This window comes from Pistacia vera, unplaced genomic scaffold (assembly GCF_008641045.1).
Source record: "Pistacia vera cultivar Batoury unplaced genomic scaffold, PisVer_v2 Contig282, whole genome shotgun sequence".
Classification (NCBI taxonomy): Eukaryota; Viridiplantae; Streptophyta; class Magnoliopsida; order Sapindales; family Anacardiaceae; genus Pistacia; species Pistacia vera.
In genome coordinates this window covers 28,785-171,535 of record NW_022196093.1, presented here as the reverse complement: position 1 = coordinate 171,535, position 142,751 = coordinate 28,785, and the positions used below count along the sequence as shown (strand labels likewise).

General features: G+C 34.2%; 14 protein-coding genes, 1 long non-coding RNA gene and 1 pseudogene across 39 annotated transcripts; 5 read left to right on the top strand and 11 right to left on the bottom strand.

The window, feature by feature from the left end:
• Positions 1-22,342: 22,342 nt before the first annotated feature.
• Positions 22,343-24,703, top strand: LOC116134100 (patatin-like protein 1). The gene is made up of 6 exons (XM_031419770.1): positions 22,343-22,535; positions 22,655-22,836; positions 23,272-23,464; positions 23,562-23,723; positions 23,830-24,132; positions 24,277-24,703. Exons 1-6 carry the CDS (start codon positions 22,419-22,421, stop codon positions 24,499-24,501), a joined length of 1,182 nt encoding a protein of 393 aa, XP_031275630.1. The 5' UTR covers positions 22,343-22,418; the 3' UTR covers positions 24,502-24,703.
• Positions 24,704-27,132: 2,429 nt separating this feature from the next.
• Positions 27,133-29,316, top strand: LOC116134071 (patatin-like protein 2). The gene is made up of 6 exons (XM_031419714.1): positions 27,133-27,320; positions 27,444-27,625; positions 27,998-28,190; positions 28,274-28,435; positions 28,524-28,826; positions 28,949-29,316. Exons 1-6 carry the CDS (start codon positions 27,207-27,209, stop codon positions 29,168-29,170), a joined length of 1,176 nt encoding a protein of 391 aa, XP_031275574.1. The 5' UTR covers positions 27,133-27,206; the 3' UTR covers positions 29,171-29,316.
• Positions 29,317-31,877: 2,561 nt separating this feature from the next.
• Positions 31,878-39,875, bottom strand: LOC116134072 (peptidyl-prolyl cis-trans isomerase CYP40-like). Of its 22 annotated transcripts, none has more exons than XM_031419723.1 (12): positions 39,477-39,845; positions 38,127-38,367; positions 34,811-35,070; positions 34,498-34,585; positions 34,324-34,376; positions 33,916-34,020; positions 33,097-33,172; positions 32,784-32,821; positions 32,632-32,695; positions 32,456-32,544; positions 32,168-32,266; positions 31,884-32,077 (listed from the first exon to the last, which is right to left on the bottom strand). In XM_031419723.1, the coding sequence occupies exons 1-9, from the start codon at positions 39,645-39,647 to the stop codon at positions 32,642-32,644; spliced, it is 1,086 nt and encodes a 361-aa protein (XP_031275583.1). In that variant the 5' UTR covers positions 39,648-39,845; the 3' UTR covers positions 31,884-32,077; positions 32,168-32,266; positions 32,456-32,544; positions 32,632-32,641. The 22 variants fall into 22 exon arrangements, with proteins under 22 accessions (XP_031275595.1, XP_031275596.1, XP_031275592.1 ...); XM_031419725.1 differs by having other exon boundaries at positions 32,456-32,524; XM_031419721.1 differs by having other exon boundaries at positions 32,456-32,524; positions 32,620-32,695; positions 39,477-39,844.
• A 1,730-nt stretch (positions 39,876-41,605) lies between these two features.
• On the bottom strand, positions 41,606-43,364 carry LOC116134091 (peroxidase 10-like). The gene is made up of 4 exons (XM_031419760.1): positions 43,114-43,364; positions 42,611-42,802; positions 42,353-42,515; positions 41,606-42,238 (listed from the first exon to the last, which is right to left on the bottom strand). The coding sequence occupies exons 1-4, from the start codon at positions 43,327-43,329 to the stop codon at positions 41,829-41,831; spliced, it is 981 nt and encodes a 326-aa protein (XP_031275620.1). The 5' UTR covers positions 43,330-43,364; the 3' UTR covers positions 41,606-41,828.
• Positions 43,365-47,602: 4,238 nt separating this feature from the next.
• LOC116134064 lies at positions 47,603-48,617 on the bottom strand (annotated as a pseudogene).
• A 4,619-nt stretch (positions 48,618-53,236) lies between these two features.
• LOC116134095 (peroxidase 10-like) lies at positions 53,237-54,923 on the bottom strand. Its single transcript, XM_031419764.1, has 4 exons — positions 54,690-54,923; positions 54,186-54,377; positions 53,928-54,090; positions 53,237-53,809 (listed from the first exon to the last, which is right to left on the bottom strand). The coding sequence occupies exons 1-4, from the start codon at positions 54,903-54,905 to the stop codon at positions 53,400-53,402; spliced, it is 981 nt and encodes a 326-aa protein (XP_031275624.1). The 5' UTR covers positions 54,906-54,923; the 3' UTR covers positions 53,237-53,399.
• A 4,379-nt stretch (positions 54,924-59,302) lies between these two features.
• LOC116134094 (mitogen-activated protein kinase kinase kinase 5) lies at positions 59,303-64,522 on the bottom strand. The gene is made up of 11 exons (XM_031419763.1): positions 63,711-64,522; positions 62,766-63,368; positions 62,595-62,682; positions 62,268-62,330; positions 62,017-62,180; positions 61,740-61,815; positions 61,028-61,087; positions 60,828-60,953; positions 60,083-60,292; positions 59,900-59,997; positions 59,303-59,791 (listed from the first exon to the last, which is right to left on the bottom strand). Exons 1-11 carry the CDS (start codon positions 64,301-64,303, stop codon positions 59,725-59,727), a joined length of 2,148 nt encoding a protein of 715 aa, XP_031275623.1. The 5' UTR covers positions 64,304-64,522; the 3' UTR covers positions 59,303-59,724.
• A 1,918-nt stretch (positions 64,523-66,440) lies between these two features.
• On the bottom strand, positions 66,441-69,262 carry LOC116134086 (50S ribosomal protein L25). The gene is made up of 3 exons (XM_031419754.1): positions 68,826-69,262; positions 68,615-68,744; positions 66,441-66,963 (listed from the first exon to the last, which is right to left on the bottom strand). Exons 1-3 carry the CDS (start codon positions 69,192-69,194, stop codon positions 66,737-66,739), a joined length of 726 nt encoding a protein of 241 aa, XP_031275614.1. The 5' UTR covers positions 69,195-69,262; the 3' UTR covers positions 66,441-66,736.
• A 4,866-nt stretch (positions 69,263-74,128) lies between these two features.
• Positions 74,129-77,555, top strand: LOC116134093 (LOB domain-containing protein 36). 3 transcript variants are annotated; one of them, XR_004128642.1, is made up of 4 exons: positions 74,129-74,266; positions 74,361-74,423; positions 75,042-76,030; positions 77,363-77,555. XR_004128642.1 is itself a non-coding variant. In XM_031419762.1 (3 exons), the coding sequence occupies exon 3, from the start codon at positions 75,059-75,061 to the stop codon at positions 75,977-75,979; it is 921 nt and encodes a 306-aa protein (XP_031275622.1). In that variant the 5' UTR covers positions 74,129-74,266; positions 74,361-74,423; positions 75,042-75,058; the 3' UTR covers positions 75,980-76,160. The 3 variants fall into 3 exon arrangements, 1 of the variants encoding a protein (XP_031275622.1); XM_031419762.1 differs by lacking the exon at positions 77,363-77,555 and having other exon boundaries at positions 75,042-76,160; XR_004128643.1 differs by lacking the exons at positions 74,129-74,266; positions 74,361-74,423 and adding an exon at positions 74,613-74,682.
• A 12,018-nt stretch (positions 77,556-89,573) lies between these two features.
• Positions 89,574-90,540, bottom strand: LOC116134067. Its single transcript, XR_004128641.1, has 3 exons — positions 90,503-90,540; positions 90,105-90,181; positions 89,574-90,010 (listed from the first exon to the last, which is right to left on the bottom strand). It is a non-coding gene; the product is annotated as an uncharacterized LOC116134067 (long non-coding RNA).
• Positions 90,541-95,718: 5,178 nt separating this feature from the next.
• Positions 95,719-102,633, bottom strand: LOC116134085 (upstream activation factor subunit spp27-like). Of its 2 annotated transcripts, none has more exons than XM_031419753.1 (6): positions 102,151-102,633; positions 98,466-98,580; positions 98,181-98,355; positions 97,694-97,750; positions 97,201-97,376; positions 95,719-96,022 (listed from the first exon to the last, which is right to left on the bottom strand). In XM_031419753.1, the coding sequence occupies exons 1-6, from the start codon at positions 102,483-102,485 to the stop codon at positions 95,903-95,905; spliced, it is 978 nt and encodes a 325-aa protein (XP_031275613.1). In that variant the 5' UTR covers positions 102,486-102,633; the 3' UTR covers positions 95,719-95,902. The 2 variants fall into 2 exon arrangements, with proteins under 2 accessions (XP_031275613.1, XP_031275612.1); XM_031419752.1 differs by lacking the exon at positions 102,151-102,633 and adding an exon at positions 100,428-100,762.
• Positions 102,634-110,280: 7,647 nt separating this feature from the next.
• LOC116134081 (serine/threonine-protein kinase SAPK10) lies at positions 110,281-115,996 on the top strand. The gene is given in 12 exon segments (XM_031419748.1): positions 110,281-110,463; positions 111,389-111,466; positions 111,563-111,578; positions 111,581-111,629; positions 111,631-111,661; positions 111,745-111,798; positions 111,941-112,007; positions 112,010-112,029; positions 112,360-112,452; positions 114,751-114,855; positions 114,956-115,054; positions 115,325-115,996. Coding segments are annotated over 12 exon segments (1,077 nt in total). The 5' UTR covers positions 110,281-110,286; the 3' UTR covers positions 115,613-115,996.
• A 2,291-nt stretch (positions 115,997-118,287) lies between these two features.
• On the bottom strand, positions 118,288-122,277 carry LOC116134080 (probable disease resistance protein At5g66900). The gene is made up of 5 exons (XM_031419747.1): positions 121,470-122,277; positions 120,627-121,021; positions 120,036-120,382; positions 119,541-119,737; positions 118,288-119,459 (listed from the first exon to the last, which is right to left on the bottom strand). Exons 1-5 carry the CDS (start codon positions 122,113-122,115, stop codon positions 118,633-118,635), a joined length of 2,412 nt encoding a protein of 803 aa, XP_031275607.1. The 5' UTR covers positions 122,116-122,277; the 3' UTR covers positions 118,288-118,632.
• A 3,356-nt stretch (positions 122,278-125,633) lies between these two features.
• On the bottom strand, positions 125,634-129,262 carry LOC116134054 (probable disease resistance protein At5g66890). The gene is made up of 6 exons (XM_031419701.1): positions 128,868-129,262; positions 128,488-128,824; positions 127,797-128,200; positions 127,196-127,548; positions 126,698-126,906; positions 125,634-126,598 (listed from the first exon to the last, which is right to left on the bottom strand). Exons 1-6 carry the CDS (start codon positions 129,123-129,125, stop codon positions 125,769-125,771), a joined length of 2,391 nt encoding a protein of 796 aa, XP_031275561.1. The 5' UTR covers positions 129,126-129,262; the 3' UTR covers positions 125,634-125,768.
• Positions 129,263-132,221: 2,959 nt separating this feature from the next.
• Positions 132,222-134,837, top strand: LOC116134092 (pentatricopeptide repeat-containing protein At4g37170-like). The gene has a single exon (XM_031419761.1). It carries the CDS (start codon positions 132,294-132,296, stop codon positions 134,373-134,375), a length of 2,082 nt encoding a protein of 693 aa, XP_031275621.1. The 5' UTR covers positions 132,222-132,293; the 3' UTR covers positions 134,376-134,837.
• Positions 134,838-137,152: 2,315 nt separating this feature from the next.
• Positions 137,153-141,030, bottom strand: LOC116134069 (probable disease resistance protein At5g66900). Its single transcript, XM_031419712.1, has 5 exons — positions 140,209-141,030; positions 139,497-139,891; positions 138,906-139,252; positions 138,410-138,606; positions 137,153-138,329 (listed from the first exon to the last, which is right to left on the bottom strand). The coding sequence occupies exons 1-5, from the start codon at positions 140,852-140,854 to the stop codon at positions 137,503-137,505; spliced, it is 2,412 nt and encodes an 803-aa protein (XP_031275572.1). The 5' UTR covers positions 140,855-141,030; the 3' UTR covers positions 137,153-137,502.
• Between the last annotated feature and the right edge of the window lie 1,721 nt (positions 141,031-142,751).

Below are 142,751 nucleotides of genomic sequence, written 5' to 3'. Positions count from 1 at the left end.
CAATGTTAATCGGACATCTGGCCTTTATTCCATGCCAATTTATGAATCTTTGACCTGTAAACAACAACAACAACAAAAACATAAATAAATAAAAAATCATTGATTAATAAAAGGAAAATAATACAGTTACCGAAGAATGCACATCGAATTCATGCACTGAATGACGTGGCACTATCCTAACCGTTGATTAATTATAAATTTCTTTTTTAAGAAAACAAGATGACATCACGTCATTTGATGCATGAATTCGGTGCGCATTCTTCAGTAACTGTAGCATTGCTTTTAATAAAGTCATGAAGAACAAACTTATTATTGACACAAACTAATATGACCTATAAACAATTAACAAAAGACCAGACGTATTGTTGACACCAACTAACATATTGTGATAATACACAACTGAACATACACCCCTTTTATAACCCCTTATTTAGACATTTGGAATGCCAACACAATTAAATACAAATTGATTACGAAGAAATGTTTGCAATGTCAATACAATGCGCCTATGTAATCCAATCTTTATGTCTATTTATTTAGACTTTGGAATACCAATGTAGCAATTAATATTGTCTACATCATCACTAATAAAATTCAATCACATGACAATCACAAATCCAAGGTGCCCTTATGGTTAGACCTTTAGAATGTCAATGCAATGCACCTATATAATTAGTATTATTATTAATTATTAATACAACAATGCAATGCACCTATGTAATCCAATCTTTATGTCTATTTATTTAGACTTTCGAATACCAATGCAGCAATTAATATTGTTTACATCATCACCAATAAAATTCAACCACATGACAATTACAAATATAAGGTGTCATTATGGTTAGACCTTTATAATGTCAATGCAATGTACCTATATAATTAGAATTGTTCCCTTTTTTTTTAATTAATTAATAATTATAGATGAAGTAATAAATACCAATCCAATGTGTCAAGATAGAGCAATTTGATTGGCCTGTCAATCCAATGTATCAAAATAGAACAATTCTAGAGCTTCCAAAATGTGCCACATGGCGAACAATCCGCATGGGTATTCATGGCGAACAACCAGCATGGGTATTGATGAATCTTAGAGCTAAGAATATCTGATTAAACCACATATCCAACGTGGCAAGAGAGAGCAATTCTAGAGCTCTAAAATAAAACAATTTTAGAGCTAAAAAAAAAAAAAAAATTGTCCTACATGTCACTCAAATAGGTATGCTTTTACCTTTGGATTTGGAATACCAATTTAGCAATTAATATCTCTCCACAACATCACCAATAAAATTCAACCACATAGCAACAACAAATCCTATGTGTCAAAATAGAACAATTCTATGAGTTCCAAAATGTGCCACATGGGGAACAGCCTACGTGGGTGTATATATATATATATATATATATTGTTAGGCCAAAAATCGTCTTGAGCCTAACGAGGCCTAATAACAAAATAAACATGTCACAGTCCAAGGTCTCAGCCTAATCCCGATTGAGCTTACACTTAAAATCACCTTGTGAACTACCCACTCTATGAGTTGGGCTATCCTATAAGTTAAGCTAAATTGGGTTTCAACCCATTAGCCAGCAACAGTCCATAAATATGAAATCAGAATCCCATTCTATTTCCTCTTCTACTAAGATTCCAAATCTTACTCAAACTATTAAACTTAATCTGATAAAGTCAATAAATCATTTTTCTTTCCTGATAGGGACTATCTCCCAAAATAGGACTTAGTGTCCTACTAGGATTCCAACCCCTTGGGTTCACTATAAAAACAGAGGTCTACCTTCTCATTAGGAGAGGAATCTCCCATAGTCAATCTACACTACTCAAAACTATCTATTTGCTCCTAAAGTTCTTGCTCCCAAGAACCCGACGCCTCTGCCGTAGTCCTAGCCTCTGACAAGACTCCTGGTAATCATTCTTCTCCTTAATTCTTATTAAATCATCTATTTCAGCCTTACTGACTTGAGAGTTGGAGTGCCACCGGCAAACACCACCTCGGTGTTTTTCGTAAGCTTCACGCTTGTCTTTTTATGTGTGTAGGCCTAGTGGATTGTCAGTGGCCTCAACCTCACGGGATCAGACCCTATTTTTATGAAGGTAGATTTTTTGCATCTACAATTTGGTGCCCACCATGAGGACCTGACAATCATCCGGCTAGCAACGACCTACTCTTCATAGACAATCAAATCATGACTAAAAACACTGAAGCCCCTTCAGCATGTCCCTACAGCCCCAATCAACTCTGCTCTCGCAATCACAATTGACGTCACCTCTGTGGTTCTAGTCGACTCCGCTTTCTTAGCTCCTCACTTGCACTTTCGTTTGGCCTTGAAACTTCCTTTTTAGGATTCATTACGTAGGCAGGAGCATATTCATACTAAGAGACCTGACAACTTGGATCAATTCAAGAACAAATGCCCAACTTACCATTCAATACTCTTTGTTCTGCTCGATCGTCCTGACCGAATAAAGGCACCAAGTAGAGCCACTTCGCACATGTCCTTATTTTCTACTTTGCCTGGACCCTTTCACCGAGCCAAATCAAGCCCACATGGAGGAGGCTGCCAAAATGAATTACAGTGTACTAAGTGCTTTACAGGAGAATGAAAAAAGACCGAAAGGGGAAATGTCTTGCAATTTCATTCTTATCTTGGCAAGTGTTTCTGCTTTCTACACTTTGCCTGACTATTCCTTTACAAGGTTGACGTCAATATCATGGGACATCCACCATTCAGCACTGATTTGACACATTCGACACCTCCTCGTCCGAAGCCGACTCGGCCTTGCACTACTTGGTTAGCATGTTGGGCTACTTTGAATCCTTGAAGACCTCACATACTCCCTCTCAGGTACCAGCAAGTACTAGCCTCTTCATAGTCATTCTCGTTCTCCAGTGCCACATGATCCGACTTAGCTCAAGCTATACTTAAAGCACCTACAAGACTTTGTTCGGCTCGACAAGTTCCTAAAAAGTTATTAAGAACTAAGGCTATTCCCACCACTCTATCCTGCCGAAGTTTAGCAACAATACAAAAACACAACTTGGCTCTCTCAGAGTTAACAGTTATTTAGCTCTGCAGAGTGGGCACATTCCAACCAGCTTTTTTAGGGGAACACTCGGCTTTGTTCCTCACACCACAAACCACTACCCAAATCCCAAAAGCATGAGACCTTTTTTTTTTTCCTTTCAAAGTAAACTGAAAACCACTCAAACAATGCTTAAATCCCCTCTCAAACGAAAAGATCTAGAATGGACAGAACTATGAACATCTTGAACGGCCAAGAAATCCCATTAAAATGCAAAGCACACAACGGAAGACACCCACAAAACCAAAAAGCACATTATACCCCTCAAAGTCTAGCCGAGGAACCTTTTGGTATTTTCCAAATCCAACAAAAAGGGATTTACCTTGAAACCTGGTGGATTAAAACAACGGGGAACACGCTTTGAAGGAAAGAAATGAATCTTGGAGGAAGAAGCCTCTCTCTCGTTTTTAACTTTGAAATGAAAGTGGAAAAAAAGAAGCAAACTTTGAAGAGGAGAGAGTTACCAAAAGTCACTACCCCATTAGAAGAATGAAGACAAGTGTCACCCATGCTACCATCTTTGGAAGTCAAACCTTCACACTATCTACCCAAGTCAAATAAGAGTTTCGAATATCTCCAATAGCAATCACTTTATTCAGCCCGTCCTTGTTACCCCCACACGTCGTGGGAGCATCCTCAATTTCAGTATCCAAAATCTCCACATCTTCACTCACATAGCACAACTCAGTGATTTTTCTCAAACTGTAAATGAATCAAAAAATTTCACTCGACACTCGCTAAAAAGCCACAGTCCTAATCCAAGAAACCACACATTGATTTGCTAGGAATCTTATTCTGTACGACTCGGAGGACTCTTTCCAAAGGCTTTCAACTCACTCCACTCGGTCGTATACTCCTAAGAAAAACCACCAACTCTCAGAACCAACGAAAGGAAAGCAAAAAACCATTGGGCTTAACCTTCAGTGTCGAGTTGATCCTGGCAAAACACTTATCAATTACTACACTCAGTCTCCTACTTTGAGTCAAGCTTGGAGCAAGACACTAACTCCCAAAGTTTTCCTCTACCGCAAAGATTTTCGCTAATTCCCTCTCCGCATAAACTTATCCTTCATTTGGCCTTGCAAGACCACGTGAGGCATCACTTCTCCACTCAACTCAGTCAACCTTACCGAGTCAAGCAACGCAAAACCAGCCTTCTAGAAATGCCAACAATTATCTTGCTTATTAACTCAAGCTTACGGTCTCCTATTAGCTCGACTTCCTCAAGAATTTCACTTACAACTTTGTATGGAGGCATCGCGCGTTATAAAAGATACTTGGTGGCTCACCGATGGGAAAGGGTCGTTGTTTGAGCCAAACTGTGCTATTGGCTATGCCTTGTTGGATCCAACATGGGCTACTGAAAACAATACGTCAACAACCATTGGTAACATAGCTGCATTGCTACATGGTTTCTTTATTAATCTCCCGCAACAATGGCTGAAAGGGACGTATGCCATCATTAAACACCTCCTGCCTTGACCCTCTCTTTCCCTCTTTCAAACTTTTGACTCTTTCTCTCTCTAACGTTCAATGAGAAAGTAACAAAAAGATGAAAAGAGCACACGTAACAAACTGCCATTCGCAGCAACAACGACAGTAGGAAAACTTATAGCTTGAACAGTCACAATCTTCTTAGTAACCAGGTATGCAATCATCATTTGATGTGCAATTTTCTTTGACCCAATCAGCCTCTCTTTAGTCTGCAGCAGAACCATCAGTCATTTATTCAACAATCCGACACAACCCATGACTCAACCACACCCACAATCAGTTTGTAAGCCGAAACAATAGCAAAAACAACATATATTAATCCCCTCCGATCAAATTCGAATATGCTGCCTCCACCAGTTGGAGTCTTTCAAACTCACGAAGGCCTTCCTAAACATGTTTGTGACTTTTGCATTGGCATGGGAATATATGCTCCAACCAGCTTCACTTAGATAATAAGGGTTAGCAACACCATCAGAAACCCTACTCGATAGTAATAACTAAGTGAGAATATTTACTGGTACAATGCCAGCACTTAAAGAGGAAAAGATGTCTCATTTCAACTCAACATGTTAGGCGCCACTGCATGACAATCGGCTTGTTGCTTAAAACATACGCGCTATACATGTCTCTTCTCCTGGTAAGATTATTCTTCTCTTGGTCTTGCATCACTTCTCCATACGGCTTGTTACTTGATATGTGCATGACATTTTGCATTTGAGTTTTATCTTTCATTTGGTCTTGCACATGCACGCCATTACTTCTCTTATTCAATTTATTATGGATAACTGCATACCATGCAAAATACCATATGAAGTTGTTTCAAGTCGTCTACTATGTTCACCTTCAATTGATATACATCAACTCTAACGTAAGGCCCGAATTACATCGACAATCGGGCACACCGACAAGGCCTCGGTTCTCGGTATCTACAAATTTTTTCAATTACAATTGATTTACATCGACTCGGACACGAGACCGAAATTACATCAACAGTCGGTCACACCAATAGGGCCTCGGTACTCAGTATCTATAATTTTTTTCAACTACAATTGGTTTACATCGACTCGGCCACAAGGCCCAATGCATTGATTTTCAACTACAAGTTGGTCACGCCGATTCGACCACAAGCTCCACTTGGCATACACCATCTAATCATCAACATGAGCTGAGCCAAGTGGGAGGTACATATTACCATCTTTAAGTGATTCGGTAGAGGGCTATGAGTCACACATTCTTACACCTATGGAAGGAACAACATACTCTCCAGGATACTCAACCTCCCCCACTCAAGTGGGTCGAGCGAACATCCATATTTCTCCCAACTCAGGTTGGTCGAGCAAATATCTCCCAACTCAAGTTGGTAGACATTTATCTCCCAACCCAGGTTGGTCGAGCAAACCTCTCCCAACTTAGGTTGGTCAAGCATTCACTTCCCAACTCAGGTTGGTCAAACAAATATCTCCTAACTCAAGTTGGTCGAGCAAACTTCTCCTAACTCAGGTTGGTCGAGCATTCACCTCCCAACTCAGGTTGGTCAAGTGAACTTTCTCCAAACAACGGTCTATCCGACCTAATGAGTTACTAGCATTTATTTGCTCAGTCCATACTCATTCGATTAAATCTACTCTCTAAGCTAAATACCCTTTAACTTAGATAGTGAGGACCTAACTGTTAGGGTCAAAAATCGTCTTGAGCTTGATGAGACCCAATAACAAAATAAACATGTCACAGCCCAAGGCCTCAACCCAATCCCGATTGAGCCTACGCTTAAAATCACCTTGTAAACTACCCACTCTATAAGTTGGGCTATCCTATAAATTAAGCTAAAGTAGGTTTCAGTCCATTAGCCTGAAATAGTCCATAAATAGGAAATCAGAATCCCATTCTATTTCCTCTTCTACTAAGATTCCAAATCTTACTTAAACTATTAAACTTAATCTGATAAAGTCAAGAAATCATTTTTCTTTCCTAATAGGGATTATCTCCCAAAATAGGACTTAATGTCCTATTATGATTCCAACCCCTTGGGTTCACTATAAAAACAGAGGTATGCCCTCTCATTAGGAGAGGAATCTCTTATAGTCAATCTACACTATTCAAAACCATCTATTTGTTTCTAAAGTTCTTGCTCCCAAGAACATGACGCCTTCGCCATAGTTCTAGCCTCTGACAAGACTCCTGGTAATCCTTCTTCTCCTTAATTCTTATTAAATCATCTCTTTCAGCGTTGCTGACTTGAGTGTCAGAGTGCCTACGGCAAACACCAACTCAGTGTTTTCCGTAAGCTTCATGCTTGTTTTTTCATGTGTGCAGGCCTAGTGGATTGTCAGTGACCTCAACCTCACGGGATTAAGCACTATATATATATATATATATATGGGTTGGGGCTAGCTACGTGGGCCGCTAATGGTTGAACTTTTTCTAAGTATTCCCCACTAAATATCTAAATAACCCCTTATAATTATTGGATTGTAAATTTTTTTTTTTAAATCTATATTTATATTCCAATATTCGTCATTTTGCTTTTGTTTTGGTTAGTTATACATTAGAAATATTGCATTTTTCAAATCTCTTTCACTTGCCTATTATATCTTTCTAATTATATAAATTAATGTTTTTAATTGTGATTTTTTAAATTTAATAAACATATTTAGATAAGGATGACAAAGTTATTGAGAATAAACACAAATTTTTTGATATGTTTGTTGAAAAGGATAAAGAAATGGAGAGCTGGCTGACAAGATTAGTTAAGGAGTATCTAACATGGTCTCTCAAGTTTGAGTTCTTAAGACTGCAAATAGGGGTGGCCACTGAAACTCTTATTCGGTTGGTAGTTTTAGGATCCTTGAGAATTAGTTGAGGTGTGCACAAGCTAGTCCGGACACCTCCGATCATCAGAAAAAAAAAATTTGTTTTAAAGGAAGAAATAGATTGTTTTATTGATTTATTTAGAAAGAAAACTATACATTACAATATGACTTTAATATTAAAAAATATAGGTACGGTGAAATAAAGGATGTGTACCAAATAATTTGGAAGGAGTAATGCTACCTTTATATCACCTTTTACACCATCTTTTTACTTCATGACATGTCATCCTACATGGCATATGCCACCTTTGCTGCCACATCATCAGGATGCCACGTCATTTCCCTCCAATTTTTTTTTTATTTTTTAAATTCTGCAAAAAACCCAAAATTTCAAATGTTAATTTCCCTAAATCAATTTCAAATCTACCAAAACAAAGAAAGCTTAAAAATTTCTCCCAAAAAATCCTCTCAAATTTTGAAAACCCAAGCAGCTCAATCTCTAATCACTACCCATTCCCACAGCATCCAGTGGCCATCCGAAACCAGTTTGGGGTGTTGGTTGTGTGGTTGTTGCTTGGGGTGTGGATTTTGTGGCTGCTGCTTGAATTGGGGTGTGGGTTGTGTGGTTGTTGTCGTTGATCCCATGGAGTATGTGGGTTGTTTTATTTTAATCCTTCCCTCATTTCTGGACCTAATATGGGGTACTTTGCTTGAATCATTTTTCGGTTAAATATATATATACTTTTGGAATCAGATGATTGTGTAGTATTTGCAACATTCATGTAAGGGGAAAGATATATTATATCGTCCAATATGATATATTTTCTTGCACAAATTTATCGTAGTACGTTAGAAAGATGCAACTGAAGTTTTTACTTATTTTGATTTAGAGTTCTGTTGTCAGTCGTGATGAAGTTGCTTGTTTGACAATTTAGGAAGCTTTGGTTTGTGAATTGGGAATTTGTTGCAATCATGTTTATAGATTCTAGCATTAGTTTTAGTACTTGACTTGAGACCTTGCTTTTTTTTTCTTTTTTCACTCTTTGGCTGGTTTGGTGCTATGTCTTTAGGTTTGGGACCTTGCCTTCTTGTTGATTGGTTTACTGGGGTGAGGCGTTTTTATCTGCTAGTTCCCGTGATGGTGATTGTTTTGTGTTATGTGAAGGTGTAAAGGCTTTAAAGAGTAGTATAGGCACCCTTGATTGCTTCCTTTTTTGGACTAGGGTTTGATTTCTCTTGTAAAGGATTTGTATATCCTTGCTTTTTTGTGCTTCTTCTTTTGATAGAGTTCCATTTTTTTTGTAAATGGGTTCCTCCGCTTAAGGGTTTCTCCTGTTTTGATGTAAATTCATTATTCTTTATAAAAATTACCAATTACACACCATCCCCATCCTCCCCCCCCCCCCCCCCCCCCCCCCCAACCCCCCCAACAAAAAAAAGTTTCATGGGTTATTTTGTCTTCATAGATTTTGGAAAGGGAAAAAAAATTGATATCTTACCCTTATTAAATGTGAAATTTTGCTATAGTCTTCCATAATGATTTTTTGTTTGTGACAAATAAATGTGAGGATTTGTGGGGTTGCAAATATGATGAATTCTTGTTTGTGATGAATAAATGTGAACATTTGTGGGGTTGGCACCTAGTGTACTTCAAGTCATGGTCTATTGTCATTCTTTTTAATGAAATATTTTTTGTATGTGTAGACTTGTTAAATAAGCAAGCCCCCACAACCAATCCTAGTTGTTTTACACATGGAAGAGTGCAACCAGAAAAAAGTAGATAACTATTCCCCAAAATTCAATGTGGCTGAGGTATTCTTGTAATTGTTATCTACTTGTTTTAAGCATTAATATGATCTTAATTTCTTTAATGGTATTAGCTGCACCTATTTTTTTTTTTTTGGGAATGTTATATACTAATTCTTTGCTATTATAATTTGTGTAATATAGGGTAATGATGCACAACAAATAGGAGATAGAAGTACTACAAAAGATGAAGGCAAACCTAATCCTAGAATGTTTTTTGAATCATTTGATAAGTTTTTCCAATACTACTGGAGCTATGAAAATAAAATGGGGTTTGAAGTTACAATAAGATCTTCAAGGAAAGGAGATGATGGGGAATTGATTTATGTGAACATTGCCTGCTGTTGTGGTGGAAAGCAGGATAGTAACTCCAAAAATATCTTTAAATTGCATCCATTGACAAAAAGTGGTTGTAAGGCTTGCAGTGTTACCTCTCAACGTTCAGATGGTAAATTGAAAATAGTGTCAATCATCTATGAGCATAACCATGAACTCATAAGTCTTAGAAAATCAAGATTTTTCAAGAGCAATAGATTTATACGAGCGCATGTGAAAATGAAGCTTGAAGTGAATGATAGAGCGAGGATTAGATCAAGTAGGAATTTCAACTCGGTAGTTGAAGCTAGGGGTGTTGAGAATTTGAGTTTTTTACAAAAGGATTGTAGAAACTACATTAAAAAATTTAGAAGGATCTGACTTGGAGATGGTGATGCTTCTGCGTTACATAAATATTTTCTAAAAATGCAAAAAGATAATCTCAATTTCTTTTACATTATGGATTTAGATGAAGATGGTCGATTGTAAAATGTTTTATAGGTGGATGCAAGAAGTATGACCACATTTAGGGAATTTGGCGACGTTGTGACATTCGACATAACATATTTGACCAACAAATATGATGTCATTTGCTGCGTTTGTCAGTGTTAACTATCACGGCCAATCCACATTATTAGGTTGTGGTTTAATCTCCCATAAGGACACAAAAACTTTTGTTTAGCCTTTTGAATCGTGGCTTGCATGTATGGAGAATTCTGCTCCTAATGTAATAATCACAGATCAGGATAGGGCTATGCAAAATATAGTTGAGATTGTGTTTTTTGATACAAGACATAGATGGAGTTTGTGGCATATTATGAAGAAGTTGCCAGAAAAGTTAAGAAGTTACAGGGAATATCAACATATAAAATTTACTTTGCAAAATGTCGTGTATGATTCGTTGACATGTGAGGAGTTTGAAGAATGGTGGAATTGGTTCACTGAAAAATACAACCTACACAGCAATGACTGGTTATTTGGTTTGTATAATGAAAGATATCGTTAGGTGGCGGCATTTGTGAAAGATACTTTTGGCTGGGAATGTCTACCACGAAATGTAGTGAAAGTATGCATGCCTTTTTCGATGGATACGTAAATTCGAAAATGACATTAAAACAATTTGTGGAGTAATATGAGAATGCATTGCGTGATAAAGTTGAAAAAGAAAATGAGGCTGATTTCAAATCAATCAAATCATGGATCCCTTGTATAAGCATTTATCTTATGGAGAAACAATTTCAAGGCACATACGCTACTGCTAAATTCAAAGAGTTTCAAAAAGAGCTTGCAGGTAAGCTCCACTATGAGATATATTCTTTGAAGGATATGAAGTCCAAAATTGAATATGTTGTGAAGGAAGATGTAATGGTTGGAGAGATGTATTGTCGGGCTTCGTTTGTGGTTTGTTCTGAGAAACATTGTTTTGAGGTTCGTTGCAATTGTCGATTGTTTGAGTTTAGAGGGATTTTGTGTCGACATGTAATTGCAGTGTTGATACATAAGAAAATTTCTCTTATCCCAAAACAATACATTTTAAGGAGTTGGAGGAAAAAAGTATTCAGATGCCACACGAAAGTTAGGGTAAGTTATAATAGTTGGAGCACTAGTGTTGAAGGTGAACGATTTGACTAATTGTCTAATTCATTTAGTGAGCAGGCAGACTTGGCATCAACTAGTGTTGATGATTGTAAAGTGGTGATGCAAATAATTAGTGAAATGAAGAAGAAATTATTGTTGAATGACAATGTTTGGGGGATTGATAGAAGTGTTTACATTTCATTTAAAAGCAAAATGAACTCCGATAGTGTTGATTGCACTTTTGTAGAGGTTAGCAATAAAATCATGACTCCACGGACTGTTCATTCTAAAGGTCGACCTCCATTCAAAAGAAAGCAATCGAAGGTAAAGCAAATTGTTCGGAAAGGGAAGAAATTGCTTAACCAAGCGAGTGTAACTTCTGCATCATTAATGTCTACAACTCTTTTACTAAATGTTATGAAGATGTTAAATTTATATTTAATTGTAGGGTGGGAGTTCACAAGAATTAAAAAAAAAATCAAATGAGGCTGATGTAAATGATATTAATGTCCACAATCGTGGTGCAAGAGTCCATGTTTTAAGTCAGGTAAAAATCCTTTATTTTATACAGTGTTTTTGTTGTAACTAGAACCTTGATTTACGGTAAAAAAATAATGTTGTTTTGTTTCCACTGGCCAGGGTAATAATGAAATCTCAATAAGTTTGAGGCCATCACTTGGAGATGCATAGTAGCCGATCATTAATAACAATGTGGAAAAATGCTTGCAAGCAATCACAATTTTTGACTTATATAGGGGAACAATATATTATAGGGGTAGAAAAATCCATTTTTTTTTTTTTTTATGGCTAATTCATGTGTAATTTGTGCAGACTGTTTTTTTGCTTTGTCGCAAGGTTGCTTGTTTTAGGCCTCTGCAAGACCAGCTCGCTGGTATATAGGATTGTTAATCCTTGTCTTTTTGCTACCCGAGGAGTGTGTTTGGGAAGGGTCTTAGGGGTTAGTATGGTTGGTGAGCTCGTTGGGGCTTGGGGTGTGTGTAACATGGGAGGTGTTCTGTTGTCCTTGGCCATTTGTTGGTGGCTTTTCTGGTTGTTGGTTTGGTTGTTTGGGTTGTGGCTACTTGGGGCTCAACACTTCGGGTGGTTCTATGGTTTTTTTGTGAGGTGGTGTTTCTTTTTGGCTGTGGATGGTTTGCTGGTCTTGGGTTTGGTTGTGCGGATATGGTGTTGTCTAGGTTGTTGTTGTTGGTTTGCTATGGTGTTGGGGAGAGGGTTGGCTATGGGTGCTCGATTTTTTCTAGGTGGTGTCTTTGCCATCAGGGCTGCTACCTGTTTTGGTCCTTTTCTGGATTGCTGGTCTAGTGGTTGGGGTAGGTGGTGTTTTGAGTTGTGGGTGATTGGGCCTAGGCTCTTGGGTTTTGTTATGGTGTACAAGGTGTTAATCTTGACCCTTTTGTTGGTTTGGTGTAGCTTTTGTTTTTAGGAGTTTTTTTTTTTTTTTTTGTCTTTTTTTTGTTCTTGCTGCTCTTCTTTTGGTTGTGGAGAGCTGCTGTTTTGCCAAACCTGGCTGATTTTTGTGGTGTTCATGGGGTGTGGTGGGGGTGTATAGGGTGTAAATCCTGGCTTCTTTGGGTTTGTTTTTGTTTTGGCATCGTCCCTATTTTGTTTAGGGTCATGTTGGTCTGGGTTCATCCCGCTTTGATGTACAAAGTTGGTTTCCTGTTGTTACTTAAGTTTGTTGTTGCTGCTAGTGTTTCGTTGTTGCTCATGGGGTGCTTTTGCTATTGTGGTTGGGGCTAGTGCTATTGGGGCTACTACTGCTGGGGCCTTTTGTTGCTGTTGGTGTTCCTTTTGCTACTGTTGGTATGGCTGTTTAAAAAAATGCTGAAACCGAACCAAAAAACCAGTTCAATTTTAGTTAAAAAAAATATAAAAACCAAATTTTCGGTTTAGTTACCGGTTTAAGGTTATTTTATAATCGGTTAACCGAAACCGGTTATTTTATAATCGGTTAACCGAAACCGGTTATTTTATAATCGGTTAACCGAAACTGGTTTTTTGAACCGGCTTTCAATTAAAATTTTAAAAAGTAAAACCTAAATGCCCAAATCTTCACTTCACTCTTCTTCATCTTCGGTACGCCGCACACATTTCTCTTTTCTCACTTCCCCTTTCACTTTCTCCTCTCATTTCATTGTCAGTCTTTAGCTTCTCCACCTTCCGTCACTCTCATTTCTCTTTTCTCCTCTCATTTCTCTTTGGTGTGTGCAGATTTTTGTCCTCTCATTCTCTTTTCTCTACAGATTTTTGTCCTCTTCTCTTATTTCTTTTTTCTCTTCTAATTCTTTTGAGTTCTTATAACTATTTTTGTGCAGATTTTTCTAATTTTTTTCATTCTATTGTCAATTTGGGAAATTTGCTTAACCTTGTGTGAAGTTTTATTTTTTCATGTTTAAGGCTTCGGATCAGGTAATAAAAAATTAAATATCATCTTTGGTTCTTTTGTTGATGAATGTTTGTATGTTTATCTGACAAATTATTGTGATGACGATAATACCTGATATTTTGAATTTGATATCTTCTTTTTATACTTCACTTTTATATTGTTTACTTCTAATTCTATTTCTATATACTAGTTGAGACTACCCTGGGAAACTTGAAGAAACCTGATACTTGATTTTTCTTTTGTGTTTATTTTTTTAGTAGTGCCATTTTACTAGACCTGCTGCAAGAAAATTGATTGTTGCTTTTGATATTGTTGTCGTCTTATTTTCTCCTTTTGTTTCTTTTACATAAAATAAGGAATTGGTTTTGCGAAAACCGGTTAACCGAAAAAACGGTTAACTTCGTTTCATATCATAGATTTCTCTAAACCGAAAAACCAGTTCAGTTAAAAAAAAAAAGGGTTTCCGGGCTGGTTAATTGGTTTTGAACACCCCTAGCTACTGGGGTTTTTTTTTTGTTGTTGTTGGGGCCTTTTTTTGCTATGGGTTGTTGTTGCTGGGGCTTTTGTTGTTGCTCATGGGTTGTTTGCTGTTGCTGCTGGGGTTGTTGTTTTTGGGAGAGTTTGGCTATTCACGAGGCACTGCCAATGTGCGACCAACCACCAATCCCTTGCTTCCCACGACACTACTAGGCACACCACACGTGGCCACAATTTCGCTAGCCACCAGGCCACCCGAGGCCAAGGTGCGGCCAACCACCAATCCTTTGTCTTCCTCTTCCTAACATTTTAGTTTTTTCTTCTGTTTTCTTTTTTTCTTACTCTCAATGAAAAATACATTATAAAACATTAATTTAAACCCTTCAATCTCCAAATTCACCGAATCCAATCTCTTAAGAAAAATTAATAATAAACTGAAGAAATAAAAAAATTGAAGCTTCATAGTGGTGGCCAACCACCAGGTCTGGGTCGTGGTGGCCAAACATCAGATCTGGGTAGTGGTGGAAGATTCAGCCACTACCCAAGTGCAATTGGAGGAAGATGGAGAAAGAGAATGAGAAATAAGGAGGAGATGGAGAAGAAAGGGAGAAGACAGGAGGAAAAGGAGAGAGAAAAAAAAAGATAAAAAAGGAAAAGGAGAAGAGAAGGAGAGAGGAAGAATATGAAGGATGAGAAAGAACAACAGAGGGTTAGTGTTTGAATAATAGAAAGAGAATTGAGGATTTTTTATTTAATAGAATCAATCTTTTTTCGTAAAATATTATAATTAATATAACTGATTAATTAAACATTTAATAAAAATGCTGATGTGGAAAGTGACAGGTAACGTGACTTGTTATATGAGTTATCACGTCATTTTGTAAAACTAATATTTCTCATACAAAAAATGCACAAATAGCATGTACTAATAGACACTCGAAGTCTGTAGACACTGCCAAAGGCAGAGAACAATTGCAGCAACTTCAAAAACCTCACATACGCACAAGCTACACGAACTAGAACATCTCTTGGAAAGAACAAACAAAAACTTCAAAAACTACTGCATCTTCGACCAAGCTAAATCACTCTCTCGACAACAACACAATTGCAGCATAATCCTACAAAATAATGCATTACCAGCCACATAATCCTGTAACCAACAACCAAAAGCTACACAAAGTGTGGAAAACTCCTGAAGACGTCAGCAAACACACATACTGAACAACCTATGCAAACTGCAGCAACCTTCTAGAAATTGCACACACTACAGACAGCATAAAACTGCCACAACACCTCTAACAAACCTACACAAACTACCCGGAATGCAGCAATCTCCCAGAACCTGCAAAAATTGCAAAAATGCAGATTCTGCAGCAGCAACACAACAAGTTTGCCAACAAACAAAATCTGCAATCTCCAATTTAACTAAACTCACAGTTAAAAAGCACGAAAAAGAAACAAGAAAATCATTCATTATAGTCAAATAAAACAAGTCTATTTTAAATAAACACAGTTAATTTCCAATTCATTTCAATCAATATCATTGCACATTACTACAAATAAAATCAAATCAAAGAAGAATCGTTTTGAATAGAGCAAAAAAAATAAGGTGGAAGACAAAACAACTTGGTAATTATAGCAATTCTGTAGCCTTTGAGCCCTCAAAAGACAAGCAAATAATTCCGTTAACAGGGCACGACTTCCTACCTAAAATAGTTACCAAAATTGTTTATGTTTGAATCTTTTATTATTGACCTACGAAGACACATCAAGCTGGTGCACCAGAAGTTGAAAACAGAACAAAAAAGGCAAATATTTGGCACAAAATTCATCCTCCCAAAGTTCAGCTTTATTGAAACTAAAATACCAACATACAAGAACCAAACCAATTGAACAGAATCAAACGTAACTAAGAACAAGACCCAGATTCTATCTAGGATTTATAAAACATTCTAAAGCTCTCCTACAATCCTGTTAAATATTAAGGACCACAAAAATTCAGAAACAAGGAAAAAAAATTCTAGGGTTAATTACATACAACACCAACCACAAGTGTTAAACCAACAATACCAAATTCATAAATGCTTCCTCAACGGAAGAGCTAACGGCCTTGAAATAGGCAGCTTCTAGAATCCAAATTAACAAGCAAATAACAAGCATCATTAATTAGAACAACAATGTGAATCATCCAAATAAACACGCATTGCTTCGATGAATCAATTCATATAAAAAATAGATAAAAAACTAAAACGAAATTGGGGGACATTGGCGAGGTGTGGTAGCATCTGGCAAGGCATGGAAATGATGGTTTGAGGCATGTAATGAAATTGAAATGAGATCGATTGACAAATTGTTGAAATTGTTGAGAATTTGATTTTTAGATGAGCAGTAAAAATTGAATGGAAATTGGGGAAATTGGCACGTTTGGGAATGACGATAGTAGGTGGTAGTCGTGGGAGACGATAGCCGACGTAGGTGTTGGTAGACGATGATCGGCGGCGGTGGAGGTGTTAGAGGTGGGTCGACTGTGAGAGAGATTTTTCAAATGTAGGGGAAGGGTTCTCAGTTTTTGAAATTGGGAAAATTGGCGCATTTGGGAATGACGATAGAAGGTGGCGGTTGTGGGAGACGATAGCCAGCGAAAGTGGTGGTAGACGACGATCGACAGCGTTGGAGGTGGGTCGAAAGTGGGAGAGATTTTTCAATTTTAGGGTAAGGGTTTGGGATGGTAGAGGTGGCCACTCAATGTAGAAAGCAAAAGAGGATCAGTTTGGGATGGCCATTGGACGACGTGCGAGGGGGTTTGCTCAAAGATTGACATGGTCGGATTTTCAAATTTGAGAGGATTATTTGTTGCATTTTTTGGGGGGTTTTTTTTGGTGAGGTTTCAGATTGATTTATGGTAAAAACTCATTCAGATTGAAAATTTGGATGAATTTTTTTTGGAATGGGAAATGAGGTGGCATCACACTGATGTGGTACTGCCACATCATCTATTACAACATGATGTAAAAGGATGGTGTAAAGCCGTAAAGGTAACATTACTCGTGTAAAAAATTCCTCTTCAAATTTGGTGCTTGTCCAAGCCTTTCCTTTCTTTATCGGGCCTCAACTTCGACAGTTACGACCCTTCTGTCTGTTAGGTTGACCCATTGTTATTGACTTTTCAACCCAAAGATGAAAGAACTAAAAGGCCGAACGACTTACGCATACCCAAGGTTTTCTGAAACGATAAGTTGGTACCCAAAAAGTTTTAAAATGACAAATAGGTACCTTTCGTCATGTTCTGTTAGTGATTTTCGTTTGATAATAGTGAAAGACTAAAACGCCCTTGAAAGTTTAATATTTTAATTTTTTATAAATTTAAAAATTTCTAAAAAAACCCTTAGGTTTGCTAATTTGACTAAATACCCCAATATATAAAAATTTTATAAAATAACAAAAACAGCCCCGCCACCCACAGTGCCAGATTCCGGCCACCACAGCCAGAATCTGGCCGAAAAATTGTGTTACGACACAGACACATCGGATTTGGTCGTAACGCGTAGATCTGGCATTTTCCGGCAAGATCCGTGGCTGATCTGGCCGAAAAATTGTGTTACGACATAGACCCTTCGGATCTGTGTCGTAACACGTCGATCTGGCAGTCGAGGCCGGAAAAGGCCAGATCAATGCGTTACGACACAGATCCGACGGGTCTGTGTTGTAACACAATTTTCCGGCCAGATTCCGGAGGTGGTGGCCAGAATATGGCACTGCGGGTGGCGTGGCTGTTTGTGTTATTTTATAAAATTTTTATATATTGGCGTATTTAGTCAAATTAGCAAACCTAGGGGTTTTTTAGAAATTTTTAAATTTATAAAAACCTAAAATATTAAACTTTCAAGGGTATTTTAGTCTTTTCACTATTATCAAACGAAAATCACTAACAGAACATGACGGAAGGTACCTATTTGTAGTTTCAAAACCTTTTGGATACCAACTTGTCGTTTCGGTAAACCTTGGGTATGTGTAAGTCGTTCTCCCGAACTAAAAAGAAATTGTAATCTTCTATTGTCAACATAAAGTTTTGGTAGTAAGGTGTGTAACCAGCTTCTACACATTTGATGTAATATCCAAAACCCCATCTATTTTCAATCAAATCTCAATCCTAACGTCTTAACTATTGCATATCATTCGCCAAAGTATCATCTAGTTGTAGTAATGGTCTACTTTGGGTTGACAAGAGCAATAATGATTTCCCGATTTACTTGCAAACATCCGGATTGGACAATTTCACAAGCTTGCACAAGAAGACCCTAAAAAATTGGGATGGCTGCTGCTGCCATGCAACTTGCAAGTTCATGTCTTATTGTTGATAGGTTTTAACGACTTACGTTGACTTATGATCTCAAATCTTTATGATAGAAAAAGACGATTACATTTGAAATAGAATAAAGGTTTATAATTTATCCTCTTTAAATATGATTTTTGTTTTGTAATATTTAGCAATTTCGTAAAAAATAAAATTATAATTAGAAAACAAAATTGATGAGCTGTGCCTATTAAGATTAGCATCAATCTTATTTGTATTACCAACCACGTTTTAATTAAGAATTAAAAAATTGTTTTTGAAGAAAAATTATACAATATAAGATATAATACCTTTTCCTACCAAAGTACAATTTGGACCCTTCTTTATAATATTAAATTTCTCATATACTCGCCCCAATATGAGATGGTAGGTAGCTTGTTTGGATTGACGATGACCATAAGTCACAAAATAAGTACAAGAGAAAAACCATGCAAGAGAGGAATGCTGTTTTAGTAACTCTAAAGACAGCTGTTTTAGTAACTCTAAAGACAAACTTTTGGTAGGTGTGTTATCGATTTCACATAAACCAAACCTCTATGATGTGATTTCAACAAAAAGACGTGTTTATCCCTTAGATTTTGACTAAAACGGAACAAATGAAGTGAGACATTGACTTCACCATTTTACTAATAACTAAATGAGAATTTTATGATACATACATTATGTTGACGGTTGATCACCTACCTGAAGAAATTTATGTCACTTACCCATCTGTGGCTAATCCAGATGGCTAGAGCGAATTAAAGATAATGTGGATAAACGTACGGTCTTAGATTCGATTCTTTATTTGATCATCCACGATTTAAGTGGGGGTCGTAGTAGTAGATTGTTGTGCTAGTCTCCCTAAAAGATTAGTTAAAATACGTGTAAATTGGCTGAAAACTTTGGTATCAAAAAAAAAAATAATAATAAAAAAATAAATAAAAAATTTCAATCCTACACATTTGATGTAATATCCAAAACCCCATCTATTTTCAGTCAAATCTCAATCCTAACGTCTTAAATATTGCATATCATTCGCCAAAGAATCATCTAGTTGTAGTAATGGTGTATTTTGGGTTGGCAAGAGCAATAATGGTTTCCCGATTTTACTTGCAAACATCCAGATTGGACAATTTCACAAGCTTGCACAACAAGACCCCGAAAAATTGGGGTGGCTGCTGCGGCCTTGCAACTTGCAAGTTCATGTCTTATTGTTGATAGGTTTTAAGGAGTTAAGTTGACTGATGATCTCAAATCTTTATGATAGAAAAAGACGGTTACATACTCACATTTGAAATAGAATAAAGGTTTATGATTTATCCTCTTTAAATATGATTTTTGTTTTGTACTATTTAGCAGTTTCGTAAAAAATAAAATTATAATTAGGAAACAAAATTGATGAGCTGTGCCTATTAAGATTAGCATCAATCTTATTTGTATTACCAACCACGTTTTAATTAAGAATTAAAAAAATGTTTTTGAGGAAAAATAATATATAAGATATAAAATATTTTTTCCTACCAAAATACAATTTGGACCCTTCTTTATAATATTAAACATCTCATATACTCGCCCTAATATGAGATGGTAGGTAGCTTGTCCGGATTGAAGACGACCATAAGTCACAAAATATGAACAAGAGAAAAACCATGTAAGAGAGGAACTGAAAACATAGAATGTTGTTAAAGTAATCTAAAGACAAACTTTTGGTAAGTGTGTAATTGATTTCACATTAAAGAAATGTTAGATCCACAACTTAATCTCACAATTATCTCTCACAACCTTCGACGTAACAGCTCGTAAAATATAATTAGTGCTTACAATGTATGATTACTGGATAAAGACAATAAACAATGAACATCAACACAGATAAAGTTCATATAGTCAAGAGTGTTAAGATGTCTTCCTGAAGTTAAATTTAGAATCTGCGTTATTTGAGCAACAATTAATGGGATGACGAATATAGCTATAATCCTTGCAGAATAGAAATTCCAAATTGATATCAATATTAACACCAGTTTCTGCAATTAACAGAAACTTTAGGAATAGAAAACCATCAATGGAATATATTGAAAGATTTCCACACTGATGTAAAACAAAGCAGGAAGCATGGTTAAGAATAAGTTCCCAACAAACACTGAAACTAGTCCAAACTAAACACAATGAAAATCCCCTCAACTTCTTCAACCCAACTCTCTGAAGTTGTGTAAAGCCATAGTCACTGTAATGCTTCCTGTGTCTATAGCATCTCTCTCCTTCATTAGGATTAGATTAAGTTTCTCATTTAATATCCAATTTCAAATTCATGATAACTCCTCTCTTTGTGTTAAAACTAGATGAAACTTCTTATATATTAGATACAATTTCAAATTCTATTTTTCCAGGTGTGTATCCATCACTCACTGCCCAAGTCCTCATAAGTTCTTATCTTGAATTAAGGTTTCCAGACTTAAATCAATTTAAAAGATCAATATAATGTGAACCCTCTTTAGGAGATGAATAAGCCATACCCATTAGACTGTGAAATGAAAAATTGACCATCTGGATTGAAGTTGATTATAGTCGGCTGTATAAATTTTGGTAGATGTGTTACCAATTTGTTATTCTTTTAACATAAGTTAATTAATATCTAATTTATATCTCACTTTGTTGTACGGGAAATCCAAAGAACTTGTTTTCAATGGGGGGTTGGGCAATTATTCTAGAAAAAGATTCATCATTTATAATTCTCATTTAATAAGAGAAACAGTGGAGTGGACGTACACCTTAAAAATTGTCTTTTGTGATTACTAATTTTTGCTCTTTAATTATTCAATTACTGTTTTTCGTTAAATCACGCACACATTGATTTTGATTCCACCAAGATCAATGGAATAATTCAAATTGATGTATTTTTGCATTAACACTCTTAAACGTGGACTAATATAAAACAAATAATATCACCGTCCATGAATTGCATCTTGAGTAGATAATTTTAATTAATAATCATTATTATATATAAACAGAAAGTTGATGGTAAGTGGTGCGCTACATGATATGAAGGAATCCATGGTGACTTCGAAAATTTAAACAATTTGTGCCATAGAGTTTTATATGTTTAATTAATTTGCAAAAACTAATGTTGTCCTATCGGCAGCTTTGTTAATAAACGACTTGGAATTCTGTTCCTTAAAAATGGGATCGAGACAGCCTGTACCTTTATTACGACAAAACCTAACTATTGCCACGATCAGATCATCAATATCCTTCCAGTTGATCCATAAACTAATTCTAATTTGCACATGATAAAATGAGTTCCTATAGTACTGGGACTCTTGATTTGATGACTAAGGTGAAGCTTAAGTCCAAAACACACAGAGCATATGCTTTACAGCAAATTAATTTACTAACTAATAGCATCCAATATCAGTAGTAGGAATACGGTAGCCAGCAGGATCCATATCATATGATTTTGGAAGGATATCATATAACTCTACAATTATATTTATTTGTTCCATGCTGTACTTTGATTCTCTCTTTGAGCACCGACGACGCTAACAAATTTATCTCTATTTACCAAATAAAACCTTTCTAGTACTAGTATGTGGATTTATTGAAGTTTTCTTTTTCTTCCTTCTCTTTAGTTTAACCTATTTATCGTAGAAAAGGTAAAATAAGCTTGTATTGATTGTTCTCTAAACTCACCTGCATGACAATGGCATTGGTATATATCAAGAGATTGAAGGTGCCATTGAGGAGAGAAAAAGCACATATATGAGACATTGAAACTGGCGATAAATGTTCAAGAGTTTCAACGCCTTTAACAAGTAAGAATACAAAATTTTAATTTTAATTTTACCTAATAAAAGAATCTTTGACCAATTCATTAAAGGCGTGCTTAACTACAGTTTACAGGTAGGTTAAAAAACTTAAATAACAAATGCATGGTTTCTCTTGGTCCCCATTGGGGAACTTCTGATTAGTCTTTCGTTATAAATACTCATTAAGTTCATTCGCTTTTGCATACTTCAGGCAATCAAGCAAAGCACAAATTAGCTGTCAGAACTAATAGTAATATTATTACACCGGAAAGTTCAACGTCAAGAAGCACTTGGAATCAAAATGGCTACCAGTTTTGCCAAAGTAAAGAAAATAACTACTGTGTTAAGCATTGATGGAGGTGGCATCAGAGGCCTTATTCCTGGCACTATTTTAGCCTTTCTCGAATCCAAGCTTCAGGTACCTCACTAACACAACACACCATACATAGCCTTTTCTCCTCCTGTCGTTGTCATCTTTCTTATTGGTGTGTAGTTATGTAAATTTCTTCTGTTATATATGAATCTATGCTTTGGCAGGAATTGGATGGACCAAATGCAAGAATTGCAGATTATTTTGATATAATTGCAGGAACAAGCACGGGCGGATTGATAACCACCATGCTTACAACTCCTAACAAGGAGGGGAGACCTGCCTTTGCTGCTAATGAATTAAACAACTTCTATCTTGAGCACTCTCCTAAGATTTTCCCTCAATCTAGGTAATTTGACATCCAAATTAATACTCATCTTAAAGGCTTTTCTTGCATTTTCCCTCAAAATATATTACTAAGTAATAATGGGAGGGCCCGATCTTGCACTGCCACTGCATGGGGATGGGGGGCCAATGGCCCTTCCATCGCGCCCTCACGAACTTTTTGAGAAAACAAAACAATTACTATATGTATTAAAGGAATAAAAAATTAAAGTAACCATAAAGTAAAACTCTTATTCAAAGGTTTAATGTGTCGTGCCCTTTCATTATTTGTTCGACTTTAATTTTTTTAAGGTCCATTGGATTCTAAGATATTATGTTTAGAATGATTTAACCATTTCTTACCCAAGATACAAAAACCATATATATATATGGTTTTTTATCATGACGAAATACGAAAGGAAGGGTTACCTGATGAAAGCTTATTTTTCCGTGGAATCAGTAGCTGGAATTTGTTGAATCCGATTACAAGCTTTGTGGGTGAGATGACGGGACCCAAGTATAATGGGAAATACCTCCGGAAAATTATAAACCAACTTCTAGGAGACATTACTCTCAAAGAGACCCTAACAAATGTGGTTGTACCTGCTTTCGACATCAAGCTACTTCAGCCTGTTATCTTTTCAACCAACGATGTATGATACTATAAAGCTGTCCACAAATTTTCTACTTTATCTAATTATACCAAATCCAGTAATTAACTTTTGATTTTCCAATTCATTATATGTATAGGCAAAAGAAGATGTTTTGAAGAATGCTCGGCTGGCTGACATATGCATCGGCACCTCTGCAGCTCCCACCTTTCTCCCAGCACACTACTTCGAGATTAAGGATGCCACTCAAGGAACCCGCACTTTTGATCTTATTGATGGTGGAGTTGCTGCAAATAATCCTGTAAGTAGCTTAACTGGTGAACTTCTAGTTTAATTAGCAAATTATATATAATCCTAAGCGGATGTGGCGTAACTAACAAAATGAAAAATTTAATCTGAATCTGTAGACAATGTTAGCTATGGGCCACATTTCAAAGGAGATCTTCAACGACAATTCCCAGTTCACTGACATAAATCCAATGGACTGCTCACAGCTGCTAGTGCTATCACTGGGCACTGGTGAAGCCAAGAAAGAGCCAAAGTATAGTGCAGCCAAAGCCTCCAAATGGGGTTTACTTAGTTGGGTTTATGACAATGGAAGAACACCAATGCTCGACATTTTTACCGATGCAAGCTCTGATATAGTTGATATTCATGTGTCCACAATCTTCCAATCGTCTGGAGCCAAGAGCAACTACCTCCGAATTCAGGTACTAAGATCACGCATATAAAGTCACAGTTTCTACTTGTTCATCATGATTCATGACCACGTGACTACTGTATTTGCTGAATGTTATAATAACATCCTCCGTGTTTAACATTAATTTTCTTGCGTTGTTTTCACACTTGCATAGGTTGACACGTTAACTGGTGATACTTCATCTGTTGATATTTCGACTAAAGATAACATGAATAAGCTTATTGAGATTGGAACGAATTTGTTAAAGGACCAAGTGTCAAGAGTGAACCTGGATACTGGCAGGTTTGAGAAAATTGAAGGAGAGGGCAACAATGAAGAAGCTCTTGCAGAATTTGCCAAACTACTCTCAGAAGAAAAACTGAGGCGCCAAGTCAACTGAAACTCCCTTGATTTTGGGACATGAGAAGTTCAATTTAGTAATGCATGTTTGTCGTAGAAAATAATTATTGTATGAAGTTATGAACTGTTTGCATTAATGTTGTAACTGGGTCACCTTGTAGTTCAGTTATCTACTTGTCTGTAAGGAAAATGGGAAAAATCCAATTGGAATGAAACTGTGTTTAAACTGGGGAGTCATAAAAACACAAGCACATAAACATTAATACAGTATGTTAAGCTATTTAATCTCTTCACATCTTTTAAACTTAAAATACTAACTTCAATGGATCACCTCAATCGACTTAAATGTTGATTCTGCGTGCTGAAGTTTAACTGAGACTGAACTCTCTGAAGGCCAGTGTGGACCTAGTTTAGTTGGCCGTTGACGGGTGGAGGTTGGACCGCAAGATGCGTGGTGCTAAGCTCCAGCACCGCAGCTTGCTTGATATCCGTGCATCCATTACAATTTCAGAAAGGTCAATTACAAGAAACGCCTGAAGTTATCTCAAAGCAAATTAACCCCCATTTATTTCACCTTTTTTTTTAAACACCGGGTAGTTTAAGAAATGCGACTTCACATCTTCACTCTTGTGTATTTGACATTTTTTGTGGTGAGCAGTCTCTGGTTACGGAAATACGATCCTAACTCTTATTTTTTAGTGAATTTTTACATTTTTCTGTTTAAGTTTGAAGGAAATGTCTCTTTTACTATGCACCCAAATTTAATCAAGCTAACATTTAAAATTTATCAATAATATTGAAAGATTAATATATTTTTTAGAGGTTAATTGATGAATTGTTGATTAATTTGAAGGTTGAAATGATGATATTTCTGAAACCAGAGGGTGTTTACACAAAAGAAAGTAAAAGTTGTATTTTCGAAACCAAAAGATACTCATTATAGAAAAGGTCAAACACCTAAGGAGTAGAATAGTATTTTCAGAAATAGTGGGTGCTCATTTTTAAAAGGCCAAAGCATGGGGTTTTATTATTTAAAAAAAAAACCCTAGGGTTTACCTATATTATGTACAATAAAACCCTACAAAAAGGATAGTTTATATTATTCATTTTTATAATTTCTAAAACTATAGCGGGATTTTGAATATTCATTGTTAATCATAAGTAATTCTAACATTATATCTGATATTAATTGGAGCATGAGTAAACATTGGGGATGGGTTACACTACCTGCGATTTTTCTAACAATATTTCCAAAGCTTTAACATCAAGCAATAATCATCACCCACGTGTCTTTTCAGGCTGACTTAAAAAATTCCGACAGAGTAATATATAGTTTTCTGGACACAGTTTTGGTTGGTGGAGTAACTGATGTTTTCTAAGTATTCGAATCATCAGTTTCGATAAATTAGGCTCAACTAAATAAAAGGGACAATATTTTACAATAATTTTCCAATTAAGATCATATTAGAAGTCATCCAGAAGATGAATAAGCCATGTTTGTCACGCATAAAAGGTCGACATTTTAAATTAACTAACTAAATAAAGTGATCATCTAGTTAAGGTCGTAATATACATGTGAAAGATATCAATCATTTAAAACCACGCCAAAGACTTGGAAGAACTGAAATGAGGAAAATGACAATTTACATTAATTTATATCAATCATGTGATAGAAACATCATTATAAAACGATTTCAAAATTTAAGATGGTCGGCAAGATGCTTTCGGATTTAAAAACACCTTCCCCGTCTAGAAAAACCAACACCTCAGTTTTCCTTTCCATTAAAAAACTTAAAATTAATCTTAAGTAAATAAAAATATGGTTTCGTGTGTCACGTGCAAATGCGCACGGAAATTGTGTGCAGTAATAAAAGTAAAATAAGTATTAAAGGGATTATGTCTTTTTTTTTAATCATCAGACCAAGTTAATTTATACGTACCTCAATTAATTCTTTAGAATCCTAAAACTATTAGTCGGATAAGAGTTTCAGTGGTTATCCTTATTAGTAATCGATGAAAGACTTGAACTCATAATCTCTTGAGTAATAAACCTAATAATCTCTATCGAATAAAGGGACTATGTTACATTTCTATGTAACGAGTTTATTTTCTTTTTATTCTTTAAAAAAAAAAAAAATCCCCTAAAATTAAAGAGTTGTACTAAATCGATATCTAATCTAAGTATGACCATTTATAGAAAATATCTTTTTAATTTTCATTTTCATTTTTAATAATAAATCTATGGTATAATATATAAATTCTTGAATTAAATATGCACACCAACAAATCACAAAAAGTGTAATTAAATCCTGACAAAGTAATAGCATCAAACCTGTCCTCTAATTGATCATGATGATGTATAACTGAAGGTGCATGTTGATGTTGTATAAAACTAATGATAAATCCTTAAAATTTAAGTTTCAAATGATGTTTAACAAAATAAAATTATATAATTTTTATTTTCTTTTACTGAAACTTTGACCAGTTCAATAAAAGTGTGCTTAAAGTTCAAAGAGAGACTCAGAGTTTCAAACTACTACTTTTATATTTATTAATATCACGTGTATCATGCATGCTCTATCTTTTCTCCCTTACTTTTTTCTTTCTCATTAGTTCAAGTGTCTGTACTCTGTTATAAATACTCATTAACTTTACCCTCTTTGAAGTGCCTCATAGAGTCGTATTCACTTCTACTAAAATTGCTAGTTTAGAAAGTTGATTTTCAAGCAACTCTTTTGAATCAAAATGGCTACTAGCACTGGTAATGGGAAGAAAATAACAGTGTTGAGCATCGATGGAGGTGGCGTTAGAGGTCTTATTCCTAGCACTATTTTAGCCTTTCTCGAATCCAAGCTTCAGGTACCTCACCACATGCTCTACCCATAGCTTATTCTCCTCCTATCATTGTCATTTTAATTTTTCAATAGCTTATAATTTATTCATCATGGTCTCTCTGTCTGGTGTATATCTGCCTTTTGCCAGGAATTGGATGGACCAAATGCAAGACTAGCAGATTATTTCGATATAGTCGCCGGAACAAGCACAGGTGGGCTGATAACCACCATGCTTACAGCTCCTAACAACGACGGCAGACCTCTTTATGCTGCTAAGGATATAAATAACTTCTACCTTGAGCACTGTCCTAAGATTTTCCCTCAATCTAGGTAAATTAAATATGTAATATGTGATTGAGAATTTAAGTAATTAGTATTGCTGAAGTTTCTTTCCCTTTGTTCAGTAAATTCTATTATAAATTAAATACGTCAATTCGAAAAAGAAAATAAAACAACACAATAAGAAATTAAGAATAACTGAACAACGTACTTTTTATTCATGAAGGTAAATTTTGTTGGCTAAACATTTTGAAGGGCCTTCTTGACTTTTCCTTTCAAATATATTAATAATATGTATTGTTTTACGTAAGTTCAAACAATAGAATATACAATGCAAGTTTTCTTTCCCCGTTCTTTGTGACAAGCAAATTGAAGGGGTTTACTCTGATGAATGGATTTTTAATTTGATATTTGTGAAATCAGTCGCTGGGATTTCTTAAATTCAATTGCAAGCTCAGTGGTAACGATGGTCGGACCAAAGTATGATGGGAAGTATCTCCACTCACTTACGAACCAGCTGCTAGGAGACACAACTGTGAAACAAACCCTAGCTAAAGTGGTTATACCAGCTTTCGACATCAAGCTACTTCAGCCTGTTATCTTCTCAACCAACGAGGTTTGATACTAAAAAGCTGCAGTAGTTAATTTACTAAGATGAGAAATTCATATTAGCCAGTGATATTTGAAAATTATGTTTAGGCAAAAGAAAATGCTTTGAAGAATGCACGGTTGGCTGATATATGCATCAGTACCGCTGCAGCTCCCACATACTTCCCAGCACACTACTTTGAGATTAAGGATGAGACTCAAGAAACCCGCACTTTTGATCTGGTTGATGGAGGAGTTGCTGCAAATAATCCTGTAAGCAGCATTAGCTAAGTATATAATATATCATACATTGATCATGTTGCATTACTGAAAAAATGACCTTCTGAATCTAAATTTGTAGGCACTGATGGCTATAAGTCACATTTCAAAGGAGATCTTTAAAAACAAGTCAGAATTCACTGGCATAAATCCAACTGACAGCACACAAATGCTAGTGCTATCACTAGGCACTGGTGCGGCCAAGAAAGAGCAAAAATACAATGCAGCCATGGCCTCCAAATGGGGCTTGCTCAATTGGGTCTATGACATTGGCAGAACACCATTGCTTGATATTTTTGGTGATGCAAGCTCTGATATGGTTGATTTTCATGTGTCAACACTTTTTCAGTCTTCTGGTTCTCACAACAACTACCTTCGAATTCAGGTAGAAAGATCACATATTCTCATTGCTTCTATTTGCTCATCATGACCACACTACCGTGTTTGCTCTTTTATTATAAGGTCCATAGTTAAACATTTTCTGGTGGTGGTTTCACACTTGCACAGGTTGACACGTTAACTGGTGATGCTTCATCCGTTGATATTTCGACTAAGGAGAACATGGAAAAGCTTATAGAGATTGGAAATAGTTTGTTAAAGGAGCAAGTGTCAAGAGTAAACTTGGAGACTGGCAGGTTTGAGAAAATTGAGGGAGAGGGTACCAATGAAGAAGCTCTTGAAAAATTTGCCAAACTACTCTCAGAACAACGTAAGCTCAGGCTCCAATAAGTCCATTGAAGCTCCCGTTTGAGGCATGAAATGTTCAGCCTAATAACGTGTGTTTGTATTAGAAAATAAAAAACAGTTGTAGCATCAGCTAGTTGTCCTTAATTCAGTTAAAAGAATAATCCAGTTTGATTGGAACTTCTTTTTCAGTTAAGATCCATCTGAACATTACTAGATATATGCATCCATTGTCATATTTCTGATATACAGAATTATATGTCTAATTTCTTAACATTCCGAAAATTGAAGCTAACACCGTGTGATCAATGAAAAGGATGGGAGGCCATGCCGATGTGGCTATTCCAAAAAGAGTACTATACTGAATATCAATATTGATGAAGGTAAATATGAGATGCATCGTAATATCTTTGTTTTAATTGGCACATGAAATGGAAGAACCGGAAAATATATATGGAGGATTAGATTGTGAAGTATAATGAATAGATGAGATCAAAGTTCAACAAATTTATTTAAGATATATTACAGCTAAGGGGATTAAAAATTTTCAGAAACAAGAGGGGTCAAAGAAAAAAAAAACTAACTATGAAATTGTAACTTCGAAGAATTTTCCATACATAAAATTGCAAACGTTTTGTAAAACTTGGGCTAACCATGGGCCATGGCCACCCAGCCCTAAGGGACGGTCAGCCCCTGCAAACTATTCGAATTTACAGACAATTGCTGATAATACAGAGAACGGGTTCTCGTCATCCAGAATCCTTAACAGCATTCTAATACAATGAGACGTTGAAAACCTTGTTTGGTAAATAGATTTAAAGCTACTTGTATTATGATTGGGGCAGTTTAGTTTCTACTTGATGGATGGCTTTAGGAATCACCATTGTTTTAAAAGAATGGTATGAGAGCATGAGCATTCTTTATGGGTATCATGGCTATTTCCAAAGAGTATAAATTGTATTAATATAACACATGGAGCCAAACTGAAAAGTTCACGTATAAAAAAAGGGTGTATAAATTATATTTTTATGGGTTTCCAATAGCTGAATCGTATATAGAATTCTAGGAGGATAATGTTACATTTATCTTTTTCATTCGAAAAGACAGATTCATGGGTTTGTGATAGTCTGATTACAAGAATATAGAAAACGTAAGTCTTTCCAAGTGCTTGTTATTTGTAGTATTTCAAGTGTCTTAATTAATTGTCATCCTCGAAGGGTTTGGACCACTCATTAAAGGCATCTTATAACATATTTGTTTGTATGGTTTGGAATATTTGAGGTTCAACTCTTCTTAGTTTCAATCTAATCAAATATAATTACACAAATTTAAAAGGTATAAATGTCTTGGGAGATTACAATGGTTGTTTGTTTTAATCCCAAATAATTTAAAAGTAGATTTAGCATATCCTATGGAACTTGGTTCAATGGGTAGCTGAAGCCGATATGATGGGATTTCAATTATGAGTGATAAAATATGAGAGAACAGGTTAAGATGTTTTCCCAGAGAGCATCTTGTCCTGCCGTACAACTGTGAAGAAAAACCAAGAGACATAAGCCGGTGATAGCAAAGCCTACTTTGGAATATGGGTTGGTTTGTTCATAAAATTATAGATGCACTACGCCACCTGTTATTTATTTTAAACTAACAATTATTTGGAATAACCAAACAGACAAACCATGAACCACACACAAACATTCATAAAAACTCAAAAGCAGTAATGGGAATACATGACTGAAACCAGAGATTACTCTGAAATTATTGGAGATGGAATCAGCTGATGAAGATAACAAAGATAGCTACTTGGTCAGGAAAGCAAGGGAATCAAAAGAACATGATGTCATAACACTGGAGGCCAAGATAGAAGAATTAGTGAAGATGAAGGAAGAACTCAAGAGAGCCAAGGACAGTGCAACACAGTCGTGGTTAGACTCCAGGCCTCTCATTGATGAACTTGAAAGACTCAAATCAGGCCTTGCAACTGCTAAAAACCGTTATTCGTTATCTAATACTGTGGTCTCGGAGCTTCAATCAGAACTTGAGACTAGTGTCAAGTCCATAAGAGCCAAAAAGGAGGAAGAACTCAATGCTACAAGGATGATCAACGAACTAAGTCAGACTTTAGATGAAACAAGGGAAGAGCTGGAAACTCTGAAGCTGGCTGCAGATGAAGAACTGAGAGCAAGATCAAAACTTAAACAAGTCTCTAGGCTAAGGAGGCAGACGCTTCGAACATCCCAACTAACACTTCGTGCTGCACGGATAGAATCCGAGGCTTTCAGGGCATCCGCTGCTGAAGCACTTCGCTACATCAAAATTTCAGAGATTGATGGTACCACTGTCCACCTGACTCATGAAGAATATCATGCCCTCACAAGAAAAGCTAAAGAAGAAACATCACTTGCTGATTGGCGGATTTCTGTGTCCATAGAGCAAAAGCATGCAGCTGAAGTAAGCCGAAACTTTGCTTTGTCAAGATTAAAAGAATCTTACTCTGTAAACAGATCCAAGAGAAGAAGAATGGAGGGAAAGCAATTTGAAGAAGGAAGTAGAGGAAGAGAGGCAGAGGAACAAGATTTAAACATCAAGGTGGAAGCCCAAGAGAACAGGGGATTTGCTATCCCCAAAGCTCGAGCCAGACTAATTGCTGAATCTAGTAGGAGAAACCCACAACCGATGAGAAGAGCAAAAAGCAACATCAATAAAAAGCTAATAAAGAAGAGGAAAACATCAATCTTTCATCAGATAAAAAGCTTTCTTGTACGAAGCATAGCAAGACTATTTGGATGATTTCAGATTAGTTTATAAAGTCCCAATATAGTTTCAACCTACAATAAGGTGCCACTTTCTTGACTTGACAAAAATGAGAGAATCTAGGAAAAAATTCAGTTGAAGCTTCCTTTTGATTCGTTCGACCAAGATATTGCCAGAATTTTCTGCCCTCCAACAAACCTGAACAAAAAGAAAATTTTCATCTTAAGATAAGCAAACTATAATCCAAGATTTCGGCTTTCATTAGATCATTTTAACCATAAAACTCACAGATGATCAAATCACTTTTTTCTTTTTCCTTCTTCTCTTAACCTATCTAAACCCCGTCACCCCAAATCTTCTCGAAACCCTAGTGAGTGAGCCCAAGACCTATATAATTAACCACAAGAGACCTTATTAGCTAAACTAATTAATACTTGTAGCACTAATCAAGCAACTATTACTTCCAAAAGAAGAAAAAAAAAATTAACACACTGAGACCTTTTTATCAAATAATTATGTCAATAAATTCATCAAGGAACTGATGCCATAATGAAAAATCAGAGACAAAAGCAGTACCTGATGCAAAAGCCAACCAAAGTCCATAAGCAAAAACTTGGTATTGGATGACTGAGACCTAAGATGTGCCTAGAAACAAAAAATTGACCCTTCCAAACAAAAGTCAGCCTGCATTTCAGAACATGAATTATAACTTATCACAAAGCACATAAAAAGGTGGTTACCATACCACACACCAGCTGAAACCTATTGAAACATTCTTGCATACGCCTTTTTCTCTTGATCGTGTCTTTCGGCAATCTGTAATTATTTCCACATTAAACAAATTTCAGGCTCTGAAGCACCATTACTTGGCCTACTAGAATTAGAACATGTGTAAATGACTAACCTTCTTTTTTGCAGCAGCCAGCTCTCTTTTTATTCCTCCTGAAAGACAAAAAACAGGGTTTAAAGTCCAGATATGATCATTTCCAGGAAAAATTCCATGTGTTGCTCACTAAACTGAATTCCAGTATTCAACTTTCTCACAGACCATAATTCCTGAAGTACACATTTTTTATCATTTTGATGACATAATTATAAGAGTAGCAACCTCACTTCTTAAAGCTTATGATTGAACTACACGTCAAAATCAAAGTCAATTACATTAAGCAAAACTTAAAAGAAAATGAAAAACCATATAAAAAGAAATTGCCACTGACCATCATTTGGCTCCAACACCATTGCCTTCTTGAAGCTTTCAACAGCAGCATCTATGTCATTAAGTGCCATATGTGCCTGAGGTCAGTACAACTAATTAAATATGTAAGAAAGTACTTCACAAAAAACATGCTTTACAAAAGTTAATCAGCCTGTATGTAGCTAGAAAAGAACAACAACAAGAACACACGCACACACAAAAAAAAAAAAGAGTCATGCCTTTTGCAGTCACTTTTTCACTAACGAGAAAGAGGATAACAAGTATACAAGCAATAAATAACACGTGGCAAACTGAATCCATCAACCATTTACCTAAATTTACAACATCGTGTTTTTTTCTCTAACGATCCAGAAAAATGAAGATAAAGAATGATTGGTAGCATTATAATTGAAGGTCAATTCAGATGAATACCCAATCAGTATTTCTTTTAATCTGGATCGTTATTGGTGATACAAACAACAGATAAGAATTGAAAAATCATTACCATAGGTTGAATCATGTTCAGAGTAAAGAAATGGGCAGCAATGAGAGCCATAATTAAAAATATGCCCCCAACCAACCAATACAGTCACATTACCATAGGTTGAGTGTCAAAGTTACACACAAATATCTTTCAGCAACTGAATCTACTGAATTAACGGTTGGGCTCCCGACTAAAATCATGGCATTTTTTATAAAGTAACATATCTCCAAGGTTACACTTCTGCATTATACACTATTCTGAAAGACTATATATATTTCCTTTACAGTACACAAATTAATCTACAAGCTCTTAAATTATGATTTTCACCACTAAGTTCTCCCATTTTGACATACTGACCTGGCCTTGACGAAAAAAAGCTTTCACATTATCATCCACATCACGTGTAGCATAATCTGTATCCAACAATGCTCCTCTCAAATCACCCATCTTCAATTTGCATGCCTTCAATAGTGGGGAAAAAGGAAGCAAACATGGAAAATTTCAGTCACATCAATAATGAGAAAAGGACATTAGGAATTGAAGATATCACGGAGAAATGAATGAAAATAAAGAAACAATGGAACTAGATTAAATGAAGTAGAGAAATTAAAGGAGCAATTATAAGGCTAATATCTTTTTTTACTAAATGACAATGCAAACATACAACTCAAGGAAATCAAATCCCTACGAAACTTGAAAATAATCAATGCCTGGATCTTTTTAAATTATGCCTGTAGAACAGTTAAAAAGTGAAAGAAATCTTACAGCACTATTTGTAAAAACGTGGGACTTCATCATCCTCAAAGATGAGCTTTTCTCTGTACGATCACAAATATAAAATCATCATAGGAACAAAAGCCAGCAGAATAATACACTACTAGAGCTAGCTACCAATAAGATCATAAGTCAAAAGCATCAAGTAAAGAACTGATCATTCACCTTCATCCATGCCTTCCTTCTCGTAGCAAACATCCAAGTAGCGCAAAGCCTTTCGGTACTTTCTAAGAGCCATTTTATAGTCTTTCTTCTGTATATAGAAATCAGTTTGGCAACATCCAGTGAATAGCAGAAAATTAATCATTAAAGCAAAAGGAAATTAAAGGATCAAATTGGTGATGAAACTGTAAATGTATGCCATAATGGCATTAATATCAAAGATGTATAATACAGTTTTTCCTTTATTCAACTAAGGGAGGGGATAGGGCTCAAGGCTGGTAATTTTATACTACTGACAAACTAAATCATCAGTTACCTTGAATTGCTCATTTCCAAAAGATTTAATAGAGTCAACAGCTTGCATCCACCAAGAAATTTCTTCTGGTTTTGTATCAAGGTCAGTTGGCCAATCAGGATAAATATCACCATCTTTAAAGAAGTTAGAAGTTCCATCATCTGCCCCCTCGGGAATTTCTCCACAATCCATAATTATTACATCCCGAGTGGGATAGTCACCATCCTGAGTATCAACATGCTCCATAGCACGAACCACACTCATTCCTTTAATTACCTTACCAAATATCACATGCTTCCCATCTAGATGGGAGCTTTCGCTTTCTGCCCTCCAACAAACCTGAACAAAAAGAAAATTTTCATCTTAAGATAAGCAAACTATAATCCAAGATTTCGGCTTTCATTAGATCATTTTAACCATAAAACTCACAGATGATCAAATCACTTTTTTCTTTTTCCTTCTTCTCTTAACCTATCTAAACCCCGTCACCCCAAATCTTCTCGAAACCCTAGTGAGTGAGCCCAAGACCTATATAATTAAACCACAAGAGACCTTATTAGCTAAACTAATTAATACTTGCAGCACTAATCAAGCAACTATTACTTCCAAAAGAAGAAAAAAAAAAAAAAATTAACACACTGAGACCTTTTTATCAAATCATTATGTCAATAAATTCATCAAGGAACTGATGCCATAATGAAAAATCAGAGACAGAAGCAGTACCTGATGCAAAAGCCAACCAAAGTCCATAAGCAAAAACTTGGTATTGGATGACTGAGACCTAAGATGTGCCTAGAAACAAAAAATTGACCCTTCCAAACAAAAGTCAGCCTGCATTTCAGAACATGAATTATAACTTATCACAAAGCACATAAAAAGGTGGTTACCATACCACACACCAGCTGAAACCTATTGAAACATTCTTGCATACGCCTTTTTCTCTTGATCGTGTCTTTCGGCAATCTGTAATTATTTCCACATTAAACAAATTTCAGGCTCTGAAGCACCATTACTTGGCCTACTAGAATTAGAACATGTGTAAATGACTAACCTTCTTTTTTGCAGCAGCCAGCTCTCTTTTTATTCCTCCTGAAAGACAAAAAACAGGGTTTAAAGTCCAGATATGATCATTTCCAGGAAAAATTCCATGTGTTGCTCACTAAACTGAATTCCAGTATTCAACTTTCTCACAGACCATAATTCCTGAAGTACACATTTTTTATCATTTTGATGACATAATTATAAGAGTAGCAACCTCACTTCTTAAAGCTTATGATTGAACTACACGTCAAAATCAAAGTCAATTACATTAAGCAAAACTTAAAAGAAAATGAAAAACCATATAAAAAGAAATTGCCACTGACCATCATTTGGCTCCAACACCATTGCCTTCTTGAAGCTTTCAACAGCAGCATCTATGTCATTAAGTGCCATATGTGCCTGAGGTCAGTACAACTAATTAAATATGTAAGAAAGTACTTCACAAAAAACATGCTTTACAAAAGTTAATCAGCCTGTATGTAGCTAGAAAAGAACAACAACAAGAACACACGCACACACAAAAAAAAAAAAGAGTCATGCCTTTTGCAGTCACTTTTTCACTAACGAGAAAGAGGATAACAAGTATACAAGCAATAAATAACACGTGGCAAACTGAATCCATCAACCATTTACCTAAATTTACAACATCGTGTTTTTTTCTCTAACGATCCAGAAAAATGAAGATAAAGAATGATTGGTAGCATTATAATTGAAGGTCAATTCAGACGAATACCCAATCAGTATTTCTTTTAATCTGGATCGTTATTGGTGATACAAACAACAGATAAGAATTGAAAAATCATTACCATAGGTTGAATCATGTTCAGAGTAAACAAACGGGCAGCAATGAGAGCCATAATTAAAAATATGCCCCAACCAACCAATACAGTCACATTACCATAGGTTGAGTGTCAAAGTTACACACAAATATCTTTCAGCAACTGAATCTACTGAAGTAACGGTTGGGCTCCCGACCAAAATCTTGGCATTTTTTATAAAGTAACATATCTCCAAGGTTACACTTCTGCATTATACACTATTCTGAAAGACTATATATATTTCCTTTACAGTACACAAATTAATCTACAAGCTCTTAAATTATGATTTTCACCACTAAGTTCTCCCATTTTGACATACTGACCTGGCCTTGACGAAAAAAAGCTTTCACATTATCATCTACATCACGTGTAGCATAATCTGTATCCAACAATGCTCCTCTCAAATCACCCATCTTCAATTTGCATGCCTTCAATAGTGGGGAACAAGGAAGCAAACATGGAAAATTTCAATCACATCAATAATGAGAAAAGGACATTAGGAATTGAAGATATCACAGAGAAATGAATGAAAATAAAGAAACAATGGAACTAGATTAAATGAAGTAGAGAAATTAAAGGAGCAATTATAAGGCTAATATCTTTTTTTACTAAATGACAATGCAAACATACAACTCAAGGAAATCAAATCCCTACGAAACTTGAAAATAATCAATGCCTGGATCTTTTTAAATTATGCCTGTAGAACAGTTAAAAAGTGAGAGAAATCTTACAGCACTATTTGTAAAAACTTGGGACTTCATCATCCTCAAAGATGAGCTTTTCTCTGTACGATCACAAATATAAAATCATCATAGGAACAAAAGCCAGCAGAATAATACACTACTAGAGCTAGCTACCAATAAGATCATAAGTCAAAAGCATCAAGTACAGAACTGATCATTCACCTTCATCCATGCCTTCCTTCTCGTAGCAAACATCCAAGTAGCGCAAAGCCTTTCGGTACTTTCTAAGAGCCATTTTATAGTCTTTCTTCTGTATATAGAAATCAGTTTGGCAACATCCAGTGAATAGCAGAAAATTAATCATTAAAGCAAAAGGAAATTAAAGGATCAAATTGGTGATGAAACTGTAAATGTATGCCATAATGGCATTAATATCAAAGATGTATAATACAGTTTTTCCTTTATTCAACTAAGGGAGGGGATAGGGCTCAAGGCTGGTAATTTTATACTACTGACAAACTAAATCATCAGTTACCTTGAATTGCTCATTTCCAAAAGATTTAATAGAGTCAACAGCTTGCATCCACCAAGAAATTTCTTCTGGTTTTGTATCAAGGTCAGTTGGCCAATCAGGATAAATATCACCATCTTTAAAGAAGTTAGAAGTTCCATCATCTGCCCCCTCGGGAATTTCTCCACAATCCATAATTATTACATCCCGAGTGGGATAGTCACCATCCTGAGTATCAACATGCTCCATAGCACGAACCACACTCATTCCTTTAATTACCTTACCAAATATCACATGCTTCCCATCTAGATGGGGAGTTCGATTGGTGGTTATAAAGAACTGAGATCCATTGGTATCAGGGCCTTTGTTAGCCATAGATAAGATTCCCTTTCTTTCATGTTTAAACTCAAAGTTTTCATCTTCGAATTTCAAGCCATAAATGGATTCTCCTCCAGTTCCATTCCCAGCAGATATATCACCACCTTGTATCATGAATCCTCTGATAATGCGATGAAAACGGACACCCTGAATTTAAAAAAAAAAAAAAAGATCTAGCATCAACAAAAGGTTTAGTAAAGGTACAAGACAGCATCCAAGTGAACTAGAGCTTGAACAAGTAATATAGTCAAGCACCTTTGTACTAGGCTTAAAAACAGGTGATTGATATCTTAAGAGTTGTCACTACATACTGAATATCTCAAAGTCCTAGATCTCACTGTACCAATGTTATGTTAACAAACCTCAGCAATGCCAAGCTTTAGCACAAATTTACAGGGGCTATCCGTTTGCAGCGCATTTTATCAAATCCTTTAAAACACCAGTATATTATGTCTTTATATAAGAATCCCCAAGACGTTAATTGGCAACAGGGATTCTTTACAACATGTGTTTGTACAGTGATGAAAAAAGTGTGCAATGGAATTCCCTACCACACGGAGAATACTATCAATTTTCAACTTAAAAGTATCAAAATGGCCATAAGCTAAACCCAGAAAAAAGAAATGGCTAGGTATAGTACTCGAAGAGAGAGAGGATAGAAAAAGTCAATTGCTCATTTAGTAACAAGAGCCCTTTTCTCACCATTCACATCAGGAAACAGTCTATCTATCAAAAGGACCACAAAAGAATCATTTCCATTGTACATCCTTAAATCACAACTGTCTTAAGATTTTTTGGAAACAAGAAAAAAATTCAGAACTTAAATCTGCATTGTCCCAAATATCCCATCCTTTTGACATTGGAGGTTAAAAGACTAACCTGAAATGCATTTGCCCATGTTAATAAAAAACAGAAAATCTTGATACACGCCTTTCTAGAATATCATACTCATCGCATACACAGGCAAAACTTATAACATCTTTCAAAAAGAAAAGAAAAGAAAAGAAAAGAAAAGAAAGCCAGTGATAAAACCAATCATCCAAACAAAAGTTAAACATAATTACTCACAAAAAAAAAAAAAGAAAGGCCAGCAACTTTCTCCCAACGCAAAAACAACCTATTTGAACACTCATCAAGCCCCACAAACAAAATATATAATATTCCCATATGGAGAAAAAAATAATTAAAGAACTATGACGATAATACAAAAATAGTCATAAAAATAAAATATATTTCAGAGAGAAAGAAGAGAAAACCTTGTAATGAAGGAGTGCACTAGTGTGAGGACCAATGCCTTTCTCACCAGTACACAAAGCCCTGAAATTCTCAGCCGTTTTGGGGACAACATCCTTGTAAAGCTCCACCACTATCCTCCCTTCTACTTCTCCTCCTATGCTTATGTCCAAGTAGCACCTTGTGTTCACCATCTCTGATCTCTCTCTCACACAACAAAAACCCCAATCCTGCTTCTTAGTTTGAACTCGCTTCCCTGCTACTTACTATATCTGTTTCTAGATTTGGTGTTTTGTCTCGGCCCCTACTATTCCTGCCTCTGTAATGTAGGTTCACAATTTCAGTTATGACAGTCTTGTAGGCTTTTCAAGAGAGATGATTCTGTGCTGCTAAGGTGTAGTTTTTCTGGTTAATGAAACACGACATCGTGGTTTTTAGGGCCAATGGGAAGCATGTGTTGCCAAGTGGCAACTTCTTATTTTACTGTCAATCTGGAACAGGCCGTACGGGATCATATATATATATATATATATATATACACACATATACTTTGTACTGTATCTCTGCTTACCTGCTGCGCCTTTTCATTTTTGAGATTTGGTTTTGTCAAAACATATCTATCGACAATTCTTATGATTATTGAAGAAAAAATGTTAAGCGGTTGACAGGCGAAAATGGAGGTTTAAAAATTGGAGCTAGAAATGTAGTGGGTGTTAGATGAACTTTTTCAGGTCGTGAACTTGTGATTTTATTGTAGCTGGCCATAAAAGATGTCTTGTCACTTCAATGATTTTTGGCTATTTGCTACACCTTTTCTGCTCAATTATTTTATTTTAAATTAAAAAAAAAAAAAAACCAATACCTCCACTTGCTTGTGCTTGCACTTGCTGCTTCTCCATCCTGTGCCACTATGCAAACGATGTGATACATTTTGTCATACACCATTTCTATTTACTATCTTATCCATCCAAATTACTAATATTTTGGTGGAAAGAAAATTATAAGAATTTTAGATCGTATTATTCAAAAGTATTGAGTTTGTTCTATTTGTATTAACCACTGATAAATTATAAGATTTTTAGACATATTAAAGGTTTTGAGTTTGATTTATTTGAGTTGTTAATAGAGGTGATCATTTAAGAGATTTACTCGACTGTCAATTTTAAAACTCTAAAAGATTAGTTGAGGTACACACAAACGGATCCGAACATCCCATCACCCAAAAAAAAAAAAATTATCATCAATTATCCAATTATCCACCATTCTATCTTTATTTCTTTAGAGTTAATTACATAGACATTCTATGAGGTTTCAATCTTCTACAGGTGAATAAAAAAAATATTATGTTAGAGCATCTTCAATAGTTTTCTTTATTTTAAAGAGCATATTTTACATAAATAAAAAACATCTTTATTAATTTATAAATATAAAAAATAAAATTTGTATTCAAATCTAATGGACTCTTTAAATATGATTTAATAAATATGAGAGAAACTTAATATGAGAGAAAATTAATAATAAAATACATAGAAATTTATAATTTATTAAATAAAATTGGGATATAGAATAAAATTTGATTATCTGGATATAGAGAATCAAACTCACTTTTTAATTTATATTTAAAGAATAAACAGTCTATTAGACTCTTATTTTTATAATCAAATATAAAGATTCATTTGGAGAACCTGAAGGATAAATATCTCAGTTCCTCAATTCTGTTAGGTCTTGTTAGGGTTAATTTTTTGCAACCCCCTCTAAGATAAGATAACTGCCAATTACCCTTTATAATTAACCACTTACATCATTTGTACAAAAGTTAATTGAAGGAAGGGTAAAATAGACCTTTTATGTTAAAATACTAAATCATATATTAAATATTTCGAAATTATAAAAAAAAAAATTATTTAGAAAAAGTTTCGTATCATAAGTATGACGTTGCAGGGTTTTAGAAATGTGTTGTAGTCAAATTTTAAGGAAAAACCCGTAAAAATGGTTCCATTGACTTTATCAATCATATTTGACATTCATCCAATGCAAAATATAAAGTTTGAGTTAACGCCATAAAAGTCCATCTTCAATCATACGTATCTTTGACTCAAACTAGTTTAATTAATTAATTAATTCGAACCAAGTGTGTAGATCATAATGAATATTGAAGTTCAACAGGCTGGCCGCAATATAATTTGCAGGCTAATTAATTATATATTGTAGACATTTTTACACATTCAAGTCATAGTAGGATTAAACCTTGGAATTAACACAAAGTAGTCAAAGCAGTAGCTTCATGTTGCTTCCAGTTGTAGCTAACTGGTTACATACAAACATGAATTTCAACTTAATATATAAGGATATTTATTCTGCAAACTCTCCTCTTTCTAGTTCACCACCCTGCAATTCTTCCTTATCTCTCCATTTTGGCCAGTTAGTACACCTATGCTGGCCATCTGCCTCATTGATGCTGCAAAATCTCTGGAGAATAAATAAGGGTATTTGCTGTAGTTTTGAACCATTGAAGAAGTTCTATTGTCGGTCATAAGATCTTGATCTGACTGGAGTAATCCAGATTTGTTCACTAGGTTTCTGTAGTAGCTGTTGTCGAACCTGGTGGTTGTAGCAGCATCCAAAGCAACCAGTTGAGTATCGGAATTATTTTGGTTTGGACACACGCTTTGCAAACTTTGTCTAAATGCTACATCAAGTGCTGGATCAGGATTACCGTTGCCATCAAAGTTGAATAACCTTTGCTTGAATGTGAAGCATTGAGCAAATCCAATAGTGTGCGCACCTGTTATAATTTAAAAGCAAGTTGATTGATTTGATCGAGCACATCAAACATAATTTTTCGTACATGGAAGTTCACACCAAGGCGTTCATGTCTATTAGTTAAGAGGAGGCAAACCTGAGAGCACAACCGTATCCCTCAAATCAAGTCCCTTTGCAGAAAATTTTCTAATGATGTTGTCTAAAGGTTCAAAAGGTGAGGGCAATTCATTAGCTTCAGTCTCATTTGCTGTTAGGCCATCTCGCCGACCTAAGGGCAGAGCCCAATAGGGGCCTCCAACCTGAGAAAAAATACGAGAAAAAAGGCAAAATATTAGTACCTAGAATACGATAAAAAGTTAAAAACATCTCATGATTATTGGGAGGGGTTTCTTACTACATAAACAGCTTCTCTTGCTGCAAGAGTTAATATATCAGTACATGAAACAGTGGCTGGACAAGATTTCTCCACATTAGCCTTAATAGCATCGATGACCTCGTAACCTCTAGCTGAATTTCGATTAGGCACTGCATTTTTCTCCCCCTTAGTTGAGCTTGTATCATCCAGTAATATAGATCCATCACATCCCTGCATTTCAAAAAATGAAAAAAATGCTATCTGCAGTAAGCTTCAGCAGATACTAAACTGTTACATTCAAAATACTTGCTAAGGTAGAAATATCAACATTTTTTTTTTTTTGTAAGATGCAATGAGTATCATTGGGGTTAGAAGTTGAGTGAACTCTCATACCCTAAAGTTTCATAAAGTTGTTTAACTTTATACCTTATAATGACTATTATCTTTTACTCTTTTTCCATGCTCACTCAATAACAGACTAATGAATTGAACTTAATTTAAAAAACAGAAGGCAAGAGGAAAGACGAAATTAACAAAATTACATTAACAAAACAGTCATGGAAGTGAAGCCGCAAAAGAGAGGCAGCCATCCTGGTCTCATTTGAAACAGCTGACAGAACACCTGATCGAACAATTGGTATCAGGCCGGGACAAGTTTTAGCATAATAGTTATAATCAAGTTGACAGGACACCAAAGCACTGAGGAACAAGAGGCAGAACAAGTAAAGAAAGGGATGTTTATTAGAATTTTGCTCCATATCTTCAAAGCAAATGGAGTAATTTGCTCACTAAGTCACCAGGATTGTGTGACAAGTAGTCAGAAGTTGGGGCAATTTATACACAAAAGTAACCAAAGGATAAATGCAAACTGCTAATTTTGATTAAGATATCTGAACTTGAAGAGTGGCAAAGTCACTTACGTTGTCACTGTCAATGAGTTTGGCACAATTCCATAAATATTGCTGATGGTGGAAGAACTCAGCTAATCCCACTTCATAAAAAATTAAAATTTCTCTTAGTGGCTAGATGATGTATTCCTCTTTAGAACAACAATGGTGGCCTCTAGCCAGTTCCTACACTCTCAACTTTGACTTAAATTGTCATGTGGTAAGAAAAATTGCACTTCAGAGAGACGGTTGTCACTCTCTTTTTGGTCATTAGAAGCTTCGTCCTCGAGACAAATTGTAGTTTCCACGACAACAATTATCTCTTTTTGTTAGAAATCATATTTTTATTGCCGAAAGTCCACTATAAGTGTGTTAATTTGTAATTAAGTAGTAGAATATGCGCATGCAGTTTAGATGGGGGCTGGTGAGACGAATCTATCAAAGACTTGGATACAAGATTTTTCAATACAAGTAGAGTAAAAAATATAGTAGTTAAAAAAGAGCTAAACTGCATATACCAGAAAGTGGGAGATGGGGCCAGCCATTTTGCTAGGAGAGTAATGGATTTAATTAAGCTTTGCAAAACAATTGGATATTTCAACCCTTTTGCAAGAGCCAGTCCTTTCTGATAATCTGCATAACATCCCTTAATCTCTAGTTTAATTAAATATAGAACAATACTGATTTATGTATTACAGGCAAATCAAAGTGAAAAAAATTTACTGGTGAAGGTCTGCTTGAGAACCTGAAACATGAATTACATTGTAGATATAACTTTTAATATTTTTTGATACTCTTGTTACAAATTTCTGGCATGGATTCAATTGGTCACTTATTAAAACAAATACTTCCGAGGGAAAAAGTATAAAAATTTATCTTTGCCGCCCAGGTTTTGGAGGACTCTACTTTGTTATATATATATATATAGTCAAACAGTCGCATCTCATGTTGGATTCCAATGTGTATACCACTTCCTGTTTCAGCGAACAAGCTTGTGTTTATGAACAGTAGGTTAAGTTCATTAAGCTCGAAAGTGGAGCATGTTGCCTTAGTTTTGAATCCACTGCTACACAATAGTTCAATTTAAAATGATTTCCCTAATGCACAAGTCTAATTCGTTTTTAGGTCAAAATAGACACACTTCTTGTAATCTTTTTCATAGCTGTTCTAAGAAACAAGGAGCAAAGATGATGACAGTAAACTCGATTGCGCAATTTCCTATTATGCTTTACAAGGTTCTCTACTGTGACTGAAATTCTTCACAACAAGCTATGTTTTCATGAGTCTGCTTCGGCATATTGTGATGAATGTTATATTAAGATTACAAAACACTGCTGAAGCCAAGAAAATTTTGTAAATAGAAATTGTGGTGGCTTTGAGTGTAGATTATTATAGTTATATTCGATTTATTTATTTGTGTCATCAATGAAACAATCTAGAGAGTGATGGAAACCAAACAAGTAAGCAATCACACACAAATGATGTAAACTGTAAAGAGAAAACACACACGCGATTTGTCCTGGTTCACCCAAAATCCTGGTTATATTTAGCAAAGTCAATATTATTAAAATATCCCCTCACCTCGACTCGTTACAATAAATGTATTCACCTATGATTTGTTATATCACTCATACAAGAGAAAAACATGCTTATATACTAGGTTTAACGAGAAAAACCTAATATTATTATGATCCTTTCTCCTAAGCCCAAGACCAGTTAGGAGTTTTATTACTTAGAGAAATCCTACAGCGGCTCTTCATGGGATAGGCTTAAACTGCCTATGGACCTCGTATGCGTTTGCCTCGCCCCTTATTGTTGAAGTAGTCGACTAACTCCTAATTATTAGGAGTGGCACTCTTTGTAAACTGTTGTGGGGAGTGTTAAGTCTTTTAGGCCTTTTCATGCTCTGTATACATTTTTCCAACTTGAGGTCAGTGATGTTTGATTATGTCACTTTAATTGGGGTATCAAAGTTCTTCGTAAGCTCCAAATTTTAGCGTGCTGGCTTCAACTAAAAGCAACTTGGGGAGAATTTTTTTTTATATGATATCAATCCCATTTCCTTCCTACCTCTGATTAGTTTAACTCTGCATTTAAGGACTATGCTTTTAGACCACGAGGACATTGAAAAATCAATCAGCAATTTGATTTGATCGTCCAAATTAAATTCTGTTCTAGTGTTATAACCATTCACAAACAAATCCATCAGCTCTGCCTCTTGACTCTGAGAGTCGTCTATGAATAGTTAACCCATATAATGGACTACGTAATAAGAACAAAACAATGAATCAGTAGTGCATTAATGTTACTGATAAAGAAAGATATACAGCTTATCCAAGCTTGACATGACATCATACAATGAGTTAAAGCCTAAAGGCACACTTGAAGTTATATTTTACATGGCATTAGTGGGTGGGTTTGTTAGAATATAAAGTAAAGGTTCAACTTTACCATTTCGTTGATGGCACCATCATAATTCAATTGTTCTTACATAATTTTGAAGAACAAACAGAAAGAGATACAGTGTATCTGCAGGCAGAAGATATACTTAAAACAATGCAAGAAAAACAGATAACATAAAAATAATTTAACAAGGGAGCTCAAATTCTTCTTATCAAAAGTTATTATGGAGTTTCCACTAAAAGGGACTACAATTACAATAAGATTATTAGTAAACTGTTTCTGATTACCTAACCTAACCTACTCCATGAAACAATCTAACAGAGATTGTAGCAACACAAGTAGTCAAGGCAGTTCTCTGAGCAGTCATAGCAGCAAGAGCAGCTGCATCCCAAGAAATCAAATGAACATTCAAAATAGCTCTTTTGGATGAATAAACAGAGCAAACAAATCAGATTTATATACAAAAGGAAAAAAGAAGAAGATAAGGAGTAAGGACACATACCATTCATTAATAGCTTTGTCTTGTTCATCTTCTCCGGCCTGGAAATTCATGCTTTGTGCGGGTGGTGGTTCCATTCTCTCTCTCTCTCTCTTTCTCAGGATAGTGAAAGAAGAAAATTGAATAATGAAGGATAATCTCAATATGGATGTTTAAGGGTAACCACGTGAATGCAGTAGACTCAGTTGGGCTGAAGAAGATTGGACAGTGAAAGCATATTCCTTTTTTACAGTGAATAAAAAAAACAATATGTTAGAGCATCTCTAATGATGCTTTTTATTTTAAAAAACATATTTCATATAAATAAGAACATCTTTATTAATTTCTAAATATAAGAACAAAATTTGTATTCAAATCTATAGACTCTTTAAATTAACTTAATAAATATGAGAGGACTTAATAAGAGAGAAAATTATAATAAAATGCATAGAAATTTATAATTTTTAAATAAATTGGGATATGAAAAATTTACTCACTCTTTAATTTATATTTAAAAATAAAAATTCATTAAACTCTATTTTTATAGACAAATATAATAATCATTTGGAAACTCAGTGAAATAAATATCCCACTTCCTTAACTTTGTTAGGTTTTGTTGGGATAATTTGTTGCACCCCCCTCTAATATAGGATAACTGGCAATTACCCTCTATAATTAACCATTACATCATTTGCCGTCCATTTTTTGTGTAAAAGTTATTGAAGGAAGGGTAAAATACACATTTTATGTTAAAATACTGAATCATATATTAAATATTTCAAAATTATAAAAATTATTTAAAAAAGTTTCATATTATAAGTATAACGTTTAGGGTTTTAGAAATTTGTTATAGTCAAATTTTAAGGAAAAACCCGTAAAAATGGTTCCATTGACTTTATCATTATATTTGACATTCATCCAATGCAAAATATAAATTTGAGTAACGCCATAAAAGTCCTCTTCAATCATACATATCTTTGACTCAAACTAGTTTAATTAATTAATTAATTAATTCGAATCAAGTGTGTAGATCATAAATGATTGAGTTCAACAGGCGGCGCGCAATTAACTTGCATGCTAATTAATTATACTATACTGTAGACATTTTACACACTTCAAGTCATAGTAGGATTAAACCTTGGAATTAACACAAAGTAGTCAAAGCATTAGCTCATGTTGCTTCCAGTTGTAGCTAACTGGTTACATACAAACATGAATTTCAACTTAATATATAAAGATATTTATTCTGCAAACTCTCCTCTTCTAGTTCACCACCCTGCAATTCTTCCTTATCTCTCCATTTTGGCCAGTTAGTACACCTATGCTGGCCATCTGCCTCATTGATGCTGCAAAATCTCTGGAGAATAAATAAGGGTATTTGCTGTAGTTTTGAACATTGAAGAAGTTCTATTGTCGGTCATAAGATCTTGATCTGACTGGAGTAATCCAGATTTGTTCACTAGGTTTCTGTAGTAGCTGTTGTCGAACCTGTTGGTTGTAGCAGCATCCAAAGCAACCAGTTGAGTATCGGAAGTATTTTGGTTTGGACACACGCTTTGCAAACTTTTTCTAAATGCTGCATCAAGTGCTGGATCAGGATTACCGTTACCACATCAAAGTTGAATAGCCTTTGCTGAATGTGAACATTGAGCAATCCAATAGTGTCGCACCTGTTATAATTTAAAAGCAGTTATTGATTTGATCGAGCACATCTAACATAATTTTTCGTACATGGAAGTCACACCAAGGCGTTCATGTCTATTAGTTAAGAGGAGGCAAACCTGAGAGCACAACCGTATCCCTCAAATCAAGTCCCTTTGCAGAAAATTTTCTAATGATGTTGTCTAAAGGTTCAAAAGGTGACGGCAATTCATTAGCTTCAGTCTCATTTGCTGTTAGGCCATCTCGCCGACCTAAGGGTAAGCCCAATAGGGGCCTCCAACCTGAGAAAAAATACGAGAAAAAAGGCAAATTTAGTACCTAGAATACGATAAAAAGTTAAAAACATCTCATGATTATTGGAGGGGTTTCTTACTACATAAACAGCTCTCTTGCTGCAAGAGTTAATATATCAGTACATGAAACAGTGGCTGGACAAGATTTCTCCACATTAGCCTAATAGCATCGATGACCTCGTAACCTCTAGCTGAATTTCGATTAGGGACTGCATTTTTCTCCCCCTTAGTTGAGCTTGTATCATCCAGTAATATAGATCCATCACATCCCTGCATTTCGAAAAATGAAAAAAAATGCTATCTGCAGTAAGCTTCAGCAGACACTAAACTGTTACATTCAAAATACTTGCTAAGGTAGAAATATCAACATTTTTTTTTTTTTTTTTTTTTTTGTAAGATGCAATGAGTATCATTGGGGTTAGAAGTTGAGTGAACTCTCATACCCTAAAGTTTCATAGTTGTTTAACTTTATACCTTATAATGACTATTATCTTTTACTCTTTTTCCATGCTCACTCAATAACAGACTAATGAATTGAACTTAATTTAAAAAACAGAAGGCAAGAAGAAGAAGAAAGTAACAAAATTACATTAACAAAACAGTCATGGAAGTGAAGCCGCAAAAGAAGGCAGCCATCCTGGTCTCATTTGAAAACATGACAGAACACCTGATCGAACAATTGGTATCAGGCCGGGACAGTTTTAGCATAATAGTTATAATCAAGTTGACAGGACACCAAAGCACTGAAGAAAAAGACGCAGAACAAGTAAAGAAAGGGAAGTTTATTAGAATTTTGCTCCATTCTCAAAGCAAATGGAGTAATTTGCTCACTAAGTCACCAGGATTGTGTGACAAGCAGTCAGAAGTTCGGCAATTTATACACAAAACAACAACAAGGATAAATGCAAACTGCTAATTTGTTAAGATATCTGAACTTGAATAGTGGCAAAGTCACTTACGTTGTCACTATCAATGAGTTTGGCACAATTCCATAAATATTGCTGATGGTGAAAAAACTCAGCTAATCCCACTTCATGAAAAATTAAAATTTCTCTTAGTGGCTTGATGATGTTTCCTCTTAAGAACAACAATGGTGGCCTCTAGCCAGTTCCTACACGCTCAACTTTGACTTAAATTGTCATATGGTAAGAAAAATTTCACTTCAGAGAGATGGTTTCACTCTCTTTTTGGTCATTAGAAGCTTCCCTCGAGACAAATTGTAGTTTCCACGATAACAATTATCTCTTTTTGTTAGAAATCATATTTTTATTGCCGAAAGTCCACTATATAAGTGTGTTAATTTGTAATTTAAGTAGTAGAATATGCGCATGCAGTTTAGTGGGGGCTGGTGAGACGAATCCATCGAAGACTTGGATACAGATTTTTCCATACAAGTAGGGTAAAAAATATAGTAGTTAAAAAAGAGCTAAACTACTAAACCAGAAAGTGGGAGATGGGGCCAGCCATTTGACTAGGAGAGTAATAGATTTAATTAAGCTTTGCAAAACAATTGGATATTTTAACCCTTTGCAAGAGCCAGTTCTTCTGATAATCTTTTACGCAAACTATTTTCACAAGATTCATTGTAGAGAACACCCTTTCAACTGTTGCAGTAGCCACAGGCAAAACCAATGCTAATTTAATAAGCAAGAAAACTTTGTTATAAGCAACATCCTTCTTAAACTCAACCATTTTTTTAGCAAGGTCGGCAATCCCTTCGACATGAGTGAAATTGGCATTGGTGCTAACATCCTCATAATAGTTTTCAAGTTGATCATCGAGCAACCGAATATCGTGTTGAGGAAAATCGGCAAGATAGAACTTTGCAAATTCAAGTAATCTATCTTTGTTAAATGCAACAAAAGAGTTCCTTGGATCAAGAGATGTCATACATTGAAGCAACCTCACATTTACTTCATCAAAACGGTTATTGAGTTCTTCTTGAATGTTATCCAAAACTGTATACATCAATTCCACCTTAAAATGAAGTTTATTCGTAATTAGCACAATCCCCCATTTTGTCCTCCCAAAGTTATCTTCCATATTCTCCAAGATTGGTATGCTATTAACTTTGCACATATCAGAAGCTTTTTTTAACAATATGTCGAAGCAAGTAAAGAGAACAGTTGTTTATCTCTCACAATTTCTGTAATAATTTTCTTGGTCGTCAGATGAGCACAAACACTAGTTAATTCCCTTTGGATGTTGGGGGTCGTCATTTGATCGTTTTTCGGAGCATTTTCCAGCACAATTTTTTTTATGTCGTCATTATGATTGAATAGAAACTTCAATAGTTCCATAAAATTACCTTGATTTTCATATTCAACCGACTCATCATGACCACGAAATGTCAATCCTTGATGTAAAAGAAATCTAATGCAATCAATTAATGCATTCAAGCGAATGCGATAGTCCAATTTGGTATTTTTCGACATGCAAGCAAGATTTACATCGATGTGTTACCTTTGGTTTATCAAATCAACACACTTGGCATGACATTGTTTATGAGTACTAGAATGATCTCCAACATGTTTTTTCACTTTTGCTTTATCTTTCCAATGATTAAATCTCTTACTCATAAAAACTTCACCACAATCAGTTTTGAAAAGATAACAATTTAAACAAAATATGCAATGTTTTGCCACACTATATTCCATCCAACTTGGATCTTCTTTGTACCACTCTAGTGTAAACATACGCTTTTTATCTCCAAAAAGAGTGAAAGGAAAGTTATGATCTTTAGGTTGGCAAGGACCTTTCAACAAGTATGCTTTTCGAACTTCCTCCTTTTGCTTGTCAATACAACAAATCTCGTAAATTGGTATCCTCAATCCTAGATTAGTTTCAAGCTCATCTAAATTGAACATCCCGACCGAAGGTTGAGCTTCTTTTACTTGGTGTTGTTGTTGTTGATGTGAGGCTTCTTCTTCTAATGGGATTTGATTAACCTCAATATCAGTAGAGTTTCCATCAACAATTTCTGTTGGAATTTTCTTTAATCTCTTAAAATAATTGGATATCATAGCTATCAAATAAATAAAAGATAATATGATACATGTAAAGAAAGACCGATGAAACTTTAATTAATAAAATTATAAGGACTTACTTATCACGTTTTTAGATGTAACAATTATATCTAATTAAAAGATTATTTTAGCAATTAATTAATCATTTTATTGTGTTAATTTTCTTATATTTAAAATCATTTTAGTGAAATTTAAAAACTTATAGAATTCGCTAATCAATTTTTTGACTTATTTAAATTATTGGCATAGATCAACTAGATTTAATTTAATTACTATTAGAGCATACTTAGTCAACTAATCACATTATAAAATAATAAAAATATCATTATTAATATATTAATGATTAGTGCAAATCAAGTTGTCCTCTAATTATATAAAAAATTAATTTTATAAATGTATTTGTGATATCTAAAGTCACAAATTAATAATAACGTTTTGAACAAATTACAAACTCAAACAAACTAGCAAGATTCATACTTTTTTTCATTAGAATAAAAAACCTCTATAAAAACAAATATGATTTAACCCTAAAATAAACTAAACTAAAATAAGTAATATACATACCTAAAACTGATAAAGCAGACAATAGTCTTCAAAAGTTGTAACTTCAACCGAGCCAGTAAGAAAAAGAGAAAGAGAGGCGCACTTACTAAATAAAATTAGGGATACAAAAGTTGTGGTCCTCGAGATTGGCCGCATACGGCATATATATAATATATTTATAATAATGAAACTAGTGGGCCAGTATAGCCGTAATATTTATGATGGGTGAGTCTAACATATTATAGCAATTAGTTTGATTGTGGGCCATATATATTTGTACCTTCTTGATATAAAAACAATTAATTATAAATATTTACAGTTTTTTTTCAAAATCCAGGCCTACCCTCAAGGATGTTGGATCCACCCATGCCTAGGAGATTAATTGAAGTATACACAAGCGAACTCAAACACCCCATCATTGAAAAAAAAAAAAAAAAAAAAAAAAAAACAAGATTATCATCAATTATCCACCGTTCCATCTTTTACAGGTGAATAAAAAAAAAAACAATATGTTAGAGCATCTCTAATGATGCTTTTTATTTTAAAAAACATATTTCATATAAATAAAGAACATCTTTATTAATTTCTAAATATAAAGAACAAAATTTGTATTCAAATCTAATAGACTCTTTAAATTAGACTTAATAAATATGAGAGAGACTTAATAAGAGAGAAAATTAATAATAAAATGCATAGAAATTTATAATTTATTAAATAAAATTGGGATATAGAATAAAATTTGACTCACTCTTTAATTTATATTTAAAGAATAAAAATTCTATTAAACTCTTATTTTTATAGACAAATATAAATAATCATTTGGAAATACTCAGTGAAATAAATATCCCACTTCCTTAACTTTGTTAGGTTTTGTTAGGGATAATTTGTTGCACCCCCCTCTAATATAGGATAACTGGCAATTACCCTCTATAATTAACCACTTACATCATTTGCCGTCCATTTTTTTGTGTAAAAGTTAATTGAAGGAAGGGTAAAATACACATTTTATGTTAAAATACTGAATCATATATTAAATATTTCAAAATTATAAAAAAATTATTTAGAAAAAGTTTCATATTATAAGTATAACGTTTAGGGTTTTAGAAATTTGTTATAGTCAAATTTTAAGGAAAAACCCGTAAAAATGGTTCCATTGACTTTATCAATTATATTTGACATTCATCCAATGCAAAATATAAAGTTTGAGTAACGCCATAAAAGTCCTCTTCAATCATACATATCTTTGACTCAAACTAGTTTAATTAATTAATTAATTAATTCGAATCAAGTGTGTAGATCATAATGAATATTGAAGTTCAACAGGCTGGCCGCAATATAACTTGCATGCTAATTAATTATACATATACTGTAGACATTTTTACACATTCAAGTCATAGTAGGATTAAACCTTGGAATTAACACAAAGTAGTCAAAGCATTAGCTTCATGTTGCTTCCAGTTGTAGCTAACTGGTTACATACAAACATGAATTTCAACTTAATATATAAAGATATTTATTCTGCAAACTCTCCTCTTTCTAGTTCACCACCCTGCAATTCTTCCTTATCTCTCCATTTTGGCCAGTTAGTACACCTATGCTGGCCATCTGCCTCATTGATGCTGCAAAATCTCTGGAGAATAAATAAGGGTATTTGCTGTAGTTTTGAACCATTGAAGAAGTTCTATTGTCGGTCATAAGATCTTGATCTGACTGGAGTAATCCAGATTTGTTCACTAGGTTTCTGTAGTAGCTGTTGTCGAACCTGTTGGTTGTAGCAGCATCCAAAGCAACCAGTTGAGTATCGGAAGTATTTTGGTTTGGACACACGCTTTGCAAACTTTGTCTAAATGCTGCATCAAGTGCTGGATCAGGATTACCGTTACCATCAAAGTTGAATAGCCTTTGCTTGAATGTGAAGCATTGAGCAAATCCAATAGTGTGCGCACCTGTTATAATTTAAAAGCAATTTGATTGATTTGATCGAGCACATCAAACATAATTTTTCGTACATGGAAGTTCACACCAAGGCGTACGTTCATGTCTATTAGTTAAGAGGAGGCAAACCTGAGAGCACAACCGTATCCCTCAAATCAAGTCCCTTTGCAGAAAATTTTCTAATGATGTTGTCTAAAGGTTCAAAAGGTGAGGGCAATTCATTAGCTTCAGTCTCATTTGCTGTTAGGCCATCTCGCCGACCTAAGGGCAGAGCCCAATAGGGGCCTCCAACCTGAGAAAAAATACGAGAAAAAAGGCAAAATATTAGTACCTAGAATACGATAAAAAGTTAAAAACATCTCATGATTATTGGGAGGGGTTTCTTACTACATAAACAGCTTCTCTTGCTGCAAGAGTTAATATATCAGTACATGAAACAGTGGCTGGACAAGATTTCTCCACATTAGCCTTAATAGCATCGATGACCTCGTAACCTCTAGCTGAATTTCGATTAGGCACTGCATTTTTCTCCCCCTTAGTTGAGCTTGTATCATCCAGTAATATAGATCCATCACATCCCTGCATTTCGAAAAATGAAAAAAAATGCTATCTGCAGTAAGCTTCAGCAGACACTAAACTGTTACATTCAAAATACTTGCTAAGGTAGAAATATCAACATTTTTTTTTTTTTGTAAGATGCAATGAGTATCATTGGGGTTAGAAGTTGAGTGAACTCTCATACCCTAAAGTTTCATAAAGTTGTTTAACTTTATACCTTATAATGACTATTATCTTTTACTCTTTTTCCATGCTCACTCAATAACAGACTAATGAATTGAACTTAATTTAAAAAACAGAAGGCAAGAGGAAAGACGAAATTAACAAAATTACATTAACAAAACAGTCATGGAAGTGAAGCCGCAAAAGAGAGGCAGCCATCCTGGTCTCATTTGAAACAGCTGACAGAACACCTGATCGAACAATTGGTATCAGGCCGGGACAAGTTTTAGCATAATAGTTATAATCAAGTTGACAGGACACCAAAGCACTGAGGAACAAGAGGCAGAACAAGTAAAGAAAGGGAAGTTTATTAGAATTTTGCTCCATATCTTCAAAGCAAATGGAGTAATTTGCTCACTAAGTCACCAGGATTGTGTGACAAGCAGTCAGAAGTTCGGGCAATTTATACACAAAAGCAACCAAAGGATAAATGCAAACTGCTAATTTTGATTAAGATATCTGAACTTGAATAGTGGCAAAGTCACTTACGTTGTCACTATCAATGAGTTTGGCACAATTCCATAAATATTGCTGATGGTGAAAGAACTCAGCTAATCCCACTTCATGAAAAATTAAAATTTCTCTTAGTGGCTTGATGATGTATTCCTCTTAAGAACAACAATGGTGGCCTCTAGCCAGTTCCTACACGCTCAACTTTGACTTAAATTGTCATATGGTAAGAAAAATTTCACTTCAGAGAGATGGTTGTCACTCTCTTTTTGGTCATTAGAAGCTTCATCCTCGAGACAAATTGTAGTTTCCACGATAACAATTATCTCTTTTTGTTAGAAATCATATTTTTATTGCCGAAAGTCCACTATATAAGTGTGTTAATTTGTAATTTAAGTAGTAGAATATGCGCATGCAGTTTAGATGGGGGCTGGTGAGACGAATCCATCGAAGACTTGGATACAAGATTTTTCCATACAAGTAGGGTAAAAAATATAGTAGTTAAAAAAGAGCTAAACTACATAAACCAGAAAGTGGGAGATGGGGCCAGCCATTTGACTAGGAGAGTAATAGATTTAATTAAGCTTTGCAAAACAATTGGATATTTTAACCCTTTTGCAAGAGCCAGTTCTTTCTGATAATCTTCATAACAGCCCTTAATCTCTAGTTTGATTAATATAGAACAATACTGATTTATATATTACAGGCAAATCAAAGTAAAGATAGTTGTCCCCTGACTCTTCTCTTCAATGCAAGCTTGACTCAGATCTTTTACTGGGGTCTGTTTGAGAACCTGAAACATGAATTACATTGTTCTTGTTACAAATTTTTGGCATGGATTCAATTGGTCACTTATTAAAACAAATACTTTCGAGGGAAAAAGTATCAAAAATTTATTTTTGCCGCCTAGGTTTTGGAGGACTCTACTTTATTATATATATAGTCAAACAGTCGCATCTCATGTTGGATTCCAATGTGTATACCACTGTCTGTTTCAGTGAACAAGCTTGTGTTTATGACCAGTAGGTCAAGTTCATTAAGCTTGAAAGTGGAGCATGTTGCCTTAGTTTTGAACCCACTGCTACACAATAGTTCAATTTAAAATGATTACCCTAATGCACATGTCTAATTCGTTTTTAGGTCAAAATAGACACACTTCTCGTAATCTTTTTCATAGCTGTTCTAAGAAACAAGGAGCAAAGATGATGACAGTAAACTCGATTGTGCAATTTACTATTATGCTTTACAAGGTTCTCTACTGTGACTGAAATTCTTCACAACAAGCTATGTTTTCATGAGTCTGCTTCGGCATATTGTGATGAATGTTATATTAAGATTACAAAACACTGCTGAAGCCAAGAAAATTTTGTAAATAGAAATTGTGGTGGCGTTGAGTGTAGATTATTATAGTTATATTCGATTTATTTATCCACGTCATCAATGAAACAATCTAGAGAGTAATCGAAACCAAACAAGTAAGCAATCACACACAAATGATGTAAACTGTAAAGAGAGAAAACACACGTGTGATTTACCCTGATTCACCTAAAATATCGGTTACATCTAACAAAGTCAATATTATTGAAATATCCCCTCACCTTGCTCGTTACAATGAATGTATTTACCTATGATTTGTTATATCATTCATATAAGAGAAAAACATGTTTATATACTAGATTTAACGAGAAAAACCTAATATTATTATGATCTTTTTTCTTAAGCCCAAAACCAATTAGGAGTTTTATTACTTAAAGAAATTCTACGGCGGCTCTTCATGGGATAGGCTCAAACCGCCTATGGACCTCGTATGCGTTTGCCTCGCCCCTTATTATTGAAGTGGTCGACTAACTCCTGATTATTAGGAGTGGTATTCTTTGTAAACTGTTGTGGGGAGTGTTGAGTCTTTTAGGCCTTATTCATGCTCTGTATTCATTTTTCCAACTTGAGGTCAGTGATGTTTGATTATGTCACTTTAATTGGGGTATCAAAGTTCTTCGTAAGCTCCAAATTTTAGCATGCTGGCTTCAACTAAAAGCAACTTGGGGAGAATTTTTTTTTTATATGATATCAATCCCATTTCCTTCCTACCTCTATATTAATTTAACTCTGTATATCCCCTGCATTTAAGGACTATGCTTTTAGACCACGAGGACATTGAAAATCAATCAGCAATTTGATTTGATTATCCAAAATAAATTATTTTTCTAGTGTTATTTCCATTCACAAACAAATCCATCAGCTCTGCCTCTTGAATCTGAGAGTCGTCTATGAATAGTTAACCCAAATAATGGACTACGTAATAAGAACAAAACAATGAATCAGTAGTGCATTAATGTTACTGATAAAGAAAGATATACAGCTTATCCAAGCTTGACATGACATCATACAATGAGTTAAAGCCTAAAGGCACACTTACAGTTATATTTTACATGGCATTAGTGGGTGGGTTTGTTAGAATATAAAGTAAAGGTTCAACTTTACCATTTCGTTGATGGCACCATCATAATTCAATTGTTCTTACATAATTTTGAAGAACAAACAGAAAGAGATACAGTGTATCTGCAGGCAGAAGATATACTTAAAACAATGCAAGAAAAACAGATAACATAAAAATAATTTAACAAGGGAGCTCAAATTGTTCTTATCAAAAGTTATTATGTAGTTTCCACTAAAAGGGACTACAATTACAATAAGATTATTAGTAAACTGTTTCTGATTACCTAACCTAACCTACTCCATGAAACAATCTAACAGAGATTGTAGCAACACAAGTAGTCAAGGCAGTTCTCTGAGCAGTCATAGCAGCAAGAGCAGCTGCATCCCAAGAAATCAAATGAACATTCAAAATAGCTCTTTTGGATGAATAAACAGAGCAAACAAATCAGATTTATATACAAAAGGAAAAAAGAAGAAGATAAGGAGTAAGGACACATACCATTCATTAATAGCTTTGTCTTGTTCATCTTCTCCGGCCTGGAAATTCATGCTTTGTGCGGGTGGTGGTTCCATTCTCTCTCTCTCTCTCTTTCTCAGGATAGTGAAAGAAGAAAATTGAATAATGAAGGATAATCTCAATATGGATGTTTAAGGGTAACCACGTGAATGCAGTAGACTCAGTTGGGCTGAAGAAGATTGGACAGTGAAAGCATATTCCTTTTTTCTTTTTCTTTTTTAATATTCAAAAATATGAAATAAAGACCCATGCACATTTACACTTTTACTTGACCAGAGTCAATCGATTTAAAGAATAAAAAGTAAAGTGGTTGCTTACCATGTTTATATCAAATCTCAACCGTTTGATGGTGGGAGAAGCTATCCAATCTAACGGTTAAAGATTAATTACAGGAAAGAAATAAAAGGACAATTCCAGAAATATTTTCTCAAATTAAAAAAAAAAAAAATTACATTACCTAGTTTCTTCTTTTGAAAATATTTCAAAGATATTTTATACTTTTAAATTATTAAATTCATAAGATAAGTTAGTGAAGATGGGGATTAGTCCAGTTTGGTGAGTTGGGTTGGTCATCACCTACCTCCTCATGTAGATGATATTGATGGATTAGTGTTATTTTACAAGGAAGCATTTACGGGGTTTATCTTCTTGATATGGTGTTTTAGGGTTTTGAATTCTGTCCACTTATGAAGGGCTGTCATGTGGAAGGAACCAGTGGGTAGGCCAAGTGTCATACAATTAGTGAACCAGTCTCCGATCAAGCATGATGAAAAACGACAAATCATAACAAATAAATGGGTATCCCTGTATTACGGGAAAGTTGTCACTTACTCATATTTTAGGGAAGTCTGCTTATTTATGCAACTCCTTCATTTTTTGGTTTTTAACATCTCAATTAAAATTTGAGATTTATTAAATATCCTACAAACTTAAAGAATCAAATAAATCATAATATTATTATGATAAATAATTCTAAAGTAAATAAATCCCTTAAACCGTCAAACCAATTCCTTAGGGTTTGCAACTCCTCCATAAGTAATTTAGGATAGTTTGATTTGTGATCTTAATATTTTTAAATTGACAACACTAATAATTTTCTTTTGTGGATTTAACTCTTCTTAAACCAATAAAATAATATTAATAACCAGTAATTTTAAATTATTATGGGCTGGGCTGGGAAGTTTAACAATGGGCCTTAAAAAGGCTATGTACAATGACATGCCTTAAAATTACAGGAAACATGATTTTGATATTGACATTGATAGACGAATAGCTTAAACTAAAATCTATAAATTGATCTTCAGTCCGTCAAATATACAGAGCTGTAAAAATATCAATATACATATATGCACAGATCTTCTATTAATTGAAGAAAATCTTAATTAGTGAGTAGTGTACAAAAACCTGCTTCTATGTTCACTCTATCTACAAACACTTTTGCTTCAACTTCAAGGATGTTATTAAAACTTTACACACTTCAGGAGCATTTGATCAATCCCCACAACTTCATTGCTTTATCGTATTCGTCGTAACATTAATTTCAATGCTCTATCTTCGTAAGTTACTCTAATACAACATCAATTAACCTTCCTAACACGCTGACAATATTTGAATAAGCAAGCAGCACTTCCATTCCTCCATGTCAACAAGGGCTTGAACAATGTTTGTTGTGCTCCATGCATAGAGGATATAAACTAGGAAGATCATCAAGGATTGAACATGGAGAATTATTGAAACCAAACTCTAAGTTGGAAATTTCAAAAGGCGGTCATTGATCATTCTCGCTGAAGAAAAGGAATGATGCAAGGGGCTGGAGGCGGCAGTCATGCAAAAGTAAAGAATTACCAACTTCAATGCACTGAATTCAATTGTCTAGTCTAAATATGCAAAGACAAAACAAGTAGAAAGTAACTCCTACCTCTCAGAAGACAACTTTTTCAGACTCTGTGAGCTTAGGTATAGAGGATACTGATCAATTTTACCCTCACAATGTTCTCTGGGACTTTGGGGTTTATCCTGTCAAGGGGACACAGAACATCTTGTAACTAAACAGTAGAATTTGGCAAGAGAGAAAGAAACAGAAGTTGCATTTATAGCTTACAGTCAATTTCATCCCAGTAAATGAATGGGAGCAAGATGTGACATCAGTATGCTGCGAGTTTTTCAAGAATCGGTGTTCTAGTAACATGCTGGCAGTTGGCCTCTCTGCAGGATTTCTCCGGAAGCAACATCGTAAAAAATCCTTGGCCTCAGCTGATAAATTTTCAGGTATGGTTGGAATATTCTTCATAACCTTAAACATAGCTGCAGCCTGCATCAATACAAGAGATTTTTAAACAATTTATTGCGTAAATACCGGAAAACCCCCTGCTATTGGAGAGCCCCTGAAGTCAATCTCCCCCACAACTCATTTCAGTACCTTTCATGAACAAGACTCAAACAGGAAATATGATCTGACATAAAATTAGGTATTAAGAACAGGTAACAAAGGAAATATAAAAGGAAAAAAAAAAAAAAGCAGAAAAGCTTTTGATACAGCATCAATTAATGAGTTATCAACCAGGAAAGCTGGAAAAAAAAAAGACTTTAGTACTCTCTTCAAATCAGTGCGCAAAAGGAGCCATTCTGCAACAAATGCAAAATGTATATTGACTGAACCTTCCAAGTCTCAGTAAGTTTAAGTGACGGCTGGAAAAAAAAGAATAACTAATGCAAACAAACAAATTGAACACTAGGAATTTGATGACGTAGATCCAAGTTATTCTGGAACTATTTAACACTTCTTAGCAATGATGAACAATTGCAGCTTGTAAGTTAAGCAACATTTAGACACTGTAAATGCTTACCCCTTCAAACTCACTCCAAGGAGGTTTCCCGGTAAACATTTCAATTATAGTACAACCCAAGCTCCAGATATCAACAGCTAGTGCAAGATCAGAGTTGCTATCTTTCTGCATAAACGACATCATGAGCTGCAAGGAAAACAATAATATCAATATGGTGAAGCTATAGACCAGCACAAATTGATGTAGCAGCAACAAAGTACCTCTGGAGCCATCCAGTATGGGCTTCCCTTCAAAGAAAGATCAGCTGCTTGTCCAGTCAGCTGAGAAACAAAAGAAGTCCAAAAATTATTGAGGCCCAATATGAGAGAACAAAATGCATCCCAGATTATGGATTAGCATGGCAACAATTAATGAGTTCAATGTTGATACGCAATTAAATCTGTAGTTTCAACTCAACCAAGGTAACCCATTTCTAAATTATTTATGGCATATTACAGGGACCAGAAAGAATAAGCACTATCACATTAAATATATAATCCTGCCTAAGAGTCACAAGAAGTAAGGCTAACACAATATTATTTAACTGTTAATGTTAAAAGCAATACAGGAACAAAACAAACAGATATATACTGCTATAATTCTGTCAAAGACTGCAAATCTTTCTTTCAGCTTGTACCATACTGTCACATTTTTGCCCAAGCAGAAGAAGAAATCCCACAATAAAAGACTTCATCTCGCTTTTAAATTCAAGCATACCTGTAAATTTTAATCTACTGCTCCAGCAGCATGAATGACATTTTCACATGAAGATAAACCACATAGAGGCAAATTTTTAACACTTACTTTAAGAAAATCAAAGAGGCAGAGAAGGCCTGTGGGAAGAAAACTTCAAAGATCTCACAGGTACACAATTACAAACATGCCTCTGAGTATTGCAAATAACAATATTTAAAAAATTTAACAAAAACTCACAAGTTTAGCCATTCCAAAGTCAGCAAGCTTAACAACCCCTAACGCATCAACAAGCAGATTAGCTCCTTTGATGTCCCTACGTAAAAAAAATATACATAAAAATAAATAAATAACACAAAGTCTGAAAATAATCTCAATTAAAAACAATAGGCCTGCCCCTAAGATTACCATTCACTCCACATTTAAACTCGATTAAATGTATTAAGCTCTTATACTTCAATTTGCCACATTAAGTGGACGTTAAGACAACTTTATAAACAAAACATGCTATTTGTACCTGTGGATTGTCTTTTTACTATGTAAGTAAGCAAGTCCAGAAAGAATATGACGAGTAAAATTGCGAACAACTGATTCTGTTATGGCTCCAAAATGTTCACGGACATATTTATTAATCGAACCAGGATGAACATACTCCAGATATATATAAAATTTGTCTTCAACCTGCAAATGCATAAAATTTAGATTCAATGCTCTAGCAAGCAAACATTAGAAACATGATGCCAAACATGCACCCAGAAGATTACTCACTATTTCACTACCATAATACTGCACAATGTTTGGGTGCTTCAACTGGCTAAGAACTTTGATTTCCTGAAACAAATGCAAGAGTTAGATAGAAGATGGAGAGGCAATGCACAATTAAATATTATAATGTTTTCGCTATGAACCAAAAAAATTGTTCATAACTCCAAAAATCATAACAATATGCAATATGTAACGCCAGGGCCAATGAGATCCGCCAAAGCAACCCACAAAACATATTTACTAGGCCAACATCAACCAAATAAAATGCTCTTCATCTCTCATGCATTTAGGAAATTTGTTTCATCTTGAATGCAGTAGCTTGGTAATCACCTGTTCCAGTTGCTTTATACATTCAGCAGATTTTGGGTCATCAGGAAATATTTCAACCTCTTTCATCGCACACAAAGCTCCAGTTTCTCTGTCAAAAAAGGAAAAGCCAAATTTAGTGTTTGCTGCGACAGAAGAAGAAACTAGCAATTAAGATACACATAATTCATATACCGATTGCTGGCAACATAAACACTCCCAAAAGTACCACGTCCAATAAGCTTTCCCTTTTTCCATTGATTATTCATAGGCAGAGGTTCAGGTTTAGCTGGAATATGAGGATTAGAAGTTGATGGTGAAGAAATGGGTGGTCCTGGAGGAAGAGGTAACGGGTGGACTTCAACATGACTAGTAGATTCACGGGACAATTTGGAATGCATAGGTGAGGAAGGTCCAGTTGGGCTTATGGGGTTTCGACATGGACTTCTACTACGAGGACTTTGAAAAGGAGAATTATCAGCACTAAAAGCAGTGAAATCAAAGTATGCAGGTGGAGGAAGGCCAGGAATATCTAAGCGCGGCATCTCCGGGGCAGACCATACTTTATTACCGTGAGGAACATTATAATAATTCTTAAACATCTGATTAATGCTCATCTTCTGTGGGCTGAGTACGGGACTTGCAAAAGGACTAGAAGGAGCACTCTTAGCAGGAATAATATAATGCATGAAATTTTCTTTAGAACTATCTATTCTATTCAGATCTTGCTGCACTTTACTAGTTGACCTCGTCTCCAAATATTCAGGCTTCTTCCTCTCAATACCGCGGGAGAACACGCTGAAATACGACAGAAATATAACAAGAGCAACGTCACACCAGAAGAAAAAAATAATAATAATTAAACAAAGCTCATTAAAAATAATAATTGCTATACCAAAAATGTGTCTCCATTAATGCTAAATGCAGAAATTAAAAGGAAAAAATGGGAATGCATGCTGAGTTCATAAATTATCTGTTAAACAGTTTCCATCATATTCTTTGATTCATAATACATTTTCAAAATAAAAAATATTAATGACGCAATAAAAACAGAAAATTGTTAATTAAATTCTTTCAATTGACGGTGGAATTGAACCAATATGAAATAAAAACAGAGAAAAGAAAAAAAAAAAAAAAAACCTCTTAATTGTTGATGAAACTCCGTCCCCAGCTCCATCTAATCTATCTCTATCTCTATCTCTAAAACCGTCTCTTTCTCTCTCCTCCGAGCTTCTTCCATTTCCGCCAGCATCTCTGGGCGACAAGAGCCGCGGCTCACCGTTATCATCCCGTACAGGCAACGGCAGAGGCAATGGCAATGGCTGTGCGGTGGCGGCATTTGACGAAGACGGCAAAGACCTGATTGTGGACGCGTTGGACAATCGACCATAACCGCTGTTCGATCTAGACAATGTAACGGAGTCGCGTATATCATCCGTTTGTGGCAATTTGGTGATTCCAACAATCTCCTGATCGCTCAAATGCCTGAGCTTCTTCTGCCTCGTCAATCTCGGGACTCGCGAAGGCCTCTCATTATTGTTACCATGAGTGGTACTTTTATTAGTATTAGAATTATTAGGATTGTTGTTGTTGTTGTTGTTAATTCGACTATTGATGTAAATATGGTGATTCTTATGGGCTTTATTGCGAGGGTTATAAGAAGAATGTTGGTCAGAGAGAGGAGAGGAAGAAGAGGAAGGAGAAGAGAAAGAGATATTATGAAGCCAACGCATGGTGGTAGTGGTGGTGGTGGTGGTGGAGACCACGAGAAGTAAAAATCATGATCTTGGAAGAAGAAAAAAAGAAAAAAAGAAATGTGGGTGTAATTCAATTATAAAAATTATCATGAATATGATTATAATTAGAACGTAATATATGCAGGAATAAAAAACAGGGGAGGGAGCAGAAGGAGAAGGAGAAGGAGAAGATTTTGAGTTTGTTGAAACGCGGTTATTAACGTACCTGCACGCCAAACGGATCCATTTTAAGAGTCAATATTATAACCAAAGGTCAAGCCGCTTTGTTTTTCTTTTATTTGGAAATTGTTATGAATTTCATATTATTGATTGTTATTAAATGATTCGATAACAATGTAATAACTTATAACCATCCGAATTATATCTTACTGACGTGGCTGGTATTGAGGAAAAAAGAAAAATTTAAGCAACACAACTTTAAGAAATACAAAAAACATCTCATTAGATTTTGAAATTGTTTTTAGTTTTAAATTAATTGAATTTTAACAGTCTAAAAAAAGTCAATATAACAACTCTCTAATACTTGTTTGTTTATGTAAAAATAAGAAACAATCTGTTAATAAGTCTAATATTATCTCAAAATTAATTAATTTGATAATTAAAATGAATTAGAAAAAAAATAAAATTATTCAGCCTGAGTTGCGTGGCAATTCATGATCCCAGTCCCAGCTCAGCTGATTTGGACTTGACCCTATTTTCAACATTTAATTTCCTTAATTTAATTATAATAAATACGCTGAAATTTAATTTCATAATACATATACCGATATACGTAATACGCTGCACAAATGTAATTTCTCGGATACAATAAATAAATAAAAGATAAAACAGTAGATTTAAGTTGAAGTTGAAGACCCAGTCAGTGAAGCGGTGCAGAGGTGCTTGAGGTTGAGGTAGAACCGTAGAAGGACGAAGTCAACGATGAAGAATGTGGATACATCATACATTAACAATTTCGTCCCTGAGGTTTGGTTAAGTATAACTTTAGTCTTGTAGAAATTTTTAGTAACTTTTTGGTCCATGAAATTTGCTAATAATGTGACTGACAAGGAAAAAGACCTACAAGGGCAAAAGTTANATAAAACAGTAGATTTAAGTTGAAGTTGAAGACCCAGTCAGTGAAGCGGTGTAGAGGTGCTTGAGGTTGAGGTAGAACCGTAGAAGGACGAAGTCAACGATGAAGAATGTGGATACATCATACATTAACAATTTCGTCCCTGAGGTTTGGTTAAGTATAACTTTAGTCTTGTAGAAATTTTTAGTAACTTTTTGGTCCATGAAATATGCTAATAATGTAACTGACAAGTAAAAAGACCTACAAGAGCAAAAGGTATTTGGGCTAAACCTCAGTTTTCCTATGGTGGGGACTGAGGAAGAATGCATAATGGAAATGTGATAGAGAAGTGGGGATGTGGAAGACAAAGGAGATGAAGATGGATAATAGAGGCCATGTCTCTGTTATTGAGTCACTTGACTTAACACCAATAATATTTGAATCTGATAGTTTTGTAGTGTGATGAGAGGTCCAAATCATTTGAGTGAATATAATTGATGTGACTTCACTACAATTAAAAGATGAAGATGAGATGGATGCCCTGTTTATGGCCGTCTCCAACATTGCTTTCCTTATATTTCATTTTTTCATGCCACGGCATTACCCACTTAATAGTATTGTTAAAACATCTTTAAATTGTAAGAATAATCATAATACTTTATTATAATTTTGTAATTTGCATTAGCAACTCCCCATATGCAAAGAGGTTCAAACTTCGAATATCTTACTCTCATGATTCATGAATGAAGCTCATAAAGTGACAAAATCACCAATCATGGATATTTTTGCCACTTACTCACTCATGTGCAAATAATTTAATAGATATCAGCTTAACATTTTCGAATGTACCTCTATACAGTTCTTTGAATAATTGGGACCAGTAATGTTCATTGGTCTACTTGATATCCTATGTCAATCATATCAAACCCAATTCTTAATTTTGTGGCTTTGTATAAACCCTGTATGGTCTCCTTAGTGACAGTTATGGTTCAACTCTGCCTTGCCCTATTTTCTTTTAGGGCTGAAAGGATTAAAAAAAAAAAAAAAAAAAAAACAGGATTAAGAAGACAAAAAGAGAAAGAAACAACCACTTAGTTGGAATGCTACAAAATTCCATCCGCCACCAACTATTGTTTTAACTGTGCAACTAAACCGTAAAGAATCTAAAGGTACAAATATAGCATGCAATGCCTCCATTCAAGGATGTTACAGACACAAGATTATCGGCTTCCGATTATCTAGGGAACATAGCACAACCTCAAGCCCAGGGAAAACAATAGACTTATTCTTCGAATGCTTCTGATTTTGAGTAATGCTGGTCAAAATACGTACAATCCAAAATTATCCTTCAGTGCCTACACCACTGCAGGTTCTGGGTTTTCCAAGTTTGTTGCCACGATCTTACATACAGGCATGTCGTCATTCTTGCTCAAAAGTTTCAAGGATGGATGTACCTCAACGTCATCCATGAAGATTCTATCTCCAATATCAAGATTGCTGACATCCACCTCAATTTTTGGAGGAATGAGTTCAGCTGGGCAAAGATACTTTAAACTAGTTCTTATCCTGTTAAGAGAACCACCTTTTGGACATAAAAGTAGCATTAGAATATAATATTTTGGCAACAATGAAATAAATTGAGTTTATAAAGGACTTGCGAAGAGAAAGCAGTAACAGCATACAATGACAATATAAAGTGCAACACTTTTCAGTCACATCCACCTCAATTTTTGGAGGAATGAGTTCAGCTGGGCAAAGATACCTTAGACTAGTTCTTATCCTGTTAAAAGACTGACCTCTTTGACATTAAAGCAGCATTAGCATAATATTTTGTTGACAACAAAGAAAATTGAGTTTGTAAAGGACTTCCAAGAGAAAGCAATAACAGCATAAACTGACAATATCAATCTCAAATTACAGTAAAGTGAAATACTTTCAGTCACATCCCCATAGTGAACTTACAGAAGAGTCACAATGAAACCAGTCCACTCCAGATATGGACGAGTAAATTTAACACAAACTCTAGCATTTTTCTTTCCCTTGAATCCAGAAGCATGAATTTGAATGAGAAGGCGGTATTCCTCAGTAATGCTTTATAAAATGTATTCCATTTCTTTTTCATTTTGGCTCCAGAAATATGAAAAAGTTATGCAAATCATTAAAACAAACAGCAGAAAATTCCTACAAATATCCCATATTGAACTTAAAAATTTGCTATTACAATTCTATAAACCACCTATATGTCCACAAGTAATTTCTGTTTTCCAATTTACAACGGGCTAATGTGCAAACTTTTCTTCTCCAACTTTCTCCCCTATAAGCTCTTTGAATGTGGGTAAAGCTAGCAGAGCAGATCAAAGTTGTCTTGACTAACTTTAAAGAGGCACACAAAAAATTAACCTTTTGGGTTCAAAGAGGCAGTTCAACACTGACAATCACAACAAAGAGGAGAAAGGAACTCTTAGAGCTATTCTAACCTCATGTATAAGTGGTTGATTTCTTGAACACTATAGAATAGTTTCTTGTTTGGGAGGAAAAAAAATGGTAGTGGATTTTCTAAAAGCAACACTAATTTCTCGTATGATATTTTAAAACAACTAATGGGATGAGACAGTAGTTGGAAGCAATTGTAACATGTGCAAGCTAAACAAGTAGAAAAACAAATGGAGTAAACTTGCACAGAAAATACATGCTAAAGATGTTGGAAATTATAGTTCATGCACCTCAAGGTTAAGGAGCCATCTTTTATATGTTCTTCAATAAATTTTGCATTGCAATAAAATGCAGAAAACAAATTCCACACTGAAGATTAAAACTTAATAATGGTATTTTGGTGCCAGGTTTATAACTGAAGGTAGCCTACTCGTATACAACCAAATCTAAATCCAGGTAGAAGTTTTACTGGGGAAATTTTGATCATGAATTCAGGAAAAAAAATTAATAACAAGCTGTTGAATAATAAGTTCACCAGAATATCTTCAATATTTGTCATCCATAAACATATATATTGTATACACATAAGAATGAGAAAAAAGCATGTTACATGGAGAAAGTAATGTCTTGGAAAATCAACAAAAAGAATCCCCAAAGGCATACTAAGTCCCAAGAAACCAAATTCAGAAAAGAATTTAAATATTTTTTTCTCCTCTTGCATCAATGCACATGCATAACATCCCATGTAAATATGACGACACCCAAAAGATTGTTGATATAGTTAATACAAAGCACATTACCTTTCTTAAGACCAGGGCAGTTTTCTTCTCCTTTGAAAACAACTGGCACATCAACCTTCAACTTCGTCCCATCATCAGCCCACACAAACACCAAATTCAATATATTCCCAGTCTCTTCATTCCTATGAACCTATCCACAAAATAACAACCTTCAACACTCAGAAACTAAACAAATTAAACCAAAAAGAAAGATAAAACACGAAACTATTACCTTAATTGGGAGTACTTTTCCTGAATCAAGCAAAACTGATGACCCGGACCCGGCTCGGATCTGGAGTGGGAATGTAGTAGAGTAAAAGAAAGGGAGTTCCACGGACTTGAGAATGGATTGAATTTGTTTTGTTTCAGTGGTTAACAGTTGTTTCCGAGAAAGTGGTCTGTTTTCAGAACTTTTGTCGAGCAGGTTCGGCGCAAGAACGACTGCCGGGATTCGACCCTGGGCTCGGTCCTTTGACGCGACACGGCTGCCGGTGCACTCTCTGGGTACCGCTTGAATAGTGTGATAAGATGAAGTGGATTGTGAAAACGGTGAGTTGGGATTGTGGGCCACCATTCTCAGGGTGCGCCACCATCGCGACATGGTTGTTTTGGTATGGCTGGAAAGTGAAGGTTCGCGTTTGGTGTGGCGTGTGTGGATGAGGGTTTTGTGATTTCGGGGGTGTAAGATATGTTGGGCCACAAGCTTCACACATTGGGGTTTCGTTGGGCTTTTGGTGGACTAAGTCAGAGATAAAGTGAAGGCCTTCACTACATTTGGGTTTGGATTGCAGAGTTTCGTGGTTACAATAATATTACTCTTCTGGGTTTGTTTAAGAATGCTTCTTTGATATTGTAATCTCATTAAACAAGATTGTTATATTAAAAAAGGCACACCACACATAAATTTATTAACCACCTCTAAGTGGTCGAGTGATTAGATAGAAACTATTAGATATATTATTTAAAAGGTTCTGAGTTCGAGTCTCTAATCAAATACTAATAAAGGTAGACACTAGAGATATTACCCGACCAGTAATTCTAGGATCCCAAAGGATTAAGTAAAATACACATAAGTAAAATCAAGTAAGCACAAATGTAAAACATAATGTTGTATGCCAAATATAGAATATAAAACTGTGGCTTACAATCCCAGACATTGAATGAAAATGCGTGTTTGGTAAACATTGGCTGGCTAACAGTTATTATAAACACATATTTGGCAAAATCAAATTCCAATGGACATAATCTTTTACCTAAAGAAAATAACAAAAATAAATTGGCATTTTGTGATTCAGAAAAAAACACACTTTTTGTCTGTTGTACCAGTTTTCTACTACCACAACCCTCACAGTCACACACGCCAACTTCAACCGCTTCCGTTTCTTGACAAATCGTGAAATCCAGTCATTCAATGAACTACGTCGTTCCATTGTAGCTGGGTTAGGTTGATTCAATTAAATAAAAGTATTCTATTATTTTATAGCATTAATGAATATTTTTGTCTTTTATGAACATAATTCATTTGATACAAAACAAGAACTTTATTTTATTAAACACGTTAATATAAATCTTGGTAAATAATGTGGGTCATTGAAAACAAAATGGAGGAAACATTTTCAAAGGCTTTGTTTACTACCCATTATAAAGTCCATAATAGTTGGTGATGAGATGTTAACCCATTTCACATCGCACATTTCTCTCTGATTTTTTTGCCGGACAGGCACTACTTAAGAGATCTTTGGTCAATTTGGTTGAAACTTGAAAGTCAACAGCTAAAAAAGATTAGATTTTGTTTAAGTATGAGACAAAATAGATGATTTGCATTCATCCTCAACCTATCATTCCACCACCTGCTCCTCTATTCAGCGTTTAATTTAACCGTAAAGAAGATTTGTCATTTTCTTTAAGTTTTTTTATTCAAATATTACGAGGTGCGTATGGTTTAATATTTATACTCATATTTTCAATCTTATTTCTTAAATATTATTTGACACATTATTTGAGAAATAATATTATATTTTTTTAATTATTTTTAGGCCCCTTAAGGTTATTAATTTCATTAAATACCCTCAAAAAAAAAGTTTAAAAATTAACAAAAACACCCCTATCAACCCAACTTACCAAATTCTGACAACTATCATCGGTAGTAGCCGGAATCTATATAACGGCCTACACCACGACCAGAAATGGCTGGTAGTTCACCGACCATATCTTTGATTATCGTAGATGGACTTCTTTAGCCTTTTGTCGGCCAGGTCCGTGGTGGATGTGACTGGAAAAGGCCATGGCGACGCGTTACGACACACATCCTACCAGTCTGTATCGTAAAGCAATTTTTCGGCCAGATTCCAGCACTGGTGGCTGGAATCTGGTACTGCAGGTGGTGGGGGTGTTTTTGTCATTTTATATGTTAGGGTGTTTAATTAAATTAGAAAACTTAGGGTTTTTTTTTATAAATTTTTAAATTTTACCTCGTAATACTTCTCTATTCAACTACCCAATATTATTCTCAAAATCATATCTAAAATAATAAACCAAACGCACCCATGATCATTTACGTTATAATTTAACTGGTTCTTTGAGGTTTGTGAGATGTTCAATAGAACTCAAAAATTAAATAAATAAATAAATAAAGACTTTCTTCTACTTTCAATCTAATTCATCTTCTTTTACATTTAAATAGTTTCACACTTCCATTGAATTATGTTTGAATCAGAATAAGAATTTTGGAAGAGAGAGAGAGGAGATTACTAACATCCAATAGATGAATATCTGTGCAATAAAAAGATTGAACTTTCCTCTCTCATGAGAGGATATACAATTTAATGAAATGAAGCCCTGAGCACGCAATTGCTCACCAGCACACTGACTGACTGGGGTGTGTGTCTAAAGGGGTGAGTGGTTCGATTTAACATTCAACCATAACCCACTGTAACAGTATACCCCATATCTTCTTCATGTTTACTATTTGTCCCCCTTAACTTTAATTCCCATTCGGGTCCCACTCTCCATATAACAACAAATACACCGTCCTTTTCCCTTACGTCCCACGTTCCCACCATTCTACACTACACTACATTATTCGCGTCCCGTTTAAGGAAAGCGATTATCTGTGTACTCCCCCGCCCTAACACCTGTACACTTTTTACTTCCCTAAATTACCCTCTTTTTTTAATTTGTTTTCTATATTATCATTCCAATTATACTTCAACTATAATTCATGCATATAAATTTAAGAAATGCAAAGTCATCAAAGTAATTAAATAAGGACGAGTTCCTTTTACTTTTCATTCACTTGGGATTATCTAAATTTAGTTCAAATTATAATTATCAATAATAATATAATGATTTTTTTAATTAATAAAAAAGATAAATTAGAATCAGGATATGTCAATCTTAGCAAAAGGACAAGTAAAAGATGATAATTCCATTTGTAGAATAATCTAAACAATATAAGTTTTATATATTTATATTTAAATTTGTAATATCCGTTTATAATCATTAAAATTACCATTAAATAATACTAAAATTATGAGACTATATTCTATGATGATGAAATGAAAGGGTAAAAACAATATTTAAGAAAAGTATTTCTACCAGCACGCGGAATCTGTATCTCAAACGTGGCGCAAATACACGTGTGCATTATTATATACTACCAGGTCGGTCGCACTTTCAAGTGCTGACTTGTATTCACTTCGAAATTTCAACTCTTTAAGCCTCGAAATTATCAGAAATTCACCAAAGATTAAAAATTCAAAAAAAAATAATAATCAGATTTACCGGTGAAATAAGTAGCCGGTAGGGGGTGATAGAGCTGATGATTATCGTTGGGTGGGTTGCAGTATCCATTCTTCGAGGGAAGCTTAAGGTTTAGTCATTTCAAAAATGAATGCTAAAGGAATGCGAACCATCAAGTCATTCAAAATGACTGTCTACAAGGGCTCAATATCCGTACGGACTCTGACGGGGAGTAGCAGGTCACACATTAGCTCTCTTTTGCTGTGTCTCGTGAATCGTGTCTGCGCGCTGATGCAAATGAAGGTTGAAGAAGAGTATTAATGGGTGAATCGAGAAACGATGTGCTGCAATGTGCCAGTTCATTTTACGAAAATACCCTTATCTTGCTGAGGAGATCACTGCGTAATAATATAACAATAAAAAAAGTGATAGCACTTATTACAGAGTTACCGCACACGGTACCCGGACGTGTGCTGCCCACAAGGGAATTATGCCCTCAGTCAGTAAGCATAGAAATTTTGAAAGTGCAATTACCAGAACACCCTCGTAGCACTTTTATTAGAGTTTAGGATCAATCCCAGCACATTTATTTTTGTAAAGTCAATTCTTCAATAAAAGTTATGTTCTTAACATTATCAGCCTTTCTATATTTAGATATTAAAAGTAGCATTAATTTTTACTTTATAAAAAAGTGGCAATTTTAAGATATTGATTCAATAATAATTTACGAAATTGTTTTTACTTGTTTCTTCTTCTTAGTTTCATTATTGTTTACCTTTCTTTGTCTATATTTGGTTAGGTACTTGATGTCATGCCTACTTTATATTTAAAGAGAAGAAGGAGATGGTGTCATTGAGCAGAAAGGTGACGGTGCCATTGCCCAAATGACTATAAACCGCACATATTATTTTTATTGTTCAACTTAATTATAAATATGGGTGAGTTTCAAGAAATTTTCAACAATTATCATTTCACATTCTATAATAATTATTTCATTTTATTCCGGATATACTAGATAAAGTATTATCGTTTATTTGTTTTACTTTGATCAATTTAATTTCGATTATTAGTAACATTATCTTTATATTGATTCATAATCTTTTAACTTATTTTGAAAATATGATTCTATAATTAGTAATTACCATATCTCTTGATTTAAATATTTTCTTTTGTATTGAAAATATGATTATTAGTAACAAATATTTTCTTTTTAGATTGATATAGAAAGTAATGCTTATAATAGTTAAACAAATTTTAAAGTATAATTATATGACTATTAAATTATTAATTAATTATTGAGATATTATATCTGTTGACACAAAGATGTTGTTTTATGCATTAATTTCATAAGAAATATTAAAAACAATCAGTTTTGTGTGCATGCATTCGCTTATAAAAAAAGGTTTTTATTTTTACTGGCTACAACATAATTTTAATTCATTTATTTTCGCATAAATAATAAAAAAAGGAAATGACATTTTTCCAAAGGGGTATGAAGACTGAGGTGAGGAGGGACAATTTTGGCATTGAAGGGAGATAGTACAGGGACAAAGAGGTAACTCAGGCGAGCATTGAATACTTGCTCAGAATAAAAGGACCTACCCTTTCAAACCTTAATAAATTCACAAAATAAAACAAAATTATAAAATTATAATCGGACGGTCAACACCACCGTCTCAAAATCTCAACGGTACCCTATTCATATATATAAAAATAACGTCCTGCCCCCTCCTTTTTAAACTATCATTTCTGTTTCTCCTTTTTCCACATATTCTCTCTCCATCTCTTATTAATTTTTTTTTTTTTAAATTCAGTTCTTTATCGAAAATTAAACATTTCTTTCCATTCTTTTTCTGTTGGGATCGTTAAACTCAAAGATCGGATCGTGAACCCTAGTCCAGAGAGCTCTTTCTCTCACTCACCTTCTGTAAGGTCCGGTTGCTCCCATTTTTTACAGTCCGTTCAATCATTGCCATCCAAGCGTCGGCGTTTCATCTTCTTAGTATTTGTTATGGTTTTGCTGCAGGTATTATGGACCGAGAGAGAGAGACTGTGATCTGAACCGAGTTTTTTTAAACAAAAATCAAAGGTATACATAATATCATAGGTGACAGTTTTTTTTTTTTTCTTTTTTTCTTTCACTCTTTGCAATTTTTCGGAAAATCTTGAGTTTTGATATGGAAAGATCTTCCTCTTTGGATACGCAGATCAAGGAGATTTTTGTGATTTATTTTTTTCCTTTTCATTTCTTCTTAATCTTTAATTTTTTTTTTTTCAAAATGGATCTTGAAGGATCTTGTAAACCAAGAGTTTCTTGCATTACAAGATGACAATGAAGCGTGTGAAAGGTTAGAGCTTGTGCTTGAAGACGCTCTGATAGACGCCATTTCTATTAGTTTTCACATTATTTTTTCTCTCTCCTTGGAGAGAGTAGTAAGTATTGAAAGAACTGATGATGATGATGATAGTGATGATTTGATTGATTTGGGTTTTCAGTAAGGCTTTGTTTACAAGTAACTGTTTGATATCAGTTTATACTATCATATCGGTTTTTTAAATAGCAATGATATCTATTTTTTTGCGTGATTATGAGAACTTTTTAATGGCCACCTTACCTCCTTGCCCTTTTATCCCTCTTTTAAATGACTTTTAACTCGTATAAAACAATTCTTCTTACTGTCTCCCATTCATTTTTTTTTTTTATCAGTTTGGTAAAAAAAAAAAATGTCATCTTCAAACTCGCCGTGTGCAGCGTGTAAGTTTCTTCGTCGAAAATGCACGCAAGAATGTGTTTTTGCACCTTATTTCCCACCAGACCAGCCACAAAAATTCGCAAACGTGCACAAAGTATTTGGCGCTAGCAATGTTGCAAAACTTCTTAACGAACTGAGTACCAACTTACGAGAAGATGCTGTCAACTCGTTGGCTTACGAGGCCGAGGCTCGCCTTCGTGACCCAGTTTATGGGTGTGTGGGTCTCATCTCGATCCTTCAACACAGACTCAAACAAGTACAGAGTGATCTTTATAACGCCAAGAAAGAACTGGCTACATATATTGGCCCTCAAGCTATGATGCCTATATTACAAGCCCAAGCCTTTATGCCACAACAGCATTTGGGTAACCCCTCCTCTTCTGCAGTGATACAACAGCATGGCATGTTGCCGATGATGGGTATACCTACGGGATCACCTCATAATGGGCAGTTGGTGATTCGTGATCAACAGCAGCAACATCAACACCATCAGCAACAGATGTTTGAGGCTCAGCAACTGGCGGCAGCCGTAGCTGCGAGAGAACAAGAGATGTTGAGAAATTATGAGCAACAGCAACAGCAACAGCAGCAACAAGATCTTGTAAGGTTTAATAGCGGATTCGATGGTCCAACAGGGACGGTTACCGCCACTGGGTTTAACCATATGAGTGCTGCTGCTATATCACCTTCTTTGGCTCTGGGGAGTTTTGATAACCCATATCAGATTCAACCGCAACAACCAGAGCATCATCACCATTCACATCCTCATCAAGCACAGCTTCTGCTTCAATCACAACAGGCTCAGTCCCAGCCGCAGCAACAGGCACCACAAAGTCAACAGCAGCAAAAATCTGGAAGCGAGGAGGGCAGGAGTGTTGGTCCTTCTTGTTGAAGTTTTGAAGCTTTTTTCGCTCAGTCGTTGAAGCAAGTTTTTCTATTCTAGGTATGTTCATTTCTCTCTATTTGTTTTTTGGTTTTTGCTGTTCTGGTGTATGTTCATGTACATGAGGGATCTTGAATACTATATGGGCTTTAGCATTTATGAAGTTTTTTATTCTTTTATGTGTAATCTGTTGTTGGTTTTCATAAATCGGGCTATATCGTTATGTGACAGTGGAAAGACAAAATTACTCTTTATTGCATACAGCAGTAGGGTTGGGTAAGAGAATTATTGTCTCTTCCCCTGAGATGGATGTCTCATTCATCAATTATAAGTAGCTCCTATCTCAAATAGCAGCCTCAGATTTGCTTCATACTAAATATTAACATACTCATTGCATAATTGGTTAGGTCAAATGCATGTGTCAAACATGCATTTTGATTAATAGTTTGCTAAATAACATGCATTTTGATTAATAGTTTGCTAAATATATATAATTGATATATTCCCATGGCGGGACAGAAAGAAGGTAGCTAGCGGGGCTTTATAGGGATTTTCTTTTGTGAAATCAAATCATGATCTTGACTCATGAATGGCGAATGAGCAACAGACAACTTCACCTTCATCAGTATTGTTTGACTTGTGAGTGGCCAATGAGCTTTGGACACAAAAAATTAAAGTCTACTGCCCCTACTATTGTCATCTAATTTTTCCAACCTTTTGAGTGGTTTTGTCTGTGTAGATCTAGAATGTATTTTGTTTGCCTTTAATGTATGAGTTGACGGTTTTTACCTATGGTTTAATAATGCTTTTTTTAACCATACACTTTTAAAATACTAAGTTGTTATTAAATTTATATTCTATTGAAAACAAAAAACAAATTTGGTGAAAATTATTAGAGTTTTTAAAAAGAGGAGACTGATAAATCTTTTGGTAGTTAAATATTAATTTTGGTAGTTGAGATTTATCAGAATTTGATTTAAGATGGGTGATTATAGAAATCTTAATCACTCAATTGTTAACAATTGATGAGGTCAGTTAGAATAGGGTTTGAATAGTCTTGATGAGTGATGATCAGAGAAAATAATAGTGATAGTGTAGAATCTTAACTATATCAAAATTAAAAATATAATATAAATATTTAAATAATAAAATAGTATTTTAAAAGTTAAAAAAACGTTATGAAGCATTATTTAAGTGGGAAAAAAGTCATTTACTCTTAGTTTATTGTCGAAATTGATAGGTATTTCTTGTAAGCCAATCTCATTTGTTACTTAGTGAGTGACCAATAATCATAAACAAGCTATATACTATTTTACTGCAGAGTTTTGGAATAATCTTTATAAATGTAAACATCTAATGGCTTTTCATTTTGTCTTGTTCCTTTTGGTGAAGCTAATATCTGCCGCACACAAACTGAACAGAGAGAGAGATCTACAAATGGAGATATGGAAAGATTCACATCTGAGATCCGAAGTCAGCATTGTTTTTTGTGTTTGAAGAGAGACTTTTTCTGGGGGGAAGATACAATTAAAAAATGTAGGATCTGCATTGATCTTCGAGTACAGCTTTTTTCCTTTTGACTTTAGGAGCCCTTTAATTACAAACATGTAAATCAGAATTTGGGAAGGCTTATTCAAATTAAAAATATCTAGTTTCGTTCTGCAAATCTGTCGTCATCCTTTTGTCTCTTTTTGTTATCATTTGCACTAGCGTAAAAACAAATCCTCAAAATCTAAATTTGAAGAAAGGAGAGATTTTATGTCGTGCATGGCTGGCCCTATCATATGCATGGAGCAGTTTCAGAATATACAATGAATGAGTTAATTGAATTGATTAAGGTTCTGAGTGATTGCTGCTGCGCATAGATTTATCTGCAGTTGAGCCACACTGCCATGGTTTCATTCTTCTTTTAATTAAAGTTTTGGTTGACTATATATTTAATCAGATTATCTCTTTCTAATCACTGTATTGACTGGCTGATCCTATCTTTTGGGTTAGCTCGGAATTTTAAATCTATTAATCATAAAATTTCATTGAATAGGCTTGCATGAGCATGTGAAGTGCATTATAATATCATTAAACTGCAATACTGATTAATGACGCTATTCAAATAATTAATATTTCTTTCGAAGTACGATTGTACAAATACGACTATTCTTTTCAATAACATTTTCTTTTTGTTAACTACCTAGGTTCTTGAGTATTTTATCATCCTCCGAAATACATTAAAAAATAAAAATAATTTATTATTATAAAGTATATATGATCTTTATAGGTGCATTAATTATATATAAGTTATATTGAATCTCAATCAATCATTCTAAAGTGCTTTGATTCATTGGTTTATATTAATTATTATTTTTAAAACAAATTTTTAAAGTAAAGTTAGTCTATATGTACCTCAATTAATTCTCATAAAAATTATCCTACAATGATCAATCACCATGACCCTCAAAGTAAATCATAAGGCTCAGTAGAAGAATCAAACTTGAGACTATGGATTGGATCATTTGCAACCCCTTTTGGTTCGCCTTTACCATTGGACTACACATGGGTGGGTAATTTGCTCAAGTGTTTTACATGAGATAGTTACAACAAAAATACACAATTAAGGTTATGAGAAGTTTGGAGGGGTGGTAATATAAAATAAAGTGTGTTATGACTGAAAGAGTAGGGCTGACGTAGAGTCTTGTCCGCATAGGGTAGTCAGAACTCAGAAAGGTTCTGCAATCGATCAGACGCGGCCACGTCGCATGATGACGTGAGTGGCATACCCTTGTCAGTGCAGTGGGTGGACACAAGGTCAGCGGATGGTTTGAAATCGCCCAAGTGTCCAATCCCTGCACAAGTCGAGGAAATCACTCAAGCAGGTGAGCAATGGGACGTAGAGAAGAATTTGCACGGTATCCACCTGCAGATTTAGTAATCATTACTTTGATTCATCCCACTATAAATAAAGGTATTCTCTCTCATTTACGGGATTTGCTAATTTCATTCTGGAATAACACACCCTCTCTCCCTCTCTCTCTTGTACTCTCCAAGTTATAACTCAACTCGTTGAATGCGACCTGCCATTACTCCCATTAATACAATATCAGTAGACGTATGATTCGTCTTCGAGCATCCGAACCACTCCAAACATTGTTTTTTACCTTTTACTAAGCTAAATATTTCCATAATCACGTGTGACTTCTAAGTCCGCTTAGCATTTTTCATGTGCGTTGGTGTCAAAATCAACCATCAAAAGGTGCATGTGATTTGGAAATTACTAGCTAGGGTTACAGATACAAAGCCCTTTTCAATTTCCGTAATGTTATATAGGCCAGGTAAAAGGCATGGGGAGTGAAGAGTGAAGGCACTGGCTTTGTCTTCCTTAATGAGGAAAGGGCGAAAGGCAGCTTGGCATGAGTTTTTACATTAATTATTAATGCCTCGTTTGAAGATTTGAAAGCGAAGTAACACTTAAATATTCATTAAATTAAACCCCCAATATATACACTGTTATTTCAGGGTCTAATAATTGATACTTTCTTCACCTACTTTATTATTATCCTTGTTTTGTACAGACAATAAATAAATCAACTCCTTCGTTTTTCTCTCTCAATATTTAATATTTTTACTTGTTACGTCATGTTTAATCTTATTTCTGTCATTCATTAGATTGCAATATTATTAATAACAAATTTCCATGGTTTCACAAAGAAACAATTTGAAATTAAATAGATGAGAAAGAGTGTCTTGAAAAATCATGGATCGAGGCTGATTCCACCGCCTGGACTTCCTCCACATCTTCTCCAAACACCGAACCAATAATTACTGGCCTACTTTCCCAATATTTCTTAATGCTAAACAGTTAATCTTGGAGTTATCGACTACTTCAGTATTAATGAGTCATGTAGACGTATTTGGGGGTGATGTTGCCTGGTCAATGGACGGAGGCGATTTCGGTCTTTTTCATGAAAAGCCCTTAAAGGATTTCTTTAAGTTATTAATTCAGTATTGAGTTTAGGCTTAGGATTAGGAATCCTTGTAATACTAGATTTTAATTTTTTTTTTAACTGTTTGTGATTTGTGTATTTACTATTATTTTGATGTTTGTATCTCTCTATTTGTTCAATCACCTAATACTTACCAGTTGATGATGGTACTGCCATTAATTGAAACAATCAGAATAGCAACCGCATTCTGCCAACCAACATCTGTAAAACCCCCCATTAACATCCACAGCATCAGACACTTAACATAAATCTGCAGTTGGTCCAGGTGGGCGCTGGCTCCATCCGGAAAGGAAGACTGCTAAGACACTAATAGTGTAGAGCAGCAGCATATACCTAGATCCAAATGGGTATTGGATTCCAAGTCAAATCACAAAGCCCATGCATCACTTAAATAATCACTGTATTTAATTATTTATATGATACTGTTATTGACAAAGTGATTGACCTGCGAAATATTCTCTGTAGGGAAATATTGTCAAAAAAACGCAAACCATCTGATTGAATATGGACAAAACAAACTTTCTACATTGTTTAGAACAATAGATGCCATTCAAAGGCCTCGTTGGGTATCTAGGAGTACCAAACATGAAAAGACTAACATAAACCTATAAGCAAACAGCATTAGGCAGTAGCCAGGAGCAGGTTAAGCCTCCCACAGATTCCCACAACAAAGGCACACTTACTGCTGTAACAAAGCTCACCAAGGACTGGAAAGTCAAGCTGTTGTCAGCACACTGATATGCCAAGTCAGCAGCTGATCTGGAGACAGTAGTGTAAAGTCTTAATAGTTAGACTTTTAAGAGTATAATGATCCAGGAATTTAGGAATCTGTCTGTTACAACTAAATCTGGAGCAATTGCTTCAGCTGTATATATAACCTTGTACTGTAGCCTTGTTAATATGAGAGCCAACGAACTTAACGAAATTTCCGGCTCATATAGTTATAATTGCTATGTCAATTCAATAATAAGAATAAAATTGAAGCGTAAAATTTCAATGGAAAGGCAAGTAGGGGAGTGAATGGGTTGGTGGGTCAGTGGTCCTGGAACGCTGCGTTTAAGATAGAGATGCAGATTAATAACAGTGAGTTTGTAGGTGGGGCTGGGGTAAGCAAAGGATGGGCCAATCCAAGAAAGATGATATTTTAGCCCCACTTTATAAGCAAAACACCACTCGATTTTGTTGTAAATTGTACACAATTTGACTTAAATCGATGCCAATGGAAACTTATTAATTATCTTTCTTTACTAATCTATACTCAAATTGATTCACCCAATTGGGCTACATCCACAAAAGTGGTAAGATAAAGGTTTCCACTATGAAATCAAACAAGTACTACAATGTTTGCTAAGCACTCAACTCCTCTCCCTCAAGCAATCAATGGAGTATCCTAGAGTTCTAAGTTGTGTTGGCACCTTCTTGCTAATGAGTTTCTTGTGCCTCAATTCTCACCTTCTTGCCTTACAAACAACTAGAGCTGGTCAAGGACTTGTCCCAAGTGGGCCTGGGCCTAGGCCCGTTTGGGACTGGTCCCATTTGGGACTGGTCCCATTTGGGACTAGTCGCTCATGGGCCTAGGACTGGTCGCTCATGGGCTTGGGATCGGTCCCAAGCCTATGAGCAATTTCAAGACCCGGACCGGTCCTTAGGATCGGTCCTAGGCCCATAGGATCAGTCCTACGGGCCTGCAAAATCTCATCTTCCCCTTATCTTTTTTATATTTTAGGGGCGAAATGAAATTTTGTAGGGGGTTTATGTAATTTTCAAGGGCAGTATTAAATGCTTAAATTTTATAAAATTTTATTTTAACCCTTACAATTTCGTCAATTTCAAAATTTATAAGGGGTTTTTTGTAATTTTCTAAGAGACTAAAAAAATAAACCAAAAGAGTTTGGGGCCGGGCCTGGGACTGGAGGAGGGCCTTGTGGAAGGACCGAGCTCTCCTCCTTAGGCCTAGTTCGGTTTTGGGACCAGGCCTGCTAGGATCGGGTTTTTGGACTCGATCTGAAATGCCCAGCTCTACAAACAACTCTCACTAAACTCTTGTGTTAACTCTCTAGAGCTCAAAAATACGTTTATATAGTTGCTAGGATGTTCCCATCTTGCCCCTGATGCTTAACCTTCAAAAAACCTTCAAACATGAAACTTTTCATCACTTCACAAAGTTTGTTCACTAGAATCACTACAACAAACTTGATTTGCTATATCATATTTTTTTTTTTTTTTTTGGTGATTAATTGAAGTACGCCCAAACAAACCGACTCATATACCACGGTCATAAAAAATATATCAAGAATTTTCTTGCAATAGCTATTTAGGTTCTGATTTTGGTAGCGAAAAAGCTTCATAAAAAGATTCAATACAACAAAAAATATTCACTATACTGAATCCATCTTTCCAAACTCCGTTGCCGCCAACTATCTTACCAAATGCAATTCAATTCCTCCAAAATCCCGATTGCCATCGAGGGAAAGATTTTTATATTAAAGTTTAGCTAAATCGAATAGAATTATCATAAGTTTAATTTTCATCTTAGGTTACGATTATAAATTACTTTTGTTGTAAGTGAATGCTGAAACGGCGTCGTACTGGGTTAAATGGAACGGTGCCGTTTTGAGACAGCTCCTGGATGATCTTGACCGCTAATTCAGAAGGAAAGCCAACGGCTGAGATCAAGCCTCCAGTCAACACTATAAAAGGATTAGGGTTTCCTGTTGTAACAGTAGATCGAATAAAAAGTTGAGAGCAGTTTTCGTTTTTCCTTAGAAAACTAGGGTTCTTTATTTGGGTCCAATTTTCTGTGTAATCTGTGGGTTTCTTGAGTGGTTTGGGTTAATCAATCAAGTGAAGAACTGCTGTGTTCTTGTTATAGGGATTTCCAGGTTAGAGGAGTCCTAGGGCAGATTACGAGTTCAGAAAGTGTTGTTCGATCTGGGTTTCTTGAAGAGTCTTTCTTTTGTAATCGTGACTGTAATCGGGTGTTCTTTAATCATAGTGCAGCGAACTCTCTTTCCAGAGTTCAACGTGGATGTAGCTTGCTCAAATCGAGCAAGTGAACCACGGTAAAGATTCTGTGTTTTGTTTGTGGTTTTCTGGTTTTCTTGTTTGTTTCAGTTTGCATTATAGGTTGATTGCATAACAACTTTGTATCTTCAATTCATTCTTAAATTTGTTGAATTCTCTTCAAAATCCTTGAAAATTCCAACTTTATGTTGACTTGATTTGTGGTTATATACCCCTTTTGTTAAAGAAAATTTGCAGCATTGAACTCCATGCTCCTCCTCCACTTGTAAAAGAAAAACCTATTATTTATACTTTTATCAAACACGTGTGGAATAGAATTACTGTAATCACACATAATAATATTAAAATTAATGATAATTTTTAGTTTTAAATAATTTGATACAAGCAGTATCAGTTAACAAAATTATCTATTCTTGAAAAGTTTTGTAATCTCTCACTAGTCAAATATTCACTGAGTATCATGTAGAGAGAATCCAGAGAATTGCTAGCTTAAAAAAGGTGTTCGTCTAAATTTTTTATCCTTAATCCAGTTATAAAATACTATTACACAATGACTATTTCTCACATATAAAAAAAAATAATAATAATCATTTTCTAATGAACCGGAAAACGTGAAGATGTTCTCTAAATATTATTACTATAAAAAATACATATATAAATCCACATTAATTCATTCTCTGAGACAGTGTGTGCAACCCTCTCGCCAACTTAACGTCTCCCAACTGCAACAATCTAATACCTGCAAAAATAAAGAAAGCAAAGGGGTGAGCTATATATGCTTAGTAAGTAAATCAAATCTAACTATGCTCTTACTCCGCTGTCCCTGTTTTCACTGTACTGCTTCTAAATTTCTGATTGCTTTCTCTTTTTATTCTCAAGCGTATTACTTAGTAGTCTTCTATTTTTCTCAAATCTTTCTAAATCTTTCTAGTGCTGTGCTATTCTTTATCATTTTATTTCTCTTTTCTGCTAGATTATATCTTTTTATTTCTTTCTCTACTCAATAAATCGCTAAGTTTCCTTACTATTTGTCATGTTTCTAATTTCTATTCTTTTCTAGCATATATCTAATTTCTGTTCATTTCTCGTATATCTCTAATTTCTTTTCTATTCTTGTAAGCTTCTATTTTCATGGGCTTCTATTTTCTTTTCTTCTCTATTTTTATGGGTTTCTATTTTCTTTTTTGGCTAGTCAGACACGCAATAATAAAATAAACTCTTTAATCTATGCATAAATGCATAAGATGCAATGCACATAAAATGTCTGATGCATATGCAAATGATCTTGTTTGTATTCTTTCTGAAAACTCTTTTCTAATTCTTTCTGAATTTTTTTTTCCTTTCTTTCTGAAATTCTTTATGTTTTCTATTTCTTATTCTATTTTTCTTTCTTTTTCTCTTTCTGTATTCTGTTCTGGTTTGCCGATCTGACTAGGCTGAGGTATGGATTTGGAACCCTGGCCGTGTGAGCGTATTCTGAAATTCTTTCTAGGTACATCCTCATCCACATGCACTTCTAGTAGACTATACAACTCTGTTTTCTATTCTGAGGCCACTCACTGATGGTGGCATGCATGTGGGAAACTTATGCATCTCTGTCGCCACTAACTAATGCAGCGAATGCTCACAGGTTCCCTATCGCAACAACCCTCTGAAAAGATATTCTGTAAATCTGAAAAATTAGCTAGACATTTTCCAATAATTTTAACATTTTTGAAATACATGCTATGCTATGTCATGTATTTATATGTTGTCTATGCATAATCCCAAAATACGTGCCTGACTCTGACATGTATTCTATTAATTCTAAGACTTTTATTTCTATATTTTTCTGGAAAGCCCAAAGTTCTATTCTAGTTACAGGCTTAACTTAAATATTTTCTATTTTATTCTTTATTTTTGAATTCTATGCATCGTATGTACGTACGGGATTCTATAATTTCTACATAATTCTGTAATTCTTCAATTCTATCATACTATGTAAAATGTACACGTACACAATTACATTATCTCTCACAAATTCTACTCTTCTATAATTCTTTAGTGAGATTTTAAAAAGGCACAATTTAACTAGGGAATGAATTCTATATTTTGGGCAATCTAATTTCTTCTATAAAAATATATGTTATAACTTAGGTATTAAGTCTACTAACTTGCCCAATTATGCTACTAGATTTTATCAATATATATATATGCAGTGGCGGATCCAGAAATTTTTTTTAGGGTGGGCCAAAATAAAAACTAATTACATTTTAATATTTTTGTCCATTAATATTTTTGTTAGGGTGGGCCAAAATCCAAAAATGATATATATTAGTATTTAAAATAAAAAAATTGAGGGTGGGCCAAAAGTGGGCTGGATCTGCCCCTGTATATATGTATAATCACATAACCATGTCATTAAACTACTCTCTAATATTTTCTAATGTTACAAACATGCCTTGTACAACTTTCTAAATACAAATTTTAATGTCATAAGGCCCATAAATTTGCATTCTCTTAACATGACCATCAACATTGTTATATATGCCCTTCTTTCTTCTTTTCTTTTGGCTGCATTCTATACATTAATCTATATTTCCTATTAATTATTGTAAATACAATCTAACATTTAGTATAACATATATTCTTTGGCTAAATTCTAATTTCTTTCTAACATTCTTAACTAAACTTTTGGCCAATACAACAGATTCTCAAGATCTTCTAGCACAATTATATGAAAACTATACTCATACCAATCGATTTCTAAAATGGTCATGTATTTAATACATAAACCAAACTTCTATTTCTTTGATGTTTCTTTTGATATCTATACTTGGGAAAGTTTTTCTATTCTTTATACAATAAAATTACTTATTACATATTGTTTATAACTAATCTTAAAACAAGAAATAAGAAACAACAATATATTCATTTGGCCAAGTCATTCTTTGAATGATCTTTCTAATTTCAAGCATACAAGCTTGACAATTTATTGTGGCATATTGTAATATTATAATATAATTACCCATCTTTTAATATAATTAATTACCCATCTTTTACTATCATCAATACTACACTATTGCAACAATTTAATATGCAATTTTTGCCATCACTTTTCTAAGGTCATAAGTTTCAAAACTCATAATTCAATTACTAAATACAATATGCCATTCAAACTAATGTTAAAAGTTCAAGTAACTTGAACCATGCACTAAATGTCATTCATTTCATTGAACTAACATAACCAAGTGTTATTCTAAACTTTGGCATAACAAAATCCATTCTTAAACACTTAAACTCATACTTGGTCAAGTCTAATACAACCTTTTAACATCAATTCTTTCCTTTCTCAAACAATATATGATAAATTCATGCATGAATTTCTTTTTGAAATTTCACCAAACACTTTGCATGCACATAAGTACGTGGCAGGCCACACCTCCACATCTCTCTAAATACCTTAAAGTTGGAAGAAAATTCAACGAAAACTCAGCCCATATTCTGGGCGAATTCAACACTTCCAAATTCCAACATCAACTCTTCAAAATTTCATCCAAGGTTCAACCAAAACATCACATCTACATAACTACTCATCTTGGCTGAACTTCTACATATTATTCTCCATCAAACAAGCATCTAAACAGTCAATACTTCTTATCATACATCATACACAAACACTCAAGAATCAATTTACACATATGTTACTCAAATTAAAGCTTAGATTGGGTTTACTTACCTTGAATTTGTACAACACTAATGATTCAACCTTCCTTTGCTAAACTTCTTTTCCTCTTGGACCTTTGGATGCTTTATGATTGAAAATCTACAAAAATTTAAGCTAAACCCTATGAATTCTCTTTGAAATTTGATGAAGAAGCTTGAGAGAAAATGGATGAGAGGTGGCATGCTCAATGGATGAAAATGGCTAGGGTTTTTTCAATTGAATTTCTATTCCCATTTTGCCCTTTCACTTTCTAAGAAATTTCGTCTATGTCCTTTAGTCATTTACCGAATTACCCTCAATTGTATCATTTTCTCCACATTATTTTGCTTCCTTACACTCACCACTTTTTCATCTAGTTGTGAGTGAAAAGACCGTTTTACCATTATTCTTTAATTTCTTCCTATTACTTTACAAACACGTATTTATCTTGGCATCATATCACGTGTATTTTTCATAATCTTTCTACCACTCTATTCTCATGGTTAGCACACTTAATACATTATATTTATCATACTCACTTTTCACTTGAACACATGATTCTATGTGAAATGATCATTTTGCCCCTATTGAAACTTTTATGGAATTCCTCTATAAAACTAGTTAAATATATTCACTATGACTATAAAATAATCCCTACCATATTTCTGAATGTAGGTATTACAAGTTTTAATACAAATCAACAATATTAAAGATACATAATGGGATTGCCACTATTGAAAATTATGAAGATTTGAGAATAAATATTGTTATAATTGGGTTGAAATGATAAAGATATGATATAGATATAGGATCATTCCGGTGGTAGAAAGGACAAGTTAAGTATGCTGAACCATTCATATAAAAGTAGTTTCTCCATTAATAAAACCAGTTAGTTATAGGAAATGAGCAAGAGGATTAAGTAATTAAAATGAGTCAATACTTTTAGATGTTCCCTTGTTCAAGTAGATACTCCTTCTGATTTTGTGTAAGCAAACACTCCTTTATGCTGAATATCTAACCAAATATGGTGTTGGCAGCAATATTATGACAATGAAGAAAGTAAGATTAGTTGATAACATTGATAATCGACTGATAATAATTGGAATGGTGGAGAAGATGGGAAAGTGAGTACCCCCGAAAGCGTGCAGAATGAAAAAGAAATTCATTATATAAGTTTGACATTAAAGAAATAAAAGGAAGATGGGAACGAAGTCATACAAGGTTTGGGAAAATATCTTTGTGTGGGCTCATCGTATCTCCTCACTAGATTCTTAAGCTGAACAGATTTGACTGCTTTGTCGCATATTATTATCATGTTCCTATTCAAAGCGACTATATATATATATATATATATATATATATACACACATTAAAAAAAAAAAAAAAAAAAAGAGAAGGATTAAAACTATATTAGCTTGATTTTCCGATTATTAAAAGGATTGTGTTTGGATTCACGGTATCCTTTGTTGTAAAGGGCACTATACCAATAGATATACCGTAATCAATTGGTCATTTATTTGGTCGTTAGTAATATCTTAGGCCGTGTGTTGACAACGTTTGCCAATAGGGTCCAACAACTATCAATTAAATTATTTAATATTTTTGTTCTTATTCTCATAGCAACCCTTAGATTAAGAGAGAAACATTATAGCTTGAAATTGAATACGTCTGAAATGGATGATGAGACTAGTATTGGGTAACAATTTCAAAACATAAAAGCTTGTCAAGTTTAATTATATATAAATAGAATAATGATACTCATCTTAATAGGTATATATTTCAAATTTCATATTTAAAGTATATAATATGTACAATGATATGATAATACATATATAACAATAATTATAATAATAATGTGAAATTTGAGATATATTATAGGATGAATTAATAATTATTACTCTATTTAATTAAATATTTGGCTATTCTGTACCTTCGTATCATTAATCATAAAGTATCTTGTAAAAGTGGATATTATGTTATCGGCCAATGGGTAAGCGGCGATCGATAAGTTTATGAATGGATAATTTAAACAAAGTAAAAACCCTTTTAAGTTTAAAAAAGTAGAATAAATTAATGGTATAAAATCAAAGAGTGGTGGCGTGTGAAGCTGTTCTAATCATTGGTAGTGATTAGATAGATAGATTAGCACTAGTGCTGTAATCAAAGAGTGGTTTTCTTTTTGTGGGTGCACTTGTTTTAGTTGAATGAAAAAACTTTTATACAGAACAATATAAAGCCGTTGGCATTCACATTCTAGAATTGCATTATTGCTGCAAATATGTGAAGCATATGTACAGCTCAATTTATTGATTCTTGGAACATATATAAGGTTAAGTTTTCTGGTGTTTGGAAGAATGTTAAGCAATTAACATGGAATTTAATTAATGCATGCATGGTTTCAGTTTATGCTGCAAATTGAACTGAAGAAGAACTGGTTTCTGTAAATTAAGCAGAATTGTCAAGTATTGTTGAGGGAAGAGGACATGGACTCTGAAAGAGAACAAGAAATGAGAAGACCATGAACTTCAACTTCAATATCTAGGCAACTTACTGATTCAAGCAAAGATAACCTGCAAATTAAAAAGATAGATAGAACTAATATTTATCATAGAAGATGTTGACATACATTTGACTGTGCACACTGAAGGCAAAACCCTAAAAATAAAACTCAAAAAAATTTGACACAAAGAGCAAGCATCTTTTGAACCCCAACGTATATATCCTTAAAGAGAGAGCTAAATACATACAAAATAAACAAGCAAAAAGTAATGAAATGAATATATCTGGTGCAATTAGTGAGCTAGACACAGGAAAAATAGAAAATTAAACTTCAACGGCAGATTCATAAGATCAAAGTTTAGATTAAACATACATTATATAGAAAATACTCTAGAAATATCCTTACAAATCCATAGACAAACATTAACACATAACATAACAGTCACCGTTATTCTTAAATAACAGAGGAACAAATTAAGGAGACAACTAATTTGTTTCATGATATCGGCAACTGCAAATCTCCTTTCGAAAGTGCTGTGTTTAAATTAAAGCCCTCTGCTAGTCAGCTATATTATATATTTATTTATGGTAATAATATGACTTCCACGTTCATATAAATATTTTCATCTCTGCAAAATTCATAGGGGATGATCATGGCCCAGTCTCAGTTCCCAACCATCATCAGTCTTGATGATGAGCTTCAGGCCTTCTTCCAAGGGCAAGGCACTGTGGAGAACAAGCCCTGAACATGCTCAGGTTTGTTAGCTCTCCATGAGCCATCCATATTTCATTTACTTTGGTAACTGAAGAATTTCTGACGTGAAGTCTGTATTTCTGGTGGAACATGAAAATTCAAATAAGCCATCCATAAAGGAAATGAAAAGCCAAGAAATAATAAAATCATTCAAAAAAAAAAAAAAACCCTTACTTGCAGATGGCTTTTTACTTCATCAGACGTGAGCCCTTCAACTTTCATGTATTCTTTTATTTTCTTAGGAGTGGCTGCTGCTAAACAAAATAATTAATTATATAAAACTTATTGAAAAAAAAAAAAATACTTCAAATAGAATAGTACTACAACTCAATTGATGGTTTGTTAGAACTTAAATGTATCATCTTAGGTTTGTTTTTCTTTTTGGATTTTGTGATAACTTAATATGGTATGAAATCTAAAGTTCTTATACTGGAATCTCATTCAATCATCTTAAAGGCTTTTTTTGGTGACATCAGTACCTTCAAATCTCACCCAAAATAAACAAATTATCATGAAATTAAAGACTCAGGCAGTAAATGTCCACTTCTGAACAAGATATTAAAGGCCCTGACCTTGCCATCCTCCAAGATGTTCAAGTGCATCCAAAAAGAGCCTGTGAAGTTCAGGCGCGGCAGGTCCTCCTTGCTTCTTGGGACAATAACAGTTGTTCTGCTGTGTACACGAACTTCATTCGGCTAACTTTGCCTCGACGGGTGGCAAGAGCTAGTGAAACTCCTTTCCTTGTTCAACTACAACCTCTCTATCAGATTCTTCTCAAATGCCGCCTCTCTGTTCGTCATCACTAACCTGAATGGGGTTCTCGATAGCAGACAGATCTTCTTCTTCACTTTCCTGCTAACAAAGAAACCAAAAGTGATAAACACCATTTTCCTAAAATCTAAAAAAAAAAAAAAAAAAAATTCCATATACCATATTGTTTCTGATGCTGAGTACACCTGTTTGAGATCATCGTTGTATCAGAGCCCCAAATCGGAGCAGAAAATCATCCACTCTCTTTAGAACTGGAGTATTTAAACCTATCCTTTCAACTTCTTCTCTGAACACTTCAAGTCCATGAATTTTTGAGTTTAGAGCGTTGTTGCGGTTTTGAGCACTGCATTAACTCCTTCTTCACCCTCTCAATAGCATACAAACCCATATATATCGTCATAAAATAAAACAAAAAATCAAACACAAAAAGAAACCAAGAAAAGAAAAATGATCTTTGATCATACCATCCTTTAAGATAAGCATGCAGAGAGGAAGCTGACGTTCAAAAACTTGGATCTTCTTCACCTCATCCTCCAATCTCTTACAGTAATCAACAAGCTGAATAACCTCTGAGACTCCCCGGTTCTTGCAACTTCCCCAAGAAAATCATTAATTTTTTGAGGAACAAAATCCAAGTTTAAATCAAAGTTCTTGAGTTCCATGGGTGCTGCTGTAGCTACTGTGTTTTTTGTCTTCTAATAACTTAAGGGAGATAAGGATGACAACGAAACTAACCTGTATGTGCATTTATATGGGAAGAGGATAGGTTATTATATTAGATTCAAAACGCAAGGATTCCTTAACGTAAACACAGTAGACCGCACTGAGTCGTCGCATAACAAGCTTCAACTCAGTAACCGGGTGGGAGAGGTACAGTAACTTTGTTTTCAATCGGTGACTTTAGTAACTTCTGCTGGGTGGCTATTGAGAAACTTAAACGATGTCGTGATATTATTTTAAAGAGTATTTTATTATATATCTTATTAATTTTAAATATAAAGAATAAAGTTTATTCAAAAAAATCATAGAATCTTAAAATTTAGGAGAGAAAATATATTTTGTCAAGAAAAAAAATAATAGAGAGATAAATCATAAAAACTTATAATTTATTATTAAAATTAAAATAAATAATGTGAGAGTCAAACTCATTCTTAATTTATATTTAAAGATAAAAAGTCTGTTGGACTTAAAGGTGGAAAAGTAACGCCCGGCCCGCGGCGGGTTACTGTTTGGCGGGCCGGGCCTAACCCGCCGCCAACAAAGGAGGCCGGGTTAGGCCCGCCATTTTCTCCAAAATGGCTGGCCCAGCCGGCCCGCCAGCCTAACCGCCGGGTTAGGTGGTGGTTGGGCCGGGTTAGCCCGATTTTCCTTTTTTTTTTTTTATTTAACTTTCAAATAAATAATTAAAATATAATTGTTTTTAATTAACTTTTCTAATATCAATAATTCAATTCAATTTTTTTGTTAACATTTCAATATTAATTCAATTTTGATACAATAAAATATAATATAAGAAAATTAACTTATTGGAGTATGGAAATTGGAATTTGGAAAATTGGAAATATGAATTAAAAATTACAAAAACTAATAAAAATTAAAATATGAGCAAATTGCAAAAACTAATAAATGAATAATTGAGAGATTAGAGATTAGAGAATATGAGGGAATGAGAGAATTTGAGTTGTGAGAAAAATGTGAGAACTTAGGGCCAATTTATAGGAAAAAATGGGAAAGAGAAATGACGAAAAAGACCATTTCAATGGCTATAAAACGGCTATATTTCAAAGGTAAAGGGGTAATTTGAAAAATAAAATAAAAATTTTTATTTTTTTTTATTTTTTTCGGCCAACCCGGCGGGTTGTCGGGTCTCTTGCAAAAGAGACAAAATAGCAACCCGCCGGGTTGCGGGTTGCCATTGTGCAACCCGGCCCGCCCGGGGGTTGCTGTCGGGTTAGGGTCAACCCAGACCGCCATCTTGGCGGTCCGGGCTTAACCCTCATTTTCCTGGGCCGAGTTAGGGTTGACCCGCCTAACCCGGCCCAAATTTTCCACCTCTAGTTGGACTCTTGTTTCTATGGATAAACTCTTTATAATAAAAAGTTTGGGTCATATAAAGAGTCATTTGGAAATACTCTTAAAAATAACACTGGGTAAGAGCATCTAGAATTGTGCTCTTTATTTTAAAGAGTATATTCGTTGATTTCTAAATATCAAGAACAATTTTTTTTTATTCAAATCTAATAGACTCTTTAAATTTTAGGAGTGATAACATATTTTTTCAAGAAAGAAACTTAACAAGAGAGATAAATTATAAATAAAATGCATAGAAACTTGTAATTTATTATTTAAAATTAATATAAATAGTGAAATTTGATTATCTAAATGTGAAGAGTCAAACTCATCTTTAATTTATATTTAAAGAATAAAAAGTTTGTTGACCTCTTATTTCTATAGATAAACTCTTTATAATAAAGAATTTGAGTCATATAAAAAGTCTTTTAGAGATGCTCTAATAAAAAGTCAACATAAAAAGTTGGCCTATAGGCTTGTTTATATGGAGACTATAAGAATAAGAAAAAGCGTAATATTACGTTAATAACTTAATCTTATAAATTTTTTCTCACAATTTCGACGTAACAGTTTGTAATTTGTTAACTTACAATAGATGTTAATATTATAAATCAAAAAAAATTTATTGATAATTTATATTTTCTTTACAAAATGTAACGTGGAATTTATAATACCAGTCATTATATTAGTAACATTTTAACCTCAACTGGGGATCAAACTAAAAGACATTAACATGAGGTTACATTTCACTAATGGCTATTATTGAAAATGGTGATGGAAAAGGTGGACATAATTTTAATTTCAAGCCTCCTTGGAAGGGATTTGTGTAAAGGGCTTTCAAGTATGTTTAAATTTAAGCACATGTTTTAGATAAATGTAATATTATTGTCTCTTTTATCTATAAAAAAATCACTCCAACCATTCCAATATATATGTCGTTTTATACTTATTATTTTTTTCTAAAATAAGTGTCGTTTGACAAAAAGTTGAACAACCTTCTCTCTTTTTCTCGTTTTATGGTCTTGTCTCCTCTCTTTTTCTCTAGCCCCTCATCTCCTCTCTTTCTTTCTCTTTCTATTTTTTGGTGTGCCCTTTATTTTCAGCAAATTCAAAATCTATTTTGTCTTATTTTTTAATATGTCTTCATAGCTTAAACTGACACCGATTTTAGCTCGTTATAGAGAACCAAAAACACAATCCATGTTAGCCTCTTCTACGTCAACTTTATCCATAGCTTCTAATGTTGGAAGTACATTAAAATTGATTTCCCCAAGCACGTATCTTCTACTATAATATTGTTTACCCATGGTGATTAATGAAAAAAAAAAAAAAAAAAAAAGAGATGGAATAAGGTGAAAAAAGAAAAAATACTATAATTTAGAAGGTGTTACTACTATAATGGCGCAATGAGAGGAGTAATACGGCATAATTAAAGAATGAGTAATACAGCGCAATGAGAGAAAAAATACCATAAAACCAAAAATTTTCCCACCCGACTTTGAAAGAGAAAGTAATTTTAAATTTGATAATCTTTCAATTTTTCAATCATTAACAAATAAATAAAAGCCGACAAAGCAGGAGAGAAAAACTTGGAGTCAGCTTTTGTTAATGTAAAAACAGTGTCAACAAATTATTGACGAGGATTTGTTTACATTTAAAAATTATTTTTTTATAAGAGAAAAGTATGCCATCATTAGTTTATTAAAAATGGTGTAATTTACTAAAACGACAAATATTTTGAGCGTATTTTAGTGAACGTGATTTTCTGGATTTTCTTAAGGTATTAATTCTGAAAGGACATTATTTATTCCATTCCCTCAATCCTCTTAACTTTATTTGTATACACAGATAAATAGTTAAAATTGATTATGAAGAAGGGTGGGTAAAGCATGGTGAATTGATTGTGGGGGGCTAGGGTGCCCATCCCAAACTAAATTTACGATTGACACGTAGCACTAAAATTATGACGAGATACAGTAAGATAGTCCTTGGTTGTCTTGTCAACCTTAAGAAACAGTTGTCATCCTCATCAGTATATCGAAACGTGGCGCTTCACTTTTGACTATAAACACACAGAGATGATGACTGTACTATTTTCTTACTCCTCTGCTTGTCCTTGTGTGGTGTACGTATCAATATCGGCTTCTATTCGGGAAATGAAACGTACTAACGTTTTGATTTTCGCGAGTGATTGATATTTGATTCCTTTTAAGAATTATATTGCCGTGCGATTGCTTGAAGAGATGCTTTTTGAATGCAAAACGACAATCAATTTCTCACCATCCCATGTGTCTTCATTATGCACCATCGGAACGGAATCTAAGGCTCTTTTCAACCAAAATCTTGAGTGTTGGAATCATATCACAATTAAATTTTTAAATAAATTAAACAATTTATAAATTAAAAAAATAAAAAAATAATAAAATTAAAATAAAAAATAAAAAAAAAAAAAAAAAAAAAAAAAAAAAAACAAACAAACAATTTTTTTATTTCTTATAATTATCAACATTATATTCTACATATGATTCTTGTTTAATTGCTGGAGGAACACAACCATCACTCTGCTTCATATATTTCTCACACACACTATCCATGGGATTCTCTAGGGATATTACCGTCTTCAAATTGATCACTAAATTTTAACTGTACCTCAAATTTAAATTAATCAATGATCAAGGTCTGACGGCGGTGGAACATGGTACCAACAATTTGGAAAACTTATGGAGCAGCACATGCAAAATTAAGTTGAATTTTGTTATTCCATTACCAGATTCCTAGACTTACGCCCAGCTTGTTTTAAAAACACAGTCATGTTCAAAGGCCCCATTAGGATCACAGAATTTGTTCTTATTCTTTTTCTTTTGCATATCTACTAAAAATGGCCAACACTCACCAGAATTTCCGATCAGGAGGATGAGTAGAACAAAAACCTTGAACAATCCATCTATAAAACACAGGTAAAATATAACATGAAACGCAAGGGTAAAAAAATAAATTGAATTTTAGATTTTCTAATAGCCCTGTCGCTGGAACTTGAAAAGACAAAAATAAGTTAAAGAAACGAAAAACAAAAAGTTCAAAACTCCCATTTCTCTTGAGATGAACAAGGAGAACATAGGAGTAACTCACTGCTAACTCTTCACGAAATGAACTGCTAAAAGTTTGGTTACGGTGAAGCCATGGAAAGAGTCCACATCAAAAAGTTCTTTCAGCTTCTCATCGCATAATATTGTCCTCTTGTCAGACGGATCCTTCACAAGTAAACAAAGAACAGTTTCAAAGATTAAAACTGGTAGTAATTACAAAGACTATCACAACGCCAGACGTTCTAAATTTAATTTTAATAATGTTAGGTCCACAATCCAATCTTACAACCTTCTCTCACAATCCCCGACGTGACAGTTTGTCATTAGTTAGCTCACAAATAGACAGGTGAAACCCATATAAGCACGCAGGACCCATTTGGCAAACTGATCAATGACAAGCTGTCACGTCGGGGGTTGTGAGAGAAGATTGTGAGATTGAGTCCACACTCTCACAACCCCCGATGTGGCAGCTCGCACAACTCAATCTCACAACCCCCGATGTGGCAGCTCGTCATTGGTTAGCTATTTTGTAACCCTCGTAATGGAACCCATACAAGCACGCGGGACCTATTTTGCAAGCTGACCAGTGACAAACTATCATGTCGAGGGTTGTGAGATTGTATTGTAGACCTAGCATTACTCATTTAATTTACATTCACTGTGCAGGTTCTTACACACCATAACAAGCAGCCTTTTTAGCTGTAATATGATAAAATTAGTATAAAAAAGAATAAAGCTCTGAAAATATTTCAGTCATCCGTAAGAATGCTACTAACTACGAGTAATTGTGCATCACAGTTATCATTATGAAAACAATTTCCGGAACTGACAACCTCTCAAAAATTCAGATGGTCAAATATCAGACCGAAAAACTTTTTAATAGTCCATATGCTCCCTTCATTTTCCAGTTTACTTAATTGCCCATTACGGTTTTTGACTCAAAGCACACAAGTTTTTGCTATTGTGGACATCCAGGCCACTTTTGTAACTCTTCTTCATTATTAATACATTTCCTTTTGTTTATTTTGACACCACAAAACCCAACCCCCAAAATATATATATATACATACAAGCTCTGAGTGGTTATAGATGAACCCCTTTCTAATTAGTATTCGTTACTTTCTCGATCTAGTAGAGTATCAAACTTCACAGCTTACTCAAACAAAAAGTGACTGTTTGATGTGATATCTAGGACTTCTTATGCTACCAAAAAATACTCGAGGAATATATACAATGGATGGACAACAGACTATCTGGGGGCACCAAAGATGTGAGACATGAATATATACCACTACTAGTTACAGAAAACATGATATAAAGAAAATTTTCCTAAGGTGGAATACCTGGAGGTTATTTTGTTTTATGTAATCCCACATTCTCTTTATAACATCAGACCTTGATAATGAACTTTCTCCAGTACCAAGGAACTTAACTAGAGCATCTGAAAGTTGAAGAGGAGCAAGAAAACCTGATTTTCCTCCCTTCTGTCGCTTTTCCTTTCTTGTTGGTTCATCTAAATCTGACATGGTAAACAAGTTAAATTAACAAAAGAATGTCTCAACCTTCACACCAAATCTAACAAAAGATTGAGTCAATTAAACAATCAATGAATAACCTAGTCAAACCCACATGAAATACGGCTGAAAATGGAAAGAAGAAAAATTCTTAATCCAAATTAAATAAGGATGATAAAAATTGAGTGGTGAGACATAACAGCAGGAGGGGATACACATGGTGATGACAAGATCAGAATCTGATTATGTTTTAGCTTCAACAGGAAGCAACATCTGCAACAACATATCAAATTGTAAGGTAAACCGAATTTTCTGATTCTACCTTCTTCTCTCTCTTGCTTCCGTTGCTTTTCCTTTGGTGTCGACTTGGGCTGAACAACTGTACCATAGAAAACAGAATAATTAGTCTTGTACACATTCTATAAAGTGATACGACATAGACAGACATAGTAAAACACTAAGAGAAAATTGATGCAAAAAGCAACAGATTCAATATCTTGGTTTAGTTAAAACACTGAGGCCCATGTAGCTAAATTTCATTGCCCGAGAAACACCAAAAATCGGATTTAGAAACTCTCCTTTCAATGCTTTAACGGTACCATAAAATGCAGGGTGCCTAAATTGATACAATTGTAGCCAGTTTCACATTGACTCTCATCATTTTCACTCACAACTATTGAAGAGCAAACAAAAATAATGAAGCACTGCTTGGAACAATTGTTCGTTTTTTCTTTGTAATTTTTAATAGGTAAGGGACCAACGGTACCAGCATAAAGATATGTAACCAACATAATAATGTAGATCCATACCGTCATCTGAATCCAAGGGCCAAATGTGCTTAGATAGGGCCTTATTCATTTGAAACATGTTGATTGTATCGACACCAAAAAGGGCACGCAGTCTTTCATCACAAATAATATTTCGCCTATTACTCGGGTCTTGCAAATCTTTTTCTCTAATGTAGGCCCACGTTTGCTTGACAACCTTGAAACAAAGATAAACATATCATTACAATAATGATAATGATAATTCTAAGTGATCAGATAAACAGATAACAAAGCAAAAGTAAATTCTCCATAACCCAGTAGATATACCTCTGTTCTGGCAAGTTCAGGCACCCCCAAAAATTCCTGAAGTTGGGGAGAAAGACTACACAATTTGCTAAAACCGCCCCCTCTTTTCTTGACCTCATTATTAAGCTTGTTAGACCTGATTGTAAGATAAAGCAACCATAAGTTTAATCACAGGTGCGGCCTCTTATCAATTCAAGCATCCATCCCAATGTAGTTGAAGCTATTCCTTAAATTGTTATTGGTCATAAATAAATAAATTGGAAAATAAAACAAGGAAGCAATTTTCATAACAAAAGTATCATCTTAAGTACACTTACAAGTTCACTGACAAGAGGTGAACAATACAATTTGCAAGACTGCAAAGATGACCATGCTGTGAACCCTATCATACCAAGGTTAAAATTCTAAACAAAAAATCTAAAATCAGTTTTTACACATTCAATTCTTCCAGGCTAAAGAAAAGTATTTCAACAGATTAACCACTAAAAAATACTAAATTACATAGAGATTTAGAGTTTATTTGTCAGTTGCAAGTCAAAGATCCCTTAAAAAGTAAAATATTGTTTATAGTATAAATTCCCAAACCTATATTTGAACAACTTTTCATGATACACACCATTTTATAAGTGTTTTACAAGTAAAGGAAAAAGCTTTCTTTTACAAACAACATCAAAAATTTCATGCACTGACATGGTTGGTCTTAGTGTTAATTTGAATGCAAAGACATTCTAATTAACTTTGCTGAAGGACATGCATTAAAAACTATCAGCATCGTGACCATTAACTCTGTTGTTCTTTTTTTTTTTTTTTTTTTAAAATATTAATAAGCAATAAATCAGCCAATGTATTTTAGGAGCAGCCCTGTTGTTTAAGAGTGATGAAAATTTTCTAATAAATGACATAAGCAATATGCCCCTTGAATAAACCGATTTCAACCTTAGATCCCCGATAAATGTGTATAACCCTCTTCCTTCTACATAGAGAAAAATTTTTACTCGAATAATGCCTGAGCATTTTATTGAGCAATATGAGATTCAATATTCTCATGGTCAGCCCATTTCCACTTCAAAAGCATAAAAAAAAAATTGCAGATTTCACCATATAAAGTGATATTTTACATAGAAGCAACTGAGAGCAAAGAATACATGCCAGAAACAGGCAGAAAAGGCGTGTTTTCCATCTAAAAGCCACATAAAAAAGAGAATAACTGCAGCCTAAAAGCCATGGTTGGAGCAGTTCCTGGGCAACCAATTAAGGTAGGAAAATCTACTATTCTCTATCACAAAGAAATGGAAAAACTTGCAAATAAGCAACTTGAATATTTGTTTGATTGTTTATTTTATAATGGAACAATATCTTCGTAATAATGGCCAACCGGCGGCAATGTTTTCCACGGCAATCATAGACAACTGGGTTCGGTTACTTGAGGACCTGTTCAAATTAAAACAGATTCTCTCAATGTTTTGTTATTCAAAATCTCTCTCCCATTTTCAAAAGTAAATCAAACAGAATCCCCTACATTCATAACTAATAACTTACTCTGGCTATTGATGCTAGATAAAGCAAAGAATAACATGAAACATAACACTATCACACTTTCCTTGATCAAAATTCATTATATAAGTAACCCTACCTACACCTTTTAAAGCTCAAGTAATCCTTGAACAATTTTCAGTACAAAAATATCCTTGAATTACTTGAATATAATCATACTTTTGCTGGTCTTTGTATATCTTTATTACTAAAATTCATAACTTTACTAAAAAATATACAAACTTAATAAACTATGACAGTAAATAAAACAAAACACTTTAAAAATTCATTCTGAGCATAGCTCATCACTAATGCTCTACATACTCAACACAGTTATTTAATTAATCCAAAATCAGTCATAAACTAAAAATTAAAAATGTACAATCGTTTAGCTAGTAAACATAAACTTCTTTCATTACTTAAAAATAAATGTAATTATCAATAGCTAACCGTCTTTTTGCCGGACCCTTTCGGTTACTCGCTTCATCATCATCTTCCGCCTCTTCCTCATCAGAAGCGCCGCTTCCCTCTGACTTAACTTTAGCCGTCTGATCATCCTCCTCATCATCATGTTCTTCTTCATTTTCACAGTCGTCTTGTGCGTTCTCAAATTGGCTTTGAAGAAATAAATCCACCTGCTCTCTAATAAACACTTTCCTATCCGATAAATCCACTGCGAAATCTTCCTCCAATTGTCTGCGCACTATACCTGTGGTGGTGGTATTAAGGTCCGAATTTCGTAGGAACTCTTGGAGTCGCTCGATAAGTTCCAAGTCCGATACCATTTTTTTTTTTTTTTTTTTTTTTTTTAATTTTTCTCTCTTGCCGGGTCCCGTACTTCGGTTTGACGGTTTCAGTTAGGTTTGGTTTTGGAGTTGAGGAGGACAAATGTGGAAATATATATACAAAGAGAACAAAAGTTTCTTTTGTTTCTCGCTCAACTGTTTATCGTTGCCCGTTAAAGAGTGAAAGTGAAGGCTCTGTACCTGTGGCTTTTAGTGAAGNAAATATTAATAAGCAATAAATCAGCCAATGTATTTTAGGAGCAGCCCTGTTGTTTAAGAGTGATGAAAATTTTCTAATAAATGACATAAGCAATATGCCCCTTGAATAAACCGATTTCAACCTTAGATCCCCGATAAATGTGTATAACCCTCTTCCTTCTACATAGAGAAAAATTTTTACTCGAATAATGCCTGAGCATTTTATTGAGCAATATGAGATTCAATATTCTCATGGTCAGCCCATTTCCACTTCAAAAGCATAAAAAAAAAATTGCAGATTTCACCATATAAAGTGATATTTTACATAGAAGCAACTGAGAGCAAAGAATACATGCCAGAAACAGGCAGAAAAGGCGTGTTTTCCATCTAAAAGCCACATAAAAAAGAGAATAACTGCAGCCTAAAAGCCATGGTTGGAGCAGTTCCTGGGCAACCAATTAAGGTAGGAAAATCTACTATTCTCTATCACAAAGAAATGGAAAAACTTGCAAATAAGCAACTTGAATATTTGTTTGATTGTTTATTTTATAATGGAACAATATCTTCGTAATAATGGCCAACCGGCGGCAATGTTTTCCACGGCAATCATAGACAACTGGGTTCGGTTACTTGAGGACCTGTTCAAATTAAAACAGATTCTCTCAATGTTTTGTTATTCAAAATCTCTCTCCCATTTTCAAAAGTAAATCAAACAGAATCCCCTACATTCATAACTAATAACTTACTCTGGCTATTGATGCTAGATAAAGCAAAGAATAACATGAAACATAACACTATCACACTTTCCTTGATCAAAATTCATTATATAAGTAACCCTACCTACACCTTTTAAAGCTCAAGTAATCCTTGAACAATTTTCAGTACAAAAATATCCTTGAATTACTTGAATATAATCATACTTTTGCTGGTCTTTGTATATCTTTATTACTAAAATTCATAACTTTACTAAAAAATATACAAACTTAATAAACTATGACAGTAAATAAAACAAAACACTTTAAAAATTCATTCTGAGCATAGCTCATCACTAATGCTCTACATACTCAACACAGTTATTTAATTAATCCAAAATCAGTCATAAACTAAAAATTAAAAATGTACAATCGTTTAGCTAGTAAACATAAACTTCTTTCATTACTTAAAAATAAATGTAATTATCAATAGCTAACCGTCTTTTTGCCGGACCCTTTCGGTTACTCGCTTCATCATCATCTTCCGCCTCTTCCTCATCAGAAGCGCCGCTTCCCTCTGACTTAACTTTAGCCGTCTGATCATCCTCCTCATCATCATGTTCTTCTTCATTTTCACAGTCGTCTTGTGCGTTCTCAAATTGGCTTTGAAGAAATAAATCCACCTGCTCTCTAATAAACACTTTCCTATCCGATAAATCCACTGCGAAATCTTCCTCCAATTGTCTGCGCACTATACCTGTGGTGGTGGTATTAAGGTCCGAATTTCGTAGGAACTCTTGGAGTCGCTCGATAAGTTCCAAGTCCGATACCATTTTTTTTTTTTTTTTTTTTTTTTTTAATTTTTCTCTCTTGCCGGGTCCCGTACTTCGGTTTGACGGTTTCAGTTAGGTTTGGTTTTGGAGTTGAGGAGGACAAATGTGGAAATATATATACAAAGAGAACAAAAGTTTCTTTTGTTTCTCGCTCAACTGTTTATCGTTGCCCGTTAAAGAGTGAAAGTGAAGGCTCTGTACCTGTGGCTTTTAGTGAAGTGCTGATTTTACTGATTTGCCCTCTAAATGTTCTAAAGTTTGCTGTTTTGGATTTGGAAAGTGGTGCTATTGGTTGATGGCGTGGTGATGTACGGTCCAAAATTGCAGGCAAGAAAAATGTGATCAAATTCTAACAACTAAAAGAAAAGGAAAGTCTACCATCATGTTTGGATACATTTATGGGATGATTGAACCAAGTATCATTTAAATCTAAACATAGAATTTATTAATTTTTAGCAATCCTTTCAGACTGTATTCCTTGACTATGATATGGGCCATTTTTGTTTTTATAAAATCACAAATATAAAAGAGTTAACGACTTTTCCCCATCCAAATAATAGTTTAATGACACTTTTCCACCCACATACTTTTAAGATATATTATGTTTCTGATTCCGACATTGTTGCAACCCCATACCACTATTGTTCTTTTTCCCAATCATCACTCACCAAAATCGTTCAATTGTCGAAAATCAAGCGATTAGAGTTTGTACAATCACCCTTTTTAAGTCAAATTTCGATCAATCTCAATCACCAAAATACTCATCAGCCTCCCTTTTTCAAAAGCTCTAATTGTTTGAACCGAGTTTGCTCTTTGTTCACTATCAGAATATAAATTTTGATAGTAAAGTGACAATTTTAAAAGTTTGTGGATAGAAAAGTGTTATTAAAGCCATTATTTGGGTGGAAAAAAGTCATTAACTCAATATATAATCCTACAAATCAATTAACCTCTTTTTACTATTTTACAGCATATATCTGTAAATATAAAAAATAAATAAATAAACATTCCTAACGGTTATGTAATCTTGTCTCTCCTCTTTCTTGTTACTAGTCACGGAGAAACAGCGTCCTTTTATCATTTTTGGTCCTATGATGGGCGTAATAAGGTTGATTCTTTATCGTTTTGAACCCGATATAGTTTCGTGTCATGAAGCCCGTGGCCCATTAGCTTAGTATTGTCCGGATGATCTTTATTCCATAAAATTACTACAAAGTACAAAGACCCTCTTTGTCTTTGAGGACGTGAATTGAAAACGATCACATTCAAAATGGACTCTCACCACTGCACCCTTTTCCCCTTTTTCCCCAGTCTCAAACCTACATCAAACACTCAACCGTCTTTAAATCTTTTTTTTTTTTTTTTTATCGAAAGTGTCTAAACCAATTTACACGCACTTCGACTAGTCTCCTGACCCCGAATAAAGCTTCCAAAACAAGACAAACTCTATGATCCGTGACTGACAATATTAACAACTGTTTTTGTGATTCGAACTTGAGACTACAGGGGGAGCAAACCCCTTAGCCCCAAGCCTTTCTTTAAATCTTTCAATTCCATTACAAACTATAAATTCTCTTCAAAATTTAAACAAAACTACCTTTAAATAGCTCAAATAATAAACATTGAATTAAGGCATTTCGCCAAGTAAAATGAAAATGTAATATGATTAACGATACAAATTGTTGTTTAATGGTACGAGAAACTTTATTTAAAATAAAAAAAAAGGGGATATTTTCTAAGCTGACAGTCACACTTTCATGCCAATGATGGCAAACGAATATTTGCATGAGAAAGATGGGGGTAAAAACGAAAAATAAAAATAAAACGGGAGGGAGAAAGGTATTTTTTGGAGTCCCTTTTGAATGTACTTAGCTTTCAATTCGCCCCCTCAAAGAGGGTCTTTTCAGTAACTTTCCCTTCTTATCTTCGTCCCACTTTAATGTTTATGTCCTCTTATTCCCTATAATATATAGTCTAAGAATTTTTTTTTTTTTTTTAAATGTTTATAGAGAGTGCTACTGATATATGTTAATTAATTCTTGATGAAAAAGAAGATTTAATTCACATTAATTAACTACAAGAACATGCCAATATTAAAAAGGAAAAAAGGAGAAAAAAAAAAAAAAAAACCAATCCAACATTCGAAGCAATGGTTTTTTTTAGTGATGGCAATGGGTTAGGACAGAACCAGGTACCCCTTGGCCCAAGCCCAAGCCCGACCTCATGACAAAGGCCCAAGCCCGTCTCGACGGGTTTTTTGTAACCTCAGGCCCAGCCCATTTTTATAATGTGACTTTTTAAATATTTATAAATTTCAAATTTTTTTTATATTTTTAATTCTAAAAATAGTTTTTAAATATTTATTTATTTTTGAATACTCATCAAATGGGATGAGATTTGGGTTTGGGAAAAATTATATATATATGGAGAATAATCTTGTAATTAAATATATAGTATAAAGATAATTTAGTAAAATTAATACTAAAATTGTCGAGTTGGCCCGGGCCTGAAGACATACCCAAGCCCGGCCCGTACCCGAGGTTGGGTCTTAAAATCAGGCCAGGCCCAAGCCCAAGCTCTCAAACATCGGGTAAAGCTCAGCCTTTTCAGGCCAGACCGGGCAGGGTATCCGAAAATATCGGGCCTATTGCCATCTCTAGTTTTTTTTCCTCCTCTCACGGTGAAACTTATTGATAGTTTTTTAATTAAATACATTTGATTAAGCATAACAATTATTTATATTAAACTACCTATAGGTGATCGAGTGATTCAATAGAAACTTTTGGATATATTACTCAAAATGTCCTGAATTAGAGTCCATTTTGGGTGCTAATAGAGGTAACCACTAGAATTGTTACTCAGCTTGTAGCTCTAGGGTCCCGGAGGATTAGCTGAGATATACGTAAGTTGGCTCAGATACCCTCAATTATTTAAAAAAAAAAAAAATTATAGTGAAATTTCGGAATATATATCAGTTCTTTTTTATTAAATTTATTATTTTTAATTAATATATCAAATATTTTTTTAGTAATAAAAAATTAGTAATTACTTTTAAGGTATAGATCTATATCTTACTGAGAGATTATGTTGATATAATCTATAATATATTGTATTGTATATATAAAACAAAACAACGTAGAATTAAATGATTCTAGCGAACAATGTCGCATATTGAGTCCCAATTCAGAAAAATATCTGCGGTCCTGGTTAGAGCTGCAAATGAACTGAACAATTCTCGAACAATTCAATATTCGTTTGATAACTATTCGATATTATTTATGGATAATTCGATATTTGTTCGATAATATGTTCGATCGAGTTCGAACATAGGTTGTTTGTTCAATTATGTTCGCGAATATTATACGTTCGACTGATCTATCCGTTCGTAAACAATCTGTTCGATTGTTCGTTCGTTTATGTTTGAAAAACAAAGTATGCATTATTATAATTTTCTTTTTTTTTTCTTTTTTATATTATGTTTGGTTTAGTTTAGATAAATTTTTTTTAATGGTAATCAATAATAAAATATTATAATACTTTTGTTTTTCGTATATATATAATATGTTTGGATTTTTTTTTTTTCCAAATGTCATTAATAATTAAATATATAAGTATATAACATTTTAATTAAAAGTAATAAATTATTATGTACATAGTATGACAAATTTAATAACATAATAGATTCTATAATCAAGTGATATATAATATAGTAAATCCAATAACATAATAGCTTCATATTTTTCCAAATGTAAACAATAATTAAATATTATAAGATAGTATTTCAATTAATAAAATAATAAATATAGTATGGTAAATCGATGAACATAACATATTGTATGATCAAGTGATGTATAACATAACAAATTTAATAATATAATAGCTTAGTTAAATATAGTATAGTAAATTGATGAATATAATATATTGTATCCCTAAGTGATACATAGCATGATAAATTTAATAATATAATATCTTAATTAAATATAATATGACAAATTTATGAATATAACATATTGTATAATCAAGTGATATATAGCATGACAAAATTAATAATTAATAGCTTAATTAAATATAAATTAATCACACATTTGTATTGATAATATATTACAATAAACCCTCATACCACTATGAATTTATAGGTGTTGATACAAAATATATATGTAGACAGTAATGATCCTATATATATATATAATAACCTATAATTTTGATAATTTAATAATATATTTAACATATTTAATAATTTTGCATATACACAATTACACATTATATATATTATAGATAACAAATTAATCACACATATGTATTGATCATATAGACCTTCATTCTATTATGAATTTATGGGTGTTGATACAAAATATATATGTAAATATTTAAAATATTTATGATAATTTATGTAATGATAATAAATATATGATAACATATAATTTTGGTAATTTCATAACATATTTAAGGGGGTGTTTGTCTGAGCTTATGAAAATGAGCTTATAAGCAACTAAGTGCATATAAGCTAATTTTAGCTTATAAGCATTTGAAATTTTAAACAATTACGTGTTTGGTTAAAGTACTTATAAGTGACTGATAAGTAGTTGACGTGTTTGGTAAAATGTGGCTTATAAGTATATTTTATTATAAAAATGACTAAAAAAAGTACTACATTAAACAAGGGTATACTATAGAATTTTAAAATTAAATAAGGATACTGTGATAATATATTTGATCAAACTAGCTTATAAACACTTATAAGCTCAATTTATAAACTCAAAAAAGTTATAAACAAACAGGTCTGTTTAATTTTAGAGCTTACAAATTAGTTTGACCAGCTTATAAGCTTAGACAAACACCCTCTAATATATGTATAATAATAATTTTGTATATATACAATTATATATATATATATATATATAAGATATATATATATAATTAATATTATATATATATATATATAATAGACCCTCATTCCACTATGAATTATAGGTGTTGATACAAAATATAATGTAAACATTTAAAATATTTATGATAATTTATATAATAATAATAAATATATAATAACTTATAATTTTGATAATTTCATAACATATTAAACATATTTAATTTATAATTAATATATGTATGATAATAATTTTGTACATACACAATTATACATTTTATATATATATAAACCTAATTTCACATTTTCCCTTATCAGGCCCAGCCCAAATTTTAAAACAAAAACCCAAAGTCCAAACCCAATTCCACATTTTCCCTTACCCGGCCCAAAATTCCACCTTTTTCCTTTTGTGTATTGCGACAGCCTCACTCATATCATAGTTCACAGCCCATAATTTTTTCTGCAATTTTGAGCTTGGACAACGCGACAACCCCCAGCGCCTCAACACTCAGCAATTAGGTGGGAATAAGATAATCAAACAAACAGAGACAGAATATAAATGACTAAAGGGGAGAGATTTCAGTTTTAATTCGCAAACCCAGATTCAAGGAAGTTGCAGTTGATTCTCGTAAGTTATTTCGCTTTCTGTTTTCATGAATCGCTATCGAACAGTCTTTCATGCTTATCGAACGAGTTTCGAATAGGGTTATTCGTTCGTATTCAGTTCGATTGTAGACCTAGTCTTGGTTACTCAAAAATAGTATCTTAGAGCATCTGCAAATGACTCTTTATATGACTCAAATTCTTTATTATAAAGAGTCTATCTATATAAATAAGAGTCCAACAGACTCTTTATCTTTAAAATATAAATTAGAGAGTGAGTTTGACTCTCCATATTTAGAGAGTCAAATTTGACTAAATCATAATTTTAATTAATAAACTACAAGTTTTTATGTATTTTATTTATTAATTTTCTCTTGCATTAAATATTTTTCTTATAAGTAAAGAGTATTTTCATTAAATTTAAAAAAATTTTTAGATTTGAATAAAAATTACGTTGTTTATATTTAAAAATTAATGAAAAATACTCCATAAAACAAACAAAAGTAGTGTTCGGAGATGCTCTTATTATATAAAGATATTTAAACTTAAGATAAGTTATATATAAAAAGCGAATGATTGAAAGTTACGCTAAGATATTTAAAAAATGAAAAGGACGGTTCAGTTTATTTAAAGCTATTGAATGATAAAGAAGGCCATCTGAAACTCCAAAACCGAAGAAAGGTATCTTTTAGAGAATCATTCCAATTCACCAATGGTATAATTGGAATTTCATAAATCCCACATTCAAACTTAATTAATTAATACCCCGTGGCTTGTTGCAGAGGAGTTAACAACTTTTTTCTGTCTTTTGAAATATTATTTTATTATTAAATTTATATTCTAAAATATAAACTTAATTGTGACTATCCAAACTTTTGAAAATGATTGATTGATAAGTTTTTTTATTATAGAAGGTTCAATTTTAGTATTTGGGAGGGATTAATAAAAATTTGATTTAGGAGGAATAGTTACACAAACCTTATTTGATTAATTACCGACGATCGATGGGATTGCGAGAATAGAGATTAAACGATTATGATGAGTGATGATCGGAAAAAAGAATAATGATAATGAGAGATTGTAACAATACCAAAATTAAAAATAGAATATAAATTTAAATAATAAAATAATATTTTAAAATTTGATAATATGTGAATAAGAATGTTTCATTATGGTTAAAAAAAATCATCAACTCAGTCGCATAATTATTAATTAACAACATGTAACAATCTGGATACACCCAACTAGGCAAGTAGGCAACTACGTCCACGTGTCCCTTTCATCTAAATGATTTTCTTAATATTACCTGTATATATAAACACAAATATATCCCCAATGGGTTGCTTTCACTTTTCTAGGCATTAACAACCGACCCATGGTAGAAAGATTCTCCCTTGTCCTTTTTAATCAATAAGAAATGTTAGCTTATAGTATGCCCTCCCTTGTATTTATGGATCATATCTTTTGTATGGCTAATCATAGAATCAACTTAATTTCAACGGCATTGATAAGTAACGTTGTTACGTCTTGTATACACCGAGATTATTCTCCAAGATAAGCTTATTTAATTTATTATCCAATTACTGCCTGCCTGAAACCAGAAACTTTCCTCTGTTCCAAGGTGCTGGGTTCCACTTCTTTGTATTGATTTCACCAAAATGTCCTGGGGATTGTGCGGCTACACCTATTGGCTATTGCATCTTAACAAAGACACTTTCTTCAAATTTCTTTTCACATAAAGTTATAGTATAATAAAAAGATTATCATAACCATTCCTTTGATGTGATGAATAGGGATTGAATGACAACCGTCTGATGATTTCATTACGCTTTGGTAGACTGAAGGAATCACGTGACCAATGCCCCTGAAATTTACCCAGAGCAGAGAAAGGTCATTTTCGCCATTTAGGAAGCAAAGAAGGTCAAGCAATCGACTAAAATACAGAGAGACAAGTGCAAAGCCAGGAAATGAAAACAAACATTATGATACTGACAAGGCAGCCAACAGCTAAACGTCGTCGCTTTGAATCAAAACGACTTAAGTTTTTGTCCCGTTTACCTTGTATATATCAACTATTTCCTTCTCATTATCTCCTCTCATCCAAAGTCATCCGACCCATCTCCATTGCTGTTCGTTTACCAGAAAAAAATATTAACCTGTCGCTGATTACTTAAATATCTCTCTGTGGCAATCTTCAAGTAAAGGACTACTTGTTTAGCACTTTATTGATTTTATTACGCCACAAAACGGCGCTCTTTTGAAGCGGTCTTATCTAATTCAATGTGGTGGTGAGTTTTTGTGTTAAGTGAATAATCGATAACTCAGAAAAAAAAAATGGATCGGGCGGCGATAACAGTAGGGCCGGCGATGGACATGCCGATCATGCACGACAGCGACCGGTACGATTTGGTCAAAGATATCGGCTCCGGTAACTTCGGCGTGGCTCGGCTAATGAGAGACAAACTCACCAAAGAACTTGTTGCTGTTAAGTACATCGAGAGAGGAGATAAGGTCAGTCTTGGAAATTCATTTGAAATAATTAGTGATCGATGGTTTTTGTTTTGCTAAATTTGGTACCTGACTACCTGTTACATTCCATAATTTTAGCAAATTATGGAAATGTTTGCCGTTTCGATTGTCTTTTTAACTTTAGCGCTTTTACTTTTTGTTATTTGTGGATATGTTTGCGAGTTTGTCTGTTGTGAGGCGGCTTTCGAGATAGTAAATACGTTTTCATTTTTGATTTTTTCCTCCTTTTTTGGGAAGATTAATGAGTATTATCTTTAATCGCTGAAAAAAATCTAATGCTAGAGGGGGAAAAAAAAAAGAAAGAAAAAGAAAGAAAACGGGTTTGACTTTAAACATGGATGAAATGAGTCTGTGTTTGGTTGTTGAAGTTGAAAATTTTTGACGTATTAGATTTCCGGAGTTTCAATATCCGGAACATTTCGTTGTGGGCTGGATTGTTTTGATCTCATTATCATCTAATGTAGACATATCATTTTGTATATAAGTTATATTAAAGCATTTATGTAAAAGTAGTATTTCTGTTTTTGCATGACAAGGCTTATACAAGGGATTAAGGGGTTATATATATTTTAGGCAAGCATGGATAGGCTCTTCCTTTAAGATCAAATAAGAAGACCATGAGTCATAACCAGAATAACAATTTTTTTTTTCCCGGTGATAAATGAGAAAGTAAACCGTAGTTTTCTTGGGTTTTTTTGGTCATTTTCAATTTTTTTTTTTATTTTTGGTTGGCAACCTCAAGTAGACACTTAAGAGTGTACAAGAGGATGGGGATTTAATGTTCTAATGCCCTTATTAAATATAAAATCTACCAATAAAATTATTTTAATAAAGCTTGCGTGTGTGAATCTAGAGTGATGTAAGTTTTCAACTCCTCTGGCTTTCTCTTGTGGTACTGTGGTTGCAGATAGATGAGAATGTTCAAAGAGAGATAATTAATCACAGGTCACTGAGGCATCCTAATATTGTCAGGTTTAAGAGGTTAGTTCATTTCGTGATCATTCTTTTTTGAATATTGTGTTCGCCTTCAAAGTGCTTCATAGATAAATCTTTCAACTATTTTCTGTAAATCCTGCTACAGGTTATTTTGACACCTACCCTCTAGCCTTTGTAATGGAATATGCATCTGGTGGAGAGCTTTCCGAGCGATTGCAATGCTGGGGCGTTCAGTGAGGATGAGGTTCACATGCCAAATTTTGCATTCTTCTTCTCCTAGCATATCTTTTTGCATGGCTTCTTTATTTTGGCTTTGTTTTAGTGCAGGCTCGCTTCTTCTTTCAGCAGCTGATATCTGGCGTCAGCTATTGCCATGCAATGGTAACGTAATTTTTATTGTGTATGACCTTTTTATTCTATTTTCTTTTTGTGATAAACCCATTTTTCAGTTAGAAATATATCATTTTGTATCTTGGGCCAAATTTGAGTATTCATTTGCTTTCTTTGGTGTTTCTGGATAAAGCAGTATGCCACCGACTTAAAGTTGGAAAACACATTGTTGGATGGAAGCCTGGCTCCTCGGTTAAAGATAGTGATTTTGGGTACTCTAAGGTGCTGCTTGTCTTTATCTTTCTTATTTCTCTGACGCCATTTCTGTTCTTACCTAGTATCTTGGATATATATGATAAAAAGTCCTTGCTTAACTTTTCATGCAGTTTCTTCAGCCTTGGTTAACTTGCCATGTATTGTTGTTTCCCTGGACTACTAGGCAGATTGGGATAAAAGCTTTTGATTTTGCATGTTTTTCGGCCAAGATTTCTTTCTAATCTTATTTTATTTGGGTTCGGTGGTTTTCTTTTGTGTTTTGTAGTCTTACATAAAAAATTGACCAGTAATTATTGTCAGTTATTTTTTGTGTTTTATGGATGTTTTCTTTCTCAGTCCTCGGTGCTTCATTCACAACCTAAATCAACCGTGGGAACTCCTGCATATATTGCTCCAGAAGTATTGCTGAAGCAAGAGTATGATGGCAAGGTATACTTTTACAGCTTAATTTAAACTAGTTCATACCAAACATTTCCTTTGCAACCATAGCCTTTTTATTAAAGCTTGAAGGAAAAATATGTTCGAATATAATCATTTGTTGGCAAGATATTTATGTATAGTTGCCTGGTGCACTGCTTTCTAGTTATGCATATTAATGTGATGATATCATATCCCATTTGTTTTCTCTTTGTTACATTGTAATGCGGCCTAGGTTACATTTTTCTGCTGGTCTTTTCTTTTTAACCTATTGGCACCGAGTTCTTTTATATCCTTTCACAGTTTGATTTTAGCTTACGAAGAGCATGTCTTAGTATTATGACTGAAATGATGCCTTGTGTCGAAAGTGACCTATAGTCGTCGTGTTTTAGATTGATTATTGACAATGTCAATTTTCGTATAATCCCATCCATGGGAACAATTAGCAAGCCCTGCATTCTCTTTAGCAATTATAGGCTGCTATAAAACAGTTTGATTAAATATGGCTGTTAAAGTCACTCCAGTTTCTCATAAAGATTTCACCATGCCTTCCATTGTAGATAAAGAATATTGTTATGGGCCCCAACCGAGTTCTTGCCATACTTTGTTGGGTTAGTTTCCTTTTGTCTTTGTTGTGTTGTCTATTTTGGTTACTCCTGCTTGCCCAATCCTGCACCCTGGCACTTTTTGAACTTAAACTTTTATATACAGTCTTAATGGGCTGGAATTCAATTTAATTGCCTCTCTTGAATGTTCAGCATATAATTAGTCATTTCAATCCAAGTTTGGTATTCAGCTGGAACAACACTTTCTCATGCGTAACTTTTCCCATAAGTTTTCAGCTATTTCTCAGTTTATGTGAATCGTAGAAGTTTTCAGGAAGTCAGGGACTCAGGGTCTTAGCTTGGTTAGGATATTGAGAGAGATCAGCTCATTGAGGGTAAGCCTGGGTAGGGATGTTTGTAATCTTTGAACTTTTTCTCAACTGGAGATCCTGAGTGTTAAGTGACCTAAACTAAACCTTTGGGAATACCGATGGTGAATCTAGTTGAGCCATGGGCTCCTCAATGTCTAGGTGAGATCCTATCCTAGATCAGGGCCAAGATGTTTATTATGAATCATGAGCAAGACTGATGTTTTTATTGTATTTATTTTTTAATATAAAATTGAATATAAATAAAGTATCTAATAACTTTAATTGTGGAGACAGTTGCTATCTCATTTAGGAAATAAAAGTTCAGTGACACCATCTAGAAGAAAATGGGCTATAAAATAGAAATTACATATTATATCTACAGAAGAAAGAACATACAAAGAAGAATATTTGTATCTATGACAGTTGTGGCCAACTTTTATTCAAAATGAATATTATAATTGAGAAATGTTTAACACATCATTTTGTTTAAGCAGTTATTCAAAGAAAAAATATTTTGGCTCATTTCTCAAAAAGTATGTTTGAAAAGAGAAAAAATATAGGATTTTTTTCTTTAAATTTCAATATATGGTTATAACTTAACAACCCACCAAAATTTTTTAATACAAATTTATGAGAAAAATTTATATTTCTAAAGTATACAAAAATAAGTAAAATAGAGAAAGGAAACGTATAATATTTTGTCCTTTCAATTGATTGTCATGGACATTCTAATTATTGCTAAATAGCAATTAGCAAGCATTGGATTTTCTTTCACGATTGGCATGAGGAAAGTGGAGTGGAATTTTGGTTTGCAGGAGTTGTTTCTGAGAGAACTTGTAATAAGATTCCCGTGATGTGTAATATTAATTATGAAAATTTGGTTAGAAATATGATATATCTTTTATTTTTGCTATTCTATATGTACTTATTTTCCCCAAAAAATTGGGGTTCTGGGGTTGGTGGGGAAGCACATGCTGGACCTGCCCCTGGTTGTGGAAGGTTTTCAAAAATGCCGTTACAAATATCCTGTGGTTCCTGCTGTTGAAGAACCTTGTGTCTACCTAGAGTTCTCTACTCTCTCTTAGGTCTTTTGTTATCCTCCCATTTAATTGTGATGCCTCCAAGGCTCTCTTTAGTTCTATCTTTCATTAGTTGAAATTTAGAATCTACATTCTACAACTTTTGTCTTATTTTGGCAAATAACATATCTGAAATATAAAAGAAGTGCTTTTATTAGCAAACATTGCTCAAACTTAGATTAGTAGCCTGCTTCTCAGTTTAAGTAATTTTGTCTTTTCTATCGTTGGTTTATTGGTTTGCATACCTTCAATTATCTTAATTGATATTGTAAGTTGATTATATAAAAGTGTGCTGCTTTGTTCTTGTTACTACAGATTGCAGATGTATGGTCATGTGGTGTAACATTATATGTGATGTTGGTGGGAGCATATCCTTTTGAGGATCCTGAGGAGCCAAAGGATTTCAGGAAAACAATACAAGTATTAATTAATGGAACCTTATTGTTACATCATATACTTTTTTTTTTTATTCAACTTTATTTTTTTGACTAAAGACATGTTTATAATTGGCTTCATGCAGAGGATTCTCAGTGTCCAGTATGCCATTCCAGATGTTGTTCAAATATCTCAGGAGTGCCGCGATCTGATTTCTAGAATTTTTGTCGCTGATCCTGCAACCGTGAGTAATTTTTCTTTCTTCAGAGTCCAAGTTTATTATGTAGATATTTGAATTATGCCTGATGTATATAACAACTTAAGAGATATGGTTTTGAAGGAAAATGCTTTAATAGCAACTGCACTTGTGTAATTAAACATAACGATAGGGATGTTTTAAATGCTTATAAAATATAGGTATTAGTAAAGAACTTTATGTTGGAATTTGTTTTCTTCCATTTTAGGGTTTGGACTTGCTTAAAATCTCATGCTCTTTTGTATACATGTGGTACAGAGAATCACGATTCCTGAAATTAGGAACCATCAGTGGTTTTTGAAGAACCTGCCTGCAGACCTGGTGGACGAAAAGACAATGGGTAGCCATTATGAAGAACCTGATCAACCAATGCAGAGCATTGATGTGATCATGCAGATTATTGCTGAGGCCTCCATACCAGCAGTTGGAAATGGGCTTAACCGATATATGACAGACAACTTTGACATGGATGATGACATGGAGGATTTAGATTCTGAATCGGACCTCGATATTGACAGTAGTGGAGAGATAGTTTATGCACTGTAATAGCAGCTGTGTGTGTATGAAATTCTTATTGGCGGCAGCTTCGACAATTTAGTAATTTTGGGTCTAGGGGAAATGTGAATATCTAGTTAAGAGAAAGTGTGGTAGGTAGTAGATTACCAAAGTACTGCCTCGGGTAAGTGTTGGTTTCAGTTAACATAAGATCCTTGGAGTCTTGAGTCAGCATTGTTAGAAACATGAAGCTTTTATACCTTTATATGTGGAGAAATTTGATGTCTCATAGTCATGGTGTAGTAACTGGTAAAAATATTTCAATCAAGGGGTAGATTTCCCTTTGTTGAACTATTCAATTATTTTTTTGAATCGTTGCTGTAGTTCGTGGTATTGTTTTGCTTTAATTCCCAATTTATATACATATGCTTTGTACAACATGTGCTGATAAATGTGTTACAGAACAAAGAGGAGCATATATACATCTTTATATCCAATATCCACTTATACTGTTAGTTAGAGACCTGTTAAGATTGACTTTTCGAAAAATTGTGTCCTATATTTAGTGAAATGATGAGAACAAGGAGGAAAAAACTAATTACTGTACATATTTCAAATGATGTTAGAAAAATAATAAATATGATAAGAAAACCTGTGGCGATTGACGAGAGCTTTCTATGGGCTCTAACATGCTTATATGGATAATAAGTCCTCTGAGAAGAGATCATGATGTATTAAAAAAGTGATCATTGTAGCAGCCATCGTCACTGACATTTTTCCTGGTGGATACACATAAATTGATTGCTCACGGACAGATTAAATTTCATCACAATCTATTTTCATTTGCATGAATCTAAGTCAAGTCATTCAGAAAACAAACCGTGTAGTTAAATTAAATCATAGACTACTATTACCTTGTCACCACTAGATTAAGGTCATAGAGATCATCTTCAATCCGTTTATACAATTCTATCCACATGTCAATGAGGGCAGCGACAGGAATTCTTTGGTTATCAGGACATGAGCCAAGGTCCTTGAGTTCATTATCCAAGGCACCTAAGCTAGTTTGGAGACAAACAAACAGATCAGTGTTAGACTGAAAAGTAGTTCATCCCAAGTCCACTCCTTCACTCTTCTTTCGACTGCACTAACGGCCAGTGGAGATCCCTTACAGGCTCTTAATATCTGTGTTATTGATTCACACCCAATCAAAGTTTGCTTTGGTTGTTCAAAAGAATCAACTTAAGAGTGCAATGGTCTCATTTGTCACTCTATGTTGCTCATGGAATGACTGAAGATTCATAGATGCTTTCTAGCATATACTAATAAAAAATGATTTAGTAGGGGGAAAAAAGGTCCTCATATATAATATATGCATGCTACAAAAGAAGGAAGCAGATAAATAAAAGGGAAAAAGACACATTTGTGATTGTTTGTACTGCAGATTGACAGAGCACCTTATCAAGAAGATTTTGATCTGGAATGTACGAGTTCCCATCTGGTAGGATATCTCAATAACGAAAAAGAGTCAAGGCAGCTTCCTCATTCAGTAGTTTCAAATTATAACCGGAACAAAATTGTGGGAGCACAGATCTTGAAGACACCAAGAGCTTGCAGTTGTGTGATTGGAACTTGAACTTTTGCAATGTGGATTCGGACCCAGAAAAGACATCATCAAGGACCAATTGTGTATACCCTCTAATCCTATTTTCCTAATTACTGATGGCATCTTCATCTGTTTTAAGCTCAGGCACATCACAGGCCTTATGATTGAATATTTTTTGTACAATCACCTTCACAATGGGTGTTGAAGAAACAGTAACAAAGAAAATGCTGTCCTTGAATTTTCCTGTTCAAGTACACCATGTATAATGTGCCATTTCTAGATCAAGACATTTGTACGTAAATGGAAATGCATATAATATAAATTATTTAACTCAGAAGTAAGAAATAAAATTTGCTACATTACTCTCCTGACAACAAATTCTCATTCCACTGGACGGTTTCTTATTACTTTCAGGAGTTCAAAGATTTTGTGACAAAATATTGTCCAACGAGGAGGCCTGTTAATCAAGCGCTATCTCGCTCCACTTGTTCCAGGTTTAGCTATAAAAAGGAAGAAAAAAAAAGGCTAAGCATCTCATTGTATCGGGGCCTGAACTTGTGTGTTTTGTCTTTTACCTCTGAAATTGCTCTTAGTAGCTCCGCGAACACTGCTCCAAGAAAAGCTCCTCCAAAAAATGCAGCTGCCATCACTTGTCTTATCATTGGAGTTTTCAAACAAACTAAGAAAGAAGGAAGCATAATTTTCTCTCTGAAAAAACCATTTTCTCTGATATGCTCTGCCACTGAGACTTAGCCCAACGCAAGAATGTAAGAAACCAATCACTTAAAAGGCGGGCCTGTTCGATAACGATTTTACAAAACAATTTTCCGTTTCCAGGTCTTGGAGACTCTGTGAAAGTTCAAAGTCGTTCGGTATCTACGTGTTTATAGAGTATAAAAGATACTGTTTCTAGTTTACAATCACCCTTGTTTCTGTTTATTGTTTTTAATTAGTTTTGTTTTTCATCTTCTCCATCCTAAGTGTTGCTAAAATATGTTGGTTTTATGAATGTAGCTAGGATATTTCAGTCACTGCATTTTGGTTTACTGTTGGAGAAGTTATAAGCTTCTACATCCTTGAAAGTTTTGGCTTTGTAAGCGTAATACTGTACAAATTTTTCCCAAAACACTGGGACAAACGGCAGAAGCCAAGCAACAATGGACATGTAATCCCACATGACACTGAAACCACTCACCTCATTGCTCTTTTTAAATTACAAGGAACTTTTTCTTTTCTATTTCAGAATATATACATGAAACTAACTTCGTTTAATTTCTCTTTTAGAAATTAAGTGGACAATACCCTAATTCATCCAGAACTTCTGGTTTAGATTATCACTTGAACAGATACATCAAGTACAGAAATGATACACACTACCTCCCCATGAAAATTTTTCTCTCACTTCCATTCTAACATAATTACAAGTCAATGGAACGTGAGGATTATTTGAAATTTCTCACAAATGTTATTTGTAAAGCCAATTTAAGTTGATATCTTCTTTAGGCACTTCTATTCTCATATCTGTGAAAAAGGCCTCTAGGTCTTCCCATTTATAAGCTGTCTCTTCATCGCATTGCACAACCTCCAAATTTTTAAGATTCGTGATTGATGTAGGTAGATCACAACTACAGCAGCCTCTCATGTGGAGTGTTTCTAATCTGTATAACTCACCAATCTGTACTGGCAATTCTGTGATGCTTAGACATTCAGATATATCAAGAAATCTTAAATTGGTTAGGTTCCCAATTGTGTCTGGCAATGCTTCCAGATCAGTACAAGAAGCAAGCCTTAGCACCTCTAAGTTTACCAGCTTGCCAATCCCTTCGGGCAGTTGGGACAGCTTATGACAATTGGTGATGCTGAGATTTTTTAGGGAGACAATATCAGATACCCCGTTAGGCAGTGCCTCAAGATCATTGCAATAGTCAATGTCCATCTCCTTCAAATTTGGAAATGCATCTGAAATTTGGAAGGTAGAACTACTAAAAACCTGACCCACATTGCATAAAACCATGGATAACTTCTGCAGATTCTTCATCTGTATCGTTGTCATGTCAAAGGAAATTGACACTCGCTCCAATCTAATTCTCTTTAGATTTGACAAAGAACCAAGAAGCTGAAAGTTACTTAATTCAACAGGAAGGAATCCGCAACTTGTGACTATCAAGACCTTCAAATTTTCCATCTTCTCCATAAAATTTGGCATGGTGTACTCCTTTGTTCTAACATTCAGAACTACAACTTCAACTGCAGGTGCTTTGATGTCATACCAACTGGATGAGAATGTTTCATCTGCGAATTATGTCCAACTTAGTAATAAGCAGAACAAATAAAAATAAAAACATTTCAGAAGGTGTGTTAGAAATGAAAAACCTGTGGAGATTGACAAGAGACGGGCATTAACCGGGTGCAGATTCTGTTCCAACCACCACGGAGGAAAATTGTTTCCACTTATCTCTATGAATAGTCTTTTCATCTTTTCTACTGGTTCCAATAAGCTTTGATGGATAATTAGCTCTCTGAGAAGATCATGTTGTACAACAAAGTGATCGTTGTAGGAGCCATCATCACTGCCATTTTTTCGGTTGAATAGACATAAATTGATTAGTCAGGATCAGATTCAAATTCTGTAGATATAGCGCAAGAGACTTGCTAAGTTAATAGAATAAATAGTCAGTAGCTCAAATAGACAATTCATCACAATCAATTATCATGTGCAGCAATTGAAGACAGTCATCCATAAAACAAATGACAAAATGCTAAACTTTACTTGTGGCTCCCCAAAACTTTGTTTGCTTTTCCTCCCTATAAAAATATCATTTGAGAAAGCATTTAGTTACATCATAGAGAACTATATAGCCAGCATACCTTGTGACCACTAGATCAAACAGATTTACGTTGGAGAGATCACTAAGGATGGCATAAAGATAATCTTCATCTCTTTTATACAATTCCACCCACATGTCGATGAGGGTAGTGACAGGAATTCTATGGTCCTCAGGAAATGAACCAAGGTCCATGTAACACTCCTTGAGCTTGTCATCTAAGGCATCCAAGCTGCTTTGAAGACAAACAAACAAATCAGTGTTAGAATGGAAAATAGTTGCATCCTGCCATTCCTTCACTCTACTTTTCCAGACTGCTGAAGGCCGCCCACAGAGTGATCTACCAACTACAGTAAGGGCTAGTGGAGATCCCTTACAGACTCTCAATACCTGCAATAAATTCACATCAGATCAAAGTTTGCTGTGGTTGTTCAAAAGGCTTAATTTATAGTGCAATGGCCTCATTTGTCACTGTATGTTGGCTAATGATAGAAAGAGTGATTAAACATGCAAAAAACTTACTAACTCATACTAAAAATGATTTGGTATCCAATAAATGAATAATGAGGATAAAAATAACAAGAAAACAGACACATATCTGCATGTATGTTTGCACTGCAGATTGACAGAGCACCTTATTGACAAGCTTTTTATCTCGAATGTATGAGTCTCCACCCACTGTATAACGGAAAAGTGTTTCAGCAGCTTCGTCATTCAATGGTTTTAAATTATATCCAAAACCCAGTTTTGGGAATACAGATCTTGAAGTCACCAAAATCTTGTAATTGGGCAATTGGGACTTCAACTTGTGCAGCATGGATTCTGATTCAGGCCAGACATCATCAAGGACCAACAATATGGGTGGTGATTGCATTTCCTTCAACAAACGTTCCAAGTCATTGATTGCATGCTCATCTGTTTGAAACTCATACACATCTTTACCCATATGTTGGATTATTTTCCGTACAATAACCTTCACATTGTGTGGTTTAGAAACAGTGACAAAGAAAATGTTGTCCTTGAATTTGTCTGTTGAAATAATGTGTCAGAATGCTTCCAATAAAAATTCTAATGAAATCAAGTGCCACTTCTACATAAAGAAATTTGACATAATGGAAAATCCATGTGTACATATTATCTAATCCAAATCCAGACTTTAGTACATAATGCAAAACTATGATAAATGAAAATTGCTTTATCACTCTCCTAACAACAAATTTTAATGTACAGATACCATAAGCACCAATGGGACAGAGGTTCATTTCAATCATCTAGCAATATAGCAAAAGTGTCAAGAGTTACATAAAGGCCACCGAGTTCAATTCAAGACAATCAGTATGTAAATTCAAAAGTTATCGGAGATGATCATTATAAATAAAATTCCACTCCGAAAGAAGAATTCCAACAAAATATGCAAATTAACTTAACCATAAAGGGCTTAGAAAACAAAAACAGAACCAGTAATATAAATTGATACCTTCAACTTTTTCATCTTTGCAAAGTTTCTTAATCAATGTAGTCTTCCCAGTTCCTCCAGGGGCTGACACAACAATCACTTGCTTGCCATCCCTTAACAATTCCCTCTTCAACTCCTCCAATGGTACATCTAATCCAGGGGTCATCTCCGGAGGATCAGGCACCGAACAAGGTCTAATAATTCCATCTTGACTAAACTTGACACCGATGCTTCCATTACTAGTACATGCGGTGAACGACCTTTGCAGATCTCTCATACCCAGCAGAATTTCTTTGTTGTCTCTGGTCTGTTGTGCTTGCATATCAACCTGAAAGAACCTGTCAATTAAACTATTCAGTTTGATTAGTTTATCAGCATAACGAGTCCTTTTAATGTAATTCCACTTCACTGTTGAGCATCTGCGAACAAGCTGCTCCCCTTCCTTCATTTTCTCAATCATCAATTGAGTTTCACTCTTGGGATAATCCAATAATTCATTATACTTCTCAATTTTTTTGATAACCGAAACATTATTGCTCAAAGTGGATTGTAGTTGCTCCAACTGGGGCTTAAAGTTTTTTGCTTTCTCTCTTGCCTCTAAAACAGCTCTTAGTAGCTCGCCAAACACTGCTCCAATCGCAGATCCTCCAAGTAAGTCAGCTGCCATTCCACCACTTATCTTCAAAACCCAGATACCCAATTCAAGAAATGAACTAATCTCAATTTCAAAATGAGTTTTGCAATAAAGTAAGAAGGAAGAATAATTGTCTCCCTTAAATCAAGGTTTTCTTGTTCACTCTTCTTAACAGTCGCATTTAAAAGTAAAAGAAAGTCAAGAAACCGAAGGTATATTTTTTGGTGGTCCACATTTATCAGCACACACGGTTGCTTTTGTAATTGCAAACGAAGCTTCCTACACCATACATGATCTCACCTCTTGCGAAGCCCCCTCCGAAACATCAATAAAGCTATGGACACCCAAAAACTTGCACCAAAATTATATACCGGCTTACGTATAATATGTCTCTGATTTTTTTAACAATTTTTTTCTAGTCAACGACCGTCCATTAAATTTAAACATTATTCACTCATATGGACATCTGTCCATATTATATGAACGGGAGTCTATATACTAGGGACGGACGTTCCCATTTAAAGGACATCTGTCCATAAGTAAAATAGAATAATTTTTTTTTATAAAAATTAGGGACGGTTGTTTATCTATGATATGATTGTCCCTTCATTTTAGATGAGCATTCATAAATAAGAGACATCTATCCTTAACCAAAATATGAAAATAAAAAAAGAAAAAAATTTGAGACAACCGTCTATAAATTTTGGACGGCCATCCCTTGAGTTTAGACTGGCGTGCATTAAGAATTGATGGCCGTCCCTTAAGTTTAGACTGGCGTCAACATTCTAAACAATAAACACCTCTTCTTCTTCGCCATCTCCTCTCTTTTTCTTCGTTTTCATTCCCCATCTTCTTCGCCTTCTGAATTGCTTGGGAACCCATTATTTTGTTTGTACGTACATTCCTAATGGAAGCATTCTTTTGTCTTCATTCCCCACATAAGTCGAGTTCTCATGGCGTTCTGTTCCCGCCATGAGAACTCGGTTAATTTGGAGGATCTTGCGGGGAAAGATGCCACAGAGAAGTCTGATGTTGCAAGAGAAGCATTTTTAGCAGAACTTGCACTTGATTCTATGAAGGGTGCCCGAGGAGGTAGTGATAACTCGAAGCATGCACATGATAAGACGAAGGATAAAAAAAGAAACAAAGATTTCAGGAAAACCAAGGATTCAAAGGTTTCAAGTTTGTGGTTTTCTTTTGTTTGTATGTACAAAATCCATGATGCAGGTCTAATATTTTCGTATTTTTCAGTCTGTTGGTGGTAATCAGCATGATATGGTTCATGATGAGACGTCTGAACAGGTGTATGTCTTCCTTTTGCTCTTTCTTTGCACATATGCCCTCACTCTTTCTATTACATGCCACCATTTTTTGTAAATAGATGCTATACTGGGAGGGGGTTTATTGTTAATATATTGAATTCATGGATTAGTGCAGTTCGTATCCAGAATCTGATGGTGATCATCCAGATTCAGAGACTGGTGTTTCTGTGAATGGTGATGACTTAAAACTACTGGAAGAGGAATTTAGACGTAAAATTGAGCTTGAAGCTGAGGAAAGAAAGCTCGAAGAAACCTTGGAGTATCAAAGACGAATGGAGCATGAGGCTAAACTGAAACACCTTGCTGAGCAAAATAAAAGATCTGCTCAAACATTTCCAGAAAAGGTGACGGAGGGAATCTGTGATGTTTACTTGGATCATGGTGCTGATGATCTTGAATTGCATGAACCAATCAAACCTCTGACACCAGTAAGCATCCATGTCTCACTCTGTTATATGTGATAAGATAAAGTTGGGGCTACTGGTCCTTAGTTGCAAGTCCATTTCCATTGACAATATCTCAGAGATATGCTAATAGGAATTCCATGCTGTTTATTATAGAGGAAGTAGATTGTTTATCTAAGGAAACCATATGAACTTGAATTTTCCAGGTGCATTTGATGTCGAAGAATGGGTTCCCAAGCAATTCAGAAGGCGAAGAAGATGGGGAATGAAGACAGAGAAAAAGAGAGGAGATGGCGAAAAAGAAGAAGTGTTTACTGCTTAGAATTTTTTATTTTTTATTTTTTTTAAGTTAATGGACATCCCTCCAAACTTAAGGGATGGACGGTCGTCCCCAAATTTTTTTTATTTTTTCATTTTAATATTTTGATTAAAGACGGACGTTCCTTATTTATGGATGTCCGTCCAAAATGAAGAGACAACCGTCCATAACAGATGAATAGTCGTCTCTAATTTTTATAAAAAAAAATTATTCTATTTTACTTATGGACGGGCGTTCTTTAAATAGAAATGTCCATCCTTAGTATATGGATGGGTGTCCATATGAGTGAACGGCTGTCCAAATTTGATAGAAGACCGTTCACTAGAAAAAAATTGTTAAAAAAATCAGAAAAGTGTTACACGTAGGTTGGTATACAATTTCGGTGCAAGTTTTTCGATGTCTGTAGCTTTATTAACGAAATATTAAGGGCGTAAAATAGACGTTTGACTTTGATTCACATAGATCTTAATGGATATATATGAATTTAGACTGTTAAATTTACTCTTAAACTTATAATTAAAGTTATTTATTAATTTAACATTTTATAAGGTCAGAGGTTTTAGAGTTTAGAGTTCTTCAAGACCCCCTTCCCCTTTGCCTAGTTAAATTTAGAACGTAGAATTTGTATTAAAAATACTGAATTTTTAATTTCGTAGACCTTTTTTTGTGGTTATTAAGTGATGAAAACAAATGTAAAACAGAAGATGTGTTTAATTAAAATATTCTCAAATTTTGAGCTATATTTTATTTAATTATTTTAACCCCTAAAAAGGGTCAAATAAGTAATTTTACTAATTTTTCTGTATGTTTTTCCCGATTAGTCAATTTCTTTTAGTATAAAATTGTGAGTAAAACTTAATCTACCCCTCCTAAAGTTTTGAAACTTTGTTTTCGGACAATTATGATGATTGCAGTCAAGTTTCCCCATCAGTTTCAAAAACTAATAAAAAAAGGATGAAAACCCTAACATTGCGATCGAGTAAAAGCAATAATAGATACCCTTATTAATATTTAGGAAATTTAAACTCAGAAACTCATAAATTTTTTTCTTACCTTTTTATTATCAAACCACCAAATGATGGTTTGTATCATCTTGTTCACTTTGACACTTATAATTAGACTTTTCAATAGAAATTCAAACACTCATAGCTCAAGGGAATTTATAAAAATATATTTTTTTTAATGATAATGAAACGTAATTTCAACGACGCTTGATTGACGATTGAACTGAACTGGCTTTAAGTTGTATATGATTGGTTAATAAATTAATGGTTATCTCTACGGCTCTACCTAGATTAAGTCTTCGTCGCCACTCGCCACTAGTGAAGTCCACGAGATGCCCTTTTTCAAGCCCTCTCTCCAAGAAAAGAATTAACTATTATCATTATGTTTCTATTGAAGTTTCCTCGAAGCTGTTTTTTTCCACATCAGACAAGACATAGAGTATGGGCCCAAATATTAAAATAAAGCATTATCATCGTCAAATTCAATGCCATAACATCTGAGTATCATCAAAACTTTCCATGTATTTTTTCTTATAATAATTTTTACTATCATTCCAACATAATAATTACAATTCAACGATGTTCACTGTTTAAGCATGGTGTACAAAGAAAAACCAAAAAAAAATTCTCAGAAATGTTAATTGCGGAGCCAATTCAAGTCGGAATCCTCTTTCACCTCTTCTACCTTTAGATTTGTCAGAAGGGCCTCGAATTGTTCCCAGTTATAGGCTGTCTCTTCGTCGCATCTCACAACTTCTAATTTCTTAAGATTCATAATGGACGCGGGTAGCTCACAAGCAGAGCACCCTCTCATGCTAAGCGTTTTTAAACTGCATAATTCACCAATCTGTATTGGCAATTCGTTGAAGCTTAGACATTCAGATATATCAAGAAAGTTTAAATTAGATAGGTTCCCAATTGTGTCTGGCAAAGCTTCCAACTCAGCGCAGGAAGCAAGCCTTAGCAATTCTAAGTTTACAAGCTTCCCAATTCCTTCAGGCAGTTGAGTCAGCTTATGACAGTTGGTGATGCTGAGCTTGTTTAGGGAGACAATATCACATACCCCATCAGGCAATTCATCAAGATCATTGCAATAGTCAACGTCCATCTCCTTTAGATTTGGAAATGCGTCTGAAACGTGGAAGGTGGAATTCCTAAAAACCTCACCAACATTGCACAAAACCAAGGATATTTTCAGCAGATTCTTCATTTGTATCGCTGTCATGTCAAAGGAAGGAATTGAAACTCGCTCCAATCTAATTGTCTTTAGATTGGATAAAGAACCAAGAATTTTAAAGTTACTTAATTCAGCAAGGAAGAAACCATTATTTGTGACTATCAAGACCTTCATTTTGTCCATCATCTCCATGAAATTTGGCAAGGTGTACTTCTTTGTTTGAATAGTTAGAACTACAACCTCAACTAAAGGTGCTTTGATGTCGTACCAACTGGACGAGAATGTTTCATCTACAAATTATGTCCCATTTTTAGTGAGATGATAAGGACAGAAAAAAAAAAAATACCAAGTATATTTTAGAACATGTATTAGAAATAGAGATAAACAACCTGTGGAGATTGACAAGAGACGGGCGTTAACTGGGTGCAGAGTTTGTTCCAACCACCACTCAGGAAAATTGTTTCCACTTATCTCTATGAATAGTCTTTTTCTCTTCTCTATTGGCTCCAACATGCTTTGATGGATAATCAAATCTCTGAGAAGGTCATGTTGCATGACAAAATGATCATTGTAGCAGCCATTATGACTAGCAGTATTCCTGTGAATAAACAAAAATGGAGTGCTCAGAGGAAATATACAAACTCTACACACATAGAGGTAGATGCCTGTATGATAGAACAAATAATTGGTAGCACAATAGAGAATTCATCACCCTTTATTTTCATTTGCATCAATTGAGATCAGACATCCATAAAACAATTCACAAAACGCTAAAATTTACTAGTTGTTCTCACAACTTCTTGTTTACTTTTCTTCTTTTCTGTCCTGTAAAAATGAATAGAGAAGGGCATTTAATTATATCACAGAGCTCTATATAGCCAGCATACCTTGTGACCACCAGATTAACCAAATTTCGATTGGAGAGATCATTGAGGTTTGCAATGGCATAACGACCTTCGACCAGTTTATACAATTCCATCCACATGTCAATTAGGGCAGTGACAGGAATTCTTTGGTCCTCAGGAAATGAACCAAGGTCCATGTAACACTCCTTGATTTTATTATCTAGGGCATCCAAGCTGCTTTGGAGAGGAACAAGTAGATCAGTGTTAGAATAGAAAATAGTTGCATCTTGAGTCCATTCCTTCACTCTTATTTGCCAGACTTCCTCAGGCTGCCCACAGAGTGATCTGCCAACTACAGTAAGGGCCAGTGGAGATCCCTTACAGGCTCTCACTATCTGAAATTGATTCAAAACAGGTAAAAATAATCGAACTAGAGAGCAATGGTCTCATTTGTCACTATATGTTGGCAAATGATGAAAAAGAGTGAAACAGGCATAAAGGCATACAATCATTTACTAAACATGATTTGGTAGGATAAGAAATGTATTCATATGCACTATATGCATGCTACACAAGAAAACAGGAAATAAACTGAAGACAAATACATATGTGCATGTTTATAACTACAAACTTCACAGAGCACCTGATAGGCAAGATTTTGATCTGGAATGTACAAGGTCCCATCTGGCAGCACTGCTGAATGGTTAAAAAGAGTCATTGAATCTTCTTCATTCAGTGGTTTCAAATTATGTCCAGGACCAAATTGCGGGAATACAAATCTTGATGTCACCAAAATCTTGTAATCAGGCAATTGGAACTTCAAGTTTTGCACCATGGATTCTGATCCAGACCAGACATCATCAAGGACCAACAATATAGGCTCTGACTGTATTTGGTTCAGCAATCGTCCCAATTCATTAAATGCGTCTTCATCAGTCAGAAGCTCAGGCACCTCGCAATCCTTATGTTTAAATATTTTCTGTACAATCACCTTCACATTGGGCGTTTTAGACACAGTGACAAAGAATATGTTGTTCTGGAATTTTCCTGTTCAAGTAACATGTGATAAAAGCTTTAAGATTATTAACTGTCACTTGTACTGTTCTACATAAGGAAAACTGTACAAAATAGCATATTCTACCTAATCTGCACATACATAAAGCAACAAAGAAATGAAATTGCTTCATTACTTTCCTAAACACAATCACTAATGATTCGAACAATTATCAAGCACAATCCCATCTGCCAACCATGTCTCAGTCCACTAGTAAAATTGGTAACTTAATTAATTTACTAAATAACATAAAAAGAAAGCAAGTAATTGCAATTGATACCTTTGACTTTATCATCTTTGCAAAGTTTTTTAACCAATGTAGTCTTCCCAGATCCTCCAGGAGCTGACAACACAATCACTTGCATGCCCTTCTTAAGCAAATCCATCTTTAACTCCTCCAATTGAACATCCAGGCCAGGGGCAATCTGCGGAGGATCAGGCACTGAGCAAGCTCCAATAATTTTAAACGGTTTAAACCCACTTGCGTTTTCTTTACCGTCGGGTCTCTTGAAGATGCTATGCATTTCATTGACTTTCACAAGTGTTTCTTTGGTGTCCCTTAAATGTTGTGCTACCATATCAACCTGAAAGAAACTGGCTATTGAGGTATCCAGTTTCTGGAGTTTGTGAGCGTAAACGATTCTTTTAAAGCAATTCAACCTTACTGTTGAGCATTTGCGGCACAAGTTGCTCGCCTTGTTCCAATTTCCTAATGAACTTACCAGTTTCATGCCTTGGCCGATCCAAATCTCTGTTCAACTTCTCAATTTCTTTGATGATAGGAGTTACAGACTCTAAAGTGGATTTCAGTTGCTTCAAGAGGGACTTGAACATCCATGCTTTAAAACTCGCCTCAACAACTGCTTGTACTAGCGCTCCGAACGCTGCTCCAAGGGCGGCTCCTCCATAGTCCATCATCACTTTCTCTTCAACGAAAAAACAAATCTAAATTCCAGGAAATGAACAAATTTCAGTCTAAATTTTGGAAGAAATTAAGAATGAGACACAAATAGAAGAATTTAAGGAATACGACTCTTCATATGAACATGAGAGAATCGTATTTTTACTTTAGCGTGTACGCAGTAGCTCACTGATCATCCTTTATACGTACATTTGGAACTTGACTTGAAGTTGACGAGGTTTCAGTTTTGCCTCAATTTACAATTTTCAGAATGTTTTTAACTTTTTTTTTTTAATTAAAATTTAAAAACTACTAGAGACTTCTTATATCTTAATAATCAAATAACTAATTTGGATATGGATGGAGGGTAAAGCAAATTTTAGGTTTAGATCTTTTTAAGAAAATGTATATTATTAAACATTAAATAATTAATTTTTAGAAAAGTATAATATTTTATTAACAATTTAATTTCATCTCATCTAGTTTTTATTTATATTGAAGTAACTTTCAATTATCATTACAATATTAATTTAATACTGATTTCAAACTTTTTATATATGTTTTGTTTTTAGTTTTTACGTGTATTCAAATTAATTTAGAAATATTGTTTCTTTACATTTGCTTCGTTAATTATATATAATTGGTTTGATTGATTTTTTATTAAATATATTTTATAAAATAATGTCGACTATATCATTCAAAAGCAACTGTTCAACTCTATTTTATTATTAATAATTCTTCCTTTTTTTTTAGCTATAAAAAAATTCCAGTAAATCCATAAAACAAGACTAAATGCGATAATATATAAATTGATTTAAAAATTAATCTTTATAATAATTGAAAAATAAAAATATTATTGTGGATTAACAATAGATGCAGCTGAACGTGAATCCCTTTCATTGACCTTGTCACGTATTCTTCACAAAATCCAAGTCATTGTGTCAGTCTCGTAGAGATTCGCTAATCAAATGTATTTTAATGTTTTAGTTATTCCCTCTTAATAACCAACAACAACCCACTTTCCTTTGCCAAATAAAACAAAGCAATCACCAAAATTATAATAACAACTTATTGCTGCCAAACAAAATATGATAAATATATTTGATTACCCATAAAAAAAAAAAAAAAGAATAATTTATGCATAAAAACTTGTTTGATTAACTTTACTTTATTCAATCATTCTTTAATGTGGAATCTATGGCAAAGCCCCAAAGCACTCCCACTTTGGCCGACTCTCATTGATAAATGTGTTTGCTTCATCCCCAATCCAAAGAAATTGATTTCCAAAAGTTGATGAGAAGAGTAATAAAACCTTTACATCAGTTTTTTACGTAATTTTCTTATTTTATAATCATTTTATTAATAATAATTTTATTATAATATTAAAAATTATAAAAAAATTTATTTGAATATAGTATATATCAAGTTATGATATAATAAAACTGATATAAAGAGTGGTATAAATGTAACATTACTCTTATAAGAATCTCTTGTTTTTTACATTATTTCTTCTAAATTACAATTGTTAGTTGTCACATCTTTAATATGAAGGTTTTTACATTAATATCCTTGTTATCATTAGAGCATCTATAAATCTATAATAGTGTTTTTTAATTTTATTTTAAAAAGCATTGTAACAGTATTTTTTATTTTAAGAAGCATCTTTAAATAAATAAAGAATATTTTTATTAATTTTTAATATAAAGAAGAAAATTTTTATTCAAATCCAATAGACTTTTTATATTTAAAGAAAAAAGACTTACATAAAAAATGAAATTAATAAATAAAATGCATAAAAACTTGTAATTTATTAATTAAAATTAAGATAGAGAGTGAAATTTGATTCTCTTTGATGTGGAGAGTTAAACTTACTCTTTAATTTATATTTAAAAAATAACAAGTTTGTTAGATTCTTATTTTTATGGATAAACTTTTTATAATAAAGAGTTGAGGTCATATAAATAGTCTTTTGAAGATACTGTTATAAGCTTCTGCATCCTTAAAAGTTTTGGCTTTGTAAGCCTAATATTTTCCAAGTATCTCGGGAAAGTCTGAAATCACCCACCTCATTGCTCTTGTAACAAGGAACTTTTTCTTTTCTATCTCAGAGTATATACAATAAACTAACTTCGTTTAATTTCTCTTTTAGAAATTAAGTGGATTATACCCTAATTCATCCAGAACTTCTGGTTTAGATTATCACGTGAATAGTTACATCAAGTGCAGAAAAGATACACACTACTTCCCCATGAAATTTTTTCTCTTACTTCCATTCTAACACAATTACAAGTCAATGGAGCGCAAGATTGTTTGAAATTTCTCACAAATGCTATTTGTAAAGCCAATTTAAGTTGATATTTGATTACCCAAAAAAACAGTTTGGGATAATCACTCACCATTTGCGTCATCACTGACCATTTCTAACCACCACCTCTGTTCGCACGGCCGACTCTTCAAACCGGATTTTCAGTTGATTTCTTTGTTAGAAATTCTCCCAAACACCGCCATCACGCTCACCACAAGCCACTCTACAAAACCCTTACTTCCATCACCGTCTCTTGCTTGCCAATCGTCGATTGTGCACCGCGAGACGTTTCAACTTCCAAGTCAAATTTTCAGTCGTTTTGGTGTCAAAATTGTCCTTGCCACCACCAATCGACTCCCTGGATCTTCATCTCCAAAAGCCTCAACATTCCTGATCCTGTTTGCTCACCAATCGTCAGTGATTGAAGCTTCCCCACCCTAGGGTTTTTCGAGTTTTGATCGATTAATTAGGTTTGATTCATTCGATTTTTGTGCTTGTTGGGTTGAAAGACGATTGATGGATGTTTATTTGCAGTGTTTACGATTTGTTTGTTGATTTTTTAGTCACCGACACTCCTTAATGCTGGCAATGGAACAGGCTAAGAAGAGATGAAAAAAGAGGGGTTTTTTTTTTTTTCGTAAATCACCGTATTTCCCACCAAAACCGAAGGAAAACATAATATTTACATAATAAAAAGGTATTTTAAAAGTTTATAGATGGGAAAGTATCACTAACCACTACAATTCACCACTTAATAAATATATTCCTTCAAATCATAATGAGCTTTCTATCCCGGGCTCAACCAAAGCCCATATACCTCCTCCTAAACATCACAACCAGGTGAAATTTTTTGTTTACGGCCACTTGAAACCATGAAACCATGAAACCAGGGAAGTTCAGAACCTCAAACACTTGTAATCTGTTTCAACTTAACAAAACCACTTTCTGCTCTTATTCTTCTCAATCTAACCGTCATAAACCTGTTAATCAAAAGTCCTTTTTCAAAATAAACTCCAATGACAGACTCATAACCAGCTTATGCAAAGACAACAAATTTAAAGAAGCGTTAGACATTTTATGCAACCAAAAACGCTTGAAAGAAGCAATTCATGTCCTCCATCAAATCAATCAGCCCTCTGCTTCAATCTATTCCACTCTCATCCAATTTTGCCGCCAAAATTACGCTCTCGAAGAGGGCAAAAGAGTCCATGCACACTTAAAAGCTTCCGGGTTTAAGCCCGGTGTCTTCATATCTAACCGTTTGCTAGATATGTACGCGAAATGTGAGAGTTTAATTGATGCCCAGAAAGTTTTTGATGAAATGAATGAAAGAGATCTTTGCTCGTATAACACTATGATATCCGGTTATGCGAAAGTGGGGTTTCTTGAACAAGCAAGAAATTTTTTCGATGAAATGCCTCAAAGAGACAATTTTTCTTGGACTGCAATGATTTCGGGGTATGTACGTTATAATCAGACAATAGAGGCTTTAGAGTTGTATAGAAGCATGCAAAGAAGTGAAAGTTCGGTGTCGAATAAGTTTACCGTGTCTAGTGCATTGGCAGCAGTGTCAGCTATTCACTGTTTACGTTTAGGTAAAGAGATTCATGGTTATATAATGCGAACTGGGTTGGATTCAGATGAGATAGTTTGGAGTGCTTTGTCTGATATGTATGGAAAATGCGGGAGTATAAATGAAGCGAGGCACATTTTTGATGGAATGTTGGATAGAGACGTAGTTTCATGGACAGCTATGATTGGGAGATATTTTGAAGAAGGGAGGAGAGAAGAAGGGTTTGCTTTGTTTTGTGAGTTGATGAAATCAAGGAGTAGGCCTAATGAGTTTACTTTTGCCGGGGTTTTGAATGCGTGTGCTGATCATGCAGCAGAGGAACTTGGAAAACAAGTTCATGGGTATATGACGAGAATAGGATTTGATCCTTACAGTTTTGCAGCTAGTGCACTTGTTCATATGTACTCTAAGTGTGGAAATGTTGAAAATGCGAAAAGAGTATTTAATGAGATCCCTAGACCAGATTTAGTTTCTTGGACTTCATTGATTGCTGGATATGCTCAAAATGGTCTACCTGATAAGGCTTTGGAGTACTTTGAGTTGTTACTTAAATCAGGTACTCAGCCTGATCATATTGTCTTTGTTGGGGTTCTTACAGCCTGTACTCACGCTGGTTTGGTTGATAAAGGGCTTGAGTATTTCCACTCAATAAAGGAGAAACATGGGCTAACACATACTGCTGATCATTATGCTTGTATTATTGATCTATTGGCAAGGTCTGGTCGGTTTAAGGAAGCTGAGGGCATCATTTCTAAAATGCCAATGAAACCAGATAAATTTTTGTGGGCTTCCTTGCTTGCTGGTTGTAGAATTCATGGAAACCTTGAACTGGCTAAACAAGCAGCAGAAGCATTATTTGAGATTGAGCCTGAGAATCCAGCCACTTACATTACTATGGCCAACATATATGCCGCTGCTGGCATGTGGGCAGAAGTTTCAAAAATCAGAAAGAAAATGGATGACAAAGGAGTTGTAAAGAAACCAGGTTTGAGTTGGATAGAGGTCAAGAGAGAGGTGCATGTGTTCTTAGTGGGAGATACATCTCATCCGAAGTCCAAGGAAATTCATGAGTTTTTGGGCAAGCTTTCAAGAAGGATGAGGGAAGAAGGGTATATTCCTGATACCAATTTTGTGTTGCATGATGTGGAGGAGGAGCAGAAGGAGCAAAATCTCTCGTACCACAGTGAGAAGCTTGCAGTTGCTTTTGGGATTATTGCTACTCCCCCGGGAACAACAATCAAAGTATTTAAGAATTTAAGAACTTGTGTAGATTGCCACAATGCCATCAAGTTTATCTCAAAGATTGTTAAGAGAAAAATAATTGTGAGGGATTCAAATCGGTTCCATAGTTTTGAGGATGGGAATTGTTCTTGTAGTGATTATTGGTGATTCAAACCTTCTGAAAATCCAGCAAGTATCTTTCTATTGCTTTGACACTCCAACCATTTGCAGCACGATTGTCAGAAAAGATTGAACTCACTTGGAGATTTCTGTCCTCTTCAATGTCACTCAGGATGATTAATTGGTGACCCAGGTGTGGGGACAGGGCTATGATCATCAGATTAATTCAGTCTTTTTAAGTTTGTCAGTAGATTAAAAGAGGAAGTTGCTGGTATTTCAAGTTAAGAAGCTATAAACAATGGGATGTTGGAGGTTGGAACCCTTAGCTGCTATGGATTTAAGGCTATAATATCTTTTGGGAAAAAAAGACGAGACAATTGAACAGAAGTTCATTAAGATGAGGGGTTACTGTTAGCTTTTAGTAACTTGCCATGGTTCCTCTGGCCATTGCGGTATGATAAACTGATTGGTGGTCATTAGTTGATTATATTGTAATATCAAATCTCTTACCGTGCTTGTTTCACTCTTTTTAATTATCCTACTTGGATTAAAAAATTTACTTGAAATCATTATTTTAAAAATCAATCCGAGTCAAATAAGATTTTTTCTATGATTGGGACTTGTTTCCTATTATCTTATTTTAATATTTTTTTTCAACTTTATTCAACTAAAAACAATTATATTTCACAATAAAAGTTTATAAATTAATAAAAATACTCTTATCCACACAAGCTACTGCTGGCCCTTAGCAACCACCGCCAGCTGCTGCCGTTGCCATCGATGATCGTCGGTATTGAAACGATGTACAATCGATCGAACTTGACCCATCGTGCGTCGATCTAGCTTTTTTTGGCCAGATTTACGACTAAAGATCTAGCCGTTGGCGACCATATTTTGGCCGTTAACAACGACCAAATTCTAGTTGTAGATCTAGCCGTTTTTCGCATGATCGGCACACAATTGGTCATGTCCAACAAATCGTGTGCCATTTGGTTTGGGTGGATGAGTATTTTTGTTAATTTATAAACTTTTATTGTTGATGATGTTTAGCTAAATTAACAATGTAGGGAGTTAAAAAATCATGTAAATATTTTCAGAAAATGTTTTTAAAAATGTATCAAACAACTATTCTAATTTTTATCCAACTTAAATATAATTTTTAGTTATTATACCAAATACAATCTTATAATCTTATCCTATTTGATTTAATCATATCCTATTTATTCAGATAATTTTTCAAAATAACATTTTTTCCAATAACTTACCAAATGGGCCCTAATTTTTTAAGAATGAAGATAAACCAAGAAAAGATGATGGAGGATATCAATCTCATTTGCTCTACTCAGCTGGATGTTTTTAATTAATTAAGTCGGAATTGCGCACGGCCATGTATGATTTAGCCGAATCGCACGTAGCCGAGTGCGATTTTAGCCAACCGTTTTTTTTTTTTTTTCAGTTTTTGATTATTTTTTTTCAAATTTTTATGGGCCTTTTTCATTTGTGATTCAAAAATAATTTTCAAAAACTAAAGTATGATTCAAATTTTAGTTGTATTTTAATATTTGAAAATGTGTCTAATATAAAATTTAAAAATTGTTTTCAGATTAAAAGCAGTAGAAAACTATAAAAATGACTTTTAATGTTTTTAATTTTACATTAGTTTTTAGGATTGTATTTAAAAACTATTTTTGAAAAACAATTCTAATCATTTTTACCAAACGCATTTTCATAAGATTTATTATATCTCTTGTTAAGAAAAAAATTTATTTAAATCCTTTATTAATTGGGTCCTATATATATATATATTTTTTTTTTTTTTGGAATTTTTTGTTTTCTTATTTACAATTTTTCAGTTTTTTTTTTCCTCTTTCAGAAATTATATCTTTATATAATTTCATAAAATATATAATATATAATATATGAAATATGAAATATTGTTTTGTATTTTTATAATTTTTAGATATTATTATAAATGAAAAGGTTTTTGCATTTTTTATTTTTATTTTTTTTTATGGAAACACATATACTTTAAGTGAAACCTCCATTCTATAGAAATTGAAGATAGGGGTTTAAGTGGTTAATTCCTAAATTGGTGAAGACAATTGTCATTTGCCTGTATTTTAGGGGTATAATCGACATTAATCCTATACTATATATTGTGTGAACGGTTTCACCATTAATACTAACATTGGAATTTTAACGATGGGTAAGTAAATGTTCTTTTCAAAGATTGCCGGTGAGAAAATGTAGATTCCTTAAACTTTTCTTTCACTTTATTATAACTTTATTGTAATAAAGTTTACCATATTACTTTAATTTAATTTAGTGACACAATTATCTTCAATTCATACTTTTTGTTTGTTTTCACAATTTTATTAGTTGCAAAAGTGTATAACTCCACCAATGGAAAATCCAGGCCAGGGGTCTCCGGAGGACCAGGCACTGAGCAAGCTCCAATAATTTTAAACGGTTTAAACCCACTTGCGTTTTCTTTACCGTCGAGTCTCTTGACGATGCTATGCATTTCATTGACTTTCACAAGTGTCTCTTGCCTGTTGTGCGACCATATCAACCTGGCTATTGAGGTATCCACCTCATTGCTCTTTGTAAACCATGAAACCAGCTTCGTTTAATTTCTCTTTTAAAAATTAAGTGGACAATACCCTAGTCGAGCCAGAACTTCTGGTTTAGATTATCACTTGAACAGCAACATCAAGTACAGAAGAGACATACACTACTTCCCCATGAAATTTTTTCTCTCACTTCCATTCTAACATAATTACAAGTCAATAGAGCGTATAGTTTTATTCGTACAAGAACAAAATCTGAAGAGAGAGAATGCAAAAATGACTTAAGAGAGACTGCAAACTCACACAAATCTTTATTGAATCAGCAGCAAATATATACAAGATTTTGTAATAGAAATACTTTAACAAACTTGCTAAAAAAACTGAACACGACTCCACTAACAGCTTATCCACTATTGAAATAACATACTCCTAAAAACAAGCACATGACCAGCACTATTTCAAAGACTTGAATCTGGAAACACACACCTTTAACAACTTTCAACACCAAATCAGCAACAACACATTAGCAGCAATCCTTGACCAAATCAGCAGCTGAGCCATATTCTCAACAGAGCGTGAGGATTGCTTGAAATTTCTGACAAATATTATTTGTAAAGCCAATTTAAGTTTATCTCTTCTTTAGGCACTTCTATTGTCAGATATGTGAAACAGGCCTCTACTTCTTCCCATTTATAAGCTGTCTCTTCATCGCATCGCACAACCTCCAAATTCTTAAGCTTCGTAATTGATGTGGGTAGATCACAACTACAGCAGCCTCTCATGAAAAGTTTTTCTAATCTGTATAACTCACCAATCTGTACTGGCAATTCTGTGATGCTTAGACATTCAGATATATCAAGAAGTCTTAAATTGGTTAGGTCCCCAATTGTGTCTGGCAATGCTTCCAGATCAGTACAAGAAGCAAGCCTTAGCACCTCTAAGTTTACCAGCTTGCCAATCCCTTCGGGCAGTTGGGACAGCTTATGACAATTGGTGATGCTGAGATTTTCTAGGGAGACAATATCACATACCCCATCAGGCAGTGCCTCTAGATCATTGCAATAGTCAATGTCCATCTCCTTCAAATTTGGAAATGCATCTGAAATTTGGAAGGTAGAATTACTAAAAACCTGACCCACATTGCATAAAACCAAGGATAACTTCTGCAGATTCTTCATTTGTATCGTTGTCATGTCAAAGGAAATTGAAACTCGCTCCAATCTAATTCTCTTTAGATTTGACAAAGAACCAAGAAGTTGAAAGTTACTTAATTCAACAGGAAGGAATCCACAACTTGTGACTATCAAGACCTTCAATTTTTCCATCTTCTCCATAAAATTTGGCATGGTGTACTCCTTTGTTCGAACATTTAGAACTACAACTTCAACTGCAGGTGCTTTGATGTCATACCAACTGGATGAGAATGTTTCATCTGCGAATTATGTCGAACTTAGTAATGAGCAGAACAAATAAAATAAAAACATTTCAGAAGGTGTGTTAGAAATGAAAAACCTGTGGAGATTGACAAGAGACGGGCATTAACTGGGTGCAGATTCTGTTCCAACCACCACGGAGGAAAATTGTTTCCACTTATCTCTATGAATAGTCTTTTCATCTTTTCTACTGGTTCTAATAAGCTTTGATGGATAATTAGCTCTCTGAGAAGATCATGGTGTAAAACAAAGTGATCATTGTAGGAGCCATCATCACTGCCATTTTTCCGGTTGAATAGACATAAATTGATTAGTCAGGATCAGATTCAAATTCTGTAGATATAGAGCAAGAGACTTGCTAAGTTAATAGAATAAATAGTCAGTAGCTCAAATAGAAAATTCATCACAATCAATTATCATTTGCAACAATTGATGACAATCATCCATAAAACAAATGACAAAATGCTAAACTTGTGGCTCCCTGAAACTTTTTGCTTTTTTTACATAAAAAAAAAAAAAAAAATCATTAGGGAAAGCATTTAGTTACATCATAGAGAACTATATAGCCAGCATACCTGGTCACCACTAGATCAAACAGATTTACGTCAGAGAGATCACTAAGGATGAGATAAAGATTATCTTCATCCCTTTTATACAATTCCACCCACATGTCGATGAGGGCAGTGACAGGAATTCTATGGTCCTCAGCAAAAGAACCAAGGTCCATGTAACACTCCTTGAGCTTATCATCTAAGGCATCCAAGCTGCTTTGGAGACAAACAAGCAAATCAGTGTTAGAATGGAAAATAGTTGCATCCTGCCATTCCTTCACTCTACTTTTCCAGACTGCTGCAGACCGCCCACAGAGTGATCTACCAACTACAGTAAGGGCTAGTGGAGATCCCTTACAGACTCCCAATATCTGCAATGAATTCACATCAGATCAAAGTTTGCTTTGGTTGTTTAAAAGGCTCAATTTATAGTGCAACAGTCACATTTGTCACTGTACGTTGGCCAATGGTAGAAAGAGTGATTAAACATGCCAAAAACTTCCTAACTTATACTAAAAATGATTTGGTATTCGATACATGAATAATGAGGATAAATAGGAAAAGGAAACAGACACATATGTGCATGTATGTTTGTACTGCAGATTGACAGAGCACCTTATTGACAAGCTTTTTATCTCCAACGTATGAGTCTCCACCCACTGTATAACGGAAAAGTGTTTCAGCAGCTTCGTCACTCAATGGTTTTAAATTATATTCAAAACCAAGTTTTGGGAATACAGATCTTGAAGTCACCAAAATCTTGTAATTGGGCAATTGGGACTTGAACTTGTGCAGCATGGATTCTGATCCAGACCAGACATCATCAAGGACCAACAATATGGGTGGTGAACCCATTTCCTTCAACAAACGTTCCAAGTCATTGATTGCATGCTCATCTGTTTGAAACTCACACACATCTTTACCCATATGCTGGATCATTTTCCGTACAATAACCTTCACATTGTGTGGTTTAGAAACAGTGACAAAGAAAATGTTGTCCTTGAATTTTGCTGTTGAAATACTGTGTTAGAATGCTTTTGATAAAAATTCTAATGAAATTAAGTGCCAATTCTACATAAAGAAATTTGGCATAATGGAAAATCCATGTTTACATATTATCTGGCAATATGGCAAAAGTGTCAAGATTTTACATAAAGGCCACCGAGTTCAATTCAAACACAATCAGTATATACATTGAAAAGTTATCGGAGACGATCATTATAAATAAAAATCCACTCCGAAAGAAGAATTCCAACAAAATGTGCAAATTAACTTAACCATAAGGGGCTTAGCAAACAAAAAGAGAACGAGTAATATAAATTGATACCTTCGACTTTTGCATCTTTGCAAAGTTTCTTAATCAATGTAGTCTTCCCAGATCCTCCAGGGGCTGACACAACAATCACTTGCTTGCCATCCCTTAACAATTCCCTCTTCAACTCCTCCAATGGTACATCTAATCCAGGGGTCATCTCCGGAGGATTAGGCACCGAACAAGGTCTAATAATTCCATCTCGACTAAACTTGACACCAATGCTTCCATTACTATTACATGCGGTGAACGACCTTTGCAGATCTCTCATACCCAGCAGAATTTCTTTGTTGTCTCTGGTCTGTTGTGCTTGCATATCAACCTGAAAGAACCTGTCAATTAAGCTATTCATTTTGATTAGTTTACGAGCATAATGAGTCTTTTTAATGATATTCCACTTCACTGTTGAGCATCTGCGAACAATCTGCTCGCCTTCCTTTATTTTCTCAATCATCAATTGAGTTTCACACTTCGGATAATCCAATTTTTCATTGTACTTCTCAATTTGTTGGATAACCGAAACATTATTCTCCAAAGTGGATTGTAATTGCTCCAACTGGGGCTTAAAGTATTTTGCTTTCCCTGCTTCCTTTAAAACAGCTCTTAGTAGCTCCCCAAACACTGCTTCAACCGCTGGTCCTACAAGTAAGTCAGTTGCCATTCCACCACTTCTCTTCAAAACTCAGATACCCAATTCAAGAAATGAACTAATCTCAATTCCAAAATGAGTTTTGTAATAAAGTAAGAAGGGAGAATTAATAATTGTCTCCCTTAAATCAAGGTTTTCTTGTTCTCTCCTCTTTAAAATAGAAGAAAGTACTCGAGTAGTTCGCCCGGGAGTTTCCTCCCCTACGTTGTTTCTTTTTTCTCTTTTCTATACATTTACCGGGTTTACCCAAAAAAAAAAAAAAAAAGCCACTGCTTTTTTTGTTTTTAATCGAATAAAAGGGGAAAAAAATGTTGAAGTAAAAATATTAAAATAACTTCTATAAAATTTTAAGTTATTTTTTATTCCTTTTTTAAGAAAATTATAATATTTTATTAACAATTTAATTTCATCTCATTTAGTTTTTATTTATATCGAAATAACTCTAAATTGTCACAACAATATTAATTTAATTCTCATTCCAGACTGTATATATTTGTTTTGTTTTAGCGTGTATTTAAATTAGTTAAGAATTATTGCTTCTTTAAATTTGTGATAATATATAAATCGATTTAAAAATTAATCTTTATAATAATTGAAAAATAAAAATATTATTGTGGATTAACAATACATGCAGCGGAACGTGAATTACTTTCATTGACTTATCACATATTCTCTACAAAATTGAAGTCTTTGAGTCAGTCTGCTAGTGCTTCGCTAATATTTTAATATTTTTCTTGCAATCATTCTTTTATGTGGAATTTATGGCAAAGCACTCCCTCCCTCTCAGCTCTCACTTTTGCTGACTCGTAAAAATGTTGCACAAGTTTGCTTCGTCCCCAATCCAAAGAAATTGATTTTCCAAAAGTTAAAAAGCTTTCATTAATTATGTTTATGAGAATCCCCTGCCTTTTACATTATTTCTCCGAAAATTCAATTGTCAGTGGTCACATCTTTATATATGAAATTTTTATATTAACATCTTCGTTTCGTTATGTGTATGAAAATTCTGAAAACTTATCTTTAAGGGGGTTTAGTTCAAAAATTATTATATTATTGAAAATATTATATTAATGAGAAGATAAATTACTTTGAAAATTATTAGAAATATTATGTTAAATATGTTTAATTAGATTGAAATAAATTGGTAAATATATTATATTAATATATTTAATTGTGAAGAATAAAAGAATTTTGAGAGAAGCTTTTTACTTAGATAAAAGTTTAAAAATTAGCCAAAACAACTCAACCACCCAATATGATTGCTGACCGTCAGCCACCACTGTTAAAAAAGTGTTTCAGTAGCTTCGTCACTCAATGGCTTTGAGGATGAGAAAAATAATTGCGAGGGATTCAAATGGGTTCCATAGTTTTGAGGATGGGAATTGTTCTTGTAGTGATTATTGGTGATTCAAACCTTCTGAAAATCTAGCAAGTATCTATTCTATTGCTTTGAAACTCCAACCTTTTTCAGCACGATTGTTAGATAAGATTGAACTCGCTTGGAGATTTCTGTCCTCTTCAATGTCACTCAGGAAGAATAATTGGTGACCCAGGTTTAGGAAAGGGCTACGATCATTAGAGTTGATTCAGTCTTTTAAAGTTTGTCAGTAGATTAAAAAAGGAAGTTGCTGGTATTTCAAGTTAAGAAGCTATAAACTGTTGAATGTGATGATATTTTGCTGGAAACTAATGAAGATGGTCATTAGTTGAAGCTGCAAGTTTGGCTATGCTTAGTGGAAATTAATTTTTGTTCAAGTTTCTCTCAGACAAAATGACAATTAACTTCTATATGCTTTGTTCGCTCATAAAAACTGGATTGTTGGCTATATGTATGGCTGCTTGGTTATCATACCACAAGTCCATAATCATTGGATCACCAATTCCAACTTCTCTAAGGAGATATTTTGTC

Bases quoted from the DNA above. Each gene is read 5' to 3' on its own strand.
- LOC116134100 (XM_031419770.1), top strand. From the start codon at position 22,419: ATGGCTACCAGTTTTGCCAAAGTAAAGAAAATAACTACTGTGTTAAGC. The intron at 22,536-22,654 runs GTACCTCACTAA...ATGCTTTGGCAG, and splicing joins TTCTCGAATCCAAGCTTCAG to GAATTGGATGGACCAAATGC. The intron at 22,837-23,271 runs GTAATTTGACAT...CCGTGGAATCAG, and splicing joins AAGATTTTCCCTCAATCTAG to TAGCTGGAATTTGTTGAATC.
- LOC116134071 (XM_031419714.1), top strand. From the start codon at position 27,207: ATGGCTACTAGCACTGGTAATGGGAAGAAAATAACAGTGTTGAGCATC. The intron at 28,191-28,273 runs GTTTGATACTAA...AATTATGTTTAG, and splicing joins TTATCTTCTCAACCAACGAG to GCAAAAGAAAATGCTTTGAA. The intron at 28,436-28,523 runs GTAAGCAGCATT...CTAAATTTGTAG, and splicing joins GAGTTGCTGCAAATAATCCT to GCACTGATGGCTATAAGTCA.
- LOC116134072 (XM_031419735.1), bottom strand. From the start codon at position 39,647: ATGGTGAACACAAGGTGCTACTTGGACATAAGCATAGGAGGAGAAGTA. The intron at 38,368-39,476 runs GTTTTCTCTTCT...TTTTAAATTCAG, and splicing joins GTGCACTCCTTCATTACAAG to GGTGTCCGTTTTCATCGCAT. The intron at 37,077-37,379 runs GTAAGATTTCTC...CCACTATTGAAG, and splicing joins AAGTTTTTACAAATAGTGCT to GCATGCAAATTGAAGATGGG.
- LOC116134091 (XM_031419760.1), bottom strand. From the start codon at position 43,329: ATGGAGCAAAATTCTAATAAACATCCCTTTCTTTACTTGTTCTGCCTC. The intron at 42,803-43,113 runs GTAATTTTGTTA...TTTGAAATGCAG, and splicing joins TCCATGACTGTTTTGTTAAT to GGATGTGATGGATCTATATT. The intron at 42,516-42,610 runs GTAAGAAACCCC...ATTTTTTCTCAG, and splicing joins CAAGAGAAGCTGTTTATGTA to GTTGGAGGCCCCTATTGGGC.
- LOC116134095 (XM_031419764.1), bottom strand. From the start codon at position 54,905: ATGGAGCAAAATTCTAATAAACTTCCCTTTCTTTACTTGTTCTGCCTC. The intron at 54,091-54,185 runs GTAAGAAACCCC...ATTTTTTCTCAG, and splicing joins CAAGAGAAGCTGTTTATGTA to GTTGGAGGCCCCTATTGGGC. The intron at 53,810-53,927 runs GTTTGCCTCCTC...AAATTATAACAG, and splicing joins GGATACGGTTGTGCTCTCAG to GTGCGCACACTATTGGATTT.
- LOC116134094 (XM_031419763.1), bottom strand. From the start codon at position 64,303: ATGCGTTGGCTTCATAATATCTCTTTCTCTTCTCCTTCCTCTTCTTCC. The intron at 62,181-62,267 runs GTGAGTAATCTT...ATGCATTTGCAG, and splicing joins AGTATTATGGTAGTGAAATA to GTTGAAGACAAATTTTATAT. The intron at 59,792-59,899 runs GTAGGAGTTACT...TGCCGCCTCCAG, and splicing joins AAAAAGTTGTCTTCTGAGAG to CCCCTTGCATCATTCCTTTT.
- LOC116134086 (XM_031419754.1), bottom strand. From the start codon at position 69,194: ATGTCGCGATGGTGGCGCACCCTGAGAATGGTGGCCCACAATCCCAAC. The intron at 68,745-68,825 runs GTAATAGTTTCG...TTTTGTGGATAG, and splicing joins GAAAAGTACTCCCAATTAAG to GTTCATAGGAATGAAGAGAC. The intron at 66,964-68,614 runs GTAATGTGCTTT...TATGTCCAAAAG, and splicing joins CTGCCCTGGTCTTAAGAAAG to GTGGTTCTCTTAACAGGATA.
- LOC116134093 (XM_031419762.1), top strand. From the start codon at position 75,059: ATGTCATCTTCAAACTCGCCGTGTGCAGCGTGTAAGTTTCTTCGTCGA.
- LOC116134085 (XM_031419753.1), bottom strand. From the start codon at position 102,485: ATGGTATCGGACTTGGAACTTATCGAGCGACTCCAAGAGTTCCTACGA. The intron at 98,356-98,465 runs GTATATCTACTG...CTTTGTTTCAAG, and splicing joins CTGAACTTGCCAGAACAGAG to GTTGTCAAGCAAACGTGGGC. The intron at 97,377-97,693 runs GTAGAATCAGAA...TTACCATGTCAG, and splicing joins GAAGCAAGAGAGAGAAGAAG to ATTTAGATGAACCAACAAGA.
- LOC116134080 (XM_031419747.1), bottom strand. From the start codon at position 122,115: ATGGCAGCTGACTTACTTGGAGGATCTGCGATTGGAGCAGTGTTTGGC. The intron at 119,738-120,035 runs GTATGCTGGCTA...AAAAAATGGCAG, and splicing joins TTTGATCTAGTGGTCACAAG to TGATGATGGCTCCTACAACG. The intron at 119,460-119,540 runs GTTTTTCATTTC...CATAATTCGCAG, and splicing joins TCTCTTGTCAATCTCCACAG to ATGAAACATTCTCATCCAGT.
- LOC116134054 (XM_031419701.1), bottom strand. From the start codon at position 129,125: ATGATGGACTATGGAGGAGCCGCCCTTGGAGCAGCGTTCGGAGCGCTA. The intron at 128,825-128,867 runs GTTGAATTGCTT...CACAAACTCCAG, and splicing joins CGCAAATGCTCAACAGTAAG to AAACTGGATACCTCAATAGC. The intron at 128,201-128,487 runs GTATCAATTGCA...TTACTTGAACAG, and splicing joins CAAAGATGATAAAGTCAAAG to GAAAATTCCAGAACAACATA.
- LOC116134092 (XM_031419761.1), top strand. From the start codon at position 132,294: ATGAAACCAGGGAAGTTCAGAACCTCAAACACTTGTAATCTGTTTCAA.
- LOC116134069 (XM_031419712.1), bottom strand. From the start codon at position 140,854: ATGGCAACTGACTTACTTGTAGGACCAGCGGTTGAAGCAGTGTTTGGG. The intron at 139,253-139,496 runs GTGCTCTGTCAA...AATTCATTGCAG, and splicing joins ATAAAAAGCTTGTCAATAAG to ATATTGGGAGTCTGTAAGGG. The intron at 138,607-138,905 runs GTATGCTGGCTA...GAAAAATGGCAG, and splicing joins TTTGATCTAGTGGTGACCAG to TGATGATGGCTCCTACAATG.